At 40.3% G+C, this 144,179-nt stretch overlaps 1 protein-coding gene and 1 long non-coding RNA gene across 4 annotated transcripts; one reads left to right on the forward strand and one right to left on the reverse strand.

The window, feature by feature from the left end:
- Positions 1–6,316: 6,316 nt before the first annotated feature.
- LOC137342073 (uncharacterized) lies at positions 6,317–75,731 on the reverse strand. Of its 3 annotated transcripts, none has more exons than XR_010967199.1 (3): positions 75,287–75,731; positions 72,762–72,870; positions 6,317–9,322 (listed from the first exon to the last, which is right to left on the reverse strand). It is a non-coding gene; the product is annotated as an uncharacterized lncRNA (long non-coding RNA). The 3 variants fall into 3 exon arrangements; XR_010967197.1 differs by having other exon boundaries at positions 75,079–75,704; XR_010967198.1 differs by lacking the exon at positions 75,287–75,731 and adding an exon at positions 74,379–74,469.
- Positions 75,732–76,149: 418 nt separating this feature from the next.
- Positions 76,150–84,462, forward strand: tbx3a (T-box transcription factor 3a). Its single transcript, XM_068005706.1, has 7 exons — positions 76,150–76,800; positions 77,948–78,215; positions 79,288–79,434; positions 81,003–81,079; positions 81,462–81,625; positions 82,138–82,802; positions 83,536–84,462. The coding sequence occupies exons 1-7, from the start codon at positions 76,409–76,411 to the stop codon at positions 83,995–83,997; spliced, it is 2,175 nt and encodes a 724-aa protein (XP_067861807.1). The 5' UTR covers positions 76,150–76,408; the 3' UTR covers positions 83,998–84,462.
- Positions 84,463–144,179: the final 59,717 nt, after the last annotated feature.

The following is a 144,179-nucleotide window of genomic DNA, read 5'->3' on the forward strand; positions in this document are numbered from 1 at the left end:
AAAGCTGTCCATTTTTATATATAAAAAACAAAATGCTACTTATAGGCACCAGACACTGGGGGCAAGGCATTTTGATCCTCACAACTGGCAAGTCTCAGTGGTATGACATGGCATTTATATCACATACATGTGGGCAATGATTTTGTCCCATTTGCTCCCTTTCCACTTTATTGTTATAATTGGGTTCTATTTGCCTCTGACATGATTTCTTTTTCATTCTCCCCCTTTTTTTCATATTCTCCCCCTTTCTCTAGGCCTCCTTGGGCCACACACCATCATTCAGCCAACAGGATGAGCAAGTGACCTACTCTCAGGCCTCTATTAATGTTGTTCTTGAATCAGAGTCAGGAAGTGTGCAAGGGCAGCCCTTTTCCTTCCTCCCTGTGGGAAAGCACCTGCCGTCTGCTTGTTGCCGCTCCCACTGGCCCAGCCAAGATTTGTGAACGTACCATGCAGGGGACGAAGAGGACAGACCCATGTCTTTCCACTTCTCATCTCAGCAGAGAGTCAACATACTGCATCAATCCTTAATTAAAAAGCCGAAATGTTGTTTTACTGCCTGAGTGCGATTTTTTTCAACAGTTAATGTCTGTTTACAGAAGTTCTTTTATTCATAAGAACATGTTGCGCAGATTCCCCACAGATGTCACCAAAAAACCCCAACAGATTTGACCACATTTTCCCACAGATTTATATTGCCACAGCTCATTGCCATGTAATGTGATATCCTTTTCCTGGATGATTGCAGAGCTGAGATTTTTTTTACTAAAAGCTTTGAAACTGGTGACTTTCTTGTACTTAACAACCTGCAAGTAATTCAAAGTGCAGCTGACGAAATTGCATGGAAAAAGTACTAAATATTGACAAATCGGACCTTCGACAGGAGAATGATTTAGACTATGCTCTACAATCCTATGAGTCTGTGGCCAATAGTTGCAGAAAGTAGTTTACAGCTGGCCACACTGCATTTATGCCAGCGGGCTGCCCGTCACTGGGAAAGAAAGAAAAAAAAGAAAGACTTGCATTTATATAGCACCTTTCATGACCTCAGGATGCCACAAAGCGCTTTACGGCCACTTTTTGAAGTGTAGTCACTGTTGTAATGTAGGAAATGCAGCAGCCAATTTGAGTAGAGTAAGGTCCCACAAACAACAATGTGATAATGAGCAGATAATCTACTTTTTGGTGATGTTGGTTGACGGATAAATATTGGCCAGAATACCGGGGAGAACTCCCCTGCTCTTTTTCAAAAATATGCCATGGGACCTTTTACATCCACCTGAGAGGGCAGATGGGGACTCAGTTTAACGTCTCATCCGAAAGATGGCACCTCCAACAGCGCAACATTCCCTCAGTACTACACTGGAGTGTCAGCCTAGATTTGTGCTCAAGTCTCTGGAGTGGGACTGAAACCCATGACCTTCTGACTCAGGAGGCAAGAGTGCAACAACTGAACCACGGCTGACAATCTGCATTCCGCCAACCCTGACAGGGCTCTGCTCACTTTCTCAAATTGTCGTTTTTTAATTTGGCTTCCGTTTGTAAAGTGCTGAGAGGTTCTCAAAACCCCTGAGTACTTTTCAAGCCTAGCTTGGCACCACACTGGAGTTACTCCATGTAACGCCAAGCCCAAACAGTCTTCGCGGGGGGAATCTCACATCAGTCAGGAATCAGATTGTGTCCTGACTCCTACGTTGCACTGTCACTTTTAATGGTACTGCAAAGCTGACACTGTTTCACGGTGACAAAAAAGTGATGTTATAGCTGCACCTTAGTTGGCAATGCAGTTTAGAACTTTGGGAAGGAGAAAGAACATATTTAGAAATATATATATACTTAAAATAATGAAAGACACTGCTCATGTGCCTTGGTATCAAAAAAAACTTGATTGTCTGATAATGTTGTTTGTCCCCTTTGGGCCTGTTTTGTATCCCTAAACACTCGTTTCATGTACTGTTCTGCCAATGTCTGAGAGACTGAGTCCTTCCTCATTCAGTTTGAGATTTTCAAAATTTACCAAAATGTCATTGGAAAACTCGGTTAAAACAAACTCATTGCTTGTTCAGTCTGTTGAATGGTTCTATATCCAGTAAATATTATTCAAACCAAGTCTTTTTATTGCATTGTGTATACTCAGTGAACTGAGCAAGACTATGATTCATTGGCAATAACATCAAAACATAAGACTATTTCAAAACTAAGTCGGATGTATCTCAACCAATATTATTTATTCCATATGTGTCTCCAAACAGTGTGATTTAAGTATTTTGGATGCTGCACTTCAACAATAAATTGAATTATAAATCTGTCACTTTTGTGTTGTTGATGAATCAATGGCTAAAATCAATCTTTACTTTGCTTTCTCGAATTCAAGTACTTTACATCTTTACTATCTATGCTGCCGTTAGACAGGACAAAAGTACTGTATTTGTTTTACTATTTTTTATCCATTAATTTTCAATAATAGATAGTCAAATCTTCATATCACTTTTTAAAATAGTTTTTGATTTAAAGTTGGAATATTCAGCAGTAAATATAGGTAGGCTTTTGCCTCATTTTTTCACTAAGTACACACAAAACAGCCAGTACTACTTCTCTCTGGTAATATCAGGGTTCCTATAGAATGCGTTGTCAAGCAGAATCACTTCAAGGGTAGAAATTGCTCTGACTGCTCATTAAAATGACTTGGTTTAAAATAAGTGGGTTAATAACTTTTGTCAAAATAGCACACAAAGGAATTTTACACAAGCTCATGAACTAAGTCATTAAAAATAACGCTCAGAATTCATATTTGGAGCCAGTCTCCATCAATGGGAAACCTTTTGGTATGGATTCTGTCTTTCAATACTAAATATTGGCATAATACAGCAGGAGCAATTCATGGCATGAGTCATATTATGATGAACCCCTGAGTGGGACTGACTATGAAGAAAAATGTTTGAAATGTTACAATAATGTTTATATCATCCTTAAGTAACTGTCGATTTGGCCCTTTTTTCCATAATTAAGGTACCTTTTTTTCATTATTTCTGTCACTACATGGCCTAAAACTACTTTTTACATGTTCCAGACTAGACACATGCACCATGTATACTTCTCTAACTTTTCAATGCCATTACATATTTATAGTTTCAAAAGCTTCTAAAAAAGAGTTTTTGTTGTTCTCAACCAAACTCACTAAATAAAGTGAAATACCAAGGATGAGGCTGTCTCGAAGTAAAAAGCTGGGATCAGGTATAGGTCAACATGACAGAAAAATAGAAACGCATTTTATGATGTTAGTGACCATCTTGATGAGATAAATTTTGAAAGTGGTTAAGACACCTCTGATCCTCATGAAAATATTATAGGAAGCATTGTATATTTTTTATAAGTTTTTTTCTGTTTTCTCCCCTTCTGTTCTGAGTCTCCACCTACAGTGCTTGATCCCTTGGTGAGACAACAGATGGGTGTTATGCTTCCAAGTCTCTGGCGGGGCTGCATTAGACCTTGAAAGTATGCTAGGATGCCTTTGTAGCCCTTACACTTCCTCTCATTCTCTGTGGAGAACCAGTTGGTCCTCCCACTCAGTGCATCTGCCACAACGTCATCACCAAGACTGGGCACTCACTGTGCAGGGAGCTGTAGCTGTGAACTGGTGTGATCCCTGCGGCACAAATATATGTGTTTATGCTCCAATGTGCTCACCACCATGAGACATGTCTCTGCCAAGAGCCACCACCATTTCTGTTGCAATACAGTGCCTTCAAGGAAGCCTGGAAGCTCTTACAATTAGAAGTTTTGTAAGCTTTTAAAAACATTTTACAATAATTATTTTTGTGCTCACTGCGGAGATGATTGTTAGTACTGGACAATGGGACACAGTTCCATATTGGGCACCTAGGGTGCTAAATTGGGCCATGTAGCGCCCGTTGTTTTGGCGCTACACGGCCTCTCCGACATCCAAGGTGGCCATCTTGGTATAGGAGTTAGCGCAGGCGCAGACAACAAACGCTGGAATCATGTAAAGTAGGGAGAAAATGGCTTCAATCAGTGTGCAACGCTGATTTAAAGTGATAGACACCATTTTGGCACTTAACACTCAACTCAACGCACAGTCTTAACCCCGACCATCTGAATGTGTCTTAGAATGCCTGGATTATTGCTTCTGACTGCCGAGACATTTGTAACTTTTTGGAGGTCTCCTAGACTTCAATACTAGGATGCGGGGACATAGCCTAACATTTAGAGCCAGGACGTGCAGGAGTGAAGTTAGGAAATGCTTCTACACGCAAAGGGTGGGAGACGTTTGGAACTCTTTTCTGCAGACAGCAATTGATGCGCGCTCACTTGTCAATGTTAAATATGAGATTGATAGATTTCTGTGAGCCAAGGGTATTAAGGGATATGGAGTTAGGTCACAAGTCCACCATGATCTCATTGAATGGCTGAACAGGCTCGAGAGGCTAAATGCCACTTGCTGCCTCCTGATATCTGCCACCTTCTCCTGCAAGAAAGCGGGTCATGTGTCTGGGTGATGTGCCTGTCATGGTTGAATAGCTGCCAGTGTGTGTGGCCTGTGAGTTGTGGGTGGGTGGCTTGAAACAGTGGTAATGTGTAAGGGTGAGAGGAAGCATCAGGTTGGAAGAGTTGAGTACTGATGGAAAGAGTGAGTTTGTTGGTGTGTGGGTGATGGGGGGTGTAGTGAGTGGTGCAGTTGGTAGGAGACGCCACTTGACAGTTGACCTCACTCACCTTGACCACTCATGTCAAAGCATTGAACTTCTTCCTGCACTGCATCCATGTTCATGATGCTGTGCGCCTGGCACTGCCTTTTGTATACATATGTCTGGAGGGTCTCTTGCACCCCCCCTCCCCCGCCACCGCGGATGTAGGATGTCCCTCCTTCTGTCCACCTCTTGCACCAAGGTCTCTAGTGTATCAGCAGAGAATCTTGGTGCATGCAATCTCACAGGCCTGGTACCAACTCAGATCGCAGATTGGTGAGGTCTGGCGTGTAGATTGAGGGATGTGGGATTTAGTGGTGTGCAACCTTTATTCGATGTTTTAACAAAACTCATCAGTGTGTAAACGTAGGTATGGGACCTGTATCTGTGTTTTATGTGTGCGATGTCTGATCTCCATTCAGACTCCGTGCAGACAGCAGACTGTTATTTTCAGCAAATAACAGGTACCAGCTACCTTTAAGAGACTTCTAAGAAACATCCTCCCTTTAAGTGATTGAGCTCCTCTGGTGGTGGAAAGTGCGAATTGGATTGATTTCACATGCAAGGCATGGAATGGACTGTTGATTGTAGATGAGTCCTCCGGTGAGCCGAAACTTGCATCCTGTCTGCACAGGGGCCAATGGGCGCGGAGTAATAGCACATCACGCTACCTACACCCAAAAACGGCCCCTATCCAATTTTTCCCCTAGAGTGTCAGTACCAAAGCATTCCCAGATGAGATACAGCATGGGCCAAGTGCTAAATAAAGTGTCCTGTTCTCTTCCAATAATGAGCCTTAAAAGAAAAGTCATGGGGGAGTACCATTTCATTCGAAGTACTTTGTTTTTATGGAAGAAAAAGATTAATTGTACTTTGAATTTATTTGACTTTTTTTGAAAACATGAATATTCCTGCTGTCATAGCCATTTCCAGAGATGTCAATCATAGGGAATGTCCCTGTGCATGCAGAGAGGCTCTGTCGCAAGGGATGGAAAATGTGACTTAAAGCTGACCAGCAGGCCAATCTGGGGCCACATGAGCCTGGGATACCACTCCACAGACTGGGAAATGTACACTTGCCCTTCTGGGGTCAGGCAGCTCTAGGACAGCTCTCTGATCAATTTTGAAGTCAGGTCTCTACTAGTTTACAACACAGCCACTCCAGGACATTCCCCATATTGACACAGGAAGAGAACTCATACCCAAGGGTGGTCATGCTGACAGGAAAGTTTTCTAAAAAAAGGTCAAATCAAATTTTAAGTGAATTGCAAGTCAACATTCATCCTTCAAACAACACCACTGAAACAGATTGACTGGTCATTTATCTCATTGCTGTTTGTGGGATCTTGCTGTATCCAAACTGGCTACTGTATTTACCTATGAAACAAGTGATTACACTTCAAAAAGCAATCCATTGGTTGTGGCATTCTGAGGATGGGAAAGGTGCTACAGTGTATGAATGCAAGCTTTCCTGTTAGTCTGAAATATGTAAAATGTAATTTCAGGTAATGTCCTTGAAGTAAGGTATCTTGATTGTAAAAAAAAAGCTAGAGTCAACAATCACTTAAATGTAGTATAAATATTATAATAACATTTCAGAGAGACCGAGGTAGATTTATATTTCCTCATTTTGCTTGTGCAAATATGGTGAATACAAGTAGCATCTGATATAATCCTGTCTGTTATCACAAGATTAGCTTTGTTTTAGGAGCTTCTGAAGCAAACTTAGAACAGTAAGAACAACACCCTTCGGCATATTTACATGAGATTATTTTATAAATATTCTATCCAATATTATAGTTTAAAAACAGGATTTTCTGAAGTCCCCCTAAAACACAATTTATTACATTAATATTTTATAAAATTACTGAACGGTACAAAAATGAGACACAAATCTTAGCATCAAAATTACATAACATGCAGCTCAGCAAATTAACTTGTTCATATCAGTTTGTGCAACCAAAAAATATACAGAATCTCAGAATGCATGTTCATCTATCTGTCTTATATTAAACCAGTTTGAAAGATTCTTTTGGTGTTTGGGAACTCTTACTGTAATGTTGCAGTGAATTTTCAATGAATCACTTGCATTTCAATGAATCACTTGCATTTAGTTTAGAATTTGATTCAATTAAAATCGAGCATAAAACAGGCACAATGAGCTCCAATTTTTACCCCAAAGAAATCTTATAAAATTGCGTGCCAATGGACTAATGCCTGATAATACATGCAATAAGTAGAAATGTGCGGGAGCACAGAGCTATTCAGAACAAAGGCGAACGTAATCTAGCTATGTTAATGTTACTGAAAAAAATCTTGATTTTTTTTTTTCCCTCCTTATTCTCCCTCAGAGGAATACTAACTTTCACATAGCTTTCTTCAGACAGGACCAAATGCCTCCTTCACTGAATGCAAAATGGTTGTGGTGCAAGATGTAGATTACAGTGTATGAGTCTTTACATTGTCTGACGTGGAAGACATCACTAAACTAAGGATTGATATTTGCCTGGTAGCCCTAAGGTCACTAGAATAGAAATTAGGCTGGCAAATGTTAAATGTTGGGGCCCCATGATTTGGTAATTTATCTTCACTGTGACAAGTGTGGCTATTTCAATCATTGTTAAAAATAAAACACTGAAATATGGTACATTTTGCTGCCTTTAGAAGTTCAGCAGTTGTGTGAAACAGGATGACATATTCTGCTCGTATATGTATGTGTGACTACAGCATTTTAATTAGACTACCACATTTAATATTTAGGTAATTGAACCGGCTACCAATTCATTTTAAACTCCATGCTGACTCCAAACTCAGTCAGGTCAAAAATAAGCTCAACTCAAAGGAATTCAAGCTGCTGGATTTGCGTGTCAACCATCTTTAGTATGTTAGCATGTATATTAGTTGGTGAAGCACATACTCTTATATCCTCACTACTAGCCAGTCATCAAAATTTACAGCTGAAAATAGGAATGTAATATCCAACATATTGGTAATGTTGCTTTATATTCTGGGATCATTGCATCCTGTCTAGATCAGTAATCTAAATGCTTTGGTTAAGTACATATTTAGTTTGTTTCAATTAAATAGGTTAGGGAGGACCAGGGGACACAATCTCAAGTTATGTAACAGCCAGAACTAGGTTAGATGTCAGGAGGTGGTTCTTTTCCCAGAGAATAGTGGACTTGTGGAACAGGCTGCTGGCTCGTGCAGTGAATGCTGACTTGCTGAATTCCTTCAAGCGAGAGCTGGGCTTGATTTTAGCTGGGGCGGAGATCACCTCGTACAAGAGGCAGGTACTGTATAACATTAATCAGGGCCAGAGTGGCCTCCTGAACTAGTTTTGATTGCCTAAGAGGGGGGGGGTCGGAGAGGAATTTTCCAGATTTTTATTTTCCCTAATTGGCCTGAGTTTTTAATCTGGTTTTTCGCCACTCCCAGGAGATCACATGACTTTTGGGTGGGATGGGGAGTGTATATATTGTGATGCACAAAGCATTGCAGTTGTGCGGGACAGGCTGGATGGGCAAGAGGGTCTTTTCTTGTCCGTCATTGTTTGTATGTCCATATAAGCAGAGAGATAGATTAAAGCCAGTTGTACACAGAATGCAGAAAGGCAGGGAGTAAAAGATGCAACCACCACAACTTGCAGCCTCTGTGCAATTTCTTTAATAACATATCTCTATAAAAGCCACACAGGCAGAGACATTACAGGGAACTCACTGAATAAGAAGTGAAGAGTATGGATTTATATTAGTAGACCAATGCACTGTGCCAGAAAACTGGATTAGACAAATTATTGAAACAAATATAAAATATATAAGGATTATATTAAATGGCCAAAACATTGCAACAGCATTAATATGTTCTGAATGAATATTAAATATGCAGCTGATGTGCGACAAGTACATTTTTTTTTGTGAGGCAATCTCATTTAATTCTCACAGAAATTGTATGTTGTATTTGGAAGCAACATTCAAATATTTATCATGTTTAGCACCAATATTATGATTTTTATTTTTAAAAACAAACGTGAATGAAACGAGCTCTTTGATCACTGTCAGCTGCTGGTACACAGTGGTTTTTCCTTTTCCCTCAGGCACCCTTTTTGCTTTGGTTGTTTTGCTTGACGACAGTCAATGATCTATAAACAAAATTGGTTAGATGCGTGTTGCAACTGAGGAGTTGGAGGGGTGGGGCAGTGTGAAGCACAAAGATGTCAAGTGAAGCATAACGGAAATGGGCAGTGCTCACCAAAGAACAGATTTCAAACAGAATCAAACATTCATTGCAACAAGAAAAATTACATTCACCACAAAAGAAAAGCGCATCCATAATCTGGAACAGTCAGATGGTTCTCATTCCAAGAAGCTTCACAGATGTTTGAACCAGAATTTGTTACATTGCTGTGGGTACTCGCAATGAATTAAAGTACTAAAGTCTAAAATGAACATTAATGGAGTGATTTTATGAATCTGCATTTCCGGTGCCGAGGTCAATGTCCGCACAGGTTTTTCCGTCCATATTGGCATATGATGCACAACAGTAGCATGGCACACAATGTATTGGCATCTTACCCCTGTTACAAGACATCCTTCGTAGACCAGCGAACATGGTCTCTGAAAGTAAGCACAGCAACAAATGAGTTAAGATTATCGTCCCAACTTTGCGATGTCACTCACAGTACAGGTAGGCCTGCGGGGAAGGTTGGCCTCAATAGATTTTGAATTCCCTTCTTCATTTTAATAGGTTCCCTGTACATGCAAAATAGCGCAGAGCGTTTGGTCAGCAGCATAATTGGTGGGAGATGGAAAATCTGGTGAGGCAGAGCTCTTACAGGACTACGTTATGTCCAAATTTCCTCGATCTTTTACGCTGACTCCATGAAATCTCTACCGGAACACTCTGTCGCTCATTAACATAGCCCCGCCCCATGCAAAAGTGCAGCTGACGCGAATTTCCTGAATTTATGCCTGTTCTGAATTGCACTCAATATTTTGCCATTTAGGCCTAAAATTTTAAGCACAATAGGACCCAAATTCATATTTCTGCTGTATTATGGTGATTTTTTTTCACTGGTTTTTAAAAAATTTCTCCTCACTGAGAGCTCAAGTGTATTTCCCGTATCTGTGAATGCATCTTGATGATATTAAAAGAATTTGCATTAAAAATTGAAAAACTTCCACTATTGCATTTTCTTAAACATGCTGTGGCTAATGTGCATTAATGATGGCTTCAAACTTTAATTTTCATGCATAAAGAAGGACTTAAAGGAGGAATATAGAGTAAGTTCGGCCCTTTCCTTGGGCCCCATTTATTTCCACTGATTTCCACTTGATTTACATCAGTTTTTATGTTCCGAAGTGTGCTAATGAGATCTTCAGGAAATTTCGGCGTAATTCGCCAATGGGAAAATCAGTGTAAATTTAAGTGGAACTTGCCGGTTATGCCGTTTCAGGAAATTGTGGGCCACTATTTTGCTATCAGGAAATAGTTCATAGGGCACAAAACAAATTTACGAGTTGCAGCTCCCTCTGGGGCTAGTGCGCATAGCACGGAGACAACCTATTTCCCTTTACTGCGCAGTCTTTTATTGCAACAAAGTTAAATAGCACGCAATTGGCATTCAACGTGACACATAAATGTTGAACTGCCACCAGAAACTCCAGGCGTTGGAATGCACTCCCACAAGGAGGGATGTGGACTGTCACACCCAGGCCCTCTGGGTGCTCTGCCAATTCCTAACATCTGGATATCTCGTGCGTGTGCTCCTGGGGGAAAGCTGCTCACAACCAGAGCCAATAGGCACACCCTGGCAGGGAACTTCTCAGTGACAAAGAGCTGTCCAGATTTGAAGAGATGGACCTCGGCATTTTCGGCTCCTAGTCTGTTGAAAGTGTTGGGTCGTGTGTTTGGATGTGTGTTGCTGCTGCCAACTAAGTATCCTCCTCTCTTTTGTCTCATTGTCACCCTTACTTTCTCAGTCAGAGGTGAAATGGTAAAATATTGAGTGCAATACTGCGGTTGTACAAAATGCGCCTCTGTTTTAAAGACATACGTTGCACAACATTAGCATAGCACGCAATGTATCGCCATTTTGCCTCTCGTCATTATAACATGCCGTTTTTCTCTTCTTCTAAAAAGAGAAAGAAGAAAGAGCTCCCATTTATATGGCGTCTTTCAAGACCTCAGAACGTCCCAAAGCACTTTACAGCCGATGAAGTACTTTTGAAATTTAGTCACTGTTGTAACTTAAGAAACGCGGCAGCTAATTTTCACACAGCAAGATCCCACAAACAGCAATGCGATAATGACCAGTTTTTTCGTGATATTGGTTGAGTGATAAATATTGACCCGGACACCGGGGAGAACCCTCCTGTTCTTCTTCGAATAGCGCCATGGGATCTTTTATGTCCACCTGAGAGGGCATTTGGAGCCTCGGTTTAGCATCTCATCCGAAAGACGGCATCTCCAACAGTGCAGCACTCCTTCAGTATTGTTTAGACTATTTTCTTGATGATATGCATTTGGAATGAAAACATAGGCAGAAAGAATTTGATTCTTACACTCAAATCTCTCAGTTCCGTATGTGGTTGTTCCATGAAGCTTAAATTGGCCTGGTTGTACCAAGATATACTGATCCGTGACATGAATTGCTGAGGTACATCACCAATCGTTGTCAAACGGGTCTTAGACACACGGTTCAGAGGCTTAGGCACGGAAGCTTTGAATGCAATGGATGCAGGAACCTTTAATGCAGTGATCGAAGCCTTGTTGACCTCAGAGGTTTAAAGGTTTTCTTTTCTAGGCTCTTCCCAAGGTGAAGGGGCGTCAGGACCTGAGCAATTCACAGCTTGTTACCTTACACACTCCTTGAGGAGAGAGCACGGAGTGAACCAGCCATCATATGAGGAGCAACAAGTGGAGGTGGCAGCCAATGAACAGCAAGCAGCTGCACAGGATTACAATCCAAGGCATTCCTCTGTTGTAGGGGCCAGAGATTTATATCCTACTGGGGCTGCCTGTGGAAGGGAGATGAAACTGTGCTGAACACCTCGCAAGCATTGTTTGAAATGTGCTACAGTGCATCTCCAACCACTCAGTCGAATACATGAGGGGTTTTCACAACCCCAGTGCACCTTGGAATATGTGACAACTTCACAGCCATCTGTGGAGGAGGCCCAGAGAACAGAGCCCACGTACAGTTTCTCTCATGAACACTGTGACTGGGACTACAATTTACAGGAGTCTGTCTCTGTCGGAGTTGGTAGACTGGAGAATCAGCTTGAGAAAGCTATAACAGCAGGCTTCATACTCCTCAGTGGTACCCTACATTCTGTCTGAAGCAGATTGTAGGCCAACCCTGCCGGGTGCCCAGCATGACTGGAGAAAGGACAGATGAAATTACTTCCTCTCCAGGTGACTGCACATCCATCCAACTCAGCACTCACCTTCAAAGGGTTGAAGATGTGCTACTTAGCAGGCAGGTGCTGGTAGCCAACTACCTGCAGCAGACTCTACGTCCAGTGGTACAACACCACTTCCATCCGTTGATGCCTACAATGTACGCCTAGAGCCCGCCACTGCCCTTGTTCCTCCCACTGAGGAACCACTTGGATATAGTAGTGGGTTAGCCACGGAAGCACAGCTTGTATGGTCAGTAAAGGAAAGCACAGTGGCCAGTTCTAGAAACACTTTGGCCGGGAATTTCCTTGGGGTTGCCCCCGCTCGGCTGTTGTAATTTGGCTGGTAGTGCGGCAGTGTGCTCCACCTGACTTCCAGTGAAGATGTGACAGCGGAGCAGTACCAGCTCTGAGGAAATTCCCGGCCTTTGTTATGTAAGGTCACCAAATAAATTCGGAGCATGCTATTGCTCCTAAGCCGTGGCTCAATGGTAGCAATCTCGTCCTCCGAAACAGAAAGTTGTGGGTTCAAGTTCCACCCCAAAGACTTTAGCACATAATCTGCCCTCTCTGGTGGACGTAAAAGATCCCATGGCACTATTTGAAGAAGAGCAAGGGAGTTCTCCCTGGTGTCCTGGCCAATATTTATCCCTCAACCAACATGACTAAAAAAGATTATCTGGTCATTATCTCATTGCTGTTTGTTGGACATTGCTGTTCACAAATCGGCTGCTGTGTTTTCTACATTACAACAGTGACTACACTTCAAAGTACTTCATTGGCTGTGAAGCGCTTTGGGACATCCTGAGGTTATGAATGGTGCTATAAAATTGCAAGTTCTTTCTTCTTTTTCTTTCTTTCTTTGAAGCAGTTTTTGTTGGCAGGAGACCAAGTTAAATAAGCAGTTGGTGGTAGGAGGATGTAAGATGGCAGTTAAGGTAAAGGAGGTGGAAATGTACAACATGCTGTTACTGGGAGCAGTGTTTGATTTGTCTGCGATGCTTGAGCAGCAGAAAGATCATGGAATTACTGTTGTTTGCAGGCCAGCCTGGAGCAGATGGTATAGATCAGTGACAGCTTCAATAACAGTGAAGCAGAGGAGGCAAAGACAGATGTCCTCTAACATGCCCAGGTAGGAGTGTTGGGATCTGTGGGTCCAGGGGTACTGACAGGTACACCTCAGGTGTCATCGCACCTGCATTTAGTGTCTTCTCATGAACATAATTAGGAGAAAATTGCAATTGGGGAAAAAGAATCAATTAGAAAGAAAAAAAACACTTAAGCATTGAGGAAACACAAACATATGAAAAATGATGGGCAGGAAAAGACCTACTGGTCCATCCAGCCTGTCCCCTACAGGAGCAATGCCTTGTGCATCACAATACAGATACTCCCTACCCCACCTGAAGTCGTGCAACCCCTGGGAGAGGCGAGAAACCAGATTTTAAAACCTAGGCAAGATAGGGAACAAATCTGGAAAATTCCTCTTGGAATAGTAAGCTGATAGTCAGATGATGGTCATAAAAGACAAACAATTATTACAAAGAAACTGTGGATCTTTTTTCTTTTCAGGAAAAGGGAGCATTTTGTGATTTTTTTTTATTGCTAGGACAGTAGGGAACTATTAGCATGACCAGTTGTAGCATTTTGCAACTAGTTGTGAAGTTGAATACAAAGCCAGATTTTCATGTCTGCCATTTATATCTATTTAAGAAAGTGCATGAAAATAAATGAAAACACAGACACCTAGTAATTATAGCCATTACATGTTTAAATCTACAATGTATTATAACTGATTAAGAATCCTTGAGAAGGATATAAGACAGACATAACAGTAATTCCCATTACAAAACTCTCACAAATCATGCTGTCAAATATAACAAGTGATTGCCATATGTGGTCATTGTTTTTTTTTATTGTTTTCCATCAGAAACTGTTATAATTGTCCATCCTTCTTATTAGAGCTTCTTTTAATGGAAATATGAAACCAGTTGCAGAGGCAGCTTCCCACACGCCCCCAAGGAGCAAAACAACATACTGTGTTGAACTTATATAGAATAACATAGAATTTTACAGCACAGAGAAAGGTAATTCGGCCCATGCCAGTATTTATCCTCTATACTAGCCTCGTCCCACCTTACTTCATCTCACCCTATCGCCATATCCTTCTATTCTTTTCTCCCTCATGTATTTATCTAGCTTCCCCTTAAATGCATCTATGCTATTCACCTCAACCACTCCATGTGGTAGCAAGTTCTACATTCTCACCGCTCTTTGACTAAAGAAGTTTCTCCTGAATTCCTTATTAGATTGATTGACTTAGGGTCAGTATGACCAAGTTTCGATGATAGATCAACTATGAGAAATAAAGCTCAATAAAAATAAACTGCTGTACTCTTTGTGATTGTATAAATGTGCCGTACAGGTTAGAATGTAAAGTGACTTGTAATATTGTAGACAATTGCTTGGTTTTTCCAACCATTTTGAATCTCAATCTTTTAATCAGTGTGGAAGTCATTACTGTATTTATAGTGGATCCTTTTTATAACATGGTCTGCAGTAGCCACAGGATATAGTTATTATAAAGGAAATATTTGATATGGTTTTTGTGTGAATAAAACATTGCATCTTACTTTGGAAGATGTGGAGAATCAAAGTTTTATAATGAGGGTGACTCCAGTTTAATGTTGACTTTATTTTCTCCCAACTTTAGGCTCCTGAAGGCAAAGGACCATTAACTGTAAGAGAGACCACCAAGCAACTCTCTCGCTCTCTCAGTCTCGCTCTCTCACGTGCTCAAAAAGCACCGTTACATTTATTCAGGCAGCTGGTCGGAGGTGCAGCTGCTAAGCATAGGAGTGACTCACTTTCCAACTTCTCCTCCACCCTTGTGGTGAAGTATCCATGTGGTACTTCTCCTGATTTCACAGCTGACGTTGGGATCCTGCCATGTGGTAAATCATCGGTGCACAGTGGTATTCCACCAGGCCTTGGCTCAACACGTTGGAGCACAATGCCTGCACTGTCACTTTGTACTTTGAAGAACTTAAGCCGTGGGGTTTCCTTGTATGGCTTTATAGCTGCAGGGTGAATTTTCAAGATACATTTTGATACTCTATAATCAGATATTGAGAACTCACTGGTTGGTTGATTTAATAAAATTGACAAGCAACTCATTGCGAGAGGAATACTGTAATGAACAAGTCTAGAATTCGGCAGATCATACTGAACAAGACCAACTAAATCGGATTTTTCAACCCTATTATTAGTCTGAACTGTAGGGAGCCATTCTTCCAACCAATGATTTATGAATTTAATATCATGCAACTTAAAGTAACAGTTAAAACTAGTGGTGGAAAAGTATTCTGCAAACAATCTTTGAAGTGTCACTTTAGAATAGATTTATGACCCGGGATTTGCTGCAACAGCGATATTGGCGATGAATGCTTATAAGAAGGATCGTTGGGCTCCCCGATCCTCCAAGGGCGAATTTAGGCCACAATTTGCTGGGAAAACAATTCGAATACGCCGCAGCAAGCATTGCGATGGATCGAGAGGAGCGTGGCCATTGGACAAAGGAAAAACCCATTGCAACGTGATTTTACTCGGGTCCGGAAGTGTTTCGAATAGATGTTTGACAGTTGAACTGATGAGCAGAAACATGCATAAATCCAAATTATAGAGAGCTGATTTATCTTAAGGACTGTTATTTTTATATCTGTCTGGTTTGTTCATTAGGCGGAACAGTGAACCCCCGACACCCCCTCCTTCCCATTGAGGTTCTACGAACAACACGGAAACCAGAGGCTTTTAGTTTTCAGTTGCTCAAGTGGTGTGTAAGCCCAAAGCTATTTCTGATTTACTGCTTGGATTTTAATAAGGTGTAAATGGGCACATTGTGATCACTAATGATCACATTCACAACACATAAGATTAACAATCCAAATCACAAAAAAGTCACTTTTGGATGGTAGTTTAAGGCTAGGAACCAACAACTCGCTCCCACCAACTATATATAAAACCTGTTGCTTTGCACTTCACACCAGTGACCCCAGACACTGTCAGAACTGCACCAACGGACAATAATAAAAAGGACCAAATGAAGGCAACACAATTATTTGTAATCTAAACAGTTAACTACGATTCCTGTCATTGCACCACACATACTGAGCCCAGCAGTGCCATTCTGCAATGGTCTAAATTCTCTGTGGCGATCACAGTGACGTTATTTCAACAAACTCGATCTTGCCATTAATTATAATGGAGGCGGAGCTATGATAATTAGCTGTTCAAGTAAATACTTGTTTCATTTTTTGAGTAGAATCACGCGCATTCATTTTGCAAGATTACCTTGTTGCTGTCAGCCTTGGACCTAGCACCTGTGTCTGTAATGGCATCTTGGCAGCACAAAATAAGGACCGTCAGAATAGTTATTGAGAGTAATAGGGAAAATCTGCAACCTTAATCAAGAAATTCACACAGAGCAAGTAACCTGCACTTACACGTTTGTGCAAGTTAATTGTGCTTACACACTTAAATAAATTAACCCTGCTTACACGATTGTGAAATGAGCTGTACTTAGCACAGTTGCCAGACTCTGAAATATTGAATGGCAGGTCTGCTCTGTGTGAGCTGACAGGAAAGGAACATTTAACTGAAACTTTACATACAGATTTATTACATCAAGTCTTTCATTCCATGGTGTCTGAAGTCAAAATGATCCTTCCTAGCATATGTTTTAATGTACAAATGATGTTTAGCTATCAGACTGGTATTTAAATAAACCAAGACATATAAAAAACATTTTACTGTAGATCACTGGCAGAAATTATCTGTGGTAACGTAGGCCTAGACGATTGAAATAGAGTGAACTGAAATGAATTATCATCACAAATACCAAACTAAATACCTTAAAAATAAATTCAGTATGAAACTGCAGGAATGCTGCAAGATTATTCCCTTATTTGAATATTTATACTTAATTTGCGATTCTTAAACTGAAGAATGTTGCTTTATCAATTTTCATGTATTCGGATCTGTTAAATTGGGTTTGCAAAAACTTCAGATCTGATACATATAATTCAAACTCCTACTAAGTTAAAATAACTACAGAAAGACAATTGAATATGATGCTAAAAAAATTGATCAGTTTCTGCGTTGCAAATAATTCTTGGTAATGGAGTCATGAATTATCTTTGGTGAATGATATGCTGATTGTTAATTATTTTACAGCTGTAAATTATTAAACGATGGTTGCTGCAAAGCAAGTGCATCTTAGTCTTGTCTTTTAATTGCAGTTTCCCTATTGCACTGGCATAATGGTGTCTGGAACTGACAATATGTTTATCACAAAGCTGTATTATGAATTTCAGTAATGCAATGAATCTCTTGACTCAAATTCTCACAGTTTTAAAGTGTTTCTTTTCTCCTCAATTTCAGTAAACTCACCACCCCAGAGAACAAAATGAAAAAGTATGCTTTTACCTTTAAAAAGATTGAGTCTAAAGAGACCCACTCTGGTGTCTGCTGTTTTATCAACATTTTATTTGTCACATGTGAGTGTAGAAAGTCCAGCAACAAATTAAAATACTTTAGGATAAGAATCTCATTTATGATGTCTATAGATAGTGACCAGAAGAAGTCTTACCTCATTCGGTTATTTTTCTTAATATGTTCAACTTTTCATTTTATTACATAAAACATGAATTCTGCGAGCAAAATACTTAGTAGGGAATGGCAGAAATACAGAATTTATTCTGCTTACAAGAGATTTGTAATTTTGTGTCTTGTGAGTTATTGGGACTCCCTCACTTGTAGAATGTATTTTGCATGTTGAGCATCCTCCACAGATTATATACCACAAACTGTATAAATGTACTAGAAACTCTACCCTTTAGAATAATACAGAATTGATTGGCGATTTCTAATATTGCAGCACTATCGTGACCACCATGTAGACATTACATTTTTCTCTGTTCTGAATTTTTTCTGCTCTGTTCTTACTGCCTGGCTCTCGCATGATCACACTCAATTGATCACTACTAACATTGTGTTTATTTCTATGTCACCATAGCACAGAGCTAGAGTATCAGGCCAGCCTCTGGTTTTAAAGAGAGTTGCAACAAGTCAGTCATAACAACTTATTATGTGCTGAAAGAAGAGGGATGTTTAGGGACGACAATGTGTTAAAACCAAATGGCTCATTTAAACCATCAGACATATTGTGATTCAATACTATTTTCATCGGTACAAAATTTTGAAAATGTTTGTTGTTGAGAGGACCACACAGTATCTGTATATTTCTGCTCTCCTTTTAAGAGGCAGCAACCTTTACACAGAAGAGGAATTAAATGTTTTTTTGATGGAAACATGATACATTACACTGCTTTATACATGCCTGAAACTTTTTAAAATTTTGACATTGTTCAGGCACAGGCGAACACCATGCGACTGACTATTCCAAACTCTTCATGCTTTGCAGTCTCTGAAATTCTCCTAAACCTAACAATAACCAGGGCTAGTTTTCTGTTGACTTCAGTTTCACATTCAAGGATTTATGACCTTAGTGCTGAGTTTGAGCCCGGTTTTGCTTTTCCTCATTCTCTTCAGTACAATGGCACAGCTAATATTAATATATAAGTGTGTGTTTATATATGTACACATACTAGCGGATGTTGAGACATATACTGTTTCAATCATACAATGTACAATATGTTAACAGAGCCATTGATTTACAATGATTGACTAAGTTGAATTGTAACTTTATTGTACTGTATTGTGCAAGTGCTAGTGATAACTTAGGGCTTAGATTTTTTGATTATGTCCATTTTTGCATGATTAAATATTCATGTAACTGTGTAGTTAATTTTTATCTCTTACCTCTTCTTAAAGCCCAGGATACAAAAGGCGATGGAAGAGGAGATGTTCCAGGTAGGTCACAGGTACTCAGTGTAATTGTGGGGATGAGGTGATGGTATGGTAGTGTTGGAAGGGTGGTTGTGGGGTCTGGGAGTCCTGGTGAGGTCTGGTAGGAGCTGAGTGGTGTTGAGATCTGAGAGCATTTGGGCGTGGCAACGGGATGCAACATCATTGGGTCGATGGCCCAAGATCCCATGCCACAAAGTTACTGCCTGTCGACCTGTTCCAGATTTACTATTTGCCCACACCAAGCCTCACACAAATGCACATACTTAAGTAGGGCACACTCTCAAGATGCAACGTGTAATTGTTATTGTAAAACAACCTAGCTGCATGATGATTAGTCACTTATTGATACCCAAGAAGACATACAAGCTCTGTACATGTGTAAGAAGCGATATTTGTTCCTTTAACTTCCTGCATCTCAGGACTGCTTTTCTGCTTGTACAACAAGATGGCACATCGAGGGACCAATCCAACCTGCAGAACTACTTCCTCAGTGAAGCACAGGTGGGCAAAGGCACATCTCTTCTGACATGACCAAGTAGCTCTGGCAGGTCTGTGTATATGTCGACTTTGCAACCCACCTCTGATGGAGTCAGATCACCCACTCATCAATTCCTCTGCAACTCCTTCTTGTCCTCTACTTCTCTGAGGGCAAGAGAAATTCATAAAGGAATACCCATCCATCTAGCCAGGGCTGTTGCAAATCTCAGTGAAACCCCCTTGAATGGTAGGTAGTGAAGAGGGAAAAAAAGGAGAAAAAATTAATAAAAACAAAATCAAGCTTCAAACTGTGTAAAAAAAACGCCAAAATAAATGTAACAAAAGCAAATCAAAAAGGCAAAAATAATAGAAGTTCACTCTTGCTCAGAAAACTAGGTCACTGACATCTTTAAGAACCTCAGTTTCATACTGGCACTTAGCAATGACATTGTATTCCAGGAACAAACCGCAGGAAATGCAGGAGAGGGAAGCCCCATCCTTATTTACATCTTTTCCAAATTCTTAATGAGACTGGCTCATTCCAGCAGCTCAAGTCCCTTGAGGACCCAGCACAGTCCAGTTGAATAAGACCAAGCAGCGCACTCCCGATACACATTTGGTGCAACAGCTCGTTCACAAATTGCCACCCCCCCCACCAGCCATTCACATGTTTGCCCCCAACAGATAGCAGAGAAAAATCTCCTTTACAGACCTGTGCCAGGAAGCCATGCTAGTTCAGTAGAAAATTCATATCATAAAAAAAAAATGCAGCATACAGTTATACAAAATCACTTTGCATTAACTGAAAATTCAGTAACAGTTTATTTAATCTGTGCTGTTCGTGGAAAAATGGATTCTTGGGAGTAAGCAATACAGCTGTAATCTAATTGAGGGGTTGATATGATATTGTGAGACATGAGGGCAAATCTCAAGTGGTTTATAATTATCATCATTCTCTGGCATTTGGAATTGTTTTTATAATATATACTCTTTTTGTATGTGGGCATTGTATTCCATTTTTTAATATTTTGTATTGGTAACCTGTGACAGTTTGCTTTGTTTCCTTGATGTGTGATGGCAGACATAATTAAGCATTGCTGCAGGTTTTCTTTTAAAACAAACTTTCATTTTTTGCAATTTTAAGTAACATATCAATAGCCACAACATCTGAGGATGAATTGGAATTGGGTGTACAAGGCACAATTTCAAAAATTGCAGATGACACAAAACTTAGAAGTGTAGTAAACAGTGAGGAGGAAAGTAATAGACTTCAAGAGGACATAGACAGGCTGGTGGAATGAGCGGACACATGGCAGATGAAATTTAATACAGAGAAGCGCAAAGTGATACAATTTGGCAGGAAGAATGAGGAGAGGCAATATAAATTAAATGGCACAATTATAAAGGGGGTGCAGGAACAGAGAGACCTGGGGGTATATGTGCACAAGTCTTTGAAGGTGGCAGGACAGGTTGAGAAAGCAGTTAAAAAAAAGCATACGGGTTCCTGGACTTCATAAATAGAGGCATAGAGTACAAAAGCAAGGAAGTTATGTTGAATCTTTATAAAACAATGGTTTGGCCATAGCTGGGCACCGCACTTTAGGAAGGATGTGAAGGTCTTAGAGAGGCTGCAGAAAAGCTTTACAAGATTGGTTCCAGGGATGAGGGGCTTCAGTTACATGGATAGACTGGAGATGCTGGGGTTGTTCTCTTTAGAACAGAGAAGATTAAGAGGAGATTTGGTAGAAGTGTTCAAAATCATGAAGGGTTTAGATAAAGTAAATAAAGAGAAACTGTTCCCATTGGCGAAAGGGTCGACAACCAGAGGACACAGATTTAAGGTGATTGGCAAAAGAACCAAAGGCGGCATGAGGGAAAGCTTTTTTAAGCAGCGAGTAGTTATGATCTGGAATGCGTTGCCTGAAAGGGTGGTGGAAGCAGATTCAATCGTGGCTTTCAAAAAGGAATTGGATAAATACTTGAAGGGAAAAAATTTAAGTGCTACGAGGAAAGAGCGGGGGAATGGGACGAACCGGATTGCTCTTACAAAGAGCTGGCACGGTCTCGATGGACTGAATCGCCTCCTTCTGTGCTTTAACCATTCTATGATTCTATGAAAGAAAACCCAACAAAAATACAAATTAAGAAAAATTAAATTAAAAAAGGAGGCCAACATCACTCAATATACAGTAGAATACATTAACATGTTCTTTCTGCATTATAGAAGGTTTGTGGTTGAACTCATAAATGGAGTCATAGATGGCTTCAACTCTTTTGGAGAATGACTACAACCCATGATGGAGGGATTCTGAGACCTTATAAATGTTCACTGTTTATGCTGCAACAGATCAATAAGCATTGTGAGGTCATCCTAAAGAAAGAAAAGAAAGAACTTGCCATATAGTGCCATTCATGACCTCAGGACGTCCCAAAGCGCTTTACAGCCAATGAAGTATGTTTGAAGTGTAATCACTGGTGTAAGGTAGAAAAAGCAGCAGCCAATTTGTGCTCAACAAGGTCCCCACAAACAACAATGAGATAATGATCAGATAATCTGTTTTATTGATGCTGGTTGAGGGATAAATATTGGCCAAGACACCAGCGAGTCCCCAGGGAACTCCCCATGCTCTTCTTCGAATAATGCCATGGGAACTTTTACATCCCCCTGAGAGGGCAGATGGGAGGGACAGGAATCCTCAGAGCAACACTGAGATGAACAAATGGTCAGTTCTCACTCTCTTCCAACACGTTTTACTCATTTTTTTTCATAAGATTAGCAAATTCAGGATTATCATAATGACTTAATAGACTTCCCAATCAAATAGTTTTTTCGTTTATTATATTCTGTTGCAATTTTGTGTCTATATTTCATCTCGACCCCTCTCTCTCCCCCCAGTTAGTCCTAGACTACTAAGGATCGACTTTATACAATCATGCTCCCTTGCCTTGCCCATCAGGAGTGCATATCGAGAAATCAAGGCACACTCCACATAACTTTTCATCCTCATATGCACTTTCAGCGAACAAAGTGCCCACAGGGAGCAAGCACTTGTAAAATTAGCCTTCTAATTCTATTTTCATTAGTCAGGATGTGATAAATAAATCCAGGGACACTTTCAATGTAAAATCAGAAAATACAGGAAACACTCAGCAGGTCAGACAGTATCTGTGGAGGGAATTGAGGAATATTCCAGAAGAACTAGAAATCTTCTCCCTATTTCCCTTTAAGACAGTTCAGGAACTATTGAGAATGATTTCATCACAAGTTCCTCTTTGGATTGTTTTGAAACACATTGGTAAACTTAATCAACACTTCTTATGGTCTGGAAAATAATATTTTCCTCAGATCCAGGATTTGATACTTGCGACCCTATTTCTACTGTTTGGCTTTCTATCTGGAGCCAGTTGATGCAGAGATAGTCCAGTGGTTTTCAGTACAGAAAGCCTTGAGAGGGGAGGGACTGGTGGGAATTTATTGATCCCACTTTGAAGATTGTTTTGCTGTGTATTTAAACCTTTAGCTCAATAATCAAATTGCATTGGGCTCCTGGAAGATAAGTTTTTGGTTGAGGATCACTCGTTTTGCTTTATGCCAGTCTCTGGAATTTCTCATCTTTAAGTATTGTTGCACAGTATTACCATAGAGGTGGGGGCACTATTTTGTTTCTGAGTTGGATACTAACAAATATTTCAGCTAGATTTATACATGTAACAGGGAAGAAATGTAATATAAAAAGGCTATTTTAATTTTCCCACTATGCCCTTCCCATCCCTTTAGCTTCAATTCAGACCATTATGTTCCATGACCTCCCCCCTCTCTCTTTTATGCATATTTTGTTCTCTCTAAGAAATTATGGAAGCTGATTCTGAGAACTTACAAGATGGAACTGCAGATGTTCCTTCCAATTATAGAAAATGCTCATATTTTATATGTAAGGAATCTTACAACACCAGGTTATAGTCCAACTGCTTTATTTGAAAATCACAAGCTTTCGGAGGCTTTCTCCTTCAGGTAACATCTCCTGTCTGAACACTTTGATTGCCTTGACAACGGGCAGTTGGAAAGATTATCTGTAATCACCAGGTATTGTTCTCTGACTATAAATGCGGTAACGTTCAAGGAATCCCACACTCACCTGACGAAGGAGAAAGCCTCCGAACAGACATCATATTTTATATGCAAGACTTTCTTAAAGCAAGTAAAGATTTTCTGTTGATGGAAAACGTAGATGTGCGTTCCCACCGTTGATCATCCCATTCCATTAAAATGTCCACTCTCAGATGAGGAGACTGAAATTCAGGAGTGGAGGTCTTTTTCTGAATTTGGTACAGTATTAAATATGTTATGGCAGTGCATTGTTATTGAAGGTGATCCATCCAGGTCTGGACTTTCTCCCAACATTTATTCCTGGTGTTCACAGCTCACATGGCTCACATGGTGGCCATGAAACTAACGGATTGTCGTAAAAACCCATCTGGTTCAATAATGCCCTTTAGGGAAGGAAACCTGCCTTCCTTACCCAGTCTGGCCTATATGTGACTCCAGAGCCACAGCAATGTGGTTGATTCTTAATTGCCCTCTAAAATGGCCTAGCAAGCCACTCAGTTGTAAAATCTCGCTACGAAAAGTCATAATAAGAATAAAACCGGACGGACCACCTGGCATCGGTCCACGAGGCACCGGACACGACAAAGGCAAACCAAGCCCAGTCGACCCTGCAAAGTCCTCCTCACTAACATCTGGGGACTTGTGCCAAAATTGGGAGAGCTTTTCCACAGACTAGTCAAGCAACAGCCTAACATAGTCATTCTCACAGAATCATACCTTTCAGCCAACGTCCCTGACCCTTCCGTCACCATTCCTGGATATATCCTGTCCCACCGGCAGGACAGATCCACCAGAGGTGGCGGTAGAGAGATATACAGTCAGGAGGGAGTGGCCCTGGGAGTCCTCAACATTGACTCTGGAACCCATGAAATTTCATGGCATCAGGTCAAACATGGGCAAGGAAACCTCCTGCTGATTACCACCTACCGACCTCCCTCAGCTGATGAATCAGTCCTCCTCCATGTTGAACATCACTTGGAGGAAGCACTGAGGGTAGCAAGGGCACAGAATGTACTCTGGGTGGGGGACTTCAATGTCCATCACCAAGAGTGGCTCGGTAGCACCGCTACTGACCGAGCTGGCCGAGTCCTGAAGGACATAGCTGCCAGACTGGGCCTGCGGCAGGTGGTGAGCGAACCAACACAGGGGAAAAACTTACTTGACCTCGTCCTCACCAATCTACCTGTCGCAAATGCATCTGTCCATGACAGTATTGGTAGGAGTGACCACCATACAGTCCTCATGGAGACAAAGTCCTGTCTTCGCACTGAGGACACCATCCAACATGTTGTGTGGCACTATCACCGTGCTAAATGAGATAGAATCAGAACAGATCTAGCAGCTCAAAATTGGGCATCCATGAGGTGCTTTGGACCATCAGCAGCAGCAGAATTGTATTCCAGCACAATCTGTAACCTCAGGGCCCGGCATATTCCTCACTCTACCATTACCAACAAGCCAGGGGATCAACCCTGGTTCAATGAGGAGTGTAGAAGAACATGCCAGGAGCAGCACCAGGCGCACCTAAAAATGAGGTGCCAACCTGGTGAAGCTACAACACAGGACTACATGCATGCTAAACAATGGAAGCGAAATGCTATAGAGAGAGCTAAGTGATTCCACAACCAACGGATCAGATCAAAGATCTGCAGTCCTGCCACATCCAATCGTGAATGGTGGTGGACAATTAAACAACTAACGGGAGGAGGAGGCTCTGTAAACATCCCCATCCTCAATGATGGCGGAGTCCAGCACGTGAGTGCAAAAGACAAGGCTGAAGCGTTCGCAACCATCTTCAGCCAGAAGTGCCGAGTGGATGATCCATCTCGGCCTCCTCCCGATATCCCCACCATCACAGAAGCCAGTCTTCAGCCAATTCGATTCACTCCACCTGATATCAAGAAACGGCTGAGTGCACTGGATACAGCAAAGGCTATGGGCCCCGACAACATCCCGGCTGTAGTGCTGAAGACTTGTGCTCCAGAACTAGCTGCGCCTCTGGCCAAGCTGTTCCAGTACAGCTACAACACTGGCATCTACCCGACAATGTGGAAAACTGCCCAGGTATGCCCTGTCCACAAAAAGCAGGACAAATCCAATCCGGCCAATCACCGCCCCATCAGTCTACTCTCAATCATCAGCAAAGTGATGGAAGGTGTCGTCGACAGTGCTATCAAGCGGCACTTATTCACCAATAACCTGCTCACCGATGCTCAGTTTGGGTTCCGCCAGGACCACTCAGCTCCAGACCTCATTACAGCCTTGGTCCAAACATGGACAAAAGAGCTGAATTCCAGAGATGAGGTGAGAGTGACTGCCCTTGACATCAAGGCAGCATTTGACCAAGTGTGGCACCAAGGAGCCCTAGTAAAATTGAAGTCAATAGGAATCGAGGGAAAACTCTCCAGTGGCTGGAGTCATAGCTAGCACAAAGGAAGATGGCAGTGGTTGTTGGAGGCCAATCATCTCAGCCCCAGAACATTGCTGCAGGAGTTCCTCAGGACAGTGTCCTAGGCCCAACCATCTTCAGCTGCTTCATCAATGACCTTCCCTCCATCATAAGGTCAGAAATGGGGATGTTTGCTGATGATTGCACATTGTTCAGTTCCATTCGCAACCCCTCAGATAATGAAGCAGTCCGAGCCCGCACTCAGCAAGACCTGGACAACATCCAGGCTTGGGCTCATAAGTGGCAAGTAACATTCACGCCAGACAAGTGCCAGGCAATGACCATATCCAACAAGAGAGAGTCTAACCACCTCCCCTTGACATTCAACGGCATTACCATCGCCGAATCCCCCACCATCAACATCCTGGGGGTCACCATTGACCAGAAACTTAACTGGACCAGCCATATAAATACTGTGGCTACGAGAGCAGGTCAGAGGCTGGGTATTCTGCGGCGAGTGACTCACCTCCTGACTCCCCAAAGCCTTTCCACCATATACAAGGCACAAGTCAGGAGTGTGATGGAATACTCTCCACTTGCCTGGATGAGTGCAGTTCCAACAACACTCAAGAAGTTCAACACCATCCAGGATAAAGTATCCCGCTTGATTGGCACCCCATCCACCACCCTAAACATTCACTCCCTACACCATCGACGCAATGTGGTTGCAGTGTGTTCCATCCACAGGGTGCACTGCAGCAACTCGCCAAGGTTTCTTCGACAGCACCTCCCAAACCCGCGACCTCTACCACTTAGAAGGACAAGAGCAGCAGGCACATGGGAACAACACCACCTGCACGTTCCCCTCCAAGTCATACACCATCCCGACTTGGAAATATATCGCCGTTCATTCAACGTCGCTGGGTCAAAATCCTGGAACTCCCTTCCTAACAGCACTGTGGGAGAACCTTCACCACACGGGCTGCAGCGGTTCAAGAAGGCGGCTCACCACCACCTTCTCGAGGGCAATTAGGGATGGGCAATAAATGCTGGCCTTGCCAGCGATGCCCACATCCCATGAATGAATAAAAAAAAGGCAGTTTCCACAAGCAGATCATGTTTCCTATGGAGTTTAATCTGTACCCTTGTGTAGACGGTGAGTGAGATAGCATGCCATAGGACTAATAATTACCCGTTAACTACGGCCAATCACACTGGAGACCATATGCTATGCCCACCACTTTCTCCTGTCCATTCTGATTTATTTACCAGATATTACTCAGAAGCAGAAAGCCACTGCAAGAAACCAACAACACCATACTTGACTTCCACAATATTTAAAATTGTTTTAATAAAATAAAAAACAGCCCAAACTTCTTGTAATTCTTTGCCACAGCTTCTGACTAAGTTTCTGATGAATGTTATCATAGTATCACAGTAAGTACAGCACAGGAGGAGGCCATTCAGTCCATTGTGCCTTTGCTGGCTCTTTGAAAGAGCTATCCAATTAGTCCCATTCCCTTGCTCTTTCCCCGCAGCTCTGTAAATTTTTTCCCTTCAAGTATTTATCTAATTCTCCTTTGAAAGTTACTGTTGAATCTGCTTCCACTACCCTTTCAGGTAATGCATTCCAGATCATTACAACTCGCTGCGTAAAAAAATGTTTCCTCATGTCGCCTCTGGCTCTTTTGCCGATCACCTTAAATCTGTGTCCTTTGATTATTGACCCTTCTGCCACTGGAAACAGTTTCTCCTTATTTACTCTATCAAAACCATTCATAATCTTGGAAGATTGTGGAAGATTGATCTCAATGACAACAACAACTTGCATTTTTGGACTTAGACTGGAGTGTTTGTTAGCCTCTTCAAGTTGTATAAACGGTTTAAAGTAGAGAGCTGGAAATCACCTGCTGAACCTAAACAATATGGGGAAGACTTTCACTGGCACCGCTGGGCGGAATCAGGATGGAAGTGCCCTTAAAATGGTGGAGAAAAGCTTACCGCCCAGTTCCCAAACCAGCCGACACCATCTTTGGAACGGCATACCACTGGGCAGCCAGAGTTCTCACCTGATTCAACCATTAGGTCTTTTTACTATGCAAATTGGAGTCCCTTGACGTACATAAGACCTCATTGCCATTTTTGGACATGATTGGACAAAGCGTGCACTGTGCACGTTTCGCCTGGCAATCCAAAAAGAACTGCTATTTATATCACATCTGTCCCAAAGGGTTTTAAAGTCAATGAATTACGTTTGAAGTGTTGTTAGCAAACACAGCAGCCAATTTTACAGACAGAAAAGTCCCAGCAACAGCAAATGTAATGGACAATCAGTTAATCTATTTTTTGGTGGTTTTGGTTGAGGTACCAGGACAACTCATAGCTCCTCTTTGAATAGTACCATTGGATCTTTTAGATCCAGCTGAGAAAGAAGACAAGGCTTTGGTTTAATGTCTCATCTGAAAAACAGCACCTCTGACAATCCAACATTTGTAAATTTAACCAGTTTCTGTTCAACTGGGAATCTGTTCAGATTTTTTATTAAAGATGTATAAATGCAGGCATTCCAGATAGCCTTCTTTCCCACCAAAATGGCTTTGTAATTTCTACTTTATTTATTCTTATACCTCTCTCACTTTTTTCCCCTTTTTGATTTTCTTGTCGATGCCTTAATACGTTTTAAATAGAGAACAAAATATGTGTACCTTATTTTTCAAATTCCAGCCTGTTGTGAATTTCTTTTTCTGTACACTGTGAGCCAACTAAAACAAAAGCAAAACTTATGGCAATATCTTTGGCTTTGCTGGGCTGTCCTTCTAGCTTTGCTTAGGAGCAAAAGGTTCTTGCAGGAAAAAATTTGGGGTGGAAACAGTTTCAAGAAAAATAAATTTAAGGCTTTCTAGATCTAAGTCTATGACATCAGATGGAGCCACATCTGCTGGAAACTGGGCCAACAAGTAAATAGACTCATATCACTTATGATACTAGATCAATGATAAATTTGAATGCTGTTTTCCAGGAATAAATAATAGTTCCTCAGACCATTTTCCTTTTGTCTGCTCCGCCATCTGTGAACTGTGCCACCATTTTAGGAGAGCAACTACAAATTCTGAATTGCAAACATGTCCGGCAATCCAACAACTCATTCAACACAACAGGAATCAGTTTGTCGTATTATGTGACATACCCAATGAAAGTTTGAGGAATTTTGAGCTATAACTTCAAATGAAAGTTATGTGATATGCATAAGAAAATGTGACAAGTGTCAACTAGTACATAAATTTAAACGTATTTAGTCCACATGATTTTAAAATCTTTCCTCAGCTTTGGGAGGTAAAGTGTTCACGTTTATAGCAATAAAAGTGACTCATGTTTTACAGCAATTTGCAATGCAAAAATCAACTGACTAACACAATTTGTACTTTTATTGCAAAATATGAATCCACATTGAAAGTGAAAGTTCAGGGATGAACAAAATTATCTTTGTTTGGAAGATCATCTGCCTCTTACTTTGTGAATGATCTGAAAATACAGGCCTGGGAATTGGTTTGGCACAAATCCATACTATTTTGAGCAAAGCACTTGAAAAACTCTGAACCATTGTGCAAATAAGATGAAATTGAAGTATTTCTGCAGCCCATGCAGTGTGCCCCACAGTATAACAAATGTCATTATATATGTTTTATTTTTCAGCTTAAATATCTAAAATTGAAATGTTGCAGTCAAAGGTCATTCTTGCAGCAAGGTAGATTAGAAAATAGTAATCTATTAATGTTTGTAAGTTTCAATCATTGCATTATTTTACAGATGTTTTGTTCTATACTTCCCTCTCCCACCGACATTTAAACTTCAATAATTACTTTAGCTGAAACTCCAACACAGAAGCTTTGTTTTGTGCTTCCATTCGCCCTTTGTTATGTGAAACTCATAAGAGAATGTGTCAAGCGTCAACTCGTACATAAATTTAAATGTATTTACTCCACATGATTTTAAAATCTTTATTCAGCTTTGGGAGGTAAAGTGTTGATGTTTATAATTGTAAACAATTTTACAACACCAAGTTATAGTCCAGCAATTTTATTTTAAATTCACAAGCTTTCGGAGACTTCCTCCTTCCTCAGGTAAATGTTGATGTTTATAGCAGTGAATGTGACTCATGTTATAGCGATTCACAATGCAAAAATCAACTGACTAACACAATTTGTACTATTATTGCAAAATATGCCATTCAATTCATTTTATATCTTGGAGGGTCAGCAGCACATGTGTTAAAACTGACAAAATACTGTTTAGTTGCTATAGTTTCAAAATTGTGCAACATATTTTGATGATCACATTTTGGGGTATGTTCATCCCTAAGCTCCACCCAATTTTCTTCCCGCCCCCTTCCCTCCTAAAGGTGATGACTCATGCTGGGACATGATTTCACACGCATCAAGAAAACCTCTAGAGCCTCACATTCACAGACATTGAGTGTTGCCAAGCTCATTGACCTTGGGGGCATTAGAACTGAACCTGATCCTGTTGCCTGGAATCCACATATGCACGTTATTGCAGTTGGCACTGAATAGTGACTCGGTGGAAGCCCTCGCGCCCTCTTGATTTTCCTCTGAGGCCAGTTTTAATGCTTCTAATGCTGTCCTGGCTGAGATTAGCCAACTCATCGAAGACCTGGGTTGGAACTGTAGTGGTCTGTATGGTTTAGTATGATACCATGACTTACCCACTAAGCAATGTGGAAGGGGTAGGGAACTAAAGCTGATTAATATTCAAGTAAAATGGTTCTCATAATACAATGCAACTGGTCCTTGTTACCCACGTTAGAATGGTTTACAATTCCTAATTCAATGTCAATTAATTTTGCAAGTAGAACGGAGAAGCTCTTGAGTTCTAGGCAATCTTATCAGTCTGCACTGAAATTCCCTTAGTAGACTACTGTTTTGGAGTGTGAAGAGAAAAGAATAAAGTATCACCAGGATAGTGTTCAGTGCAGCAGATATCTGCTACCAAACTGTGGCAACAGTACAGTAACATCTGTTTAACAAATAACTTATTTACATAGCAATCACATTGTTGAGCAAACCACAGTATTAGGCCACAGTTTTCTTATATTTGAACTAACAATTCCTTTCAGCTTAGCAGCACAAATCAAGCATTGCTTCATTACCTCGAGGAACGGATATTAATAGAAGTTTGCTTGCATGTACAAAATGAAAGAAACAAAGTGTTTCTTCATCTCCAGCAAAACGTAACTTTCTCATTTCAAGCAGCGCATGGATCTTCCTTTGAAGGTCTCATCCACATTTCACAGGGTAGTCAAAAGATAGCATTCTCAAATGAAAGAAACCATGGAAATCCCCTTCAGTGATTTGCATTTGGATGGAAGTTATTTTGCAATACTACTCATTGTTTCGTTCTTTGCTTTCTATGTACTCTGCTCAACAAAACACCCACCCAGCCCTGTTTTGAATGCAGTCATGTACTAGTGCTTAACTCTTTATTAGTAATATTCAAATCATGATGCAATGGCTAACAATCTCCATTATAATCTAGTTACTAACGGGACTAATGGACTTGGGCTAATGTATTTCTACAATTAGATAACGCAACTGAAGCCATTCCTAATATAAGTTAGTTCTCCCTTACAGATAAGTGCTGTACATTATAGATACCACAACATAAATTTAAAGAATACTAAAAATATTGTGTGGTTACTTAATCAGTGGAGTCAACTATGCAGAAGAAAAGACAGTCTTTGATAGAGGTCACAGGCCAATATTAACCAAAAGTAGAAAACCGATTACAACATTAGATGGCTGTTATTCAATTCTATAATCTTAGCTGTCCAACAGATGCATCTTTGGGCGTCCTCGCCCCTTTAAGATTGGGTTGCAGGTTTGAATCATGTAAGAGTATTGGCTACCATCTTTAATTTCTGCTTGGCTTCCTCCAAGATGTATTAATTATTGAATGAATATGATACACTGACACAATTCTTGAACAGTACACAGGATGTACTTTTCCCTCATTCTTTTTGTTGAATTTTTCTATTGTAGTGTTGCCTGTATGTATGCAAAATAAGAATTCTCTTTATCTCTTTGTCTCTCTTTCTCTGTCACAGTCGTTTTCTCTCTCATCATCAGAATGCTCCATTATTGATGTGGAATCATTTATGGCTAAATCAAAGCATGCTAATGGAAATACAGTTATAAAACTTAGTCCCAGAACTTTCTATAGATTTTGTGGTCTCCCTGGGGCATTTTGCTAGCTCTTTCCTAGCCCCACACTAAAAACCTTGAGTGTGGCACAAACATGATCAATACCTGCTTTCTTTAAGTTTCTAATATTATATGTGTGCTATAAATTTAGAGAAAGGAGACATTGATCATGTTGGGAAAGGTTCGTTGCAACCAGAGCAAATATTGGAAACATTACAGCCAAATTATGCTGCATCTGGATGATGTTACATATTTTAACTGTAAATAAAAAGCAATAAAATCTTTGAAAGTGTGCTCTTAACTTTAGCAGATAAAATGCACAATGATCTACTATTGATAATGGGTGTAAAAGGATTGTGCACCTTAAGTTCTGAGTAAGATATTTTTCAATACATTCACTGATCCCACGCTCTGGGTCAGAGATAGGGCAACAACACTGTAGCTCCAATCAGATGACCTGTGCTCCCTTCGAGCCAGCTCCACAATGGGAATGTTTACATATATTAGTATGTTTCTTTTTGTTAATATATACTTTATAATGCATTTATAATTTTAATTGCAATTACATATTTGGATATACTTGGAAATATATCGCCGTTCCTTCATCGTCGCTGGGTCAAAATGCTGGAACTCCCTTCCTAACAGCACTGTGGGAGAACCGTCACCACACGGTCTGCAGCGGTTCAAGAAGGCGGCTCACCACCACCTTCTCAAGGGCAATTAGGGATGGGCAATAAATGCCGGCATCGCCAGCGATGCCCACACCCCATGAACGAATAAAAAAAAATCTAAAGATTTTAAACATTGCAGAATAGTGTAATTTATATTTGGACATGTTTTATGTCTAATTTTGAGTTTCATACATAAAAGGTATGTTTTAATAAATTGATTAAATCTTATATGAATATATTTATATATTTAATTTAACTTCTGTTACACAAGGAGATAAATGTATTTTATAGGTAAATAGATTCAGATGTTTTCACTTATCACAAATAATTTCATTTGTATATCTGCTTCTTATATTTATATTCAATTATGTGTTAAATGTGTTTTTATATATATATAAATGAATAATATTTTATATACATATATTATATAAAATATTATTCATTTAATACATATTAAGCTTATTACTATCATCTGCATCTTGGTTCCTGTATTGTACTGAGCAAATAGTGTTTACATTATATAGACATTTAAAAAATTACAAAAAACTGAGCAAACCTCAATAACATTTTATGTGTTATAAATACCTTAACAATATTTCCATCAGAGGTTTGCAACTACATGTAAAGCCTCCACATGCAGTTCATGGAGGTGCCCGGCACAATCACTCTCAGCTGAAGACTAGAATTTCCAGCATGCATTTCTGCCTGCAACTCAGAGAATCTTTTTAAACAATCAACCGTAAGACTGGACGGTGTACGGAATAAGCCAGGATTTGCTATTTGTGAGCCCCACCCCTCTTGCGCTCCTGTGTATTGATAGAAAATTGCTGCAGATGAAACCCGTTCCCCACCCAGGGAGGCTATTGTTAGAAGCATTTAAGATCATTTGAGTTGGGATTCTTTTTTATGTAGAACATCAAAAACAATGTAAAGCACAAACTCTTGAACTTTTCCTGAGATAACTTTGAGACAAAAAAGGTGCATACTATATACCATCTTATCTCCCACACATATAGTAAGAGAGCCAGAAACAGATATGGTTGAGGATAAAAATAGAAAGTGGAAGGGCTCAAATATGAATGGCTCAGAGCAGTTCTTTAAGTTTTGTGATGTATTCTGAATTTTTTATTTATTTTATCTTCAGAAGCCAAAAACAGCCTTTATCCTTTTAAACAGTACCATGTTCTGGAGGTACTGGAGGCACCATTCAAGTTTGGAGGGATGTTCTGAATAAAAGTCTTAAGTTAAATATGTATATTTAAGCAAAACCTATTGGTAACACTAAGTACTACTGACAAGATATTTGGTAAAGAAGGAAAGATACAAATTAATTTAATCTTTTCTTAAGTTTTAGAAATTCCCAGACATTCACTCACATTCTAAACAGGTGGGCAGTAAATGTAAAAAGCTACTCTCCCGTATTACATGCAGTGATTTATTTACTTATGTGACTGTGGTATTAATGTATATATTTATCTACTTGCAGTGGTTAAGGAAAACACTTTATTTTCCAGAAACCAATCCAAAACACACATACTGCACCACCTCTGAGGAGCTTTCTTACAAACTTCCAAATTCCACTACTTCTTGGCCCTCACTATAAACATCTTCGCACTAAACAGATAGACAGCAAAGATAACCAATGGTTTTCCATGTTACATGAAGCTACTTATATAACTGTGGCAAATGAGCAGAACAATTTTTTTAATTTTCTGCCGTGGGTAAAAAAATGTTATTTATTGATTTTCCAGAAACCAATCAAGAAGAATATGCCTCTGCAAGATTTCTTAAAAACGTGCATAGTTCAGAACCCCACTTAAAACAGTACAATCTCTGACTCCCTGCAAGCATTGCACCTGAATACCTGCCAGTTCAAAAAGCAACAAAAGCCTTAATAATCGCCAGAATATAGCAAAACATCACAAGGTGCTTCACAAAGGCAGCAAATCAGACACTGAGCAGAAATTGGGAGAAGTTTTAGTCAGATGACTGAAGGCATGATTAAACAATTAGAAACTGAGGAGAATTTTGAAGATGGGAGAGATGTTGCTAGGGGAGAATTCAGTAAGAGAATTTGAGAGTGTAGAGTCATGGTGGCTGAAGGCTCTTCCATTAATGCTGGAGCAGAGGGAGGAGAGAGTGCACAGAAGTCCATACTCATTAGAGGAGAATGGCGGATCTGGGGCATAGGGCTGAAAGAGGATGCAGACATAAGATGGATCAAGGCTTAGAGTGATTTGTTAATGAGGATGATGGAGAGACAGTGGAGGTGAGCAAGGACTGAGGTGACAGATGAGTTGGGCCTGGTATGGGACAGGAGGTGGGCAGAACTAATTTGTACTTAAAACCATAATTTTTGGAGGAGATCTAAAGATCAGTTTAATTCTAACTGCCATCTGTTTCTTTATATTTGATTCAGATAATCCATTGGGTGGGGAGAATAACAGACCTAATGATGAATCTAAAATATGTGGGCCAGAAGTAGTATAATATATATCTCCAATAGACTAACAGAACATTTATGCATCAGTTCTCCTCCAACTCTAAACATTTTGAATTAATCACAAGATCTGTCCTGATTGATTAGAACAGATGTAAACATGAGACACTTGTTGTAAATTAATAAGATCTGTAACTGAATTCACTCGCTCAATGAGGAAAATACACAATCTGCTTTATTGGTTGCACATTCCATTACTTAGGGTCCAAGATGTTTTTTCAGCCATGATTGGCAAGAGGTATATGCACATTTTAAAGTATTCTGGAGGAAGGGAGAGACTGCACATTCAAATTACATCTTTAAAAAATACAGAACTGCCTTAATATAAGTTAGACCATTTTTATAAATGAATATCTAACATTTGTAAGGCTGACATTTTTCAACTCTCTGATTGTCTAAAACTTCCTTGTTTGATATCTGGAACTCTGTAGAATAGCAGAGAGTCTTGAAACATTACAGTCAAAGCAGAGGAATGAAACTACAAAGATTATAAAATTATGCAACTATGACTTCAATAGAAAGTAAAATTAAGCAGAGTGTAGAATGGGAGGCTGATCTGATCCTGGCAGTTTTCCGCTGGGTTAGGTTAAAATTACCTCCATATAGTAGTGAGATGACCTGTCAATACTACAGAATACTGAAAAATGATTCTACGTAGCATTGGATAAATGCCAATAGATCTGTTTAACTGTTCATAAGTCCAAGGATTGAAATATCCATACATACATTTATCATCTTGTACAAAACGAGGGCCTTCATAGCAAGTAACACTGGGGGCAATTTTGAGTTCAAGTGGACTGCGGGCAGGCAACGGGCATTGTGATCATGTCACCCACCCAATGTCCTTGGCGAAAGGCCCAAACCATTTTGAGTGCCAAGCCTTCTTTGTTTAATGCCGACGAACTGCAAGTGCTGAGCCAGCGCTCACAAGCAGCTTGCCAGTTGGGGCGGGGGGTGGGGGTGAGGGTGGGGGTGAGGGGGGGGGGGTGGGGAGGTGGGGGGGGCGGGAAATCTGGCGGCTCCTCTATGCAGCCAAGCCAGAAGTCGAATGTTGAAAGGGAGAGAGGCATTCGCAGAGGGGAATGGGGGCAGGCCGGAAGATTTTTGTGGCGCTAGGAGGAGCAGTCATAGCAATGTTCATAATTATGTCAGGTTTTGATAAGGTAAATTGGGAAAAAACTATTTCCTTGGGGCATAAATATAAGAATATTATCAGAAGAATGAAGGGAAAGGTTAGCAATTTTTTTTTACATAGAGTTTGATTAAAACATGGAGGGGTAGAAAGTCATCTGGGCCAGATTTTTTAGTCCCAGACTTGGCACGGCGCAGGCAGCATGCACCCCAAATGAGAGGCCTGAGGCCGGCCCCAAATTGGGCCTTGGGCCTCATTAACACTTTGTGCCCAAGTTGCTGGCTTCCATCGTTCCTCCACAAGCAGCTAATGCATTTGAGGAGTGTGAATGTTGGGTCACTTGCCTCATCAGCAGCGGCCTGAAGGTGAGTTCCAGGGAGGGGGTTTGGAACAGACAATGGGTGATGGGGTGGGTGGGGGGGGGGGGGGGTGCGATTGCACCGACTGTGGAGTCGGAAGTGCATCCTACTCCTCCTGGCTCCACAGGAAGGATTTTTAAAAACAAATTTAACCTTACATTTAGTTGATAGCTGCTTGAAAATTCTGAGCTGGGCAGGCCCGAAGCCTGACCCGCTCATCACAATCAGATATCTGTGAGGGGATCTAAAACAGCATTAAAGGACCTAATGATCTGACCAAATTTTGGGCTGGACGTTTTTTAGGTGTCCTTGGGGTGCAGGACGTTAGCCCCCGAAATTGGGTGTCGTGGCACCCGTTTTACCCCTGATTTCTACCCCAGAATGGCCTACCTGGAATACTGATAGAAGCAGAATCCATAATAGCTTTTCAAAGGGAAGTGGAAAAGTATTTTTAAAAAGAAAATTTGTTAAGGAATAGAAAAAGGTAAAGGGATGTGACTAAATGGAAAAGCCTTTCAGAGCTCTGACATTGTTACAATGGGCTGAATGGCCTCATTCTGTCCTGTAAAATTCTATGATTTTATGAAAACAGTGAAAAAAAGAATGTCTGTGATGGGAGAGAATTGTACAGATATTAGCAACGCTTTTGCCTTCTGTTGGTTAAGAGACATCATTGTGATATGAATAAGTAATTTTGTGTCTTAATGTTTTAAGCTCTTTCAAAATAGTGATGATCACCCTTTATGTAATTGCTATTTTCAAACTATGTAGCACACAGTTGGTTTTAATGTTTGCATTGAAAAGACCATTGGCAAGGCCCCATTTGTTTTAATTTCTCCTGATTTTAAACCAAAATACACATGTAGGTCATAAGATACGTGGTTATGAAGTTTTATTGGAACCCTTATTTCAGTTAAACTGATTTGCATATGTAAATGAAGGCATAGTAAAACTTGCTCCTACATTTAGACCTAATGATACTTGTCAGTTTGGTGGAAATCAAGCACACCATCAAATATATTGCAAAAAATACAAAGTTCAACTAAATTCATTCACATTTGCAAATTAGTGTCAAACTGCACTTGAAGGATAATTCATTGTTATTTCAGGAGTAGTTATCATTTTCTAATGATGATGATACTTCTGATAAGACTGTTTTGTAAATTTGAAAGTATTCACATTTGTAGCAATAAACTAGATTATTCATTCAGTCATACTACAGCAACCCTCACTTCATTCCAAAGCTTAAACCTGCAAAGAAATGGAGAGCCTACCTTTAAAGTTTATTTTTGAAAAATGGAAATTAAACTCCATAAACTAAATTATTGCTATAGAAACAGTTCATAGCTGGAGTTTTAAATTTAATCACCGATGGGAGACTCTGTAAATATTTGATCTGCAAGGCTCCAACTGCTTATGAATTATTATCATCAGCACCAATTAAAAATTGTGGGCTTGTTTTATTGAGGAATTCACTGAAAAAAGTGCTACCCTGCATAGGTCAAGCCCCTCCTCCCACAACTGTCCAGCTCTGTTCTCCACCTCACCCATTACCACTACTCCCAGGTCCTATCTGACTGTGCACCTACTCCAGGAGATTAAATATGCTGCATGCTGTGGGTTGAGTCCCCCCACCCGTTGTTCCATCCCCCACCCCTCCAAGTGATTGTTTCTCTGCTTCGCCTTGCTCTCTTGGCTCTGAAAACTTAAGTCTCCACTAAAATTGTACATTAAACTACTGATTCGTGAATGCACTGGGATTTTTTATTTCCATTTTCAAATATTATTTCTGAAATATTTCAAGGCCAAAACTCTGCTGCCTGTATCCTAACTCGCATCAAGTCCAGTTCTCCCATCACCCCTGTGCTCGCTGACCTACATTGGCTCCCGGTTCGGGAACACCTTGATTTTAAAATTCTCATCCTTGTCTTCAATTCCCTCCTTGGCCTCACCTCTCCCTATCTCTGTAACCTCCTCCAGCCCTACAACCCTCCGAGATCTCTGCGCTCCTCCAATTCTTGCCTGTTGCACATCCCTGATTTTAATTGCTTCACCATTGGTGGTCATGCCTTCAGCTACCTAGGCCCTAAGCTCTGGAATTCCCTCACTAAACCTCTCCACCTCTCTACCTCTCTCTCCTCCTTTAAGACGCTGCTCAAAACCTACGTAGAATCATAGAATCATAGAAGTTTACAACATGGAAACAGGCCCTTCGGCCCAACATGTCCATGTCGCCCAGTTTATACCACTAAGCTAGTCCCAATTGCCTGCACTTATAGAATCATAGAAGTTTACCTCTTTGACCAAGCTTTTAGTCATCTGTCCTAATACTTCCTTAAGTGGCTCAGTGTCAAATTTTGTTTGATAATGCTTCTGTGAAGCACCTTTGGACATTTTACTACGTTAAAGGCGCTATATAAATGCAGGTTGTTGTTGTTGTTGTTTGATGAGGCTCATTCCTCCTAAAGGCTTGACACACCCAACGGTTTTCACCTCCCTGCAATAATACCAGAGGCTCCAGGTTGCAAAAACTACCTGAAGGCCTGAAAATAGGGATTACTCCCTTGTACTGTGAAGGTTTATTCATACATATTCTTTCAAATGTATATTCAAATGATAGTTGCCATATTTTCAAACAGTAATGAAAAATGCATGTATTACTTCTTGAACTTATCAACTTAAAAGGGCAAAGATACACATATTTTGTTTCTTGAATATTTTTGCAAAGATTGATTGGTACTGGTATATTTGAAATGTATAGCATTCGAGTATTGGTTATACATATTTCATCTCATCTTTCACTATAAAGAGTTTCTTGAAAAATGCCAAATTGATGTCAACCAGAACTGGGAAAGGGAGAAGTGATCCATGAAGTATCTGACTAGAGAAAAGCCCATCTGCTCCATATATTTATATTCTTATTCCCACAGAGACTCTCGTAATATTATTGTGATCTGTTTTCAGTCCTACTGCCAAACATTATTTGGAATTCATAAAACTGAACACTTCAACTTAGGGCTGCAGAGAGAATGTCAGGATGTCAAGTCAGTGGAGAGACTGGGCAATCTAATTATTATTGATATTTATGCTTAAGTATTTTGTTGCTTAGCTGCTGGTATTTCCATTTAACTTGCTCCCATAAGACCACACAAAATAAGTTCTAGTAATACATTAAATCGTGTTATTTTTATTAGAAAGTAAAAGCTGGCTATTTGTGATTTTTGCCATTTTTTTAGATCAAGTTGTATTTTTGAAGTCAGGCATTTGTCATGGTTTATCAGCTTGAAAAAATGTAATTATAGTAAATTTGTATAAACTTTGGAATTAATTCAAAATGAAAAGTAAGCATGTGATGCACTCACTTTAGATAGTTAAAATACCATATGTGCGTTGCTTTGTATTAATACAATGTACATATGCAGTATTAAACAGAAATGACAAAGAAGAAGTAAGGAAATTGGGTTTTCCTTCTCTTTAATTTGTGGATGTTAATTGTTAAACTGCTCAGGTAAAGGCCGGTCACAGAAAAATTAATGGAAGTCTTACACTCATGTTTAATGAAAGCATCAGAATGGGAGACAAATCCTTTATTTTACTTTTTTTTTATTCGTTCATGGGATGTGGGCATTGCTGGCAAGGCCAGCATTTATTGCCCATCCCTAATTGCCCTTGAGAAGGTGGTGGTGAGCCGCCTTCTTGAACCACTGCAGTCCGTGTGGTGAAGGTTCTCCCACAGTGCTGTTAGGAAGGGAGTTCCAGGATTTTGACCCAGCAACGATGAAGGAACGGTGATATATTTCCAAGTGGGGATGATGTGTGACTTGGAGGGGAACATGCAGGTGGTGTTGTTCCTATGTGCCTGCTGCCCTTGTCCTTCTAGGTGGTAGAGGTTGCGGGTTTGGGAGGTGCTGTCGAAGAAGCCTTGGCGAGTTGATGCAGTGCACTCTGTGGATGATACACACTGCAGCCACAGTGCGCCAGTGGTGAAGGGAGTGAATGTTTAGGGTGGTGGATGGGGTGCCAATCAAGCGGGCTGCTTTGTCCTGGGTGGTGTTGAGTTTCTTGAGTGTTGTTGGAGCTGCACTCATCCAAGCAAGTGGAGAGTATTCCATCACCTGACTTGTGCCTTGTAGATGGTGGAAATGCTTTGGGGAGTCAGGAGATGAGTCACTTACCACAGAATACCCAGCCTCTGACCTGCTCTTGTAGCCACAGTATTTATATGGCTGGTCCAGTTAAGTTTCTGGTCAATGGTTACCCCCAGGATGTTGGTAGTGGGGGATTCGGCGATGGTAATGCCGTTGAATGTCAAGGGGAGGTGGTTAGACTCTCTCTTGTTGGATATGGTCATTGCCTGGCACTTGTCTGATGCGAATGTTACTTGCCACTTATCAGTCCAAGCCTGGATGTTGTCCAGGTCTTGCTGCATGTGGGCACGGACTGCTTCATTATCTGAGGAGTTGCAAATGGAACTGAACACTGTGCAATCATCAGTGAACATCCCCATTTCTGACCTTATGATGGAGGGAAGGTCATTGATGAAGCAGCTGAAGATGGTTGGGCCTAGGACACTGCCCTGAGGCACTCCTGCAGCAATGTCCTGGGGCTGAGATGATTGGCCTCCAACAATCACTACCATCTTCCTTTGTGCTAGGTATGACTCCAGCCAGTGGAGAGTTTTCCCCCTGATTCCTATTGACTTCAATTTTACTAGGGCTCCTTGGTGCCACACTCGGTCAAATGCTGCCTTGATGTTAAGGGCAGTCACTCTCACCTCACCTCTGGAATTCAACTCTTTTGTCCATGTTTGGACCAAGGCTGTAATGAGGTCTGGAGCTGAGTGGTCCTGGCGGAACCCAAACTAAGCATCGGTGAGCAGGTTATTGGTGAGTAAGTGCCGCTTGATAGCACTGTCGACGACACCTTCCACCACTTTGCTGATGATTGAGAGTAGACTGATGGGGCGGTGATTGGCCGGATTGGGTTTGTCTTGCTTTTGTGGACAGGACATACCAGGACAATTTTCCACATTGTCGGGTAGATGCCAGTGTTGTAGCTGTACTGGAACAGTCTGGCTAGAGGCGCTGCTAGTTCTGGAGCACAAGTCTTTCACACTACAGCTGGGATGTTGTCGGGGCCCATAGCCTTTGCTGTATCCAGTGCACTCAGCCGTTTCTTGATATCAGGTGGAGTGAATCGAATTGGCTGAAGACTGGCTTCTGTGATGGTGGGGATATCAGGAGGAGGCCGAGATGGATCATCCACTCGACACTTCTCGCTGAAGGTGGTTGCCAACGCTCCAGCGTTGTCTTTTGCACTCACGTGCTGGACTCCACCATCATTGAGGATGGGGATGTTTACAGAGCCTCCTCCTCCCATTAGTTGTTTAATTGTCCACCACCATTCATGACTGGATATGGCAGGACTGCAGAGCTTTGATCTGATCTATGGTTGTGGAATCGCTTAGCTTTGTCTATAGCATGTTGCTTCCTGATGCCTAGTCTCCACACCAGCAGTCACCTCCGTTTCTGGAATCATTCCAACATGGCTCACTCTGGGTACAGTCTGAGCTGTGCACCATTTTTTCTATAAAAGAACTCAAAGCCAAGCCATCTAAACATCTAGGAAGGATAAGACATCGGGACCTAATGCCACCTTATTAATAAGGTGGCATTACATATACCAGTTGGTATATGTAATGCTGCCACTATGTTGGCAGTGTTGGGCCAGTACGTGCATCGTTTCTGCACTTATGTAACTAGGAAGTATGTAGTTACACTGCTTGCTTAGACCACTACAGAGGGGTGACAGAATTCTGGATATAAGCATTCAAGCACATGCAAGGTTATCAGTCAAAAAGCAGATGCTGAAAATCTGAAACAAAAGAAGAAAAAGCTGGATATAGGCTCGCAGGTCAGAAAGCACCTATGGAAAGAACAGGACATTTAACATTTCATATTTAGACCCTTCTTCAAAACTGGAACTACAGTACTGAAGAAGAGTCCGCTCCTGAAATGTTAACTGGTCCGTTCTCTTCACCGATGTTGCCTAATCTGCTGAGCGTTTCCAGCATTTTCTGTTTTTATTTCAAGATCATCAGCCTTGAAACAAAACTACCAACAATGTATTTTCTACTATTTGAAAAAAAACCAGCAAGATAGTCAATTCTTTCCAACCAGGTGAAATAAAAGGAAGGTGACCTCCAGTGCCACCAAGGTTTTTGCTAAAGTAGAAACCAGGCAGAATTTACTCTTATTTCATTCATCCTACAGCTTGCTAGAATGGCAAGATGACTTGGTAAAAGAAATTTCACTTATATTAATATTGCTGACATTCAGCAATCACTCTCAACATTGCATTGGCACTGGTATAATAGCAGGTTTGAAAGCACAAACTTCCTGTTACCTTAAATATGTACTTACTGATGTCACATCCATTTGACGCCTATTGCTTTAAAGGTGTGAAGGGTTTACACAATACATTAACTCTCAAGTTGAATACAGACCAGATTTACACTGGGATAAACTGTAGAGTAAATAGGGCTCTAAATCTAATTCCTTCTAAATCAAACAATTCTGTTTCTCGTCCTTATTCTTAACCTAAATAAGGAAGAATTACCTACATTCGAGCTGCTATATAAATGCAAATTGTTGTTGTTGTTGTTGTTGTTGAATAAAATTACTTTCCTATTCTCCATTTTCCTGCACTCAACCAGCTAAAAAGCAAAATTGAGGATTAACTGGAAAACATACCTTCTTGTTTTGTTTGCTACCTTATACAAGGGCAGACACATGGCAGGTGAAATTTAATGCAGAGAAGTGTGAAGTGATACATTCTGGTTGGAAGAATGAGGCGAGATAATATAAACTAAATGGCACAATTTTAAAGGGAATGCAGGAACAGAGAGACCTGGGGGTGCACATGCAGAAATCCTTGTAGGTGGCAGGACAAGTTGAGAAGGCTGTTAAAAAAGCATATGGGATCCTGGGCTTTATTAATAGAGGCATAGAGTACAAAAGCAAGGGTCTTTTTACGATAAACCTTTATAAAACACTAGTTAGGCCTCAGCTGGAGTATTGTGTTCAATTCTGGGCACTACACTTTAGGAAGGATGTCAAGGCCTTAGTGAAGGTGCAGAAGAGATATACTAGAATGGTACCAGGAATAAGGGTCTTCAGTTATGTGGAGAGATTGGAGAAGCCAGGGTTGTTCCCCTTTGAGCAGAGAAGGTTAAGGGGAGACTTGATAGGTGTTCAAAATCATGAGTGGTTTTGATAGAGTAAATAAGGAGCAACTATCTCCAGTGGCAGAAGGGTCGGTAACCAAAGGACACAGATTTTAAGGTGATCGCAAAAGAGCCAGAGGCGTCAGGAGGAAACATTTTTTTTACCCAGTGAGTTGTAATGATCTGGAATGCACTGCCCAAAAGGGTGGTGAAAGCAGATTTAATAGTAACTTTCAAAAGGGTATTAGATAAATACTTGAAGGGAAAAAATTTACAAGGCTATGGGGAAAGAGCAGGGGAATGGGACCAATTGGATAGCTCTTTCGAAGAGTCGGCACAGGTACGATGGGCAGAATGGCCTTCTCCTGTGCTGTACCTACTATGATACTATGATACCTTTAGTGGTGATATTTCAAGCTAGTTTAGAGAGAAGCATATTTGTAGTGCATGACCATAAATGAAAAGTAAGTGTAATAAATAATATCCAGTAAGCTCAGTACTAAAAAAAATTAATACCGTGAGAAAAAAGTTAAACTGTTCCATAGTTCAATGAGTGAAGGACTCATGTTGGAAAGTACAACAATATGGACTTTGAGTGAGGATTGGCTTGGGTACAGCTATGGGGGTAGATTAGCAATTTGACACCTGGGCGTAAAATTGCCATTGAGGGTCAGCCATTCATTATAGAAACTGCCCAATTTTCATTTCTATTGCTGATCCCTAATGCCAATCTTACACCCCCAGGCGGCAAGTTGAAAGTCTATCCCATGGTATCTCCCACTATCGTATAGTCTGCCAGCACTCACTGTCTAGGTTCACACATGAAGAACAATCACTTGAGAACAGTACCCGAATCATGCTGGTGCCTGTGGAAATAAGATTCATTGCTGGACTATAACTTGGTGTTGTAAAATTGTTTACAATTGTCAACCCCAGTCCATCACCGGCATCTCCACTTCAGAAGGGAAGGGGAGAAAATATATTTTTTTTCCACGAAGAAAAGTTCACGGTGTTCTTGTCATAAAAATAGTCAACCACATTTTGTTAGATGTAAGGAATCTTACAACACCAGGTTATAGTCCAACAATTTTATTTTAAAATCACAAGCTTTCGGAGATTATCCCCTTCGTCAAGCTTTCGGAGATTATCCCCTTCTTTCACCTGACGAAGGGGATAATCTCCGAAAGCTTGTGATTTTAAAATAAAATTGTTGGACGATAACCTGGCGTTGTAAGATTCCTTACATTTGTCCACCCCAGTCCATCACCGGCATCTCCACATTTTGTTAGGTTCTCTTTGAAGTTTAATTTAACACGTACAATTTATTTTTGACTCAAGACTATTCTACAAGTGATTTATAGTACATGTAGATACCTAGTAATAACATTCTGTGACAATTATAATGTTCTCAGTGACACTGATATCTTTCCTCAAGCATTCCATGCGCCAATACTTAGAATGCCATCCTTATCGTCAAAAAAATGTGGTTACTAAACACATAAACACACAGAGCATCACAAATGACAATGTTATTTCCCACACTCAAATTGTTGCCCTTCCACAGAGATTGTAACCCAGAAATTACCATGTGATTGTCACACTTTGGGTAATTTTTTTTCATGGAAAGGATTTGAGAATGAGTTATGTTTGATCTTTAAAACAAAATGAATTCACACAATTCATGTCGGGGGTGGGTGGGGTGCGTGAATTGTTAATGTAAACAATTTTACAACACCAAGTTATAGTCCAGCAATTTTATTTTAAATTCACAAGCTTTCGGAGGCTTCCTCCTTCGTCAGGTAAATGTTAATGGTCCATGAAGTGAAGAAATTTCCACAATGGCTGTGAACATTAAACATCTTGTTATCTCATTTCAGATGGCTTAGTAAACATCCCGACCTATTATAGTGCAAATGATTCTATTCATATGAGTCCAGCAATCTGAGAATATACTTTTGGGAGAAGAGGCTAGTTATTTTGGTTAACAGGCCTGCTGGCAACTCCTTGAATGGGACCAAAGGCCTTCTACTTCCTATGAATTCAAGGGAAGGAAAGGAGAGAGCAGACTCATGGATGGTCAGTCACCAAGTAATGAAGGAGATCTTGTCCAAGGTAAGAAGACTCTCTTTTTCCCAAGCTGGTCAAAACCAGAAAGCTAACCTGGAAAAATAAGTGAGCTTGGTAATAGGGGGATAGTGTGTTGTGTTTTTATTATTTTTCTTGTTCTCAAGGAGGGATTTGACATTAGTTGACTGTAAAGTGAAGCAGCTTAATGATTCATACCTGGCCTCATCTCACTAAAGTGAAAATTGGAGAAGCACAAACGAGGGCAAGTGTGAAAGACACAATATCCAGTTACGATTCCAAGGGAGTGCTATTGCAAACCCCCACGTTAGTGTCAAACCCAGATGGTTTGTATATTGTCCCCTTCATAAAGACAACAGATATTTGTCAGAAAAAGACCACCCCCAGAGAATATCTAAGGCAGAACCAAAGTTTGTAACTGATATTAGTGAACAAATGCTTCGCATGTTTGTATAAGAGCCCTTAGTTCAATATTGTAGCAGAAGCATTAACTCATTTAAAATAAACAGGTCAACGCCTCCCTTAAATAATGGATAGAAGAATACAAACACGTTAAGAATTTGTCTACTAATATCGCTAACAGTAATGTACAGACTTATTTGATACTTGACTGTTCCTGATAAAGCCCCTGCAGTGTGGCCACTCTGAACTAATGCATTAGGTTGATTTATAATCTTCATAAGTTAAAAGGAGAAAAAACTCTGGCTCTGGTCTAGTTTTGTTCTGTACATAGTACGATTTAGTTTTTATGCTTTTTATTTACAATTGTATTCTCCATTTATAGAATAATGGAAAAACTTCCACTGTAAATCAAAAATCAGTCAATCATATTATTCCATGAAGCACTCCTGAAACTCTATAAAAGGAAGGTAAAATGTTAAGTACATGTCTTGTAAAAATATAAAATGAAAAGTATAAGGATTTATTTACATTCAGAGGCTGCGGGTTAATCCACAGACTGTATAAAGCATTTTCAACCCACTGTATGCTGTGCTTGCTATCTGTGGGAGAGTGCATTGCAGGTTACATGTGCATGATTTTGGGTATGCATATAATGGACATGCAATAACAGAAGTGATGCAGATTTAACGGACCTGATGATCCATCCTATTTCAGATCACATAATATAATTTTAGAGAAATTTGTAGCTATGCCTAATATTGTAATCATTTAAAAATGACTTTTGTGACTGCTTCCGGGAAAGATTTCTGTTGTCTTTGTGAGCAGAGAATACACAACCTGGCCGATTTTTGTAGACAATCCTTCATCATTGGTAGATCAAACACCTCAAGCTTGTGGTATGTTATGATATATTTAAGGTCAACAATGCGAGAAGAGACTCTGCCGTTTCCCTAATGGCTGAAACATTAAAATAAGCTTTACTTTTCAAAGGCTAGCTAGATGCCTACCGTGTCAGAATGAGCATCTCATGGTTGAAGCAGATGCAGGGCATTTGTGCCGATTCACATGACATGAGTCACCTCTTGTCTTTTTTCTGATTTAGATTGACAGTTCTTTAGCCAGACTCTGCCTGAATCTACGGATAACTATGTCAAGCTTTCCATAGTTCCTTTGTTTTGTTCACACAATTCTATCACATGTATAGGTTGCTGTGGTAGACAAAACTCTGTGAGCAAAATGGTGTACATTTTGTGGTTTACAGCCTGAGCTGTTGGCATGGTATTATTTATTGATCTGGAGAGATATAGAGCACAAGATGAATAGGCCACATTATTTCTAATGCATACCCTAATGGTAGAAGGGTTCATTGTTTGCTCTACACAGCAATGATAACCCAGATATTTGGTACATCAGGTCATTTCAGCTCACAGGAAGTGTAGGATTCCTGTGAAAGCTGACATTTGTGGTGAGCACAAGCAAAAGTATAGGTAAGTAGCTGAACTGTATGGAGAATTCCAAGCACCATTTTTACAGCGAAGAGATTTTAAAATTAATTTTGCAATAATTCAGAAGGTACTTCGAGAAATCTGATAGCACAGTGAGAGACCAATAATGATTCTCCTTGAGTTTCCTCTTCCTCCATCTTTGTTCTCATCCATCCTGATTATCCATTGTTTTGTTCGGTGGCCTCATTATAAGACTGTTCCAGATGACAAGTTTTTTTAGAATGTGCATTTCTACCGATCAACAATGGATATATGAAGTTAATGGTGTAGCAGCAATTGTTCAGTGATTTTTGGAGATATTGAATGACATGATAAAAGAGTAATGGATGACCAGATGTTAATTACAGGCAAGCATGTAGGTCAGAATTAACTTCAGGATTCTTCATTTAGAAATGCAAGCCTAAACTTATTATTTGTACATTAGAATAATGAAAGTCTAGTCTATAAACTAATAATCAACCCCCTAACTTTCTTTATTTTCTTTAATATAAATCTAGTTGATCTCTCATAGCATTGCTCATGGAGAAACGTTTTCTTGAAATGTTTTTCTCTTAACCTGTAACAGTCTCTGCTTATCTCCCTCTCCATTATTTTGTCTATCTCGCAATGTCTTTCTGTTTATCTTCCACTCTACCTCTCTGTTCGGCTCTCATGTACTTTCTTCCTATGTTGTTTTCATAGATTTTATCCTGACTCTTTTTCTCATTTGTTTTTTTTCCATTTTTCAGTAGAAAAGGCAGATGTTCCATTTGAAACAAATCTAAAAATGAGCTGACTGTGATCCAATTGTCACTATGGCGATGGTTATGTATTTCTATGAACTTTTTTTTAGCCAAATACGCAAATATCCACAAGTGTTCCATTACCTGATCTTATACTAAGATGTTTTCTCTAACACTTGCGCTAGAGAATTTACTATCAACTGAATCATCAGAGGAGGTCCAAGTTTTTTATTTGTGTGCTTTTTTGTGCGAAACTAATGTCCAAATGTATTGGCTGGTGGTCTATGCTGGTTGCGCTAAATGGATTATTTCAACCACTGACATTTCCCCGTCTCTTGTCGCCTATTAGTTGTACTGTCTGTTCTCTGATGCTAACAATACGCATTTTTTGTTTGTGTTTTCCATTTGCAACGTAAATCAAAATACTTAAACTATTTCCAATGAGCACAACCTCTTCCTCTCAAGAAATTCCCTCTAAAGGGTATTACTGTATCCAGGATACCACACACCTGATGCTACTTTGATGTCACAATGGAAGAGGGGCATTATATTGTGAGAGGTGATAATTCCTGGCAAACTATATACAATAAAACAGCGTGAAGGGATCAGGAAACTGGCGGGAAATGGAATCTTTCTAAACTGAGAAAATCTAAGAAATGTAATGATGTGCTTGTGATTTAAATGAGCTATATACGCATCTTTATAAAATAAGACTTGTTGAAAACCTGCCCTAGGAAAATAAGTGAAACCAATCTGACTCGCAGCATTAGCGTTATTTCATATTCCACGGATCAATCAGTTCACTAGAAAGTGAGACTACACAGTTGATTTTTGAAAAATAATATAGATATATCAAGGCTACCCATGACATGTGGTAAATATCTCCACACCTTATAAGTAAATAAAAACCATGAATAAACTATGATCAGAGACGGTTAAATTCTATTTTAACTTCATGAGACGCCATGACTTTTCTTCTTGTTTCGGGGATCTCATTACCTTGATTTCGCAATACGATGTGTATCATAGACCATTCTCTCAAATATTCATAGCACTTATAATCGGTTTTGGGCTGAAAAACATAATTGTGGTGAGTATTTTGTAATCGTTTTGTAGTTGAAGAAAAACAGTTGAATCTGTTTTGACAAATCATTTTATCACTTTAATGTAACTTTACTGTAATTATATGATTTGTTTTAGTTCCATTGCTAATCATCCATATTGATAATCGAAATGAAAGTTATTTTTCCTAACCTTCCTTCATAAAAAGAAAATTGGTGTGTTATTGCGAATTGAATGCAGACTGGAAGAGACAATTCGTAATGGCCACCCCGGTCAGTAAGCCAAGATGGGAGGCGCAAATTGCACGCAGATTGCACATTCTAGAGTAACAACATGCAGATTACAACAGTAAGATTTTTTGGTTTGGAAACATCTCGATTATGCATGTTTAAGTAAATAGTGTTGATTAAACCAACTCTTACCCTGGTGCGTACGACATTAATTCTGATTAAAATATTATCGTTCATGGCTCCTTTGCAAGGTTCGTGAACTGTTAACTGACTTAAAACCAAAAGGTCATACATTAAATGCGCGCAAACAAACCTGTATACGGAATCTAGTCAAACATAGCAAACAAAAAGAGTGAAGATGTTATATATATGTGTGTGTGTAATCATAGATTTGAAAATCTATATATATCTAACATATGTATATTATATGGTTAAGAATTTCAAATCCATAATTCCAAGCTGATTATACAGCTTCAGGAAGTCGCATAATGTGAACATTCTTGATACTTTTCCAGATGCAGCCCACAGTTCATGGAGGCGAAGTTGTGGTTGATTCAGTCTGAGGGCACCATGAAAACCTGGGTTAGATGTCCAATTCTCAGAGCGGGACGAGCATTTTTACGTTCTAAAATGTTGGTTAAGTTAACCTATGGTATATAAATAATCTACCAAACAGGTGGAATACATTATTATGAATATAAATAAAGCTTGGAGTAACACGTTGCTACCGACCCGGTAATACAGTTTCGGTCAGCATTATAATGTGTTGTGCTAAAGAGATGTTACTTGGGAAACTTAATGAGTGACCAAAAGCTTTTTTGCCAGTGCCTCGGAAAGCAAAGATTTCTGATCGGTACATATCGATAAATTGATGAGAGAGATTTGTTCTGGATGTGGCTCAGAGTTGAGTTGGGTTTCGGTATTATATTAATAGATCCGCGACAGTTAGCAAAAGCCGGGAAGGATGGTGGTGTGTTAGTGTTACTTGCGGCTTTTATCCATTAACAATGCTGGCATCTAAAACTAAACTGCGTTGCGTAACTGACCTTAAAGTGTTGTTGGCTAACATCCTACATAACGTCTCGATACCAGAATATAAAAGTTTTAATGAGCGAAATTGCTTCACTGTTTGCATTGCAAGCACTGCAAAAAATGTCAATACGGTTAAAATAATAATAGTTAAAACACTAATACATTGTTCAGAGTACCTGAATAAATACAGATTTATTTTCCAAATTAACAGCTACTAAACGTTCTCACTCTTGCCAAAAAAATCTTTTGCAAAGGCATATTTGGTGTGATATTTAAATTTAGCCCAGATTTCGATGCAACACGCCAGGAATTCCGGCTATGATAGAATATAGCGATTACTGACGCACTTCGTTCCTTTGAAAACAACAGCAGTAACAACTTGCATTTATATAGGTTGGAAACCGTTCTGAGGCACTTTACAGAACCAAAATATAAAAAAATGAACCCAGAGCCAAAGACGGAGGTTTTAGGCATCATGCCTGGAAACTTGGCCAAAGAGGTGGATTTTAAGGAAGGTCTTAAAGGAAGAGAGAGCGGTAAAGAGGATTGAGAGGGAATTTCACAGCATGGGACCCAGGTGGCTAAAGGCAAGGCCAACAATCGACCAGGGAAAGAGTAGGCCAGAGTCAGAGGAAAGAGATATTAGGGGGTGAGTTGTAGGGCTGGAGAATATTACAGAGATAGGGAGGGACCATGCCATGAAGGGTTTTACAAAGAGTAATGATATTATTTGCAGAATAACCTATATTGGTTCAAAAGTCACTGATGCTTAAAGCCATTTCTGCCTTCCCTTCGTTGAACTGAACTGCAGTGGTCTTTTACTTGCCCTATGCCTTTTCGATTAGGATTAGAATTCAATTTGAAGAAGAATCTCCACACCTGTTCAGGAGGTTAATGGTTTTAAAATAATGTTACACAGCCAGAAAAAAAGCACAATGTTATTTCAAAACAGACACACACACACACGCGAGCGCACGCGTTAACTGTCAATGGACTGCACGTCGGCTAAGGTAGGAGTTTTTGATTATTATCTTGTTTAATAAATACCTTAGTTCGGACACATTACCTTCGGTGCGACCTTGCGCCCCCCTCCAGCCCAGAAAAAAAATGTAAGTTTTCAGTTTGAATGACCTTATTGAGAGTTTATTGATGGCAGTTAAATGAGCTCCAAAAAGCTCTGCATTTTCTAACTGTCAGTCCCGGGTACAGATATGCTTGCGATCAAAGGCTGCACTTTGGCGTGTAAATTTATAGCAGTTGAGAGAAACAATACCCAACATTATCCCCGAAGAAATGTATGCTGCAGGAAGAAAACGAAGCGCCAGCAAGCAAACTATTTCTGGATTGAAGAATATTCCTGGACCGATTTTTAAAACAAATACTATCGGGGTATAAAAATGCCATTGCTAAGGAAGATCAGTATCAAATACGGTCAAACTATTTGCCAGGCCAAAACGAATCGACTTGTTTAACGAATCGGAAGAGGCGCCTTTCTATTCAATAGGCAGTAACCGAGGAGGTGAAACGTTATAGCAGATTAATTTAAAGAACCAAGAGAATGTATTTCTAATAAAGCTATAATGAAAACCGTCTATCGTTTACCCCCACAACCTGTAACACATCTACAATCAGAGATCCGCCTGATTAGAACAACGTCAATGGCAAAACGGTCCAGATCGTTGAATGAACACATAAACCTCGAAATCCCACTGCTTGCATGAAAAAAGAGGAAGGGTTGGGTGTACTAGTAATAGTTGTAGATATAAAGTCATCACTGACTGATATAACCTACAGACTTCCAATGTAATGTTCCTTTCATGTTTTAAATGGCCATCCTTAAATGAATATTCGCATAGGCACTGATTGTGAACTAAATTTGCAGAACTGGCAAACAATGTTATTACAGCACGATACTTGTTCAAATCCTTCATTCAGTAGATGGCAAGGAATTCTTTTTTGACAGCCACTATATCAGCCCCAATATCAACACCGGCTTAAAATACCCACATGTTGCTATACCGAAAGGACATCTATTTCAATCATCAACAATTATTAATATGTAATAAAAAGCGGAACGCGAAATGCTTCACTTTATTTTAGCACCTCTGTTGAATTAATTAGTATTTTCTGGGAATAAATCTGCCGTTTCGCTGTTTCACGTACGGCGAATAATACTGTGTGAAACAAAACCTGTACAACCATAGAATCCATCAAAGTGCAAACAACTTTCAGCATTCGGAAACAGAATGAAAGCCGTACGACATCAAATCACATAAGTGAATTTCTCAAGTCAATAACTGGACTTAACAAGTTACAAAGGCACCATTAGGTAATAGGTTTAGAAGAATAATGCCTTTACAATCCAATAATGAAGCGTTCACTTTTAAGTGAACCGCACAAGCAACTCCGAAATATTATGAAGGGATACACCCGGGACGTTAGCCTTTCTCTCTCTTTCAGATACTGACCGACCTGCTCTAAAATATAACTCTTGCATTGTATGTTCTTCCATCTGATTGCATTCACTTGTTTAGATTTACATACTTGTATCCTTGCTTGTACGACATTTGTGTTCTATTTGTTCGGTCGCTTGTAAGGGATGTGATATATGTTCCGGGTGGTGCTGTTTTAAAATCAGCATGATAACATCTTCTTTATTGTGTACTAAAGCACCACACCTTTCTCTCCCAACCCTACAATAATTGCAGAGATTGTGAATGCAGTGTTCTCCCAGGCAACTTTAATACGAAACTGTTGGCGCGGCCTTATTCTTTAAGTTCGGATAATAAATTGTTCACATTTTGTTCTTGATTAAGTTTTTACTGCTGTTGGTGCCGTTCCCCAGTCAGAAAATGGCTTTAAATTTATTTGGAAAAGGTTCTGATTGTGGATATATATATGTTTGTCTATTTTACAACTAAGTATACTCCATAAAAGTTGCACAACTTCAGTGCTGCTTGTATTATTTTTGGTAATGCTGTACCATCTAGTTTGGCGATGTCTTGTTCGACGCGTGACAACCATTCCTGCCACATTGGTACCACTGACAAGGCATGAAGGCAAGAGTCAGTGAACTAGTCCGTTCGCAGAGACTTGAACGCCAAAACCAAGTAAACGACACATGTGTACGAGAGGGACAGTCGACGTGGTACTAACCTTAAAGCAAATATCTCAACTTATCTTCTGTCAGACATTAGCGGTACTGATAGGTGGAGTCAACTATAGGTAGAAAACTTACCAAAATACATTCTACATGAGAAAAAACGAACTCTAACACATAATGAAAACACTGACGTGTTGAAAAACAGCGGGACAATTCTAAAATATACAAAAAAACCTTCTGAAACCATTATAAGATGTCTGTTGAATGTTTTTCCTAACAATCATTTTTTGTCCTCCAGCATTAAAGGGGCTATGACAGTTTTCTGGTATGTATTTTCGTACCGTGTAAACCGATCACATTTCTCTCCCCACATCCATCTCCCGCCGTGTAACATTATTCTATCTACCACTGAATCATTGGCATCACAAAATAACCGCATCTCGACTACTTCACGGTGTTGTAACTAATGTAATTCCTAATTATGACCACTAGATGCTGCTACTGGATACTGACCGTCCAGGGCACTGCAGAGCAGCAAGACTGTCCTAAGACCCTTAACATAGACACAGCCCCCAATAACCTACACCGAACTACCGAATCCAGGAGGCGCAAAAGTCAAGTCCAAATGAATATAGGAAGTAACAAATGAGACTGTGGAAAGCAGAAAATTAAAAATAGAAATAGGGTGAGATGAATCGACAGGAAATATAGGAAATACGTGAGATTACGAATAAAACTAAAATACAGTCAGAAATAAAGACAACAGTAGAAACACGCCACTGATAAATCAATACATTTCTTTTGATTACCTGGCCCAAAAGTCTAGAATTTAGAAGTAGGCGGTGAGAGTGAATGGAGAACATAGTACAGTAGTAACAACAGTGTCTTTGAGGGGAGGAAGGTTTGAAACGGTTACAGTCTATTTTCCTGCAATCTAGCAATTGGCAAACTACATAGGAGTGCTAATACATAGACAAAACATTCCATTTTATTAAATTGAGCTTGTCATGTTTATGGGCTCGGTAGTTTTATTTTTTATATATAGAATGTATGAAACAATATTGCAATTTGAGTTTCGGATTTATGGGTGTGTTAATGAACAATGATAATGTGAAACTGGTTGCAGACCAAAGCAATTCAAAGTCACATAGCCTAATAATTAATCATTTATGATGAGGAATGATAAGTGGCATTTGTCAGCATCTGTAATGTAGAGACACAACCATCCCGAAATGTCGTATTTTGCGTGCAGTTGTGTCAAATCTATATGATAAACTAGGCATATTTTTTGCAAATAAATCTATTCAACATAACCTGCAACACAAAAGTGCAGATGCGGAACTTTTAATTGCGTTTTGTGCTTACGGGACCCACGTCAATGTTGGATTTTATTTCTAAAATACGCGCCATTATAATATAAGCACGTGCCATTTACTTAAGCAATGACGTTCTTACTTGTTCTCTATTCTGCCATAGAATTTATTGAAAAGAGAAATACAACTTTCGGGAAGTACATTCATTGGTTTGTCTTTCTGTCTTTTTCTTACATCGCCGCTATTTATTATAGAAAATATATTCTTCAACCATATGTAAAAAAATAAGTATGAGGTTAAACATTTCCCATTCGGGATTCGCTCCAATACACTATATAGAATTGGGTATACTACTTCTTTGTACAATGTAAATCCATCCACATAATGTCATGGTTTTGTGTGTAGTTTGATTACATAGAACATTGCACATGGTTAGTGCAGCACATACTAGTCACCTGTCGCACACGAACAAAGGACCAGTGTTGCATAATAATAACACGTTTAATTAGTTATCGTTGCAGTTTAGTAAATAAGTGGTCTGTCTTATAAGTATAAAAATTAGTAGATTTTATAAAGTGTTTAGAAATAATTTTACAATCCAAAGGATTAACATTTGATTTCCCTATTAGATATGCAATAAACGGAATTCAACTATTTACATGTAGAATATATTGTATATTTATATGCACTGAGACTACTTGTATAATTCCTGCCTCCATTTTTGAATAAACATTTGGTGAATTTTAAGTAGATTTAAGGTACACCCATTTGAGGTGTTCAATCAAACTACAGTCTAACGACACCAAAAGTATTTCTAGGTTGACAGTTTACCCCAGGATATGTAGTAAGCGGTGAGCATATCCAGAAGCAGAGAGGATGACAAACTTGCTTATAGCAGTTTCCAGGTGCACGTGCTAAAACTTGCTGTTTCCAATCCTTTATTTTGCCGTTGTGGCTTTTGTCAGCTCTAAACGTTTATAATATTCATTGTTCATTATTCATTTTAGCACGTCGTCTTTGTTTTAGATTGTATCTGAACCCCAAACCATCAAAACCTACCAGATATGCCAACTTTCAAATTCAACGATGTGAACACGAATATTAGTTACAGCCCCGTGTTCGTTTGGGCGAGCAGTTTAAGTGAATAGTGTGTTTCTCTGAGAGGTAAGGAACGACATCTGATGAAAATATTTGTAATACACTTCACTAGACATTTACCTTTTGATAACAAACCCTAAAGGGAAAAGTGAACGTTTGACACCCTTTCTTCAGGCAAGACAATGAACTTCTTCCAACCTTGCACAAGAGAGTAAACTTCTAACCCTCGCCCCTCCCCCTGCAAAAGTCAACTTCTGACAACAGTGTTACCCCGAAAAAATGAACGTTTGAGCCCTATAGCTGAAATGTTTTACTTTTCGCATTCAGTAATCTATTATTGCTTGCTTTCAAGGGAAACTATTGTTACAGGTTTGCTCCAGATCATAGGTCTATATCCTCCATGTGTAAATTTAAATCACCTTTTATCAAGTCTGTAAACTTTACGGTTTAGATCTCTGAGGAGATCATTTCCTCTGGTCGCTGTGTGTACCCACAGAGGAAACTTTTCGGGAAAATTTCCTCTGTTCGGTATTTCGAGCGAAGTCATAATAGAACGCAGTTATAATTTCGCTAGAAATTACAAACAAAAAAAATTCTCGATCAATATATTTAGCGTAACGACCAGAGGAATCCTTTACCCTTAACAATGCTTAACCTTTCGTACCATGGTGAGCAAAGCACTACCTCGTGCTAATATTTTCGTTGCATTTTCCTGGTAAGATTTCCGCATTAATTTCTAAAACCGACAGCAATGAATCATTACTCAGAGAGGTGACAAGGTAACTGATGTGTTTAGACATCCTTACATCGTTTATTTGTGTTCACGATGGGATAATGCTTCTCTCACCAGATCTGTATGAAAATAAATGCGCAATATTTGGTTCAATTGTACAACAAACTCTAACGCCAGGAACTCGATTTTATTCTCACAGAAGGAATGGTTTGGGCGTGTTATTGTTTTAAGGACGGTTCGTGGGTTTGTAATTATTGAAATCTGAAACTTCTGTTTAGTTGCTTGGAGAAGTTTGCAAGTGTACAAAGATCCAAATAGTAACTACCATCCAAGGAGATGCTTGCTGCTCGCCTTGCGGCTGGTTAAATCACAGAGGTGCCATCGGGTTTACTGCCAGCACATTAGAGCCGTGACTTATTACATTAGAAAGACATAGACCCATTTTTGCTATTCATGGTGATGATTCCTCACCCCGCCCCCAACCCCCCAACACAGCAATGCCGTAAAGTTCGTCTGGTGGCTGTAATCAACTCGAATTTTGCCCAGTTTGCGGGGCAGACAGCGTTATGTTTCACAGAAATACGCATCAGTCATATTGCTAAAGCATGACGGACACAGGGGGACACAGTGTGGCAGTGAAGAACGTGGGAGGAGGGATGGAAAGTATTGCATGACTAGGAAACTCCAACAGTTGCTGTTGTCGGCCACAACTCATTCGATATGAGAATGTGTGACCTCTGTTTCACATCCCTGCCGTGGATGATCAAAAGAGACTGATGTGACCCCGAGTCCACGTTCTCCCTTACTGTCCCAATTCACCCTTACTCAGATGAACTAAAGGCTACTTGAGTCAGTAGCGGGGCTAACATGAACAGACCGATGCACTTGGCGCACTGCATCCAACTTTCTGGGATCCTGTTTTTGGTCTGCCTATGTCCTATTTAAACATTAAAAAACGATAAATGTACTAGCGATTATAACAAGGTTGTCGATGTAAATTAGAAAAAGGCACGCGTGTCTTTGATAGTTAACAGAAAAGACATTCAAAGCAAATAACATATCAAAGACACAATCAGAAACGAATATGATGTCTAAATTTGTACAAAGGATAATGTGCAGAATTGACTTTGAAAGTATTGCACGCTAATGTACACGCCTGTTAAAAGATGCGGTCTTATTGATCAGTGAAAGGTATGCAACTTTTAACAGTTGGCTCAGTGAAAAACTAGATGGAAGCCAATTAATCAATGTAATCGTGGCATCTGATTGCATGGTTAGTCACCTCTGATATTCTATTCCCATCCGCGATGACTGGAGCATGATTAATATTAACCCTGAGGCCATTTTTATGCTGCACCGCCAGTTGTTAGAGAAACAAATCATAAAATTGTGATCTGGAGATCAATTTGCAGGAGCGGTTATAAACTTTTCATAATCGTGATCGCCAGTCTGACAATGTAACCCAACAACTGGCCAAGAAGTCCATGAATGTAACGTGACCATGCCTTGCAGTGATCACCCACGGAATGCTCGCGTGAGATGACAGCGAATGCCAAAGTCAAATCCCCAAGTGCAAAAACCATGCCAAGCACGTTTCCATCTTTCAACCGTGCTTAATGTAATAGTAATCCCTAAATCATCCGTTCTTAAGTTACAACATCGACTGCTTCTTATTGCTTTCCACAAAAAAACGTGAAGTCTTATGAAATGTATGGAACCGGTGGTGAATATACAACACTTTCATGAAATTCGGTTTGCATTTTCAGGAATGTGATTTTATATATGGGAAAAGAAAATGGATCACTCTATTTGGCTGTGTCGGCAGCATGGAATGCAATGTTGCTCTGGTTGTCTTTCCCAAGACTTGTGACACAGAAATCTATGGAGGAATCACACACATTGGACATTGGAGCCAGTTTGCTAGTTAATAATTGATTGGGTAGCACGGGCAGTTTGGAGCCAGGAATTGCTGCTTGCAACTGCTCCATGTAAACCCTTCACTACTTCTAAACTAGTCAAACCCCCATCTCCCTCTGTGTCTCCGTTTATCCCTCTTGTCTGTCTCACTGTCTGCCTCTCTCTGTCTTGGGCTGTGAGGGGGAGGGGGAGAAGGGGGAGACGACGGGAGGGTGACGAAGGTCAGCCAACTTATTTTTTTTCTGCTCAGACCATTAAATCTCTGTATGGTTCAATAATGATTTGAATGGTTAGCAAAGCTCTGAAGTGGCAGCTTGAACATCTGATTACTTAAACGAAGTTTATTAAAATATCACAGAATTACATGCAAGGAAACGTGTAGTTCTAAGTTTTTGTCTATGGAATATGATATATAAACATATGAATAAGACAGCCACCTGTCCAGGGTTCATTTTTTTCTTCTTGAAACATTTAAACGCTTGGCAATAAATAACATTTTATCTAATTTGCTACGCGTTAAGGATGAAGTATTATTTCTTTCGAGTTGAATAAAGGGGTCATGAAATCTATAACAGAATACAAATGCATCCTGTTTGAATGTGCAATATATCTGATCCGAGTCATATTTTTCATGCTTTTTCAGCAACTTGTCACTGAGAGATTCCTGGCTGCTGCTATGAATGCAAGAAATTAGGCCTAAAATTGAAAAATACTGAACTATACATGGCGAGAAAGGGGATACTGTCGTGTCCCAAGAGCCAACATGTGAATAGCAGTGCGTGTCGCTGCCAATTGTTGCTTCGAGGGGCACCAGGAACCGAAGCCAGCTGCTGCCTACACGCGAAAGCTATATATTTTATAGCAATTCAAAGCATGATGTTAGTTGTGGAATCAGCATGATGATTGTTGGTTAGTTACAATTGGGAGCTACGTTTATGGGGATGTCGCTCAGAATAAACTGACGGGCCCTTTCATGTTCCTGGGCTTCGCTTTATGTATTTCCTAAGCTCTAGTGGACCCACATACTTTGAGGCGGGGGGCGACGGAAGGGAGGGGGGTGGACTCTAAATCCTGACAATCTGAAATGAATTTAGCATCGACCTTACTCCCAGCCAGAATCCACAACAAATCAAATCTGATGATCTTCCTCTCTACTGGTCAGAAATATTTTTTGCTTTGCAGGTTACTCGCCTGCGTATTTTCAATCAGCGACATTCGCGTTCAGTAAAGCACTTTCCAATCTGCGCTCTCTTTGTTTCCTTTCAGTTCTATCATTTGATTGTATTCCCCAATGCATTTTTTTTCCTCTGTGATGGGTTTACTTCCTTTTATAATTTTCCCGGTTTAACTTGCATTCTGGTTGCCTGCTTTGCGGAATCCAATACGGAAATTATGGCTCCAGCCCTCAATGTAACTGCAATTGTTTTTACACTGATTGTGGATTCAGTGTTGTCATCGGCATAGTTTACATGAAATGTGACCGTCTGCCGTGGACTCTTCCAGGACGGTGCCCAGTATGCAGATTTAGCATGTTGCTTTATGTGGCATGTGCAGAATAATTATCATTGTATTATGACTGCTAACTGCTTTCAAAGTGGAAGGCTTAAAACTTTGAAAGATAAAGGAAACATCAACTATTTATAAAAATATGAAATTTGAGTTTTCACGCTGTCTTTTCTCCAGTTATTGATAGATTTTTAAACCATTTTGTTGAAAATGTTTGTCTTTTTTGCAGTAAAAACAGTGCAACAGACGTGTACAGATTTAATATTACCAAATTTTTGAAAATGTTTACTCCCCACTAAATATAAAACTTCAAAGCTTCGCTACAACAATGTCCACTCGCAGTAACTTGTAGGATTTATTCATCTGTTGTGCTCTTTACACATCTGAGTTATTTATGAACAAAAAAACAATATGCGCTCCTAAGCTTTGATTTTTATATAAGGTACTGAAATCATTGTGCTAGTTAATAAGTTTTTGATTAAATGGCTGGACTTTAATTTGTTCTGTCTTTGGAATTGCCTTATCATGTTCCAAACGGCGGAGACTCGTGTCCTTACTGATCCTTCCCACATATTTCCCAAAACAAAAGTCACTTTATCTCGTGAACAGTGTGAAGCATGCTGAGCTTCTCTTATCTTTACAGTAAGTGTCTCTCCTCAGTTCCCCGCGGGGTGAGGGGGGGTGGGGGGAGGTGGAGGAAACAGCAGTTAAAGAGAAGTGCCTTTTAAAAAATATACGCAGCTGTTTTTTTTGAAGTAACAAAGTTTCCGAAATTTTGAAATTACATAGAGTCAAATAACGCAACCATTATGAGGAATCAGACAACATCTTTTTTTACTTAAACACCCTGTACCACACCCACCCCACCCCCTCAAAATATTTGGAGGAAGATACATTGAATATTTGGAAAGAGCGAAAGTATGTCGTCTCCTAATGTTATTTAGGGGATTAAACAACTGACCAAAAATACAGCATTTGATCTTAAATAAAATACAGCAATTGCCTTTAAACTTCTTCCCATTTGTTTGCTCTTTCTAATGTTGTATCCAGCTACCTGGGAGACTTTACACAGAATGTACAGCACGGAAACAGGCCAGAGTTTGTGCTCCAGACGAGCCTCCTCCCTCCCTACTTCATCTAACCCGATCAGCATATCCTTATATACTTTGCTAATAAGCATGATGTCAGTTAATGCATTGGAAATTTATTTTATTTCAGACTAATAAGCCTTATGGAGATTATGATTTGGAACAGAGAAGTCTAAAATGGGTATATTCCCTTGGAACCCAGTATTGCATTTGCTACAAGGACCAACAAGAAAACGTGGGGACTATTTTCCTGATAGGAACAATATTATTTGGCCAAATTATTTAGTGCACAAGCAATCAATCGTTTTTTGATTTCTAAGCAAATTCTAAACACAGGTTACTTCAAAATTGGTGGAATATTTATTCATGCAATTCAGAGCTCTGTCAGCCCTTACAGATTTAGACTGTTAAAATCGACACAGTGTTTAAAACAACTTTTATGTATAAACGTATATATGCTTATATATAATATATATTTCAAGATTTTACTTCACAGGCAAGATAGATAGTTGAAGAATTATGATCTAGACACAGGTGTTATCTACGTAGTATAAAACCTGCAGGTAAATATGCGTTGAGGAAATGTGTGTGTATATATAGATATATGACACATATTTCTAATTGCTCCTGGAAAAATAGTGGAATATGCAAAATACTGGACAAACAAAATGTTACCAAAAAGATTCAAACAGCTGGACAGTTGCATCATTCGTGCTATTAAGGAACAAAGTAGGAGATTAGTAACGGACTGCATATTTTTAGAGATTGCCACGAATGTGATCATTTGACATTTTCCTCTGTATTATAGATCTTGATTGCGAGAGTGGTGTAATTAAATCCATTATTGCTATAGGAAGAGAGTTTATCCGGACCGCAGCAACAGCGGTTCCTGTTCAAGCTGCTTTAACTGCTGTTTGTTTTTCTTTACGATTTCAAAAACTGGAAATAGCAAAAAAAGATAGAAACTAATGTTTAGCAGTCAAAATGGTGCTGAAGTGTAAACAACAATAAATTATTGTTGCAGCTGAACAGTAAGTCTTAAACTTTACATTTCTTTGCAAACCAAAGCTGCATCTTTGCAAGGCTATCTGAACTTCTTTGGATTAATCAGAAACGCTGGGCAGTCATGTTGTTAATTACTTTTAATTTCTATAATTATTTACATTTTTAACATCTCGCCTATCGTTGCACAAGATTGAAAGCTGTGAATTCTTGGCTGCCTCTGTGGAGATTTCAAATCTCTGCATTTTGATGTACCTGTAAAGTTACGTGCCTATTGAGTAACAAACTAATGGGAGAATACCCGTTCTTCCGTGTACATTGTACCAAATAAGAAGGACCCATGCTTGACATTGCAAATTCCTTTATTATTTATTTCAGATGTACAGTGTTGCTGAGATTAAAAATATATTTTACAGTCATGGTAAGATTGATAATTATTGCATCAATATGTAATATATTGCTGGAAATGTTGTTTACTGCTCTGTTACAAAAGTCAATATATTTCAAGCAAATGCCAAATAACAATCACTGAATGTGAATTGTAGTTTTATTCTATTAAGGATTCAGAAATTGGAAATAAAAAAGTCGAATTTTCTGGTCAAAATAGCAGTGAGTTGTAAATAACAACAAATCCTTCCTCTTGTGGCTGAACAATAAGTTTTACCGCACTGTTTCGTGGATCTGTTAGAAATTGTGAGTATAAATGACAAAATTATATCTGCCTAGTTACTTTGTTTACATCGATAATCTCTCATACACACAAACACAGTCTCTCACACACACACATTCACACATACACACGCACAGTTCTCAGACTAGATCTAATTTACAAATGCCACCACTGATATTATATAAACTTGCTGCATGCGTTTCTCTTTTCACGACTGTTGGATTATACTTTTTAATTATACGTTTTCGTCAAGTTGAATTCATCATCGCCAAACGCTTTAGTGGCCTACGTTTTATAAATGAATGAACAATTTGACACTAAATACATTCACAAACCGAATTAATCTTCATGCTCAACGTAAACCATGCTTCTGTTTTTACTGAGCTATCCACCTTACCTTGAAAGTTGAGTGAAAGTTTATTAATGAATCAACAGGTACATACATTTATTTTGTCACTAACATTAAAAAAAACTGAAGCAACATTTCTAAAAATTGTATTGGTGCAAACTGTAACACAGCAAAGCTCCAAACAAACTAACTTGTTGCACTCTGTTAGTGGGATTATTAAAGGGTTAGTTTGATATAAATGTGGAAGATTTAAGGAAAATTTTTTAAATGAGATTCGAGAAAACTGAAAGCACTTGAAGCATTTCTGAAATGAATGGTTCAAATCTTGACGATGTAAAATAAATGCTATAGCATTCATTAATAAATGAAAATTGTCGATGACTTCAACAATTAATCATTTTGGGCCATAATTCTGGAAAAGCAAATTGGAGAAGAATTTGAGTCAATTTGTAAATATTTGAAGAAAATGTTTCAAAAAGTGCAAAGTAGTCCGGTAAATATAGAGCGCTTTATGGGATTAAAGCTGCGACCCTGGCTGGGCGAAAGACAAGTAATGAATGTCTAGTGAAGGCCCGTGCAGAGATGTCAGATGGTGTTTTCCTGAAATCTTTAAATGACGGTGACAGTAGGGCATTAGTTTCTCTAGCCCCTCATGCGGTTACTGATCCAGAACGGTTTGGTCTAGCCTAATGGAATCATTAGGCTACCTGTGTGTGAATACGGTGGCTGAGTGACCTGGCTCCACTTTGACCAATATGATGAATGTTTTCAACAGCCCTATAGGATGGCAACAGCCCTTGTGAAATGGGAATGTGTTCGCCGTCCACAACAGATGCGACGAGTTGGAAAAGAGGGATTTGCTGTTGAACGGGATTCCTTTGGCGTCTGGTTAATATCTGTCACTGAACTGTCCGTTGGGTGGGACCTTTGGGTGATTGTGTAAGGGTTATTTGTTTGGGGTAGCTTTAACATAGATCACTATTGATGCTGTCAGGGCAAACTCCCTTTTAATGGCAATAATAGTTTAGCTGCACCCCTTTAGCAATCAAGATCTATAACAAAAAACACAGCAATTATGATACGTATTTAAAAATAAATATTTGTCTTTCCTTCGCTGGTGATAAAACGATACGTATGTTATTGGGTTGTTTTGATCGTCTCGTCGATTTAAAGCTACAAAGTAGGGCTGATGAGTCCCAGACAGACTGGCACCAGTGGTCATCTCTGTAGGCAATAGGTCTGTCAGTTTAAGCTATAGGACAGGTGTAAATCTCGCTGACATTCCACATTTCCACCCTGTGTCCTTACCTGAAGCTAAATTCATTTATTACTTCGAGCAAATCAACTATCTTTTTTTTTAACACGCTGATCACATGTAACACCCCGCTTCGTGATAATGAAGTTATTGCCAGTATGTTAAAGGTAAAATTGCCGAATGTTGCAATTATATTGCTCGCAACGCCGTTTGCGCAACAAATCACTATCGGTTAGCCTGGAGTGATAAATTATTTGACTAAAAAAGCTATTATATTCCCACCTCAGAGTTTAAAATAAAAACTTGGCTGTGTTTTTAGGTGCTCTTTATTGGCATTGAATGGGTCACACCGACAAGCAGAACACAATGGGAGAAATCACCATTTCTGGACTTTCAAGCATTGGCATTTCGTACTGAAGGAGTTAACTCTCTAAATGTTAGGAATTAATACACCCTTTAAGGGCTTTCATCCAACATGTCAACGACGTTCCTCTTTTTTTGCAGTACAATATTTTCCAGCAGAAATCAATTAAAGAGCCATGTCATGATCATTCAGTGTTTATATATTACATTTTATTTGGTTATTATACTTATTTAGGCTTCCATGTTATTGTTGGGTTTGAACCCAACAAGTGGCTCCAAAATTATTAAATTCTCAAGAGAAAAAAACTTGTTTACACTGCAGATTCTGGTATAAACTGCGAGACTTTTTAACAAAATTTCTAGCATTTAAGACTGCAACGTATGGGTACAGTTAGTTACAGAAAAGAACTGCAACAATAATATCATGCTGCGTGACTATTTTCATGCCCCATCGTCTGGGTCAAAGTTTATTTATAAGAAAGTATACCGCTAATATTTTATGCATTGATGATTCTCATTATTATAGATTCTCTGTTAGTTAACTATTGCTGTTAACTCTTCTTGTGCTTTGACTGGCTTTTAAAGCATGTTTTACATCTAAAATCCCCGTGTATTTTTGTCCTCTTTTATTTGCATTTTTCTAACTAACTTGTAAATCAAAAATGGGTGTGCAAATGCCAGCATCATATTTGGTAAGTCAACACATAAATCAGCAAGTTATTTGTTATTAGTTTAATCAGGGTCGTTTGTGTTGGTAAGGCCGGTGTGCTTTTGTGTGACCGAATTCTTTCCTTTCTCTCTCCCTTTCCCCCGCTCCTCTCCCCCCACCGACCACCCCCTCCCCACCCCACCCTCAACTGCACCGCGTTGGATGTCGAACTGGGAACTGGCCCTCTCACGTGCGTTGTTTATTTGAAACTTCCCACAACACAACCATATTTCCCCCAGCCATTGTCTGCTATAATATAGATAAAGGAACGCTGCCTCGTAGCTTCGCCAGCATTGCATTACAAACAAGAGTCTAATTACGACTCCGAGATAAACACCGCGCACATTTTTAAAGGTAGAAGTCCCTAAAAATGTAACAAGTCTACTACATAAATATAATTGAAATGTCTCTTTGAAGATCAAGACACCTCTTTAAAGTAAAAAGGTTTGTGAGAATACGAAACTTTTACTTCACTTTATCTGCAATAAAGTTTTTAATATGGTGTACTTTGCGTTGAAAGCAAACTATAACTATGAGTCCAAGCACTGTGAGTGCCAATGTTAATTATGAATTGTTCCCAAAGATGTGCTCAGACATGAGATAATGAGGGCTGTGATCGCCCAGATCCCTTTACCTTTTCCCAGGATTGAAGCTGTCGCCAGGGCACAAAACGACAGTGTAACAGTGCACCACGCTACTCACATCCAATTTGTTCTGTACAAAAGCTGATCTCTAAATCCGCACTAACAAAGCGGTACTGGGAGACAAATCATATAATGTTCAATTTTATTCATTTTCGACTAATTAACTGGAATCCCACCTTCTCTCATATAGTCTCCAATTAATTTGCAATGTATGTCAGAGGTCGTTAGACTTCCAGTGAACCTTTGTTAAGATTTTGTCTTTCCCTCTATATTGATCTTATTAAGGCATTTCTTCTTCGTGCAAAAGGCCGCGGAGTTTTTTTTTCACTGCCCTGGTCTTTAACTTGAAGCGTTGATAATAGGATTCGTGTCTGGGCTCAAAGTTTAAAGCGATGTCGTGGTTGTTTGGAGGATAGGTCAAAATACAGCGCTGAAGAGTAATTTGGCATTCGGATAATATCCGGTATCGGCAAACAATTTTCATTTGAAGAAAATCTACTTAACACGTGGATAATTTAGATATGATCGTGCAAGTATAAACTTTAACTTATGTTAGATATATCTTATAAACACAAAATGCAAATGAGTTTAATTAGCATAAATGTACTGTCGTATACACTTTGAAGCCATCTTCACCTTGAATAACGTGCAGCACTCTAATTAAAGGGGGATTGATAGCTGATCTGCTGGCACTGTATGTATGAGGAATGATAACTACAGAACTTATATGAAAAAATTTACTCTATCTCAGGCTGCATAATGAGGCTGAAAATACAGTACAAACGTAATGGATAAAAATGTAGCACTAGTTGAAATGAGAAAAGGGTAGTTTTTCTTTCCCTTTTTACCGATCAAGCTGAGGTGTAACATAATAAGATCGATTTTACGGACTATATTGACTTCAATTTCGAACCTTATGACCTTTGAATTGATTGGCGCTAACCTGGTGAAAACGCCATTAAAGAGGTCAGTCTGTAAGTTTTGCTTGTTATGCAGAAAGAATGGAACCACCAGAAAAAGCAAAGCATGCCAGGGGTAAAGAAATGGCCAACACTTTAATCGGTGGAAACAACCTAAGTCCATTAATACCCAAATTTAAGACTTTCCTTTGAAACTGTCGCCGGACAAAATTCCAAAGTTTCAAAAACATACAGGGTTTAATTAAAATGTTATAATCGAGGTGTTGAGACTGCCATCCTCTGTTTTCAAACATTTCAATTTAAACGGTTGAGAAATATAATTAATCAGTTTGATTGACGTTCATATATCATCGGTGCAACTAAATAGCCCCATGGAAATTATAGTCACACTGGCAAAGGGCGAACCTACAACAGAGAAACTGAACTTCGGATGAACTTTTTGTATTGAACGGACTCTTGCATTAAGCTGAAAAATGTAGAAGGTACTGCATGTTTGACACAAATAGTACACGCAAGACTGTGGCTAGATATGCAAGCCGATTTATACATCCTAGTGTGATTGACAGATTGGTTAAAAAAAACTAAAATTACTATAATATTCTATAGTCGAAGAAAAAAGATAACATCTCATGTTGTACGACTTTTCGCTGATTAGAAAGATTTTTGTCGGCGAAAGTAACAGCAGAGGTAAATTTGCCCATACCCTGTTAAATCTTGAATTGAAAAGCAGGGAACCCAAAGACAGCGCCATCAAGCGATAGATGCCTGATATTTCTCAGGGGAGCAATTTGGCCTACGGTGGCTAGAGAGGTACCACAGGGCGTTTTAGCCCTGTTAAAGTAAGAGAGATGTACATTTGCGACAGGAGAGTTAAAGCACAGGGTTTTTTTTCTACGCAACCTTTCCAAACCAGTTTAGTATTGTTTAGCCATTATTTTCTATAAGACAAACTATTAATAGTATTTATAATATTTATTTCAGCATAAGTATTTTAAATACATCAGTCTAGGACTTTCCGGTTGATATTTTCATTTCTTTCAACAATAAATACCAAATGCTTAAGCATTTCTCTAATGTGACGTTTGCATGTTTTTTCCTCTCTCTAGCAACAACTAGCACTATACCGGTCATGTAAATTCGACTAGAGATGCTTTTCAGTAATATATCGAGACTTGATACATTGAAGAAGAATGCTGTTAAACATGTCACACATCCAAACGACCTATATTTACACCTGCGGAGTGATGATGGACCTAAGTACATTGTAATTAACTGAATTGTAAATCTTTTCCGTATGTTTTAAACACACGAGAATCATCTGTCTTTAATAAATTCTAACAACACGCCTGCTGCAAACAATGTGGCAGGCACCAATCTGCTTGTTTCACACAATTTGCGCAAAGCAATAATTACAAAAAAAGGTACTGATGGTTGGTGGCTTCAAGAGAAGTAAAGTGAGAGTTTTCGTATATTCTAAATCGGTTTTGTGATGGAAACCGGTTTGTGAACATTTAAAGTGACAAAAGGGCCTCTTTAAATATGACCATTACATAAGGTTGTTTCTTACAACGTTATCTGCCTTTGATAGCAGTTGAAGTACTTGTAACTGCATCCCTCTAAACGCATTTTACATTACCATTAAAATGAAACGACATCAGTCCAGGTGGTTCTGTAGGCTACTATTAGAGTTACTAACGTTTTTAAATCACGTTAATATGTTCAGCACGCGAGCTAATTTGTTCTGGGTATCAGTAGTTAATGGTCACTATGTTACCATCACCTGTTTATGTGAAGCGCCTGATTGCTTATTGCTGTGTAAACGTTCGGTTGTTCCTTATCTAGAGCTTCATTTCTATTATTCTTGTTCATTTACTTCAATGTTTTCAACAGCACATGAATTACCACCTTATTTATGATCTGCCTTTCATATTATTCTGGGCTACATTGCATGGTAGACTCCAAACCATGTTAAGAGTATATTTCACTTCAATTTGTGGTAACTGACAAACAGCATATCAGTCAGCAACGGACAATATTATGACGCACTGCACTCGTGCTCAGTGCAAGATCTGCAACATGTTTTGAACGTCAGTACCTATTAAATGAACAAAGACGCGTTGTGTCCAAAGTTAAAGAATCAGATATGAATTTTACTATTTGGCCTCTGGGTGTTTACTGATTTTTGAAATGGGCTTTAATCCTTAATATCAATTTCTGGTCACATTGACAAAGTGGTGAAGTTTGCGCTATGAAGCCTTCTACTGCTTGGTAAAATAGTCCAAAACAAAGCGAAGTGTCTATCAGATTCACATAAAAATTACATCAGTCGTCTAAACATTTATCCCCCGTGCACACCCTAGCATTACCTCCGGCCACAACTGATTAAAACAAAACATTGAATACTACGATTTTAATAACGAATCTCTCTCCTCAAGATTTTTTAAATTTTTACCCGATCAGGCCAAAGATAAATTACCAAGCATTTAGTTCCAAAGTAAACGTACTTTAACCCGAAATGTTATGAATTTCAAATTTTACGCAACAGAAAACAGCTACATTTCATATTTTAGGAGAATTAGGAAATGTTATGTTATTTCTCATATTAAAAAATATATATTTCTCTATATATTCTCATAGAGTACAAATATCACTACCTATTACTTAATGGCACTATAATCTGTAGGTATCAAAATTCACGCTTAAATACTCGGTTTAAAAAAAATAGGAATTAACAACACATTCACATTGATGATACACCAGGGGAATTTACTTATCCATTCAAATTCTCATAGGAGAAACACTAAATGGTGGGCAATATTTATCAAACAAATAAACAAATTGCAATCAGCAATAAGACTCAAATATTCGGTCCTATTTTTTCTTTAAATGATTATATCTCAGATGATAGTAAGTACATTATTTTTCTATTACAGTTTAATAAACTGTTCTGAATCAATTTATTGAATAAACATTTCTTTTCCTCTTGAAATCAACCATTTAATACGTGCTGCTTTTTCTAACCGTTGATTTATTTATAAACACAAACATTACCATTAATTGATGGCATGTATAGTATTGGGCAGGAATATGGCCGACTGTTTTAAAGAAACCGACCTTAAGTTATATAGTTTGTTGGTTTTACTGCTGCCCATTGATTAACCAGAGGGTAGTGCCACTATCAACTACACCAATGGTCATTATAGCAATCCATTGCCTTGTGATGTCACAGCAATTTTACCCACTAATGTGCTTGGACATGAGCAAGTATGAAAAGGACCTACACATATGTCAACAGTAAAAATAATTAGACAGATGGATAGATAGATAGATAAACGTTCAATATTGCTATACCATCCAATCAAATAAGATTGCAAAGCTGCCTTACAAACATCTACATGAAATCAGAGTAAATTTATAACTTGAACTCTGTTGCCATATCTATGCATTTCTTAAATAAACGTCGCTTTATTACAGCTTATACACATGAAATGTTTGCTAAAAAGAACACGAGTGGTAACATGCTTTTACTACAGACGTGCAGCTTGGTTCTCAATATTGAACAATACCATCAGTGGAGTGCATGCATTTTGAAATTACAGACACATAACCAACTGCGCTTTAAGTTTTTCAGTGCATAGAAATGCCGGGGAGCGTCTAAATATCACCGTTCAACTCGAGGTTGACAAAGGTTTTCAAGTTACGTGACATTGGGACTGTATGTTACAAAGAGAATAAGAGTGGACTTAATTCCTTGAAGATTAAAAATACCATGGAAGGCGAGGCAATGGTTAATCCATTCATAAAACATGCGTCCTACTTGTATAATAGAATTATACCACAAATTTAAGCTATGTACAAGATGACTCATTAATGCCTCAACAAACCTTCCTTAAACTATTCTTTCTTGTATACTTATAGGGAAATCGATCATGTATCTCACGGTAGGTGCGTTGTTACTAATTCCCCTCCAATTACATCATAGAAAATGGGACTGATTTAGAATGTTTGTTTATCATCAACGCCATCATCATTAAATATCATAATCGTGACTTTCCGGTATCCCAAGAGGAGATATAAGTGCTTGAGCTTTCTATATCTATACACGCGAAATGAAACAGATTGTAGTTTTAATAAAGGGCAATTCAGACGTTGTACACAGTTGGGGGTGTTTTGGTTTTGCTCAGAGTACATTGCTTATTAACATTTCCAGACATGCGTTAGTCACGAGGAGATTAATATTTCGCCATTCGCAATGTATAATTGCTGCAGCTTTGGAGAGAAGCTGCAGAAAACTATTGCAGATGTCAGCGATGGTGAACGTCAGGAAAAAGCTAACCTTTAAAGAGCTCGGCAGAACTATGGTCGTATGGCAGTAAAATGGAATTGAAAGGCATTCAGATCAGAGAACAAAACTGTAATTGCGTTTCGTAAACCATTATGTTCGCTTTTTACTTATGTAAGATGAATAAGTCAATTAGTTTAAGACGCACACATATTATTGGTTAGAAATCTGTAGAAAACATCAGTTACTCCTATCATATTCATTATGCCCTTCTGTTAAAGATGCCTCTAAACACCCCGTCGAAAAAGATATCTATTGATTGCCTAAAGCTTGTATCACATCTGCTTAAAATTTGCTTAGTAAAAAATCACCAATAATTGCTGTCAGTTCTAAAAAAAACAAATGTCTACAAGGCCACTTGTACTTTGAGCTCGCGTCAGTGCAAAAGAGCACTAATAACCCAGCAACATGTAGATCATGAAAGGTTTCTTTAATTTTCACTCTCATATCAGAGTGTACATTTTCGAAATAACGTTATGATTTCACTATATATATGTTCCTGTCACTTACCTCCAAAAAAACAATCTGGGAACTTCAGCCCAAGCTGACTGATGCGACTATAAAACACAATTGGATGGTAAAATGAGATAAAAAGTCACCTTGCAGTTTAATGTGGTAGGGCTTGTCATGTTCGATCTGCAAGAAACGCATCACCAATAATGTTGCCGGCAGTTCTTAATGTATCAGCCCATTCTTTGCACAGCGTTTCTGTAGCAAAAACATACAAAGAAAGTATTGATACAGCAGTTAGCTACCTAAAATAAGTTAGCCTCGGAAACTCCAATTAGTTTAATTTCCACAAGAAAAAATATTGTTGACTGACATCTCTCGCAAAGTCCAAATCATTATTTGGTTAAAAATGTAATTAGGGCTGTTAGTCTTAGATAAAAGGAAGTTGGTCATTATCCGAAGGCTACTTAGCTATTTTGACAGAAACATGTTCCTAAATGTAAATTGACAAACGGATGATCACATTTAACGTGCGGCGGTTTGTGAACAGCCTAAACCGGCTGGCGCCAAAGTCGGTCTATAGCCTAAAAATAATGCAATCTGGAAGGAGACAACTTTTGACGATCGGCACAAAATTCGTCCAATGGCACTAAAATGGTTGATCAATAATTCAAATGGCTGTCACAGAACAGCGCTGACACCACAAGCATAGTTTACCTGTGTTTTTTAAAATGATGAGTCTGAGCAGGATACTACTTGCAGAAGTTAAAAATTAAGTTCATGAACTTTATATTTACTGTGCTGGATACGACGAGGAAGCCATTACGGTATATTTAGTTGTAGGAAAAGGCCATTTTTTAATCAATTAAATGTTTAAAAGGGACTGCAGGAAAGATGTGGCCATAGGCACAATGAATTGAGCCACTTTGATAAGGGGGAGGGAAAATTGTAGTAAATGACAACCGATAGTGAAAAGGGCAGCGAGTACATGAAAAAGACAAGTTGAATGGACTGAAGACAGAAAGTGAGATAGGAATGGGAGTGGGGAATAATAAAGATGTTCAAAGATGAAGGCCAAATCGAGTTGCAAGCAAACTGCTAGTTGCTCTCCGTGCACTGCAACTTTCTCATAAAGCAAAATACGATTTGAATGTGCCTTTACTTGGCAGCAGAACATAAACTATGTGCGTTTAAAAATATAGTTCTTTCAAAGGATAAACCGAGAGAATATCCTCAATAAATTAGTACTGACAGTTGTCACAATGTAGTATAAACATGTGTGTTGATTATATTGTTTTGCTGCCTTGTACCACGATTTCTGATACTTCAAGAGTATATGGCGCGGACATACATATTGATTAGATCTATCTATGAGACAGATAGATTATCAGTTTAATATGAACTTTGCAATAAATACTCATAAAGCCTGAGCTGAGTTATTTTACGCGTGTGAATCCATTCATATTTTAATATTTGGATTATCCGTACACTACAGAGAATTCTATCACACAAGATTAAACCTAGAGGATTCTTAATTGCGACTGGTCGTCGTCAGAATAAAGTCGGCATCACAGTGTAAACTTAGACTGCATTTAGGTAACACGTTCGGTTAAATTGGAAATAGCTCGCGAATGGACTGAAAGTTTAGGAAGGAATAAGCATGTAATCGGCACTAGCTGGACCTCACACATACTAAGAGAATATTTACACGAAACTTGCCAATGTAAACGTGCCCGCCTCTTTCAGATAAACAGTAATCAACAAACCTCTGTATCATTTCGGGCTATAGCTCTGTCTGCTTATAGCTAATGAAGTGAGGTGTCTGGTTGCACAAGCACTACAGAGCGACTCGGTGCTGGCGTAAATGCTTTCAAAGCCATTTTAATTTTCACATCAGTGCACTTACTAGGTTTTAAAGCTCTGACGGCTAACAAGTAGCTTGCGGTATTGGCGAATGTTTAACTAAGATGGCTAGCCATCAATTCCCTTTTGTTTGCTTGCAAATTAATCATCCTATACGTAGTTGGCGCCAGTGTAGATTTATCACACACAGGAGGGTGAATGAGTCGGGCGAGGAGAGACAAAGAGAGTTCGCACCTTCCTGCTTTTGATCCTAGATTAGTGCACCCTCCCTTCATAATACGAGTCTCTAGGGTGCTTAGCCTGGGAGGTCAGTGATAATTGGCGGAAGTTAGTGCAACATTTAAAAACGTTACATTATAACGCACAATTCGTAAATATTTATTGCTCGAACGTAGTCATTTTCAACACAATACTATAGTATATGATTATTATTTTATGAGGATTATATCCGAACACAACCCCGTCATTTTTTTTGGAAGAAAACTGATATAAGGTATGTTTAAAACGATGGTTATTATTTAAAGAAAGCACAGATTTGAGTGGAATCTCCCTTTGTCTAGATGTCAAACAAAAATGTACACATATAGATTCAAGGAAACTCGCCTTGAAGTGAATCTGACGGCTTCCAAATCTCCACAGGTCAGAAAAGCGCCGTGCTTTTGGCATCCGCGGCTTAAGAAGGGAGCCAGGGGCTCAAAACACGAGAGAGGAAAAAAAAACCCCGGGAGCAAATGAAACGTCGTTAGATCGCAAGCTACAACCGCGGAGATTGGTGGTGATCAGAGCGACTTTCTCATCAGGATATACTCACAGATCAGGGAGGCGATATTTTGGTTTAAAAAAAAGCGAAAAGTGATACGAGACGCTAGTTACAACTCGACGTCAGCAGCCTGGCGCCAAGCGCCCTTAAACATGTGCGTCAAAAATGCAATGTTACAAGAGCTAATCACTTTAGATGTTCCGCTCCTATCTCCGTGCATTTAGCCGATGTGATTGCTTTTCAGTTGCAACTTTTTTTTTCCAGCGGCTTTCAGAGGGGAAGAGAGAAAGAAATTGTCTCCTTATACTTGAAGCTGCTGCAGCCGATTAGGCGCCATGTCCTGATAATTAAATCACCTCGTTAAATGAGGCTCTCTTTTTTTTTGTTGTTGTTGAAAGCATCGCCAAGAAACAAATAAAATTAAGACACTGGACATCTCACGGCTTTGCCTTTTTTTTTACAAATTAAAATGCAGCGGTCGCTATGTACTGCAGGCCCAGGGAAAGGACAAGACAAGCGAACAAACACACACACACACACAAATCACCATGAATAAAAATAAATGCTAATCGCCGAGTCTGGCACTTTAAGGCGGCGGCGGATTAGTGTGAAGGGAGGAGTGATGTTGCGGAGATTGCATATAACGGCGAGAATGGGGCAGAAGGGGCTGCTTGGCTCAGACCCCGGCTTGCCTGTGGACAGACAGATGATTCTTGCCCGATTTCCTGATAGTCGATGGTGGGTAAAGCCACCTGAGACGGCCCCGCGTGTTCCGATTGGCTGTTCCCCACTTCCCCCCCTCCCCCCAACCCTAATGATGTTGACATATTCACACGGCTGAAGTAGTGATGCTCGCTGTACGTTACAGTTTCCGACACCTTCTTTTTATAACTCATCTATCCCCGGCTTTAGTTGTCAAAACCACGCCTATGCAGCCACACAATTGGTCCGAAAGCGTCAAATAGCCAATCAACAGGGCTCAGCTATTCGCAACACGCACACATACACACACACGTACAGAAAGATCGGAGTTGACTGTTTGGGGAGATGCGTCTCGGCTCTGCCACCGCCAACCAGTCTTACTTTCTGTTTATGTGAAGAAGAAAAAAATTAATATTATTATTAATAATAATGTGCTTGTAAGCGACCGTGCGACACAGATCTGGGGAGTGGATGAATTTACCGATGAGAGAGCCAGTTATTCCGGGGACAAGTATGGCTTATCATCCGTTCTTACCTCACCGGGCACCGGACTTTGCGCTGAGTGCTGTGCTGGGACATCAGCCTCCTTTCTTCCCGGCTCTCGCCCTGCCTCCGACCGGCGCGGCCGCTCTAACACTCCCCAACGCACTTAGCAAGCCCATTATGGATCAGCTTGCCGGCGCAGCTGAGGCTGGGATCGCTTTATCGGCAATGGGTCACCAGCCCTCGCATCTGAGGCCTCTTAAGACTCTGGAGCCCGAGGAAGAAGTGGAAGACGACCCAAAAGTTATACTCGAAGCTAAAGATTTGTGGGATCAGTTTCACAAGCGTGGCACTGAAATGGTTATCACCAAATCTGGAAGGTACAGCGCATTTTTCCATCCAAGAGACTAATGCCAGACTCTCTGGTTGGAGATCATACCCAGTCTTTTAATATCCAGTCGTGCTTAATTGTGACAAAGATAAATATATATATATAATATACATTTTTAGTGCGTTGTAGGATTTAAAACATTCAAAATGATTTGATTCAGAAACCGGTCAGTTGTGTTAGTGTGTAATCTGCCGAGGGCTTTTATAACACTTAAACTAAAAATGCTTCCTGCATAATGATCCATTTGGTGATACAGTTTGTCTCGGCAGCTAGTTTCAGTCATGCAGTTATTTATTTATTGGAATAGCCATAGTCCCCGAACCCTTCAATCTGCAGCTTTGACAATCCAGATTGCCAGACTAATAAGTCCACAACCTCAACCAAATATTTAATTTTACTAAATGCAAATGAAATTAATTTAAATGGAAGGTCACATGTGATAAGCAGAGAGCCTTTTGACGAATCTGACTTATGGAAGTTTTATTTATCCATTCATTTGATCTGAGCAATAATAATATGAATCAGCAGCCGCGTTGTAAATAACGTGCACCAATTGCACGATTATAGCTCCAAACCAGTACGTAGATACCAAGGGGGAAAATGCAACTTATCTAGGGGAAAAGCGTATGGTAGATTATTTCCACGACACCTGTGATCGTAACATTTTAACTCACGCACAGTTTTTTTATGGCACCAATTGGTGATTATAAAACCATAAACATCGAGTTAGCCGCGGCCATACCCAGGTAACAAACGCACATTCACCTTGGACAGGGTTGTTAATCATGTTTGTATCAATCATACCAGAAATATTGAAATTTAGGCTAAAATATCTCGAGGTAGAACCTACAGGTTCACTGGCTTTAACATGCATCTTTTATAAAGAGCAGGATTTTGTATGTGTGACCCTTAAACATATTGCCAAGGCATTTAAAGAACTCTGTTGCTGTTTTGCAATACTTTTATAAAATAGCATTACTGAAATTTGTTGTCTCAAATATTTCACAGTAGTAAATACCTGTGAGTCAAAGTCCCAGCCTCAGAAATAGTAGATAAATCTAACTATTTTACTTTCATGAGGATTACATTATTGACAATTTAATGTAAAAAAAGGACAACTTAATGTTTTCTTACAGGAGAATGTTCCCGCCATTTAAAGTTAGGTGCACGGGTCTGGATAAGAAGGCCAAGTATATTTTGTTAATGGATATTGTGGCGGCAGATGACTGTAGGTACAAATTCCACAACTCACGCTGGATGGTAGCCGGAAAAGCTGACCCTGAAATGCCAAAGCGAATGTACATTCATCCTGATAGCCCCGCTACTGGCGAGCAATGGATGTCTAAAGTCGTCACTTTTCACAAGCTGAAACTGACAAACAACATTTCCGATAAACATGGATTTGTAAGTTTCATATTTTTACCTCTAAATTAATCTTCAGTAATTTGGTCCAGTGATTTAAAAAAACATATAGCAGCCGATGAGTGATATGTATTTACTTAGTATTGTTCAGTTGAAGTGTTAAAATATTTTCGCATTCAGAGTTTTTAAAAAATACTTTTGCACAAACTTGTTTTGCCATGGAGTGCTGCACAGGGTTTTGTTGTATTTTTTCTGCATATCTTAATTTTGTGTTCTCATAACCTGGGTTATTTTGTAGATCGGCCATTTTAGGCATCTGAGAATTCAAGTATTTGATCATTAGGATCATATTTTACAATTTTCTGTGGAACTAAAAAGTGATAAGGTGTACTCACATGCCAACTTTCTCTCAATTTTCGGCTTGGAACTCTCGGGGTAATGAACAATGACTTGTAATGGGAAATATTTTGAAACTAACACACTTTGCTAAATCTGTAATGTCTTAAGCGTTATGCTCGCAGGAGAATAAAATCCAACCGCTGTAATAACAATGACGATAGCAGCAGCTCTGTGATCAACGCGTTTTAATGTGACGTTCAAAAATCAGTACACTAGTCCCTTACTATTTAACATATTAAATTCTCCTAATTATTCCAGTGCATGTCAGTATTGTGTATGAATTGTGGTGACGGTTTATATATAGATATATAGATAGATAGATATAGATATATAGAGAGATAAATATTTGTAGATATATATCATATATTTTTAAATCAGATAGTCTTATTTTTGCAAGGCCTCAAAACATTGGGGGAGGCCATAATGCAGAGGTTATCCCGCCGTCAGCTGTTCATGCAGAAGAACGGATTTACACTTCTGATGAACTCTGTCCCCTCCTGTAAAAGCTTTTTGACTGGCTATTAATTTATATTATTGCTGATCAACCATTAATAAGCAGCGTGCGTTTAAACGGTAAAACGATATTGTACTAAATTTAGCAGCAGCAGAACTGAGAGAGACTCGAGTTAACCTGGCTGAATCCAAAGCAGTAATACCATGTGTACAGCTGCACTCGCTTTGGGCGAAATGTAATTGTTTGATTTATTCTCTTCAGACTATTTTGAACTCCATGCACAAGTACCAACCTAGATTTCATATTGTTCGCGCGAACGACATCTTGAAACTTCCTTACAGTACTTTCCGGACATACGTTTTCCCTGAAACAGATTTCATAGCCGTGACCGCATACCAAAATGATAAGGTAAGTAACAAATGGAATTTCGAAATTTGTGCAGACAGAAAGTATTGCTTGTTGCATAGACTGTCGATTTGTTTTGTGATACAATGTAGATATTATACCAAAAAGGTGAAAACGCGAAGCCTTAGTGAAACTTTTTTTTCTTGTCTGCATCACAATTGTTTACTTGATTCTGGTCAATACGACTTTTAATGGTGGATGCCGGAGTCTCATTAAATCCACAAGAACGCTTGTTGAATATTCTGCGCAGACTGGGGCTCATTTAGATTTTATGCTTTGATTTGTGATATCGGTGTTAGCATGGGTGAGTTATGTGGCAGTGGACCCAACGCCTTCCTGCATGCATATGTTGTATGGGCCGTGCGTTTAGATCAATTTTGTACTGCGAGGTAATAGGATCCAATAGATTTCTAAACTGTTTTTAAATTACAGTCATTCAAAAACAAATGAGACATTTCGCACTGTTTGAAGGCAGTGCATGTTCGTGGATGAATCCTATAGATTTTTAGGTCAGAGATACAGTGGAGTATTGCTCTCAGCGCAGCTATCAAGTCTGCGATGATGAACAATTGAGTTAATTACTGTTAATTATTTCACCCAAACAGTTTTTAAGGAAATCGGAACTCTTGTGTTGGAATTTAACTCCTCATCACACTTCTAGCTAGTCAGCTAACGTTATTTATAAAAGAGTTGCAGTGAAGTACATTGCGTGTAGTGATTTGATAATTCTTGATCACCGCACTGTTGATTATGGGGAGTTTCATTTCAGAGGGAATGAAAACTGATAACGAAAAGGGTGTTAACTGGATAATTGAGGCAACCTTAACAGAGTCGATGTCTTGATTTTTTTTTGGATTTGTGTTTGCCTTATTGCTGGATTATTATCTTCAGTTCATGATTTAAAAGGACAATGATTTCAATATCGTTAAATTCGCTACCCAATTGAAATGAAGATGATAAGTGACAATAAAGTTACTGTTGACTTGCTGTTGTCAGTAGAGGGCAAATTACGATGGTGACGCCAGCCCGGCTTCACCCTATCTCCCTGATGAAGTACATGCTTGTCTTGTACTAGCTCACACGCGGGTTATTATGAATCTAACACGCTTTATTTTGGGGCAGATATGTGATTTGCACCTTGCATTTTCGCATTTAATAAAATAAATATACCGCGTTAAAACTGAACTCAAGTCACTGTTTCCGCACTGATATATTCTTACAGTAGGGTTGTGTTCAGTGTTTGCCTGACCTTTAATGGGACGAGTACAGATTTAAAATGTATGAAATGTTAGAGCCACTGATCAGGCGGAGACAGACAATTGGTACAGCATTACGACTTGCTGTATACAATGCGCTGGCGGCTTTAACATAATTCGACATTTAACATTTTTTAAAATGATAATCTGGAACAGTGTAATGGTAAATTTATGCTGCTGTCTAATCTCTGCATTTCGCCTGTATCTTCCAGCAGCGTTGTTTAGGACCTGCGCACTTTTAGTAAAGATTGTGGTTGATGCTGTATTGTGTCGTAGAGCACGGGAAAGTATCAAACCTGTTCTTTTCACACTTAGATAACCCAGTTAAAAATCGACAACAATCCATTTGCCAAAGGTTTTCGTGACACGGGGAATGGGAGAAGAGAGAAAAGGTGAGGTTGTTTCAATTCAGGTTTATTTGTAAATGGTTGTACTGTTTGTTGGGCCTCGTTCATGATTTGAACCACAATCTGATATGTTGTCACTGTCTCGGCAATACAGACAGAGAAAATGAGGACAGCTTATTTACTTGTTACACTTTGCTACAGAGTTGTGTCTTCTTACTTTTGATGTTTTAGCTGTTTAACTTTTAGAGAGTGCGAAAGCCTTATCTAATCATAAAACATTCCCACAGAATATTATCACAGAAGTCACCACCTCATGTTCCAACATAATTAGAATGTGTTCCATTTCTAGTGTAAAATAAAACTGAAATAACAAGTGCAGTTATTTGATAACTAATAACTTAAGTCATGTCCCCCTTTTATTGAACAGAAAACAGTTGGCAATTCAATCGCTACGAGTCTATGAAGATCAGCAAAAGGGTTCGAAAGAGAATGGGACATCGGACGATTCATCCAGCGAGCAGCCCGCTTTCAAATGTTTCGGTCAGTCCGCATCCCCCGCTGTTTCCACTCCAGGGACTGCGAACTTAAAAGGTTATTATTTTGTTGCCTACACAAGGGACTTGTTTGTTCTTTTTTATAAGGCGCGACTAAGTTTGTGTTTTACTCGCACATTAATTCGGTGTGTGTTTGTGTTGGCGATCCTTATCACCCGAATTAACTCAGGGGACAAGATGTGTCGTTACTTTTACTAGAATTGGGTCATGAAAAACGATGAGCAGCCGTTTTCGCATACTGGAGTTTTGTAGGATTTAATGGGTTTTAAGCAGTATTAGAATTATTAATCTCCTTATTCAGTGAAATTTTATTTAACAAAACAGCATTTTTTCATGATTTTTTTTTAAAGGTGCAGAAATAAAACCCCAAAAGAATTGGCCTGGACAGGAATTCGATTTCTCGCACCTGTATTCGACAGTGTTGTGTCAATTCATTCGGATTTGTCTTAGAAATGCCAATTTGTACTCTCAAAGCGCGCAATGTTACTGACTACGAAAATACAACTATATTTTAGCTGGTTCTTCTACTTTTTATTTTCTGTTTTCCAGGTGCTCTGCAAAGTGAAGATGAAGAAAGCGACATTGACAGCAAAGATGACGCCATTCAGGAAGGGAATGACTCAGGAAAATTCTCAACAACCGCCGAGGAGCAAAAGGAGGAAGGGAATTCCACCAAATCGCATCCACGTCCATCGGACTCTGTGAGCAGAATTAGAGAACTTGAAAGCTCGAGAACTGATAAGAGCTTGACGGATTCGCAGCAGAGCCGGACAAACACTTCCTCGAGTATTAGAGCCGTTAATGGCGAGGGCCCCGAGATCAAAAGTCCAGTTAGAGACCATCTTCAGAAAGCGGACGAGTCCAGGGTTTTAAACAAGGAGTCATATTCGCCCCTAACGGTCCAGACGGATAGTATCTCACACCTGAACCACGGACATTTACAGAACCTTGCCTTTTCTCATAACTTATCTGGCCAGCACTTCTTTACCCCACTGGGCGCAGGACATCCCCTTCTCTTGCACCCTAGCCAGTTTGCTATGGGTGGGGCCTTCCCAAATATGGCAGCAGGTATGGGTCACCTGCTGGCCTCTGTGTCGGCCTCCGCAGGTGGGATCGGCGGCCTGGACACCCTTGTTTCGTCACAGCAGGGACTACCTGGAGGATCAGCAGCAACTCTACCTTTTCACCTCCAACAGCATGTCCTGGCCTCTCAGGTAAAGCTCCATCCTCCTCGTCTTATTTGATCATTTAGTTACAAAGTTGCTTCTATTGATATGTGTATGACAAATGTATTTTAAATTCAGGTCTGACCTACTTCAGTCTTTTTTAAAAACAACATTGCGAGCAGAGAGCAAAATTCAATAGCCCGCCTTATGTGATAACCTGTAAAGTATTGAGAGATTTTTTTAAAAATTTAAAGCACACAGAATCTGTGACGTTGGCTTCTAAAGGTATCCTGTGAATGAGCTCAAACGACAGATAAACTGATACAAGATATAGTACCTTAAAAGAAAAAAATACTTTCACTTACATTGCATTATATAGAATATTAATTAAGATAAACCAGACTATCTAACTGGGGAAAATAACACTTTATAATATCTTTCATTTTATGTCACTTTTCACGTGTTTTCTGTCTTGTCTCTGAGCGACCTCAGGGTTTCGTTGTAGGGGAATAATGGAGATATTTGCATATAATTACAGTCCCTTTTTGTTGTTAGAAACCCACTCAATTAATCAATGTGTTATTGCAGAAGCTTTAAGTGTTGTACAATGTCTGGTCTCAGTCTTTCATTTTCGTGGCATGTTGGTAAATCTACACAAGCCACTGCATGAAATGTACAGAATTTCGGTTTCTTGTCTGTAACAGTAACTAACTGTAGTCTGTAGCTAGTAATTAGCATTAATTGTTGAAATATAAACTGAATTTTCTTGTTACATTTAAAGGGTCTTGCGATGTCACCTTTTGGCAGCCTTTTCCCCTATCCTTACACGTACATGGCCGCTGCAGCCGCGGCCTCCATGCCCAGTGGAGTCCCATCATCGATCGCGTCCTCTGTGCATCGCCATCCGTTCCTCAGCGCAGTTCGGCCTCGCTTGAGGTATAGCCCTTACACGTTCCCCGTGCCCATTCCGGACAGTAGCAGCTTACTGACCAACGCCGTGCCGTCCATGTCCACCCCAGGCGAGGCGAAGGTGAACAGCATGGCAGCTAGTCCCGTGTCAGCGGGCCTGGACTCGGGGTCTGAGGTAAACAGCAGGTCCTCGACTCTATCGTCGGGATCCGTCTCCCTGTCACCGAAACAGTGTTCAGAGAAAGAAACGACCAACGAGCTCCAGAACATCCAACGCCTCGTCAGTGGACTAGAAACGAAACAAGATCGGTCAACCAGGAGCGGCTCCCCTTGATATGATGGTGATATCAGAAAGCCAGAAGGCTTTGCATGTCACACATGTATAGTCTGGTTTCTTTTTTAATGCTAGTGTAGAGCCTTGATAATATCGAGTTTCCCAACTTAGCAACAAAAAGTAGCCGAAAAATGGAAGATGGGAGTTTCCGGGCACCATCGGTAGTTTGGGTTGTAGATGTCAATCTGCTTTTCATATATATGCAATAACAGAAAGAAACGGAGACTATTATAAAGTATTTATGTAATTATTTGATAACGTGTAAATATACTGAAATTAGAATACTCGAAATTATACTTTAATTTATTGTTGTTGTACATACGTCTGTATATAAGGCTCCAAGCCTTTATTCGTTAGTCATACGCATTTCAACACAACTCCTTATTAACCAGAGTGCCGGCATCGTTACCACTATTTTACCTAGCAATGTGTTACCTTGCTACATTAAAACAAAACCTTTGTAGACCTGAGTACAAGACGTGCCATTTTTAGCTTTTACCATTGTTTCAGTGTTAAAGTGCTACTGTCTTTACAGTTTAGAGTAACAGAAAATAACTCACCAGTTGCTTGAAAAGTAATGAAGACGCTTTCGGGGTTTTTTTTGGTGTGTCAAAATGAATGGAAATTTTATGCTTACAGCTTGAAAGTGCCGAGAGTTAAAAAAAATAAATGAAGGTATATTTTGTGTTATAAAATGTTGAAAGTTCTTGGTTTTCTTGTACTATTTTGTTTCGCTTTGAAGTTCTCAAAAAAGTTTCAATAAATTTTTATCTAAGTCTCTTGTCCCAGTTATTCCAATCAAAACTTCTAGTCTGTTGCACAAAGTAGGCAGAAGATGAGTTTGGCCGCATAATTGTGTTTTTTTTGACAATTATTGTACTTTTATTGTTCAACGATATTGTTTAGGTTTGATATTTCTCACGAGTAATTTTACCACCGTGCTGTGTATTCTCACCACAGAATACGATGCCGTTGTTACATACCCTCCTCCCCACTGTGTTACGTACCCTCCCCACTGTGTTACATATCCTCCCTCCCCACTGTGTTATATATCCTCCCTCCCCACTGTGTCACAAACCTTCCCCATTGTGTTACATATCCTCCCTCCTCAGTGTTTCGTACCCTCCCTCCCCAATGTGTTATATATCCTCCCTCCCCACTGTGTTACATATCCCCCCTTTGTTACATATCCTCCCTCCTCACTGTTGCATACCCTCCCCACTGTATCAGTGATTTACTGTAAAGAGTAAAATCGAGGATCGCCTGACATTGCTATAACAAGGGCTCCCTAAGATCACCATGTTGTCACTGTATTTCCATCCTCTTTTGCAGTAATTATTCATTCCACCTCTTAACAGATTGTCCCTTTCAAATACCCGTGGGCAAAATAAAGCGACATTTCCATTTCTGAGAGTACAGTATTTTTTTTAAAGGAAAGCTGCAACACTCTTTATCAAGAATAATCCTGCGTTCCCATTCCTTCATGTAGTGCATATTCACACTTGAGGTTTGAGATCAGTTTGTAAACGATCATAATAAAACCCTTTACTATACTCGGAGGGTTCATTTTCTATCTCCCGTTGTACAGCAAGAAAAAGACAAATAGGAAAATAAATCTATTTTTTTAATGGCCGAACAGAAGCAATAAGGTTTCTGGAAATCCAAACTTGTTCGTATTTGACCTAAAAGGAAGAAGGGACTAATCAAAATGTTGTGGTCATATATGGAAATGCAAACATATGTAATGTTAGTTTCATGGAGGGAAGGGAAATCCGTAAAGTCAAAGGGCAGTCGGCCCGTGCTCCGCGTTGATCGTTGTCTTATTTATGATGATATGCAATTCACGCCGAAATTGGTTTCATTTTAAAACCAATTAAGGATAGTAACTGGTGACTGTTTAAGAAAACAGGTTAACGAAACCCATTTAGAAAATCATCCTCCTTTCAAAACGGCGGTCAACGAAAACCCCTGAAGTGGACAGATCTATTAAAAAGCCTCTTAAGCAGAATGTGAAGTGGAAATAACGTCCGCTGACCTGTTTACGGTGACGTTAATAAATAACCAGTACGGCGCTCGTGGATCAGAGTAAACAATGTGCAATATACTCGGATTATCATAGCGTATCACTCACCTGGCGCCTCCGCTGATCTGATCTGTGATTTCAGGAGCACCAGTTCCACCGCAGCGCCGAGTGCCCGGGAACCTTTCCCTGGTGACTGAGCGCCATCTAGGGGTTAGCAAACTGAATAATCCCAGTGACCCTGGCAGAGTGTAAAGGTCACTTCTTGGCCAGTCTGCGTAAAATGCATTACAGACTTGCCTGTCTGGATGTGTAATTGAGAATCATTTCATTAGGCAGCAGATCAGGAAGGGATGGGGGCTTCAGAAAGCGGGCATCAGTCGTGGGACATAATCGGTGCATTGTTCCTGCACCAATATCCCCTTTATTTGACCAGATGTTCGCATGAGGAATTATTCGTAAAGTTAAATATAAAATGTACAACATCGCTTTCTTCATATTCCCAGCGTCCATAAATATCCATAGTACTGATTTATAAACTAACGTGTACTGTTGAAAATATATTTCAATGTTGGAAACTATGCCATAATTTTAAAAGATTGCCATAGCACTCATTATTCTTTAGAATACATGCAATAAATACATTTGAAAATCTTCACTTCGTAGTCTGGAGAAGCTCAAACATAGCAGTGTGCTGTGTGGCTTGATATGTAGTTCCTGAACGTTACAGAGAAGGTATGCTGCAAGTTGAACCCATTTAATTTCCCGAAAGACACTTTTTCTTTAAATAACGAGAAGTATTGATTAAAATGCCTAAAATGCGTACCCTCAGGGCCATTACCTTTACACTTTCACTTTTCAGTTACAAATTTATACAACAGTAAACGTATGTAAAGATAATCTTTACTTATCCGCTGGGCCATTCTCTATTTTATCCGCTGAAAAATCTTCCATTCGGATATTTAATGCAAATCACTTGTTCTGAGTGGAGGCAATTGAAGATCACCTGGTGTCAGGTAAAGAGCTCCAACCAAATACCACTGCCGATATATAAAGCATAACATAAACAAAAACTCGCCGTGCAAAACAACGGCGAAGTGCGGGAATGCGTGAACCCAATTTTCAAAATTGTCACTTTGATAGGAAGCAATTGCCAAACATAAGAAAATTGAACTATAATTTTAGTCAGGAGTAAATCTTAATACTACGTGCTGCTGCAAAACTCGTTAAATATTTGAAATCGAAAGAACCGGTTAAACCTACTAATCAAGTTAATGATCAATTTTGAGGACCACACGTGGTTAATAAATGCCGATTTAGCGTCCTCCTCAAACCCATTCTGTCACTCAGCCCAACAAGAGCCGGGTGGCAGATTTACTGCGGCCGATGAAGCGTAAGGCGCCATCTATAGGAAGGTGTTAATTAGTTTGTTTCGGCCGGAGCGACAAGGCTTTTTGTGTGTGTCGGTTCACTTGGCCTGACGCCGGGGTGTCCAGTCGCACTGACCCTTTCCACACCTCGAAACAAAGGCAAGGGGTCAGCGCCGCGAGTGGTGAGCAGCAACTTAGAGGCGGCGTGTCAATCACACTACTTCCGGGCTTAGCACCCACACCTCCAGGCTCGGCTCACCCTCCAAACATTGCCCGGCGCAACACCGTCAGTAGGATTGCACAAAGGAGGAGCAGAAATGCTCCTTTGGCCGTTGCTCGCAAGTCTGACCATGCAATTTTCATTGCATGCCTAGGTCTGCTGGTGCTGTGTGAACTCTCGCATACATTCCACTGGGTGGAGCTCCAGCACTGGAGATGTCGTCGATATCTGATCTGAAAAAAGAATTACAGGCACCTCAGAAAAACTCCACTGTATTGGAACCGCCCAAACAACAAACCATTCGCATTTCACTGCCCGGAGTTCGCATACCACGAAGTGACGGCTGAGTGCCCAGCGTCTGATAACAAATCCTTTAACATCGCCACGGCCAGTCCCTTTTGCTTTATCTTGTGTAAACAGCTGTGTTCAGATGCTCAGATTACGTGATAAATTTAAAGGGTTGGTTTCAAGGATTCGTTGCCAGATTGCAATAATATAATCATCTGATGTTCGTATCCTCGGATGTTGGTCTAAATCCGTCATGCAAAATAGCAGCCAGCTATTTCAAGGATGTATTCAAGAGATGTAGATGTCATTAACTGATCGAGCAAAACTCAGATTAGATGCACATTTGAAGTCACTCCTTTCGATTGATTTGTATTTATAACTATTGGATCACCCTTGGCGTTGCTTACGGCGAGTAGGGTTAATATACATTGGGACCTTTTTTATTAGTATTTGTTATTTTCAGTTATAATCCTAAACGTTTTAGCACTAAAGGTTTTGCTCAGTAGGATGGTAGTGTGATCGCGCAGAGGGCGGGAGCCTCTTGAGTACCTGGTACCATCACTGAGTGGAGTCAGGCGCCTAGGGAGGAACATCGAGGAGGAGTTGACTCCAAATCCCTCTCTCGTGGCACATGGTGGCTGCTGCAGAGTGGCATCAGCAGAGGACTCAGCAAGCTGCGTTCATGTCACTTCAGCTTCAGGTAACATGTAACTTCTAGTAAGGGGCGAGAGAGAAGAAAGACTGGAGGAAGTTAGACATTACAAATCCCAAAAAGAGTTATATCTTATGATTAAATCACTAAAGTGTCAGTGATTTGATGTCCAGACGTTGCGTTTCTTTTTTCTTCTCCTAGTTGCTCTTCAGTCCCTCTGGCCATCGATCAGCTTTGGGGGTTGAAAGATGAGTATTCTGTTCTGTATCCAGCTGCTTGGACATCTACAAGAGTAGCACTAAGTGACTCCCTGTTGGGAGATACCTGGCCTTTACTTGATACCATTTCCGCAACAGCAAATCTGGATCAGCAATTCAGCAAATGGGATTGGACCACTGTTGTTCCACATGACTTGTCGTGCCTCTAATGCATTGAACCACCATTGTGCACATACACCTGTAAAGTAGATTGCAGTGCAGTAGATTTTGGTAGAATGGAGTAGTAGGTCATGGCTTTATCATTCCACACAGCATGGATTCCAACTTCTAGCCAGACTGTTGATGTGAGGTGCCATTTGGAGGCTTTGCACTATCAAGAGAGGGGAGTGGGAATTGGGATGGACTAGGGGAGCCACTCCTCTTACACACCTACCAGTAGCCTATTCCAGAGACATTGGGGTCTATTTTAACTTGTTGAAATTTGTGTTAATAGAGTGGTAATGGCTTTAAAATAGGGCTGATCCATTTACTATCCCATTAACAATGACTGCCTACTGCTAAGTGGCCAAAGCGCCTGCCTGTTTCAGGCAATAGGCCCCTTTTAATATGTAAATCAGGGTCCTCTGATGTACATAGGACCCCAATTGCCATTTTAGGACAGAACTGAAGGAAGTGGGCGCCATCACTTTCCGACCAGTTTTACAGGCGAAAGGGCCAAAATGGCCCCAAAAAGGCAAGTTTTAAATTATTTTTTGTGGGGCCAGGAAGAACAGGAGTGCTCCTGGGGGTTTCACAAAAATAATTGGGGCCGCTTCCATCCTGGGTTTCCTCCTTTTTCGCCCCCCCCCCAACTTGCTGGTTTTATTTAAAGGAGGTTCGGGCCCCAAAATGGCACCAGCCAGAACAGGCGGGCTGCTAGTCAAGAGTTAAAATCAAGCCCATTGGGAGAGGTTTTGGAGCAAGATGATGATGGGAGACCTAAAAGAGCAAAGAAGGAAAAAAAAAGTTCCATTTAAAAAAAAAACCTGCAATTGACAAATGCAATAAATGTCATTTGCAGCATTTTCTATTTTATTTTAAAAAATGACTCATTTTCCATCAATATTTCAAATGTTCAGCTATTATTTATTCAGAGATTTAGAGATTTAAAGCTTCACAGCCATCTGAAAATACTTTATATTTGGGCTATAAAAGCTCACTTAAAATACAGTCTTTTAACTTCCCCAAAGCATTTATTATTTTATATCATACACAGTACATACTATGGTTTTGAATAAAACATTGAGAAAGTTAAATTAGTAAAACATAACATTACAAAAGTGAGAAGATGGAGTGTTGTAAAATGAAGGTAAATTATAGTTTAATGCACTGCTGTCATATAACAGATTGTTTTGGCATCTATGAAGCAAAACCATACATCATGATTCACCAAAGGCTACAATTAGACTATTATTATATGCATGGAGCTTGCTTAATCCTACTAGGTTCTCTGAAGGAAATGGTTTCTATTTTGGGTGCTTAAGTGTCAGAACAAAAAATCAGGATTTTCCTTCTTAAAAATCAACACAGAGAACCTGAAAGCAGATATTTTTGGTGGAGAAAAGAAAAGAGCCTATCACTCAATGATGCATACATCGATTTAATAATTATTTCTTTTGCAGAGTTGTGCAACATGAATTGTTGGCAACAGGAAACCACAAGAAGTTTCATGCCAAGCACTTGAAAATATGCTGGAAATAGTTTGGATTGACTAAATAAAATGCTTTGAACACAACACAGGTACAGTTGATTTAATGAAACATTTGCTACAATTTCACACTTCTAAGAAACACACATATATTGCTTATTTCCATCTCATATATATAGGTTTCAAAATTATACATTTACTGATTGCCAATATGCACTTGGAAGGATAAGCTCCCATAGAGATAATTTGGAAAAAGCTTTAGACTTTTAAGAAGCTATGGCCTTGAAATTATGCTGTGTGAATATTAATGTAGGAACACTTAACTTGTTTATATGAAGTTCTTTTGTCCACTATTTTAACAGAGCTGTAATCCATTTAAATTAGACAGGTTAATGGCTTTGTTGAACATTAAGGGGTAAGTTTTAACCCCCCAAGAACGGATGGGTTGGGGGCAAGTGAGCAGTCAAAATTCTTTGATTTCGGAGTGGGACCGCATCCTGGTTCCAACGCGCCAACGTCCGGGTTTGACCCAGACACACCATGCCTCACAGGGTGCACCCGCGCTTCTGAAACCCGGAAGTCCCACCAACTTTAAATTCAAAGGGCCAATTGAGCTATTTAAAGTCCTTAAAGCTCAACGATGGCCCCTGGGGTTCAGCATCTGCATCCAGCTGAGCAGAGCTTGAAGAGGAGTGCACCCCCGACGCGGACTCTCCACAGCTGCCCCTACCATCAGTATCTACTCGTGCTCACTTGTATATGCTGAAGCACCAGGTGACAACCCAACTAAGTGTCCAATAGGAACCACCAAGGTGTGAGTATCTTTGCTGGTGTGTGGCTCGATATGATGTGACTGTGCGCCCTCAGAGGTATGGAGCTCCTCTGAGGAATCATCCTCGTCCAGATCATCTGTTGCTTCATCAATCCTTTAAGGCCCTGGAAGAGAACATACAGCAATATTAAGAATCATTGCAGAAGTTCTGTTGCGATTAGCATACTGAGGTGTGAAACTGGTCAATCATTGATAATGTCAATTCATGATGCATGTGAGGGATGTTTAAGTTCTGTTACCAGACGTTTGAGCAGTGCCAGTCTCGGCATCTCTGACAGCCAGGCATTGGAGCATTCGGCTGAGCTCCAAGGCCGCCTGCTCCGCCTCCATAAGGGCTACGAATTGTGGTGGCCCCCCTCCAATCCTCATCCTCTGCCTTGCATTTTGCACTGTCTTCTCCTACAAGGGGAGAAAGAACAGACGAGTGAGTGTGGGTGAGGCTGACAATGAAAGAGATGCATCAGAGAGTGAGTATCGGACAGATTCATTACATTGCATCAGGAATGGGGTGAGTAGGAGTGGTGCGTGCACAAATGGGGAGGTGAGGAAGTGCACAAAAATTGAAGGTAAGTAGATAGAGAGTCTTAAGTAGGTGTGAGGAGTGATGTGATGGAGTAGGCTTCGCAAGGCAGTGTGAGGGGGTGTAATGTGCACCACAGGATGAAGGTGAATCAGTAACTGTACTCACTTTTCCTGACCTGGTTGGGTTATTAAAGTGCTTCCTGCACGGCATCCACATCCTTGAGATGGTGCTCCTGCTGGTCAACTCCACTGCCACCTCGAGCCAGGCCTTGGTGGCAGAGACAGGGCGTTTCCTCCTATCAGCCGGGTACAATGTATCCCTCCTCCTCAAACCAGCTAGTAGCAACTCAAGTGAAGAGTCACTGAACCAGAGTTCTGGCCTCATCCTTTGTTGCTCCATTTAGCTCAATTCCTCCTTTCTCCCTCAAAATCCATGGTTGCATTGGCCCTTTAAATAACCCAGCTCCCAGCACGTCATTGGGGTGCACAATACGCCCGCTGTGCAGCTTGGAGATGCGAAACCCGGAAGCCACATTGAGGGCCTTCAACTGAGTCGCGATCGCTTGAGAAAACACACTAAAAGTTTTTCCGGGTTTCCCAGGCGTGCATTGACCCCCCTGCTGAGTTCCTGCTGGTATGTTAAAATTTCCCCCTAAGTGTTTGCACAACATAATTTCTAGTGCTATATATTGAACATTAGACCCAGTGGATAGCTTATATTCCGCTACTTCCTGGACAGCAAGTTGAAAATGTAACCCCTAGCATTTTTGTGTCATAATTAAAGCGACCATAAAATTTTATTATAGTGATAGAATCGGATTAGATCAGCAGGGTTAAGTTGGTTGACAAACCTTTGCTGTATGTGAGTTCTCAGTGAAGTAAAGATTTCCAGTACAATCATACTTCTACTGGCTCAGTGTCATGTATCCTTAGGCTCTGTTAATAATGTAGCTGCCAGTCTGAGACCAGTAGCTACAGAACTGATTCACAGGCAGGGGTACCTAATGTATACTGCCTTGCTGTGAATCTAACTCTCAAGAATAAGGAGTGCGCTGCAAGTGCTGATACATTTTAAATGTTTTGAGACTGTAGGTAGGAGGATCTGCATTCTCCAAATATTACAAGATATTCCATGTAGGTTGATAAAATGTTCAGGAGATCACATGAATCACTGAGTACTTTTTAAAGTAGTTTGGCATTGCACAAAAGTTACACAACATGCAGTGTCAAGCCCCAGTGCTGTGAGGCTGTTTCCAGGGGCCTAATACAGCTCCATTCTGGAGTCAGATCAGGAGCTGATTGTGGCGTAGATAGTGTCACTTTTGAGTCATTGCATTGGTTACAAGGTGACCAAGGTTGGGAACTAAATATTCCAGGGTACTTGACTTTTCGAAAAGATAGACAAAGTGGGGGGGGGGGAGTAGCCCTGATAATAAAAGATGACATAAAGACAGTAGTGAGAAAGGATCTTGGCTCGGAAGATCAGGCGGTAGAATCCATATGGGTGGAGATAAGAAATAACAAGGGGCAGAAAACACTGGTTGGGAATATTTTATAGGCCCATTAACAGTAGTTATACTGTTGGACAGAATATTAATCAAGAAATAAGGGGAGCTTGTAACAGAGGTAATGCGATAATTGTGGGGGACTTTAATCTTCACATAGGCTGGGCAAATTAAATTGGCAAAAGTAATTTGGAGGACAAGTTCATGGAATGTATTCGAGACAGTTTCCTGGAACAATACATCATGGAACCAATCAGGGAACAGGCTATTTTAGATCTTGTCTTGTGTAATGAGATAGGGTTAATTAGTAATCTAATTAGTAAGGGATTAGTAAGTTAATTAGTAAGTTAATTAAAAAAGGATCCTCTGGGGAATAGTGATCATAATATAGAATTTCACGTTGAGTTCGAGAGGGATGTACTTAAGTATGAAACTAGAGTCTTAAACTTAAACAAAGCCAATTACATAGGTATGAGGGGAGAGTTGGCTACGATTGATTGGGAAATTAAATTAAAAGATATGTCAGTAGATAAGCAATGGCAAGCATTTAAAGAAATATTTCGTAATTCTCAACGAATATGTATTCCATTGAGGAATAAAAACTCCACAGGAAAAGTGATCCATCTGTGGCTAACTAAAGAAGTTAAGGGTAGTATTAGATTAAAAGAAGGGGCTTATAATGTTGCCAAGAAGAGTAGTAAGCCTGAGAATTGGGAGAGTTCTAGAAACCAGCAAAGGATGACCAAAAAATTGACAGAGGGAGAAAATATGAGAGTAAATTAGCAAGAAATATAAAAACAGATTGTAAGAGCTTCTACAAGTAGGCGAAAAGGAAGAGAGTAGCGAAAGTAAATGTGGGTCCCTTAGAGGCTGAGATTGGAGAAATTATAATGGAGAATAAGGAAATGGCAGAGACCTTAAACAATTTTTTTTATCTGTCGTCACAGTAGAAGACACAAAAAACATACCAGAAATAGTGAGGATCCAAGGATCTAATGAGAGTGAGGAACTTAAGGTAATTAATATTAGTAAAGAAAAAGTACTGAAGAAATTAATGGGACTAAAAACCGACAAATCCCCTGGACCTGATGGCCTATCCTAGGGTTTTAAAAGAGGTGACTGCAGAGATAGTGGATGCATTGGTTGTAATCTTCCAAAATTCCCTAGATTCTAGAACAGTCCCCATGGATTGGAAGGTAGCAAATGTAACCCCACTGTTCAAGAAAGGAGGGAGGGAGAAAACAGGGAACTACAGGCCAGTTAGCCTGATGTCAGTAGTCGGGAAAATGCTGGCATCTAAAATTAAGGACGTGGTACTGAGGCACTTAGGAAATCATAACATAATTAGGCAGAGTTTACGTGGTTTTATGAAAGGGAAATCATGTTTGACAAATCTATTCGAGTTTTTTGAGGATGTTAATAGCAGAATGGATAAAGGGGAACCAGTGGATGTAGTATATTTGGATTTTCAAAAGGCATTCGATAAGATGCCAGACAAAAGGTTGTTACACAAGAAAAGGGCTTATGGGGTTGGGGGGAATATATTAGCATGGTTAGAGGGTTGGTTAACGGATAGAAAACAGAGAGTAGGAATAAACGGGTCATTTTCTGGTTGGTGGGGTGCCTCAAGGATCAGTGCTTGGGCCTCAGCTATTTACAATGCAGATTAATGACTTAGATGAAGGGACCGAGTGTAATATATCCAAGTTTGCTGACTATTCAAAGCTAGGTGGGAAAGTAGGAGTACAGAAAGGGGGTGATTTTAAATTCCAAGAACGGGTGGGTTGAGGGCGGGTGGGAGTTGAAAATAGTTGTTTTTCTCGGTCGCAACCACAAAATTTTCGGACTTTGCATTCCTAGTGGGAAGCCTGTACTTCTACGCGCCGACGTTAAACCCGGAAATAAAGCCGCGTTGAGGTCGTCACTCAAAGAACAACTATTTTCAACTCCCACCCGCCCCCAACCCACCCATTCTTGGGATTTAAAATCACCCCCAAAGAGTCTGCAAAGCGGTATAGACAGGTTAAGTCAGTGGGCAAGAAGGTGGCAGATGGAGAATAATGTGGGGAAATGTGAGGTTATTCACTTTGGTAGGAAGAATAGAAAAACATTAGCTATTAAATGTTGGTGTTCAGAGGGATTTGGGCATCCTTGTACATGAAACACAGAAAGTTAACATGCAAGTACAGCAAGCAATTAGGAAGGCAAATGGTATGTTGGCCTTTATCGCAAGGGAGTTGGAGTACAAGTGTAAGGAAGTCTTGCTGCAATTGTACAGGGCTTTGGTGAGATCACACCTGGAGTACTGTGTACAGTTTTGGTCTCCTTACCTAAGGAAGGATATATTTGCTTTAGAGGCGGTGCAATGAAGGTTCACTAGATTGATTCCAAGGATGAGAGGGTTGTCCTATAAGGAGAGGTTGAGTAGAATGGTGATTTCATTAAAACATGCAAGATTCTGAGAGGGCTTGACAGGGTAGATGTTGAGAGACTGTTTCCCCTGGCTGGAGAATCTAGAACTAGGGGCATAGTTGCAGGCTAAGGGGTCGGCCATTTAGGACTGAGATGAGGAGAAATTTCTTCACTTGGAGGTTTGTGAATCTTTGGAATTCTCTACCCCAGAAGGCTGTGGATACTTAGTCGTTGAGTATATTCATGATTGTGATTGATAGATTTTTGGACTTTTAATGGAATCAAGGGATATGGGGATCAGACTGGAAAGTGGAGTTGAGGTTGAAGATCAGTCATGATCTTATTGAATGGCGGAGCAGGCTCGAGGGGCCATATGGCCTACTACTGCTGCTCCTATTTATTATATTCTTATGTTCTAGAAGCTGCTTTGCAGAGACACAAAATTGGCAGTATATCTGCACTGTTAATTAACTGAATTAACTGCTACTAATTTGACTTGCTAAATAATTTGGCTTAGGAGGCATTCAAAAAGTTATTTTAGCATTAAAACATACTAATTAAATTAAATTTTTTAATGTTTTAAAGACAGAATTGTGAAGAGAGAAAAAGTTAGATGTGTTAGCGGTTCTATAAATAAATCTAATGAACGAATATTTGAAGATCCGCAAAGCAGTTTTCACCAGATGATTCGAATGTTTATTATATACAGAGCTTTGTGGATAAATCAGGATTTTCTCTCTTTCTAGATCCATTATGCATGAGAATTGTGTATTCTGCAGCTGGCAGAATTAACTTTTTATCGATTCTAACATTTAAGTGTGAAAGGAGCATTAATGCAGGTGCATCATGTTAGACTGGTTTTCTGTCGTTCCTGCTGACAAATTTTCATTTCAGAAAGCTGGGCACAAGAAACTCACATTCAGCTACTAGTTTCTTTGACAGCCATTAAATTCCATAAAACAAAGGATTATTAATCCTTTATCTATTTCTTACACACTTTATCAATTTAAGTGTATTTATTTTATGTGTTCTGGGAAGAAACCAGAATCATTTTTGTCATCTCAAGCATTTTCATTAAAAAAATTATGTATATATTCAAGGTATGTACATTCTATGTACATCACCCACACACACAGCCATTGCATGTTTATGGACAAAGTCCATGGAGATTTTTAGCTTCATTATTTGCTGCAGGGGATTATTTAGCCTCTACAGGCCCAAATACATTGCATTTGCAGCTGCAGTATTCTGATATGTCTATCATTATTTCAGTGCATACCTCATCTTTCCACTTTAACATCTAGGCTTTGTGTAACTAAAGCAGCTGTTAGTCACAGGCATGCAAACCTAAAGAAAACTTGCATAAGCTGGTCAGCAGCTCCAAAAAGCTGGGAAGTCATAGTCAGCCCTAAATATAAAATTGTGTACACCCTGAAGTTAATGACAGATCTGCAGCTGAACCAATGGTGACTCCACTTTACTCAAACTAATCCAGTGATTGATTTAGACATTTTTAGAGGGATGCAAACACTGAAGGCAATATTAATTTTCTAGAGGAGTTTGGGGATATCTCCCACACTCAGAAAAAATGATTGTTACTGTATTTGTTGCACATTTTAGTGTTGATTTTGATATATATACAATATAATGATGCGTATGCTGCTGCTTTTGTTTTACAGAAAGCACACAAGGCATTTCACATATGTGCCTATGAATGTATTGACCTAATTAAAGCTCAATGAAATTGGGAATGTAAAGCCTGATCAGCTCTGTTCCCCCTCCCTCTCCCTCACACAAAATTGCACCACTGCCCACAGTTGCAAATTAAACAAGAATGTTTTACTAATGTTCAATGTGTAACAAGAGGTGCAACTTCAAGATAAATTATTAGCTTCCCATTTTACCCAAGAAGCTGTGGACGTTGCAAATCAAACAAACAATTCTTGCTTCTTGCAGCAAACCTCCATCGCTCTGAGGGTTCACCATTAATCATTAAAATCGAATTTTGTAACATTAACAGCCTTATCAGGATGCTAATGAATAAATGAAGATGACAGTAGAACAGCTGCTTCCAAACATACATTTCATCGCCAACAGCTCCTGCTGCAAAGAGGCAAAGTAACAGAGCAAAACCAGGAGGAAGCAAGTTATGGAGCAGATTGTCCTGCATGTGCTTTTTAAGCCATTCTCTTGCATAATGGGGATCATTTTAATCTAACACAGTGGGCGGGAAACCCAGGGCATTGAGTGGAATGCCGGTTTTACACTTCGCCCAATATTACTCTCCTCTGACTTCAGTGAAGAATAAAATCAGGCGGGGTGTAAAACCAGCATTGCACCTGATCTCATCAGTTTCCTTACGGGTGGGTTAGGTTAAAATTGCTCCCAATGTATCTGAAATTGCCCCAGACACATAACAACAATTTGCATTTATATAACGCCTTTAATATAGAAAAACATTCCAAAGTGCTTTACAAAGGGGGAAAAATAAAAAGGAACATATGGAGAGTTAGTAGAGGTTACCATGAGCTATGTCAAAAAGATCGGTTTTAAGAAGGTTTTTGAAGGTGAAAAAAGGAGAGAGTCAAAGAGGTTTAGGAGAAAATTCCATAGAGTACAATCAAGGCACCTGAAGATTCTGCCACCAATGGTGGGGCAAAGTGAGGGGGGACGCAGAAGGTGAGAGTCAGATAATTAAAGGGATATAAGAGGGCACGCAAAGCTTCAGGAAGTTGTAGAGGCAGGGCCAGGAAAGGCCATGGATGGATTGGAAGATGAGGACAAGGATAATTGATACATATATAGTCAACCCTCAGTTTAAGAATCTCTCTAATTACATTCATCCACAACATTCTTCAGACAAAGAAAACATTATCCTAAGTGTCTGGGAGCATTTGAACCCTAATGCCTCAGATATGAAACAACAGTATAACACTCTGGCCATTTATGTACTGTACCTGCCCGACTTTGTGTAGGGTGTGGTGGGAACTTGTTATTTCAAATTCTATTGTTAAAATATTCTTGATATAACAAATGTTTTCACCAATTCTGGAAGCCATAGTTAGCAGAAGAGCTCAAATCTGACCAATATGAACCATTTGAATCACTACTTGATTTTCCTCATCTTCTATTATTTTCAACCCTGCTCATGCCCAGAACAATGGACACTGTTTTGAAAAAAATTAGAAACAAATTTACCTCTTCTCATGAGATTTAACTCGGATGGATGCCTAGAAAGTAATTCTTCTCTGTGCTTGTGCACGCTATTCCACGATATCAATGCCAGATAAACCAAATCAGCAGCACTGCATCCAGTCCCAACACAACTTTTCAGAATCCCCTAGTTCCGGAGCAGTTCACAGGCCAGTCTGAAGTCATGGCTCTCACTGCTTCTAGTGGAGCCACTCTGGAATTCATGGTAATGCTCTGTCAATTTCATAATTGAATGGCCGAACAGGGAGGGAGACTCAACCCAAGAGTCTGTGTGAAACTAATAAAACTGGTGTTCTTTTAAAAAAACAATGTATTTTCTTTAACAAGTACATTACTCTCTTCTGTATAAAATAGGGGAGTACTTTGAACAAAAGTAATCATGTTAGACTTTCACCTTTAAGTAAGTCAACTATTAGTTATGACAAAATGTTTGCACTGGATGGACGGATGATGGTTATTTAAATTCTAATGCAATTACCTTTTATGGAAATCACAGGCTACCTGAAGAGACAAACTATGATGGATAATATATAAAAACATATTTCATTTATTAATGTATTTTATTTTTAAAATGATTAAGTTGCAGTCTTGTGCGGTAACACCAATAGCACAATGCCTTAATCTGGAACTACATTCCTGTAGTGGACAGAGTTTGGAAGGATTTTCAGCAATATAATCACATCATAATATATATGTGACTTGGGCCCCACTTCTTGACTTCTCTGTCATTGTGTTTGCGCAATTGAAAATTTACCTTCCAGTAACATTTCTCCAGACTTCCTTGCAAGCTCTTCCTGGAAATATTTTCCCTCGTCTCACGTTTTCTCCTTGCATTCGCACTGCAAATTATTTTGTCACAATAGGTGAGACATTTCTCTCACCTCCAGCACTCTTAATAGCAGAATAATTGTCTTGACAATATATATATAGAGAATAATCTTACTACATAGCAGATACATCTTTATTGTACAATGTACATGTTTCCTGTATAATGTAAGCATTTTATTATAACTTATATTTATGTCAGTGTTATATCCCATTGCATGGTGAATATGATTTTGATGTATACCGTGTACAATGCAGACTTTAATAGCCCCTAACAATCTCTCGTACCTTTTTACCTCATCCAGCATATAATTAATCCTAATGGATGATTTACAAGAATTTAAAACAATCATGTATTGTACACATGCAAAATGTGATTTAGGGGAACAACTGTTTTGCAATGAATTTCCTCCAATCTTCTACTTCTTTGATAATCCCCAAAATTATACAAATGAAGATCTGAGAGAAAACCTACAAATTATTACAGGTCATTAATTGCAGGGTAAGAATTCCTTTGATGTAGTAAAGACATTCAAGAAGATCTCCTCTCTTCATTATTTCTCATCAAATCATAAATGCATTCATTTACAATGTGTTAATGATTCAGTACAAATACTAAACAGAGGAAATTCGAGAAATACATTTGTGATGTTGCTACCACATAGCCACAAGAGGAATTTTTACCCCAAATTTGTTAACTTACAACAAAACTATATGGGTGGGTTCTCACAGTTTACATTGTTTATTCATTATGTGAAAATGCAAGCCAAGCATTTGAACCATCTGGCCATCCAATAATATTCATTTGGGTGGCTCAGCAATAAAGCTTTGGATTCTCACTCAGACAGTCATGAGTTTGATTGTTATTCAAATTCACCTATCTTCATTGGATTAATTTTGCCAGTTCACAGTTGGGCTCCTAGGCAGTGAACTGCATGAAGATCTACTTTGCAGCAGTGAGGGAAAACTGTTGAGAAGCCCTCCCTTGCAGAAGTACATGAGCAGTCAGAGGACTATAGAGCATCGTTGATGGTGGCCACGGAGAAGTCTGTGGCTCAGCCTCTCCCAGCCTCCCAAATTAAGGACGAAGTCTTCGGAGATGGGTGAAAAGGAAAAAAGGGTAAATAGAAACGTTTTAATTTTAATGTAATAACCCAGTGATGGCCAAGCTGAAGTTATGATAAATAAAACATCAATAAACAAGACCATATTGATGAGTTGTGCTTTTACTTTGAAATATATTTACGTAAGAATTTTCTTTGATGCAAAACACAATTGGTCTTTGTTGATACCTTTAAAAAGTGTTTAGAAAAAGGACATAAAGGATTAATGGAGCTAAAAATGACATGAATAAAGATATCTTGATTCAATAATTAGTAAATATTTTTCATTGGTTTTAAATTATGTTTCTTTTCATATGTCTCAAAGTTAATTGAACTGTTTTATTGAGATACATAGTTTAAAAAAGATACATGCAAAGCTATATTACTGAAATAATAAATTGATATTCTTTGATTCCTAGATTGATCAATTGATTCTATTGTTTATTAATACTTGAATCATGCAAAATAATTAAACTTTAGAGCTGGATAGACTATTTAGTTAGACCAGTAAGTACAGCTCTGGCTAAATGTATAAAGAAAAACCTTTTTTTCTTCACTTTTCAGATTAATTTGTAGTGTAATCTTTATTTTTGTTGGGCTTCGGTTCTGTTACTTATAATTCTGCGATGTATATTGCAGGACAAAGCAACTAAGACAGCAGAATGCCACCCTGGAATCAGGACTAGAATAATTTGACTGCCTCTGGCCACAAGGTATCAATTGATCAGACCTAACACCAGCAGATTTGCATTTCCTTTCTCAGTGCTACTCATGAAAATGTCATTTGACTATTGTGGTAAAACTGCTGGGAAGTGGTTAACCGCAACATACTCTTCAATTAGATCAACAGCCTGTCATTGGGATACTTCAGAGGGTACAAGCTTCAGATCAGTCTCCCTGTGTTTGATAATGCCTTGGTGCTTAGCTACTATTGTGTTGTGGCAGCCTTTGCATGATTTTGTATAAAGCTCTTCAGAGCTGAGTCATCTCCATCTTTGTTATGCTGATATTCAGCTTCCAGCAATATTCTCCAGTGATGCACAGCCGGAATTGTTATGGCTGGCCTCTGTTTCATTCACCCATGTTCTTTCACGTGGCAGTCCTTCTGGTCACTGTACCCTGCTATCATACCACCAAAAGCGCATGCCTTCACATGGTATGCACACTGTGTACAATATGCAACAATTATTTCTTATTCTATTCCTCCCTGATACTGATTTTGTTTTAAAGGCAAATCACTACAGAAAACTGTAACCTTTGTTTTTCAGTATCCTTGTTTCCAAGTTTTGCAAAAACTGTGACAGCAGTTGGCGTGTGGACTTAGATTTTTACTTTCCTGATTATATTTCTTTATGCACTTGATTGTGTAAGATTCCCATGGCTAAACTAATTTGTAATTTCAAGGATTGTTCTGTTATTGTCAATTTAGATATGCATCGACCCACTCCCACTATACTCAAACTTTCATTATCGGATGTGCTGGATGTTTCATATTAGAATTCTTTTTGGAACCTTTGGTCTGTGGCTTTGCTTCAATGACCTGCATGTATCTTTAAGAGCTTGCTTTGCTAACTGCTGGTAATTAATCAGAGATCTTCAGTGAGGTTAACATTATCTGTGTATCTCACATTATTAATTCAGGTGCTAATGTATAGTTATTACAATTACTCTAACTTTGACAGCCACAGACAGTTTAACCAAAACTTTTATTGATATTTTCAAGAATACTACCTAATCCCAAAACATTGAAAAATGAAAAGAACATAAAACAATATTATCATTTGAATTCCGAGATTTCAGCTGCAAATTATACTTTTAAAATAATTATACAAACACATTGAAATCAGTGGAACAGAACCTGAATCATACTTTCTCTTTTGAAATCAGACAACTATATTGAATAATGTAGCAGCATTTCCTCTCTCCTCCCCGAAGGTCAAAAACTTGGGTCTGACTAGTTACACTAGGAACTTGCTATGAATGGCCCATGGTTTATTGCCCTTTACACATCCTTTTTACATTGGATATTTTGAAATTTGTAGCAGTCAATTCTGACCAGTGTGTGTTGATTTCAGTGCCACTCAGCTGACTCCTGTACCATAATCCTTTCAGTGATGGGATATTGCTAAGGTCTGCCGTCTACTGCAGGCCCACATTGTTGCAAATATACTGGGGTTGGTTCTGTCCCTCCTCCTCTATCAGCAGTGATAATGATTTACGAATTGATTCTGAACTCTTTAAACTTCCCGGACCTGGAGGACTTGTGAAAACTGTTTTGCAATTGGTGCAGGAAGGCTGCTGCCTGATTGGTTTAAATCCAGCAATGAGGGAGCAATCTTCCAGCCTGAGGAGGGGGAAGGTTTAAAGAGCTGAGACAGAGCACAAATCAAAAGCTGCTTTGCATACAAGCGCACAAAGATGAAAGAAAGCAGCAGGGACTTTGTAGGCTGAATAAAAGGAGCTTGCAAACGGCAATTGGCCCACGGCTTGTGCCCTGAAATCTCGTCTAGTGAGACGATGCACTGCCTTGTGTAGTACTAAGCCATACAGAACAAAAGTTCAGTAAGTTAGTTAATCTCAGCTGAGGCAAGAGTTCAAGTGCTAAAATTTGCCTCGGTGCTCTTTGGGAAGGGAAATCACTAGTCTGGGTTCCAGCTCCTTACTTTTTTCCTACAACCCCTTCTGGAAAGTGTGGGCGTGTGAATATCAAGCAAGGACAAGCTGTGACTTCCTCCACTGTAAAACGGTCTGCTAGCACAAATTCCTCAGTCAGTTGCTGCTGGCATGGAGCTACTTTTGCAGGGAGGAAATCAGTCAGGAAATTGTGGACTCAGGGCCAGTGACTTTCCATCCATTTAAATTAATGAATGGAAAACCAGGAGCCCGGCTCTGGGATTTCCTGACCAGCAGTCTGTGCAAACACCGTTCCTCGCTGGGAGGGCCGAATTGAGGAATCAGCCTGACCGTCCAGGCTCACATATTGAGAATGACCAATTGCCTGGAGTGCTAATTGAAGATCAGCTTCTAATCTAATTGAATGGCGGAGCAGGCCCGAGGGGCTGAATGGCCTACTCCTGTTCCTAATGTTACATCTGTTACTAGGACCAACACTGGTAGCCAGTTACCATAGTAGCACCAGTAAACAGCAAATTCACTTTGAAACTTACTTTTACTCTACTCCGTCCATCTGAAATCTGGCCTCCTTTTCATACTATGAATAATGCAATTAGGGCCTAGATCAATGAAATTCATCTGTGCCAGGGTCCGTTTGAAGGTACCACTGGCAGGTGGACTGTCTCACAGAATTCTTTTCCCTATAGCACATGATTTGTGTTCCTGTCACCAGTTTGACTTCCAGTATAACAGGTTACTTTCACCTTACCTACCTGGTTGGTTAGTCCTTCTTTCAGCATATTAAAATTAAAGTAATTGAACTATGGAATTTTACAGCATTAAAGGAGGTTCATGGACTCATTTCTGAAAGAGCTATTCAGTTAGTCCCATTTTCTTGCCCTTTACCTTTAAAGTTTTTTTTTTCTTTTTCAACTATTTATCCACTTCTGTTTTAACGGCTACATGGAATCTGCTCCCACCACTGTTTCTGATAGGCATTCCATGTCTTAACAACCCTCTGTGTAAAAAAAAAATTCTGCTAACCTTTCCCCTCATTCTTTTGGTGATATTCTTAAATTTGTGCCATCTAGCTACCAACTCACTGACCAGTAGATGCCGTTTTTCCCTACGTGTCAAAAACCTACATAATAAAACACATGCAGGAGGAATATTCTGTGCATGTGACAATGTTCACAAAAATGCATGCATTTTGTAAAACGTTTTGTGTAAATTTAGCAAATTGGAAAGAAACCAACAAACCAGCAGGCAAAAGCTCTGCCTGGCAGAGAAAACTGGCAATAGGAGCAGTGTTCACATGTACAACTATTATTTTGGGTGCCTGCTGATTCATGGAGCTGTCCTCCAATTTAAACCAAACACTTCCCTGCTCCAGGAAGCGCTTCGAGTCCAGATCAACCACAAATGACACTATAACAATGAATTAATGCCAAAAACCAAATAATCGATGAGTGTTAGATTTAATAGAAGATGTTTGGAGCCCAGAGTTTGCCCATAAACTTTTTACATTAAGAGCGTCCATTGTAAAAAATATCTAGAGTCCCTAGCTTTCTTCAGGGGTGCACTCAAAAATATCGCCAGGTAAAAAAACGTTAATGTTGGCAGGCAATGCACATTCCAACCAGTTTGGCGTTTTCATCGATGACAGTTTTCATTCATTTCAATTAGATGAATTGTCGGTCGTTTAAAAATCGAACATTCAGAATCTAAGATAGTTTAATGATAAAAATGTTTCCCACTGCTGTTCTATTTCATTGTTTATCAATAAATTTTTCCAGTTTATTTTCCCTAGTTCCATTCTCATCCCCTGAAAAATCAGCTTTTATCCAATTTATTACTTTGGTCTTTGTCTTATGTCCTTTTCAATCTTTATCGTAAAACTTATTATGTTGTGATCGTTATTGCCTAGATGTTCCCCTACGCTTACTTCTCTTATCTGTTGTAGTTCATTTCCCATTATTAGAATCAGCAGTGATTCCTCTCTAGTTGGGGGCTTTTACATACTGTGTAAGAATGGAGTCCTGCAGACATTGTAAAAACTCCATTCCCTACCTCGCCTTGCCAGTTTATTTGGGGATGGTTAAAATCTCCCATGATTATTATTCTATGTCCTTTACTCATTTCACATATTTGCTTACATATTTCTTCTACCATCTCCTTTCTACTATTAGGTGGTCTGTAGTATACCCCTATTAGCATAATCGATTCCTTATCTTTTATTTCAAACCATATGGATTCTATTTCTATCCTTCTGTTAGTTATGTCCATTTTTTCTATTGCCATTATAATATCTCTAATTAGTACAGCTACTCCACCCCTTCTTCCTTCCCTATCTTTTCTGATTATATTATAGTCTGCAATATTTAGTTGCCAGTCCTGTTCTTTATGTAGCCATGTTTCAGTCATTCTGACTACATCTAGTTCCTCACTACGATTTATTGCCTCCAGTTCCCCCGGTTTTATTTTGGATGCTGTGTACATTGCTGTACAGGCAGTTTAATTCATCTTTAATTGTTCATAGAATCATAGAATCATAGAAGTTTACAACATGGAAACAGGCCCTTCGGCCCAACATGTCCATGTCGCCCAGTTTATACCACTAAGCTAGTCCCAATTGCCGGCACTTGGCCCATATCCCTCTATACCCATCTTACCCATGTAACTGTCCAAATGCTTTTTAAAAGACAAAATTGTACCCGCCTCTACTACTGCCTCTGGCAGCTCGTTCCAGACACTCACCACCCTTTGAGTGAAAAAATTGCCCCTCTGGACCCTTTTGTATCTCTCCCCTCTCACCTTAAATCTATCTCCCCTCGTTATAGACTCCCCTACCTTTGGGAAAAGATTTTGACTATCTAACTTATCTATGCCCCTCATTATTTTATAGACTTCTATAAGATCACCCCTCAACCTCCTACTCTCCAGGGAAAAAAGTCCCAGTCTATCTAACCTCTCCCTATAAGTCAAACCATCAAGTCCCGGCAGCATTCTAGTAAATCTTTTCTGCACTCTTTCTAGTTTAATAATATCCTTTCTGTAATAGGGTGACCAGAACTGTACACAGTATTCCAAGTGTGGCCTAACTAATGTCTTGTACAACTTCAACAAGACATCCCAACTCCTGTATTCAATGTTCTGACCAATGAAACCAAGCAAGCTGAATGCCTTCTTCACCACCCTATCCACCTGTGACTCCACTTTCAAGGAGCTATGAACCTGTACTCCCAGATCTCTTTGTTCTATAACTCTCCCCAACGCCCTACCATTAACGGAGTAGGTCCTGGCCCGATTCGATCTACCAAAATGCATCACCTCACATTTATCTAAATTAAACTCCATCTGCCATTCATCGGCCCACTGGCCCAATTTATCAAGATCCCGTTGCAATCCTAGATAACCTTCTTCACTGTCCACGATGCCACCAATCTTGGTGTCATCTGCAAACTTACTAACCATGCCTCCTAAATTCTCATCCAAATCATTAATATAAATAACAAATAACAGCGGACCCAGCACCGATCCCTGAGGCACACCGCTGGTCACAGGCCTCCAATTTGAAAAACAACCCTCTACACCCACCCTCTGTCTTCTGTCGTCAAGCCAATGTTGTATGCAATTGGCTACCTCACCTTGGATCCCGTGAGATTTAACCTTATGTAACAACCTACCATGCGGTACCTTGTCAAAGGCTTTGCTAAAGTCCATGTAGACCACGTCTACTGCACAGCCCTCATCTATCTTCTTGGTTACCCCTTCAAAAAACTCAATCAAATTCGTGAGACATGATTTTCCTCTCACAAAACCATGCTGACTGTTCCTAATCAGTCCCTGCCTCTCCAAATGCCCGTAGATCCTGTCTCTCAGAATACCCTCTAACAACTTACCCACTACAGATGTCAGGCTCTGTAGTTGTTCCTTTTGTTCCTGTTGTTCCTTTTATTTAATTTTTAACAGTCCTTTTATACTTCTGTTTTATAACTGTATTTGTTCCTTGACTGTTTATGTTATCTTTATTCTTTACCCTGGTCTGGCCTTTACACTCATCTTCTGTTTCTTTTATCTTTAAGCTTTTGTTATTGCTACCAGATCCCTCGCCCCATTTTGCTAGTTTAAAGCCTTATGTACCCCCCTACTTTTACAGCCCAATGAACATCAAGCTGTGTCACTCAGCATCAGTGAAAGGGCTGATGAGGTGGCTTTCTCTCAAGATGGATGCTTGTATTCTCACTGCAGCCAGGCCTCACAAAGGACTGAGCAAGTGTCCGAGAGTGGGCAGGTGCTGACAACCATACCATTGTTGCATGTAGTTCCAGATGTTGCATAGACATCTGGGGCCCCTGCACCCAGAACAACACCAAGGGGAAGCACAGATAGAGGAAATAAAGGAATTTTTATGTAGGAACTTAAATTCTGAAAATGTATCCGTCCTCTGATTCTATTTTTCTACCTTACTGTGAAGTAATATTCTAAGTTTACTTTATTGATATTCATTAATATTTTCCATACCATAATGAGGGCCCCCTTAACCACTTTCTCTCTGGACTGTACAGTTTGAGTTTCTGTGATCTTCCCTCAGAGCTCAATCCCTTTACATTTGGGGTCAAGCTTCTTTGTACCCTCTCCAATACATGAATATGTTCTTTGTGGTTTGGTGACTAGAACTCAACACTTCTCCAAGTGCAGTCTGTCCAGTGCATTGCAAAGCCTTAAAATAACTTCTGAAGACTGGTATTGTACTGTACTGGCTATACATCCTGGCATTCTATTTGTTTTTTAATTGCTTTATCATATTGCCTGGATGTTGAAAATGACATACCTACTATTATTCTCAGGTCCCCTTCTAAGTCTCCCTGTGATAATTCAATTCCATTCACTTTATACTTATAACACACATTTTTGTCCAATATGCAATAATTTACAGCGTTAAATTTTAATTGCCATTTGTCTGCCCAGTTGCATAACTGATCTAAATTTTGTCCAAATTTCTTGCTACATCCTTTGCCTCTATTGTTCATCCAATTTTAGTGTTGCCTTCAATTTTGACAAGCTTGCATTTGGATTCAATATCTAGTACATTAGAAAGAATCTGATTCAAGCACTGACCCCTACAGGACTCCAAGCAGCAGATTCCTACTACCTGACCGTATTCCTCTGAGGATTATTCTGTTTTTTTTTAATCAACTTCTGTTTTGATAGTGTATTCTGATGTTACACCAGTGTCTGTGATTATACCAGGATCAACAAATACAAAAGTATCTGATATTACACTACCATTTGATATAACACAGTTATCTCATATTGTACCAGTTTTTGTTGATACCAGCATCTGGTATTGTACCAGTATTTGATATTACACCAATATTTGATATTATACCAATATTTGATATTATACCAGTATTAGATGTTACATCAGTAATTGATACTGCACTAGTATTTCATATTACACCAATGTCTAACAATACACCAGTATCTCATGATTACATTACCATTTGTTATTACATAGTATCTGAAATTACACCAGCATATAACATAATATCAGTAGCTGATATGATACCAGTATTGATATGACATTAGTATCTGATTTTACACCATTGACTGTTTATGATCTTTTATCAATAAAGTGATATTACATTCATTAGTATCTGATTGAACATGAGTATCTGATATTACATCAGTATTTAATATTACACAGTATTTGTTATTGTTAGTATTTGGTATTTGGTATTACACGAGTGCCTGTTATTGCACCAGTATCTGACATTATAACAGCAAAGTGATATTACATAGTTGTCTAAAAATACAAAAGTATCTGATTGAACATGAACATTTAAATTACACTAGTATTTGATATAAAAACCATTAACTAATATTGCACTAATACCTGATATTACCCAATATCTTAAGTCATACTAGTAGCTGCTACGATGCCAGGATATATATACCGTTTGTTGATATTATGAAAGTAACTGATATTATAGCATTATTTGATATTATATCTATTATACCAATATCTGATGTTAAATCAGTGCTTCCGATACGTCTTCCTTTTTCCTCATTCGAGGATTCCCCTCCACTGTGGCTGACAGGGCCCTCGACCATGTCCATTTCCCGCACTTCTTCCCTCATCCCTTCTCCTCCCTCCCAGAACCATGATAGGGTCCACCTTGTCCTCACCTTCCATTCCACCAGCCTCCACATTCAACCGATCATCCTCCACCATTTCTGCTACGTCCAACGCGATGCCACCACCAAACACATCTTCCCCTCCCCTCCCCTTTTAGCATTCCGAAGGGACCATTCCCTCCACACATCCTGGTCCACTCTTCCATCACCCCCAACACCCAGTCCCCTTCCCACGGCACCTTCCTGTGCAAGGGCAAGAGATGCAACACCTGCCCTTTCACTTCCTCCCCTCCCACCATCCAGAACCCCAAACACTCCTTCCAAATGAAACAGCGATTTATTTATACTTCTTTCAATTTACTATACTGTATTCGCTGCTCACAATGCGGTCTCCTCTACACTGGGGAGACCAAACGCAGATTGGGTGATCACTTTGCTGAACACCTCTGCTCTGTCTGCAAGCGTGACCCTGACCTGCTGGTCGCTTGCCATTTTAATTCCCCGTCCCACTCCCATTCTGACCTCTCTGTCCTCGGCCTTTACACCGTTCCAATGAAGCTCAACAGAAGCTTGAGGAACAGCACCTCACCTTTCGATTAGGCACTTTACAACCTTCTGGACTCGACATTGATTTCAATAACTTCAGATCATAACCACTGCTCCCATTTCTTCGGACAGCAAGTGCTGGTAATGGTTCTGCTGTTGCCATTTATAGCTCCTCTAGGCCCATCTTTTGTTTCTTTACTTGTCCCATTACCACCCCCTTTGCCTTGCACCATCATTCCTTTTGTTATTTAATCATTCCTGCCCTCTCCCCATCATAGACCTTCCCTTTTGTTCTCTCCACCCCTCCCCTTCCCCCTCCCCTTTTCTGTGGCTCTGTACTTGCTTAAAAACTGTTAAATCTTTATTTCTTCCAGTTCTGATGAAAGGTCATCGACCTGAAACGTTAACTTTCTCTCTCCACAAATGCTGCCTGTCCTGCTGAGTAATTCAAGCATTTTCTGTTTTTATTACACCAGTATTTGTTATTATACCAATATCTGATATTACACCAGTATTTGATATTACACCAGTAATTGATATTATACCAATATTTGATATTGTGCCAGCATCTCTTTTATGCCAGTGTAGTGATAATACATCAGTGTATATTAATTCATGAACACCTGATTAAATGTAAGTATCTGATAATACACCAGTATCAGATATCATACCATTATTTGATACTACAGTGACTAATCATACTGCAGCATCTGATTATGCACCAGTATTTGGTATTATACTATTATCTCTTGTTACTTCAATATCAGATATTAAAACAGTATTTAATATACCAGTATTTGATATTACAGCAGTTTCTGATATTACAACTATTTGATATTACATCAACATCTAACTGTATGATTTACCTGTAGGACTTAGAAAGGCAAGTTCCAGGCATGTTTGTATTGCTAGTGTATGGGAATTGTAAACAATTTTACAACACCAAGTTATAGTCCAACGATTTTTATTTGAAATCTACAAGCTTTCGGAGGTTTCCTCCTTCCTCAGGTAAATGTTCAGGAGCTCCTTGAAGCCTACGCATTTATACATCACAGAACAATACATGGTGTTTACAGACTGCCCCTGCAACTGCCCGTTGCCAAGGCAATCACCGTGTTCAGACAGAGAGGTGTCACCTACAGAACCCCCGAATACACATTCAACAAAAAAACAAACAGGAAAAAAAAACAGAGAGAGAGGCAGAAACATCCGGAAGGCAGAGAAAGCCAGCAAATGACCCATTATATTAAAAACAGATAGCTTTTGTTCGCTGGTGGGGTAACGTGTAGCGTGACATGAACCCAAGATCCCGGTTGAGGCCGTCCTCATGGGTGCGGAACTTGGCTATCAATTTCTGCTCGACGATTTTGCGTTGTCGTGTGTCTCGAAGGCCGCCTTGGAGAACGCTTACCCGAAGATCGGTGGCTGAATGTCCCTGACTGCTGAAGTGTTCCCCGACTGGGAGGGAACCCTCCTGTCTGGCGACTGTTGCACGGTGTCCGTTCATCCGTTGTCGCAGTGTCTGCATGGTCTCGCCAATGTACCATGCTCCGGGGCATCCTTTCCTGCAGCGTATGAGGTAGACAACGTTGGCCGAGTCACAGGAGTATGAACCATGCACCTGGTGGGTGGTGTCCTCTCGTGTGATGGTGGTATCTGTGTCGATGATCTGGCATGTCTTGCAGAGGTTACCGTGGCAGGGTTGTGTGGTGTCGTGGACGCTGTTCTCCTGAAAGCTGGGTAATTTGCTGCGAACGATAGTCTGTTTGACGTTGGGTGGCTGTTTAAAGGCGAGTAGTGGAGGTGTGGGGATGGCCATAGCAAGGTGTTCGTCGTCATTGATGACATGTTGAAGGCTGCGGAGAACATGGCGTAGTTTCTCCGCTCCGGGGAAGTACTGGACGACGAAGGGTACCCTGTTTGTTGCGTCCCGTGACACCTCTCTGTCTGAGCATGGTGATTGCCTTGGTAACGGGCAGTTGCAGGGGCAGTCTGTAAACACCATGTATTGTTCTGTGATGTATAAATGCATAGGCTTCAGGGAGCTCCTGAACATTTACCTGAGGAAGGAGGAAGCCTCCGAAAGCTTGTAGATTTCAAATAAAAATCGTTGGACTATAACTTGGTGTTGTAAAATTGTTTTTCAATTGTCAACCCCAGTCCATCACCGGCATCTCCACATCATAGTATATGGGAAGCATTTTACACAGTCATAGGAACATAGGAACAGGAGTAGGCCATTCAGCCCCTCGAGCCTGTTCCGCCATTCAGTGAAATCATGGCTGATCTGTATCCTAACTTCATCCTCCCATGTTGGCTCCATGTCCCTTAATAACCTTGGCTAACAAAAATCTATCGATCTCAGATTTAAAATTATTAATTGAGCTAGCATCCACTGCTTTTTGTGGGAGAGAGTGCCACACTTCTACCACCCTTTGCATGAAAACATATTTCCTAATTTCTCTCCTGAATGGCCTGGCTCTGACTTTAAGGTTCTTTCCCCTCGTCCTAGACTCACCCACCAGCGGAAAAGTTTCTCTCTATCTATCGTATCAATTTCTTTCAAAATCCTAAAAACCTCAATCAAATCATCCCTTAACCTTCTATATTCCAGGGAATACAAGCTTAGTTTATGTAATCTCTCCTCATAATCTAACCGTTGGAACCTTGGTAACATTCTGGTGAATCTGTGCTGCACTCCTTCCAAGGCCAATTTATCCTTTCTAAGGTGCGGTGCCCAGAACTGTACACAGTATTCCAGATGTGGTCTAACTAGGGCTTTTTATAACTGTAGCAAAACTTCCTCCCCTTTATATTCTAGCCCTCTAGTTATAAAGGCTAACATTCCATTAGCCTTTTTGATTATTTTTTCTAGCTGACTACTACATTTTAGTGATCTGTGTACATGGACCCCTAAATCTCTTTGAACCTCCACTGTTCCTAGCTTTTCACCATTTAAAATATACTCGCATCTATCCTTTTTGGATGATCTCACATTTACCTGCGTTGAAATCCATCTGCTACAGTTTTGCCCACTCACTTAATCTATCAATGTCTCTTTGTAATTTTATGCTCCCGTCTACACTACTTACTATGCCACCAATCTTTGTGTCATCGGTAAATTGGATATATGCCTCTCTATTGTGTTATCTAAGTCATTAATAAATATAGTGAATAGTTGAGGCCCCAGCGCAGATCCTTGTGGGACACCACTAGTCACTTCCTTCCAATTCGAGTACATCCCATTATCCCCACTCTCAGTCTTTTACCGCCTAACCAATCTTCTAAGCAGGTCAATACTTCGCCTTCAATTCCATGAGCTTTAATTTTAGCTAACAATCTCTATGTGAAACCTTATTGAATGCCTTCTGGAGGTCCATATAAACTACATCCATAGACAATCACCTGTCTACTACTTTTATTACTTCCTCAAAAAATTCAATTAGGATCGTTAGACATGATCTACCCATTACAAATCCAGGTTGGCTCTCTCTAATCAGCTCAAATTTCTCTTAAGTGCTCAGTCACGCATTCCTAAATTATAAATTCCAATAACTTCCCCACAACAGATGTTAGACTGACAGGTTTATAATTTCCTGGTTTCTCTCTCTTCATTATTTAAGAAAGATTTTCAAATCTAAAGGGACAATTCCTGAATTGAGAGAGCTTTGGAAGATCATGGCTAAAGCATCTATAATTTCCTCACCTATTTCCTTTTAAACCCTGGGGTGGAAACCATCAAATCCTGGGGATTTGTAAGTCTTTAGTGCCATTATTTTTTCTAATACTGTTTTCTTACTTACGTTAACTTTAGTGAGTTCCAGTCCTTGATTCATTATTAGTTTCCCTGGAATAGCAGGTATATTATTCTCTTCCTCTACTGTGAAGACTGACACAAAGTAATTATTCAACAAGTTTGCCATTTCCTTATTTTCATTTGCAATATTACCCACATCTGTTTCTAAAGGGCCAACATTTCCCTTGATTACCCTTTTTCTTCTAATATAATTGTAAAAACTTTTTGTGTTAATTTTGATATCCCTCACAAGTTTCTTTTTGTGTTCCCTTTTTGCAGCTCTTACTATCCTTTTTGTCTTCCTTTGCTGTTCTTTAGATCTCCCCCAGTTCCCTGGTTCAACGCTATTCTTTGCACTTTTGTATACTCTGTCCTTTAGTTTTATGTTATCTCTCACCTCTTTTGTCGGCCATGACTGTTTTATTTGGTAAGTAATCCTCTTGCCCCTGAGGGGTATATACTGGTCCTATATTAAGCCAAATTATTTTTTGAACACCTCCTACTTTTCATCTGTAGTTTTACCCAATAACAGTTTTGACAAGTTTGCTGTCATCAGTCTCTATCTCATCTGTTAAAGTTAGCCTTACCAAAACCTAGAACCTTAGTAACTGTGTTAAGTTTCTGCTTTTCAAACCTAACATTGAATTCGATCATATATGATCACTGTTAGATAAATGTTCCCTTACTGTTAGATTATTAACTAAGTCTGGCTCATTTCTCATTACTAAATCTAGTATGGCCTGTCCTCTTGTTGGTTCTGGAACATATTGCTCCAGAAAACTATCTTAAATGCACTCAAGAAATTCACTATCATTCTGACTTGAGCTACTCTGCTCTTCCCAGTCTATATGAAAATTAACGTCTCCCATTAAAACAACTCTGCTTTTGTTACAAGCCTCTCTAATCTCTGAATTAATACATTTTGCCACTTCATTGCTGCTACCATGAGGCCTGTAGACAACTCCCATTACAGTTTTAAGTCCTCTCTTATTCCTCAACTCTAACCATAGAATCTTTGCTGATTGCTTTCCTTTACCTATATCCTCTCTTACTAATGTTGTAATAGTATCTTTCATCAATAAGGCTGGCCTCCTCCTCTTCCAGTTTCCCCTTTTTAAAGACCTTATAAACTGGAATATTTAACTCCCAACCATAACTATCTTGCAGACATGTCTCAGTAATGGTCATCATGTCATATCCTCTAAACTGTATTTGAGCCTCTAATTCATTCAATTTATTTCCTATAATCTGTGCGTTAGTATATAAAACTCTTATTTGGACAAGAGATCCTAACCTGAACAACGTGTCCATGGGATGGTAGGTCTGAAAACCATTCAGACCCAACGAGTGTAACAAGAATAATTGCCCTTTCGATGCCTTGTTTTGCAATCATATGAATTATAGAAAAGTTACAACACGGAAGGAGGCCATTCGGCCCATCGAGTCCGTGGTTCTTATGGCTTTCAAATAATGCAGCTCTGGTCATCTTTAACCATGCAACTAGTCAGATTAGATAACTTCCAGGGCTATATGAAACTGCACAATATCTATCCAACCTCCCCTTCCTCCAACTCTCTCAGGAAAATGCACAATTGCTCAATGCCCTGATCTCAGCCAGAGAGCTCCAGCTGGCAGTAAAAAGCCTCCATTTGGGGAATGCCTCAAGGTATGATTGCTAACCTGCTGAATTCTACAAGACTCTATTGGAACTCACTCCTTTCCTACTGAAACTCCTACACTATGTGCCAGAGATAAAGACTCTCCCAGACATGCTCAGAGGCAGCCATAATCATGTTAATACATAAAAAAGGTGAGGACCCTGCTCTGTGCTAATCGTACAGACTTGCATCCCTTCTCAATGCTGACTATAAAATACTGGCCAAGATCTTAGCCTTCAAACTAGATGTAGTCATCACTGGGCTGGTCCAACTGCAGATCAAACAGGCTTTATGTGGGACCGCCTCTCAAGGAATAGCCCCAGGCGATTGCAACAGCACCAACACACCTGTTCTGGTACTCTGCCTGGATGTGGAAAGGCATTTTCGACTGTACTGAGTGAAAATTCAAGCGTGAAATTGTATACAATGAGATTTGACAATACATTCAGGAGGTGAATTGCAATCCTGTATTCGAACCCCCCATCCACAGTGTGTACCAATGGCCTCATCATTGCTGCATTTCATTGCAGTGGGGGACCAAACAAGGACAGTCCATGTCCTCTCCCCACCCCCCCATCCATTTGCCCCAGCCATAAAACTTCTAGTGTCATACTGAGTGAATCTAGGCATCCATGGAGTACAGGCAAAAAGGAATGAATACAATTAATCTTTGTATGCTGATGACACTGCTATAAGTATCCATCCCAACCACTTCATCATGTTTAAAATGGCCCAACTTTCAAACACCTTTTTGCAGTTTGTTCCAGTTCTCCGGCACAACATAGAATTTTACAGCACAAAAGGAGGCCATTCAGCCCATCACGTCTATGTCTGCTCTCTGGGCAAGCTATCCACATGGTCCCACTTCCTTACCCTTTCCCCATAAAGTTGGGCACCCAAAACTGCACACTAACCAACGAATTAGATGCAACAAAAAGGACAATTCATGTATAGTTACACTTGGGGCAGTAAGAAAGAAGTAACTTTTACTTATATAGAGTCTTTCATGTCCCCAGGATATCCTAAAATGCTTCACAATGGAGGTGCTGGTTGAGAAATGAATTTGGACCAGGATGCCAGGAGAACTTCCCTGTTCTTTCTTGAATAGTGCCATGGGATCTTTTACATCCATCTGTTCAGGCAAGTGGGGCCTTGGCTTAATGTCTCATTCAAAAGTCAGCATCTCTGACAATGCAGCATCCCTCAGTACTGCACTCGAGCCAAGTTAAGTTATAAGCTCAAGTCTTGAAATGGGGCTTGATAGTACTTGCAATATATTATGTAATTAAAGAATAAAGAAATATACCTTGTAATATGAAGCAGGACAGACTTTGCTCCATTATAAGCTTCATGTATGAGCCTGTGAAGATGGGCTCTGAGATAGATCCTGGGTATGAAGGTGAATTTTGGCTGTGAACATTCTTCCTCTGGAACAGCTTTTCAGTTACTGTAACAAACCTAGGAAGGATTACATTCGATTAATTTCTACCTACTTTAAACCTACTTGAATTAAGACTACCACAGCCTCCATGGTTCTGTCACACATATGTCAGTATAAGGTATATCCGGACAGGGATAGATGATATACAGGCATATCAGTTACAGGAAATGCTCTCTGTCAGTGCAAATTTTAAAGCCAGACCTTTTATAAAGCAAATATCACAGATAATAATTCTCAAAAACCAGAGGATAAACAGATAAGTCAGCAGTGAAAAGGCTTCTCTCTCACGCAAGCTGGAACAACATGAAATTGACTGTAGTTGATAGCAGAAAAAATAGCTGAAGATGGCCACATGGGGGTGCTCTCATAGGGCACACAGAGAAGAAGTTGCATATGTCCGGTCACGATGTCTTCATGAGCATAGACTATGACTTTCAGATTGCATGGTACGTAGAGAATGACAATTACATTAAAATACTTTTGCTGAATATAATGTAAAGTACGATTTTTAGTTAAAGATAAAACTGAAGTCATTGCGACTATTTTGACTTCATACCAGTGTCCTTACAGAACAGAAACAACACTGAAAATATGACCACTTTGGTACAAATACTTACATACTTCCCTACTACAATTGATGGAATTATGCAAATTGTTTCACAAACAGGTTTTGTGTATTTGGTTCTAACTTCACAGGAATTCATTAAATTGCATGAAAATTCTTTGATGCAAAGCTGTACCAGGCAAATACCTACTCTCCTATTAGAATTGTGTCCAAAGGTTTTGCTTTCATTTATAGAAATAGTTTTATTATGATAAATATACTTGCAGGTCACTTTAGATAGTAGGAAGAGCAGAATTGCTATCAATTTATCAGCAATTTGTCATATTTATGGGATCTGGTATTGAATTCAAGATTAAGCCAGTTATGCTGGTCCTATTTAAAACAACATGTTTAAGTCTTAGGCTGCATCAGCAGATTTATCATAATGCATTGTGCAACAAGACAATGACATCATATGTATCATGGCATCCCAGTGTAATATATTGTGGGGTGCCCCTAGAAATCAGCCTAATTTACAATGATATTGCAGGTGGCTCTGCACCAGCACAGGACAATATATTGTGCTGATTTCAATGGTCCCTGCGCTATGCAGTTTGTAAAGGTTGAGCTGCACTCTTGGGATAGGATGTTGGTGCATTTGTCCCAAAAGTGTACTATAGCCAGGGTATCAAAGGAGTTGTTTTTATTACCATTTATTTGAAGCAATTCAGACCTGAAGGGTTTTCTTACTGGTAATGATTTATAATGTGAGAGTACAAGCTATTCTGTGAGTCATAAGGGTTTGAGTTAAACTTCACTGCCTAGAACTCGACAAGTGAGAATAAACAGCTGAATATGGGTAGTAACATGCCTGTTCTTACATTGGAAAAAAAAAGCCTTTGCCATCAACTCTTTAGATGACTTTAGATTTTGTTGCTGTAAAGAACTGAATTTCAAATGACATAAAAATTAAATCGATGCAAGTTTTATGATTTTAAAAATGTGATTGGAAAGGATTAGGAGCTTAACCTTCATAAAATCCCAGAAGAACTCGAAAAATGTCAATTCTTCTGGGAACAACAAAGCACGGGTAATTTGTCATGTCTTCACTTGTGATTTGGAAGAACTTCAGTAATCCATGTCTGAATAGCTTGTTGTTCTAATTGACACACTATTGAAACTGAAAAATTCATGCTGAAGTGAATCCAGTATAAACTCCACTCCTGAATAAAGCTGGGTGTGTAAACCTGCCCCCACCCCATGGTATTATACTAACATGAAACTCATCCCTCTGGCCATGTCATGTAAACGAGTGTTTGGTCTCATGCCAACAGAAGTTTTTGATCTGCCCAAGTCTTGTAGGCGTACTGATGTCACCACTCTGTGTCTTCATAATTGTATTTTATGCCTACTTTGGTACTGTACCAAGGGTTGTGGGTATTGGCTGCAATTTCACCTCACTGGAACCTGGCATGCCCGTACAGTTGATAAAGTCAGAGTTCTATAAATGCATACCAAACACATGCATGGAGCCCTGCTCATCGGTCTTTCACTATTAGTATGAGTTTCAGTGATTGAATTAGCTGGCACGATAAGCCAGCTCTTTCCAACCATTAAAATGTGAAAGGCAGAAATGTGCGTAGGCCACTTAGATTCATTTTTAAACATTGCGGAGTAGGAATCTGTCTTGGACGGTAGCACTAAACAGGTTTTATCGCATCGGCTGCCTGATACACGTCCCACTTGATATTCAGTTCGATTGAAGGCAATGGGACTGAACATAGGGCGGGGAGTATAACGGGCGGGGGTATATCGGGCGGGGAGTTCATCGGGCAGGGAGTACATCGGGCAGGGTGTATAATGGGCGGGGAGTATAACGGGCGGGGAGTATAACGGGCGGGGTTATATCGGGCAGGGAGTATAACGAGTGGGGAGTATAACGGGCGGGGGTATATCGGGCGGGGAGTATAACGAATGGGGAGTATATCGGGCGGGGAGTATATCGGGCAGGGAGTATATCGGGCAGGGAGTATATCGGGCAGGGAGTATATCGGGCAGGGTGTATAACGGGCAGGGAGTTCATCGGGCGGGGTTATATCGGGCAGGGAGTATAACGAGTGGGGAGTATAACGGGCGGGGGTATATCGGGCGGGGAGTATAACGAATGGGGAGTATATCGGGTGGGGAGTATATCGGGCAGGGAGTATATCGGGCAGGGAGTATACCGGGCAGTGAGTATATCGGGCAGGGAGTATATCGGGCAGGGAGTATATCGGGCAGGGTGTATAACAGGCGGGGAGTATATTGGGCGGGGTGTACAACGGGCGGGGAGTACATCGGGCGGGGAATATATCGGGCAGTGAGTATATCGGGTGGGGGAGTATATCGGGTGGGGGAGTATATCAGGTGTGGAGTGTAGCGGGCAGGGAGTATAACGGGCGGGCGACGTGAAGCTGCCTGTTTTGCGCTACTGTTCAACACGAATTTCTACCCCCACCTTTTCTGATGGCACTTCACGCCAGCTGCATTTCTACTGCAGCTAATTCATGTTGCTGATTACATGTAATTACAAGTTACTTTTATGCATCAATGTTGATGTTTTCAAAATGATTTATCCAAATTTTAGTGAAGATTGTGAAAGAATTAGCCACTTGTTTAAATCTCGAAGCATTGGAGGGACATACTTTGCTAATGCATCATTGTACTCCATTAAAAAAACGTAATAAAAATTTATAAAAGGGCAAACTTCTTTCAATGAGCACCTCCAAGTGAAGGAAGTAATCTAATAAAATAAATTCATCATCATAACCTTTATCTGTGCCCAAAATTAGATTGATATTGATATTGTTTATACTGCTGACTAATTCATTATTCTGATTTTGGTCAGTTTTGTAGCAACAGATGCTGGCAGCATGCACTCTAACTTTCAGTGCGCATTATAGCCTCAATATTGCAAGTTTATGGAGATTGATTACTGGAAAGTAATATAGTCAATATTATTTATCTGATGCCCTTGTCTGATGGCCTGTCCCAACATGGGTACAGTTTCAAACTTGTACTCATTTAAAACAGAAAATTATTTTGACAAATTCATCATTTTGAAGAATGTTATAACAGGAACATAAATTTTTTTGGTCAGGATTTACATAGAGCATTGATACAAGAAAAAGTGAAAAACAGTGCAATACATCTGAAACAACAAACATAATGGAAGGTACAGAAGCAGGAATCTACAGAATGAAATATTAATAAAATATACTCCTTTTTGAATAACAATCCAATTTCTTTGTTAATTGTACAAACAATATTTGCATAAATATTTAACAATGTCATGTTAGCAGTCTGATAGACTATTGCTAGTCTTCTGTTTCACAAAAATATTGCTGACTGTTGTTTCAAGCTATATCCCTCAGAAGTTGTCATTGACTCCCAGCAGCCTATTTTAACCATATCTATGTAGGTGCATGAACTATAAATGATTAATATCTTACCAGCTCATTGACTCAAAGATTACTTTCTATCTTGCTCTATTACCATTTTTGTAAATTGATGAAAATATAAATATCCTAATATCTGTAGTGGAGAGAATGCTTGACATCATTATATAGCATTCAATTAATGGTTATCTAAAGAGCACAAAGGCCATAGTCAGCTTGGATTTAGAAGCAATGCGTTTCAGGGAAGTTATTAGAATCTGTTATTAGGGACAGAGTGACTGAGCATTTGGACAAATATGAACTGATCAGAGAGAGCCAGCATGGATTATCAAAGGATAAGTCATGTCTGCCTAACTAGTTTAATTATTTGAAGCAGTTACTGCGTAGTAGATAAGGGAGTGTCTATGGATGTTATTGATATGGACTCCCAGAAGGCATTCGATAAGGTTCTACACAAGTGACTGTTAGCAAAAATTAAAGCGCGTGGAATTGGAGGCAAACTATTGACATTGGTAGGGAATTGGTTAAGAGATAGGAGACAGAGAGTAGGGATAATGGATATGTACTCCAATTAGCAGGTTGTGACTTCAGTATGTCTGTCGGTTGGGACTTTCATTTCCCTCATCTTTCCCTGTGCTCTAATATTTTTCTTCTCCAACTGTTTATCTAATCTCTTAAATGTGTTTACTTATTGTCAATGAATAATATTTCGAATGCAAAAGGTCCTTTAAAATTCCCTATGATTAAGGCCACAGGCTTGGATTTTTCACAGAAAAATGGAATGAATTGTGGTATGTGATCCCCAAAATACTGGTGAAAGTATCAGAGTACCATGTCATAAAAATGGAATTTGAGTTTTTTGATCAATAGTCACTTGTGGTAATGTAATCCATATTCTCATGACTGTTTGCATGAAAATATTTATTCCAACCTTCCCCTTTATGCTTCTAGTATTAATCCCAAGTTTATACAATGGAGTATGATTTTTATCTGCATGACTGAGTTATGTAATCTCTCGAGTGCAAATGAAAATTGTGGTCTTCCATAAATTATTCTATTCATAATACTTCTATGAGGCTGGAATGCCACTGTGCAATATTATTGCATGAACAACAATGGGTTAATGCATTTGTGTCAGATTCGCTACTGTTTTAACAGTGGCATTAACCAATTGAAAATAGAGTAAAAGAGTTAACACTTCTATTAAACAGCAGAGGAATTTGATATAAATATTGCAAATGTTCATGCAGTGAAAGCACGTGGTGTTATTTCTAGTCTTATCATTAAATCGCTGCAACATTCATTTAGGGTTTATTTACTTTGAATGAGGATTATGTCAAGTGCAAAGGATCCTTTAAAACTCCTATGATCAAGGCCACAGACTTGCAGTTTACACAGAAAATGGAATGAATTATGGTATGTGATCCCTGATAAAAATCCCAGAGTCCCAAAACATAGCTAAAAATCCCATTGTCCCAAAACACATTAAAAATCCCAGAGTGCCACGTCATAAAATGGAATTTAATCTTTTTTGTTCACTGTTAATCAATGGCCCTGCTTATAAGGCTCCTTGAGCTGTTTCTCTCCACAGGTGACTGCTCGCAATCATGAAAGCTTCTTAAACAGGAATATAGCCTAAATATTGCTTATTTAACCAGCAAGCCGTGGAGCCAGCATTATTTTTGTTTTGCCTCACAACTAGGTTTAAACATTCAAGAGTTAAAGGAACTTTCAGATTTGTCCTTAATCCTTCAATTTTACACAGCAGATTATAATTCTGGCATCACAGTAAAGTGGCAGTATAACTTTGATCTATGTAATCACTGTGCACCAGAGAACAATCCCTTCTTGCATTACCAATTGTATAACCGCATCCTAAGGTGATTTCATATCTGAACTACATTGCACAGTTCACATCAATACAAAGGCAAACCCATTTCACATCAATATGAACTGTGCAGTCAGTATAAATGGGTGACATTTAGAAGTGGTAAGAAAAAAAACTTGCATTCTTATAGCACCATATCAGAAATGTCCCAAAGTACTTTATGTACAATGAAATAATAATGAAGTATATTATACTAATCCTCCTTCTTTAGACTTATGCACAGAATATATTGAATTTTAACAAAAGTCCTACAGAATTGATCAAATCTGATTTAAATGAACAGAACCACATACTTGTGGAAGCCACTTGAGGGCAGTGTAAGATGGCAATATAAAGATCTTCAGTGTTTCATGCTTAAACACACATTTCATTTGATGAATGTCTATTTTGGAGGGTGCCCCAAGTACCTAAATCCTAACACTGGATCTTCAAAATATTCCTGAGTCATGACTTTGTTCTGGATTGTGTTAAATGTTCCTCTCTTTTATTGATCAGGAGTTTGGTAGAAATACAAAGACACCCACACTAAGTACAATGTATAGTATGTGAGACTAATTTAGCACATGCATCTGGAAAATCTATCCATAATGGAGACATCACTCGTTTTGTGCTCTTGCTCAGCAAATGCTTCCGTCCATTTAGTAGGCAGATGCACAGTGCTGGCCTTTATACTATGCTGGAGAGAGATTTCATCTGTGCGCTATTTTGTTACATATAGTGCACAAAGGAAATCCTCCTTCACTGTGTTGCACAATGTTCACGTGCCTTAACACAGATGCATTGTTTTGGTTATATGTGACGTTTTATATCTCATTACTGCTGCACCATAGAGTGCAAACTAATTTACTGATTGTATGAAGGTGATACACTGCATTGATTATATGAATAACATTAATGCACATACATAATTATAGGTGAGTGAGTAAAATCTACAAGCCTGTTGTACAGTGAGGAGCTTCTGATAGAGATAAACATTCAGGTTTCTGCCTGTTTGGCACTGGTGTGACATGATCTCCCATACTGTACAATGCCAAATGTGCAGTAAAATGCTGTCAATTTTTCAGAAATTGGTCATTTTGATGTCAATAGCAAGGCCATGTGGACATGACAGTCACAAACAGCTATCATGCTGATGTGCAATTGGTTGTTTAAACTTCACATTTTAATGTTTAAAAAAATACAGTCAACTAACTTGCTATACAGGCATGCTGGGTAATTGTCTTAAACTGTGAAACTCCCGTTTATAACACGTGATAATATTATTGGCGTAACAGTGGTGGCTTATCAGTATATCCAGCTCTGACTCCAAACTTTATATGAAGTATCATGTCGTGTACACACAACAGCATTATAAACATTGCCTGGCTACTGGCTTCCTTGTTGCTGTATTATCGTCTGTCCACAGGAATTTTGAGATGTGCCTCTGAAGGTCATGGACATGCCGAGTTGGGATTCTGACATTTGAAGTGGTAAAGCCACAGGTCTCCTCCCCCATCAGCACCACAAACTTGTGTGTAAAGCAAACATGGGACACATGGAGCAAATTAGAGCAAGTGATGTTCATCCCCCACCTAAGGCTGGAAAAATACATATCAGTATGGACTTCCTTTCTTCAGGCATAAACAAGAAGGCTCCCTCTCACAAACACAACAACATATGCCTGTAGAAGGAAGGCAGAATGCCACCAGAAGGTGTACAGTAGTGTTTCCTTATTCCCTCTGGTGTAACAAAAATGGCAATCCAACCCAACTGCCCTCCTAGATTATACGATAGTTTCTAACGCCCTTTGCTCTCTCCCATGGCCATCACCATCAAAACATTCTGAAGTCAGTAACACTATTGTATTAGTATATCAGCTGTGCCATCAAACTCATTATATTGTTCCTGCAATACCATATAAGCTAAAAGTGCAACTGCACCAGTATACAGACTATTGTAAAATTCTGAAAAAACTCACTCATTTTAAAGTTATAATGTACAGTACTTGGATCATTTAATTAGCCAAAGAAACACAGGAAAGAAATTAGTTTTACCAGGAATTGTTGCTTGCTTTTTAAATTTGATATTTTCATCAATTAAAGCCCTCCAAATGTTAGAACATTAAATAAGATCTACACCTTTAAGAATATCATGAATGCTCCTGGCATGGGACGTATTCATCTGTAACGTATATTAGTGCATAGAAACAGTGTGCCCTTTTGTTGATATCAAAGTAGCTGTCTGTATCATGTGTTAACTGTCTTTATGTCCTCTGAAGCACTGTGTACATCTTTTAACTGTAGAAATACATCTGGTCACATATATAGGCCATTATTGCATTCTGTTGTGCCTCATCTATTTGCTATTCTATTATAAAGTGTATTAACCATTTCTCTGCTGGGGTCATAGGAATTGCTTGTTTGTAATTTCCTCATCCATTTTATCACATTTTCTGCATTCCTGTCCTTTTTTTTACCCAGATGATGGCCTTCTAAATAAATAACTTCTTTATGACTAACATCAACCCTGATCTACGGTAGCCAACCGGGCAGGGTAAATGCTTGGATGATTTTTCCTCTTTGTAAGATCATCCCTCTACCACAAGGAACCTGACCCAGAACCCGTAAAACTCCACAGAAACCGAGGCTACAATTCTAACTCCGGTGCTCTGAATGAAGCTCTTCTGGATCTATTATATTATATTAGTTAAAAAATTCTCGTAGTGTCCATTCAATTTTGTTTCCGACTTTGTTACCAACACTTCACGAGGATTTGTTCCATGTGTTCTTTTACAAGGTTGATTTTTAAGAATGTACATACAAGTCAAATAGGACATGTTATACCAATAAGTAGCAAATTTCAATCAGATTTATATAAAAAATGGAATAATTCACCTGAATTAGCGAGGGACTCTTTTCTCAATGATTTATCTCCAGACCAGACATTATTTTCTATTATATGTGCAAGGTACCCCTTTGACTTTTAATTAAAATATCTGGCTTCTCACTACAAGAAGTGAAATATTCATTGGGTACTAGAAGACATCACAGTTACAATTCCACAGTGGCTAAATGACGTCAAATGTGCAAAATCACAGGTTAATAATCTGCATGTTCTGACCTAAGAACATATAAAATATCCACTAAACAGTATCTCCAACATTAGTGTTACATATCTTATTTTTAAAATTGGAGCACATTTTTAAAAATCAAAGAACTATAGCCTAGAAATTACTGTTTGCGATTTTAGCAGGTGATATTCCTTTGCAATTTTAATGAGGCATTAGCCCTGTTTTAAACAAGGACAGCAGAATGTCATATAAACATATTAAGCATCTGTCTGCTATTACCACCAACAGTAATTTTTAGCCTTATATTTTATGGCTACTTTGTACTAATTTTGCTGTAAAAATTGTTATAGTTGTACCCATAGCAACAGTCACTCCCTTTTGGCTAATACTTTTCTATTTGAAAAGCTTGTGACGGTGTTCTGATAAATGATTTTTCAATACAGTAGATGTAATCAACAAAGCACATGCAGTTTCCCTAGTTATTAGAGTTTAGAAATTTTTATTGCCATTTATGTACTCATTTTAAGCCCCATACAAAAGCTACCTGGGAGTATTTGTTCGCACTGTAATGCAGCTGACCTATTCATTTCACATACTATTTAAACATATTGGGGGGAAAATTGGATGGGGCCATTTTTGGGCATAGGTAGCATGATGTGTTATTACCCCATGCCCAATGGTCCCTGCACAGGCAGGACACAAATTTCATCCCACCGGAGGACTCACCTGCAAACAGCGTTCCATTCCAGGTCTTGCATGTGGAATCAATGCAATTTGCACTTTCTACCACCAGGGGAGCTCAATCTCTTAAAGGGAGGATGTTTCTTAGAAATCTCTTAAAGGTAGCTGGTGCCTGTTATTTGCTGAAAATAAGTCTACTATCTGCAAGGAATCTGAACAGAGATCAGACATCATACACGTAAAACACAGATGCAGGTCCCATCCCTATGTTTACACACTGATGAGTTTTGTTAAAACATTGAATAAAGGTTGCACACTACTAAATCCCACATCCTCCAATCTGCACGCCAGACCTCACCAATCTGCGATCTGAGTTGATACTAGGCCTGCGAGAGTGCATGCACCAAAGTATCTAGTCATCAGGAGAGGTGGACAGAAGGAGGGACATCCTATGTCCACAGTGGGAGTGGGGGTGGGGGGGTGCATAAGGCCCTCCAGACATATATCCAAAAGGCAGTGGGAGGTAGCGGGAGACGAAGTCAATGCCAGGCGCACAGCATCATGAATGTGGATGCAGTGCAGGAAGAAGTTCAATGCTTTGACATGAGTGGTCAAGGTGAGTGAGGTCAACTATCAAGTGGTGTCTTCTACCAGCTGCACCATGCACTACACCCCCCATCACCCACATACCAACAAACTCACTCTTTCCAACAGTACTCAATTCTTCCAACCAGATGCTTCCTCTCACCCTTACACATTACCACTGTTTCAAGCCGCCCACCCACAACTCACAGGCCACATACACGGGCAGCTATTCAACCATAACAGGCACATCACCCAGACACACATCCCGCTTTCTTGCAGGAGAAGGTGGCACATATCAGGAGGCAGCAAGTGGCATTTAGTCCCTCGAGCCTGTTCCGCCATTCAATGAGATCATGGTGGACCTGTGACCTAACTCCATATACCTGCCTTAGCCCCATATCCTTTAATACCCTTGGTTCACAGAAATCTATCAATCTCAGATTTAACATTCACAAGTGAGCTAGCATCAACTGCCATCTGCAGAAGAGCGTTCCAAACGTCTCTCACCCTTTGCGTGTAGAAGCATTTTCTAACTTCACTCCTGCACGTCCTGGGTCTAAATGTCAGGCTATGTGCCCGCATCCTAGTCTTGAAGTCTAGGAGACCTCCAAAAACAGTTACAAATGTCTCGGCAACCAGAAGCAATAATCCAGCCACTAACCTGTAAATCCTGCATCGTCCCTTTAAATAGCGCTGGTGGGGGGTCCTCCAGGCACTCTAAGACATGTTCAGATGGTCGGGGTTAAGACTGTGCGTTGAATTGAGTGTTAAGCCCCAAAATGGTGTCTATCACCTTAAATCAGCATTGCAAACTGATTAAAGCCATTGTCTTCCTATTTTACATGATTCCAGCGTTCATTATCTGCGGCTGCGCAAACTCCTATACCAAGATGGCATCTGCCACATGTCACGCTGGAAACGTGTGCGCATTCAAGACGCCATCTTGGATGTTGGAGAGGCCATGAAGCGCTGAAACAATGGGTGCTACATGGCCCAATTTAGCGCCCATTGTTTATTTCTATCCATTACATATGATTACCAAAATATGCATTTGCACATTTCCAATATACACAGGACTAAGCAAGCTTCAGTATGGAAAATGAGGGGAAAAACTTTGGCCTTTAAAAAAAACTATATACATTGAACACATAGACATACAAGAAGGTGTATTAACTAATGTCTTACAACCAAACATGTAATCAGTAACTTGAAAAGTGCTGACCCCATGATGTATGTGACTTATCCGCACAATAAAGACTTCCAGCATGATCATGCCATCAGAACACTGGCTCAATGGCATTTTCTGTTAAATGTATTGGTTTACAATTAGCATTAAATAAGCATATAAATAGTAAGTGAGTCCAAATTAAAACATATTTTTGTAATGGGCTGGACCTTGCTGGAAAAATAACAATGTGTTAACATATCATGATGTGGAGATACCGGTGATGGACTGGGGTTGACAAATGTAAAGAATCTTATAACACCAGGTTATAGTCCAACAATTTTATTTGAAAATCACAAGCTTTCGGAGGCTTTCTTCTTCATCAGGTGAATGTGGGAATCCTTGAACGTTTCGCATTTATATTCAGAGAACAATACCTGGTGATTACAGATAATCTTTCCAACTGCCCGTTGTCAAGGCAATCAAAGTGTTCAGACAGAGAGGTGTTACCTACAGGACCACCGAATATACAAACGGCCAGAACATAAGACAGAGGGAGAGAGGGAGAAACATCCGAAAGGAAGAGAAAGACAGAGAATGACCCGTTGTATTAAAAACAGATAACTTTTATTCGCTGGTGGGGTTACGTGTAGCGTGACATGAACCCAAGATCCCGGTTGAGGCCGTCCTCGTGGGTGTGGAACTTGGCTATCAATTTCTGCTCGACGATTTTGCGTTGTCGTATGTCTCGAAGGCCGCCTTGGAGAACGCTTACCCGAAGCATTCTCCAAGGCAGCCTTCGAGACACACGACAATGCAAAATCATCGAACAGAAATTGATAGCCAAGTTCCGCACCCACGAGGACGGCCTCAACCGGGATCTTGGGTTCATGTCACGCCACATGTAACCCCACCAGCGAATAAAAGTTATCTGTTTTTAATACAACGGGTCATTCTCTGTCTTTCTCTTCCTTTCGGATGTTTCTCCCTCTCTCTCTCTGTCTTGTGTTCTGGCCGTTTGTATATTCAGTGGTCCTGTAGGTAACACCTCTCTGTCTGAACACTTTGATTGTCTTGACAACGGGCAGTTGGAAAGATTATCTGTAATCACCAGGTATTGTTCTCTGAATATAAATGCGAAACGTTCAAGGATTCCCACATTCACCTGACAAAGGAGAAAGTCTCCGAAAGCTTGTGATTTTCAAATAAAATTGTTGGACTATAACCTGGTGTTGTAAGATTCTTTACATTTAACATATCATGGCTTTATTAAAGCGCAAATCAGCCAACAAATTCATGGGATTAAGAGATACGCTATGTGTTGTGAATCTCCAGAATTTACTCGTCGATTTATGCCGCTCCACAGTTTGCATCACCCAAACGGTATCTCGCCCTTAGCATTCCTGTTATTTTTAAGAACTTGCCTGATTTGCACATTTATGGCCCATTAAACTCGCCACAGAAAGTTATGTCTAGTAATTAAGAGCGCAAGTACCCTTTTAACGACACGATATTTGTCAATGCACTGCCAATCAACCTCTCTAGCCCAGAAAGGGATCAATTTAAACTGTTCAATCTCATTCCTACATGTAATCAATTGTTGTTAGAGATTTTAAAAATGCCAGATTTTTAATTTTATATTTTTTCCCTTATTTTTCCTATCTGCCTTTTTTCTCTCTCTCTCAATCAAACCTTCTTTCCCTCTTTATTTCTCTTTCTGTACCTGATTTGACTCTAATTCACCCTCCTTCTCCATCATTACACTGTTTCTTTCTCAATCTTTAAATCTCATTGGTTAAGTAGATACACTGTTGGTCCTGCCATTCACTGAGGTCCCAGATGCCCGTTATCACCACACCGTTATCAGCTCGCACTTCCAGTAAGTTACGGCATTAAAAATTTCAAGCTGAAGGGTGCAGAACAAAGTCTAACTAATGGTGCGTGCCACAAGATGACCCACCCAGCAAGATCCAGCCCATCATTTCAAATTAGAATTGTGAAAAGAGAAAAAGTTAGATGTATAAGTGTTTCTATAAATATCTAAAATGAATAAAGATCGTTGAAGTAGTTTTGGCCAAATAACCAGAATTCTTACTACATGCAGAATTTTGTCTGTTTTCATGACTATTACACTATTATGCATTAATATTGTGCACTCTTGGAAGACCCAACTTTTCATTGTTTCTACCCCTTCAGTGGAAATTTAGCTGGTCATGAAATATGAAAGGAGTATTATTACACAGTGTCATGACTAACTAGTTTCCCATCATTCTCATCATTGAATTTGTATTTCATGAAATCACCCACAGCAAAGGCACATCTTTTTATTTGTTGGCCTTTAAATACACTAAAGCAACAGAGGTTTATTAGCTTTCCATCTGCAAAGGAGAAAAATTGTGCCCTACAATTATTTAATTATGCCACAAGTATGATGAAGGATTGGAAAAACATTTCACGCTAGTTGTGTTTTCCCATTTCTGCCAAGCAGCATTATAGCAATGATATAGGCAAACGGAATTCGTTCTAGTAGCCAACAAGGGGGTTGAACAGTTCATTGAACACTTTAAAAAAAAAGAATGGCTCACATAGATTAAACCTGCAATACTTGTGTAATCTTCAGTTCCAAACCGAGCTTCTCATACCCACACAGAAGTGACCATCTCCTGATAGATTTTAGGCTATTCTGGCCAAGAACAATAGTTTTCTTTACAGTGAAAAGGAGGGATAGCTTAGGTGGGTGTCCTGTAGTTTCTGAGCAACTGTCACTTTAAACTTGAAGCTGCTACTACCAGCAAGGTTGTAAAGGAACGGGTAAATGCATCCAGAAATTTCCATACACCACTTCAGCCCACAGAATTACAGGAAGTTGCATGTGTGGTGAATAACTAACCTTTCACTGAATGATACATTGACTGAAGTGTTAATGCCAAGTGCACAACCACAGACATTACTACATCTAGAACACTTTCCCTTAAACATCTTGCCTCATGTTTTGAACACGTAGGAACTTAGGAACATTGAATGAGAAGAAACCATTGTGGTTCTACTGGCTAAAGGGTGATGTGGTATTTTGGGGCTGATGTTCAGACATTTGATTTTTCTTAGATTTAAAAGTAGAAAAAGCCATTTTCATTAAGTGAGTCATGTTCTGATAATTCCTCTCAGCCAAATGGATCGCAATGTTCTGATGCTAGATGGAGCAGCAAGCAAGTTGAGCTAAACTCGTGGCCTTCTAATTAGGAGTCAGGCAATTAATGCAGCATGAAAAACAAGTTTCTGTAACCTCCTCATTTATCGATCTGAAATATTTTAGCAATCAGGATCTGAATTAATGTGCAGAGGATGTGAATATGCTTCCATATAATATTACTGATAAAAGAATATAAAAAAAGGCTATCACTGAAAACCAAACCAAAATGTTCAACTGTAAATATTCACTTTATATGCAGAAACAGTATTAACTTTTGGAAATTATTTTCAAATAAACCAAGCACGTTATCATTTTTCAAAGAATAATATTCCATAATTTTAAGATAAGTACCGTGAAATTAGGCAAAAAATGATAAGACATTCATTATTTTCACTTCATTTTTAGACTAGAGGTAGCAACAAATTGCCTTTGACTCTGTCTCTGGGTGCACTCAATGCAGACGATGCTACTGCTTTTGCTAATCAGTCCTCCAATGTCCTTGAGATACAGGAATTCACATCTGGCTCTGCTTTATTTCCACAAGCTTGGGAAAGCACACTGACACTGACTGGGTAATCCTTAGTTTCTTGTGAATATTTCCAACCAAGTGCACCAATTCATATTGCAGATGCTGCTGTAAACTGGTAAAGGTGGTAGCATTTAGCAATGTCGTCTGAGCAGCCAATCCCAGTCATAATGCAATGACAGCTATTGGCATAGCAGTTCAACTGGGTTTCAGATGTGTGTGAGAACATCAGTGCAGTGCTGAGGGAGTGCTGCACTGTTGGAGGTGCTGTCTTTCGGATGAGACATTAAACCAAGGCACCATCTGCCCTCTCAGGTGGACATAAAAGATACCAAGGCACTATTTCGAAGAAGAGCAGGGGAGTTCTCCCCGGCGTCCTGACCAATATTTATCCCTCAACCAACACCTAAAAAAAAGGTTATCTGGTCAATATGACATTGCTGTTTGTGGGACCTTGCTGTGTGCAATTTGGCTGCTGTGTTTCCTACATTACAACAGTACCTACACTTCAAAAGTACTTAATTGGCTGTAAAGTGTTTTGGGACGTCCTAAGATCATAAAAGGCGCTATATAAATGTGTGTTTCTTTTTCAATGCCAGGTATGTTACTGCTGAGCTATCTCTATCACAAGGGGGGTTAAACTGAATAAGGCCCGAGTCCAGGCACGGGCATTGCGGTGTGCGGTTAACGTGCACCCAGTGGTCCTGATGCAGGCAGCACGAGACATTCTTGCTGTCTGGTCACTAACCTCATCAAAGCGCAGCAATCAGGTCTTGCACCAGATTTGCATTCTCACCAGCAGGGGGGGCCCAAATATTGTGTGATTTGCTCGCACCTCTTAAAGGCAGGCTGCACCTCTTATTTGCAAAAAATAAGAGACGGGTCCACACGGAGTCTGAACAAAGATCAGACATCGCACTCGTAAAACGTAGATGCAGATCCCGTCCCTATGTTTACAAACTGTTGAGTTATGTTAAAACATTGAATAAAGGTTGCGCACTACTAAATCCCACATCCTCCAATCTGCATGCCAGATTTCACCAATCTGCCAATCTGAGTTTGTACCAGGCCTGCGAGTATGCATGCACCAAGGTTCTCTGCTGATGCACTAGAGGCCTTGATGCAAGAGGTGGACAGAAGGAGAGCATCCTATATCTGCAGGGAGGCCAAGAGACTCTCCAGACATATGCTCAAGAGGCAGTGAAAGGCAGTTGGGGATGCAGTCAATGCCAGGCGCATAGCATCACAAATATGGATGCAGTGCAGGAAGAAGTTCAGTGCTTTGACACGAGTGGTCAAGGTGAGTGAGACAAACTGTCAAGTGGCATCTCCTACCAACTACACCATTAGCCGCATCCACTGCTCCACACACTACACCCCCCATCACCCACCTACCAACAAACTCTTTCAATCAGTACTCAACTCTTCCAATCAGATGCTTCCTCTCACCCTCACACATTACCACTGTTGCAAGCCACACACCCACAACTCACAGGCCACACACACTGGCAGCTATTCAACCCAGACAACCTGCAGGACACTCACCGTCACACTTCTCGCTTTCTTGCAGGAGAAGGTGGTGCATAACAGGAGGCAGCAAGTGGCAGTGGCATTTAGCCCCTCGAGCCTGTTCCGCCATTCAATGTGATCATAGTTGATCTGTGACTGAACTCCATATACCCGCCTTAGCCCCACATCCCTTAATACCCTTGGTTCACTGAAATCTATCAATCTCAGATTTAAAATTAACAATTGAGTTAGCATCAACTGCCGTTTGCAAAAGAGTGTTCCAAACGTCGACCACCCTTTGCATGCATTCTGGGTTGAATAGCTGCCAGTGTGTGTGGCCTGTGAGTTGTGGGTGTGTGGCTTGCAACAGTGGTAATGTGTGAGGGTGAGAGGAAGCACTTCACTCCTTGTGAGTCCTGGCACTAAATGTTAGGCTTCGTCCCCTCATCCTAGTATTCAAGTACAGGAGACCTCCAAAAACAGGTACGAATGCATCAGCAGCCAAAAGCAATAATCCATCAACTAACCTGTAAATCCTGCATGGTCCCTTTGAATTGCGCTGGTGGGGAGTCCTCCAGGCCATCTAAGACATGTTCAGGAGTTCGTGGTTAAGACAATGCGTTGAGTGGAGCGTCAAGTGCCAAAATAGTGTTTATCACTTTAAATCAGCGTTGCATACTGATCTAACGCATATTCCCCCTACTTTAAATGCTGCTGGCATTCGTTATCTGCACAAAACCCTTTACTAGGATGGCATCCATGTACGTTACGTAACGCTAGAAGCGTGCAGGCACTTCCCGGATGCCATTTTGGAACTTCAGGAGGCCACTTAGCACCGAAACAATGGGCCCTACACGGCCCAATTTCTAGCCTGAGATGTTTACAAAGGTGATTCACTCCTTAAATTTTAAAATTTAAATTAGAAATCATGGAAACACCATTCTGTAAATTATGGAAATTTTTTAGATTCTCAAATACTGCATCAAAACTCTGTTTATATTCCTCTACATTGTACTCCATATTACAATAAACAGTACGGGGTGAAATTGGATAGCGGCGACCTAACAGAGCGAAGGGAATGAATTTCTAGGCCTTGATTTACCAAGTGGCTTCAAATAACATTTCTCGACTTAAACAACTTTGTGTTCTAATATGAGCACGCCAGAGTAAAAAGTTGTGCCATCTATACTACAATTTCACTGCGGACTGAAATTCTTAATTCTACCATTAGGTGGTGGAGTGACATCTTCAACAATGTTCAATATTTTGGGGGGAATCATCTGGTTATTTTTAACTTACTTTAACATAGATTGGAAGCGAAGAAAGATAAAATGGTTCCTTCTGTGAATGATGTCATTGGCATTGGCTTAACTTGGCAGAGAGGGATATTTCTTGTATTACCTTCAAGCGCAATGTTCAATAGAATTAAGCCACATCTATAAATGAATTCATCAACTAAAACTATGGTGTTATGTAAGGACACCTTGCACAAGATTTTAGACAGTGCCACAGATCTGTATTGACTGGTGCTTTGTGTGAATGATACTGTGGTCACCGTAGTACAGACTGGTAGAATGTGTGATTCGTGCAGCAAGTTCCTACAGTTCAAGTTCCCAATTTCATTAGTGCTGTCAAGTGGAAGTAACAAAGAGAGGAAAGGTACTTAGCAGAAGGGAGCCTCATCTCTAAAGGAGGAGAGAAAAACTGGCACACAGGTCACCATAGCATTCTCCTGTACATTGCATGAAGAAGTAATGAGTGAGTTAAACAGTACTTAACCCATTGTTATTGGTGAAGCGCTGAGCACTACTGAGAATGAGCACCTGGGTGTGAAAGAGAGTGCCACTGCTCTATGGAAGATGGAGAAGTGACCACCATTGGCTGAGGAGCCTAAGGAATCAGATCTCAGGGGCCCAGTCTTCAAAACAGCTATGAGCATCGATCTCATGTTGGAGGCATTGGAGATAGTTTCCTTACATATGGTTAAGATGATGGACAAGTGGGAGGGGTCCACTACCCACATCTGCAACACATTGCAGGAAGGTTCTCAAGATCAGCAGAACCCCCTGATGACAGTGATAACCTGGGAGATATCAGGAACAACTTCTTAGCGCATTGGCTTCTGGAGTGGCAGCTAATTGTGTTGCCATAGGTACTGTAAAGAGGGCACTTTTACAGGGTTTCCAAGACCTGGTAGGGACTGTTAGGTATGTACACACTATTAGGTGTGTACCAGTAGCATCTTGAGCCTGTGCCCAGCACCAGATGGCTGCAAGGAGTGGGTACTGATGTTGCTGTCCCTCTGGAGAGTGGCATTGAGCCTGCTACCTCTGATGCCTACACATGAGCAAACTTCAGACACGGACCCAACACCCCCTGCCAGTGCAATAAAAAGGCTGCCAGAAGCTGGTCACTCTGGGACAGCTGCTTCCCTGAGGCAAGAGTCACCTCAAGCTTTAAGGCTCCAGGGAAACCATCCTAGCCACCGAACGTTAAACCTCATTTCACTCAGGGAACACCTCATAGAAGTTGTAGATGAGGAGCAAGTAAGTTAGCTGGCATAAAGGATAGGCACACTGTTCAGAACTAATTGTAGTTAGGGTGAATGGAATTGTTGGCACTTTTGGTGCATGTTTTACTGTCAAGTAAACACAGCTAATGCACATAAAGATCTGAGTTCATGCCTGTGCATATTTTCAACATTTAGGGATTTGGATGATGTTTTTTGAAGGAACTTGGGAGAAGTCTTTGACAGTGAGAGACTTTATGAGGGTATGGGAGGAAGAACAGGCAGGTCTGGAGTAATTTTTTTGGTGTCATCCTTTAATTATTGAAAACATCGGGTAATTAGTGTGTCCTCCTGTCTCTGGCTGCAAGCTGTCCTTTGCACCATCCTCAAGCTATGGGGAAGAATGTCCTTCCACCCTCTCTTCATCTTTATTGCCCTCAGCTTCAAGAACCAGCAAGCTTATCTTCTTTACAATATTATGTAGTACATAGCAAGCGACAGTGATTCTTGAGATTCTCACTGGGCTGTATTGCAGGATTCCACCATATTTATCCAGGCACCTAATACAAGAATGGAGAATTTCTATAGTCTGCTCTGTGATACTTATATCTGTTGACCTTCTATCAGTTGAAGATATTGGAGTTATAAGTCATGACTGCAGAGGATAGCCCTGGTCACCAAACACCCTGATACATGATGAGTCATGCTGGTGGATTGTCGCATCATAAAAGCATCACAACAGCTTCCTGGGTATTTGGCATTGACATGCAGGATAAAATGATTGGCATTGCACACTAGCTACACATTAATAGAATGAAAGCCATTCCTGTTCATAAAATTGAGGGGTTTATCATATTGGATTTTGAGTGACATAGGCCAATTGTCATTTGCACTGTGCATCTGTGGAAATCCTGCCTATCTGTAGAAAAGGAGAGCTACATAAGAACATAAGAAATAGAAGCAGGAGTAGGCCATATGGTCCCACGAGCCTGCTCTGCCATTCAATCAGATCATGGTTGATCTTCGACCTCAACTCGACTTTCCCGTCCGATCCCCATATCACTTGATTCAGCTAGAGTCGAAAAATCTATCGATCTCAGCCTTGAATATATTCAATGACTCAGCATCCACAGCCTTCTGGGGTAGAGAATTCTAAAGATTCACAACCCTCTGCATGAAGAAATTCCTCCTTATCTCAGTCTTGAATGGCCAACCCATTATCCTGCGACTGTGCCCCCTAGTTCTAGAATCTCTAGCCAAGATAAACAATCTCTCAGCATCTACCGTGTCAGGCCCCCTCAGAATCTTATAAGTTTCAATGAAATCACCTCTCATTCTTCTAAACTCCAGAGAGAATAGGCCCATTCTACTCAACCTCTCCTCATAGGACAACCCTCTCATCCCAGGAATTAATCTAGTGAACCTTCATTGTACCACCTCCAAGGCAAGTATATCCTTCCTTACATAAGGAGACCAAAACTGTACGCAGTACGCCAGGTGAGGTCTCACTAAAGCCCTGTACAACTGTAGTAAGACTTCCTTACTGTTGTACTGCAACCCGCATGCCATTTGCTTTCCGAATTGCCTGCTGTACCTGCATAGTAACTTTTTGTGTTTCTTGTACGAGGACACCCAAGTCTCTTTGAACACAAACATTTAATAGTTTTCCACCATTTAAAAAATATTCTGTTTTTCTATTCTTCCTACCAAAGTGAATAACCTCACGTTTCCGCACATTATACTCCATCTGCCACCTTCTTGCCCACTCACTTAATCTGTCTATATCCCTTTGCAAACTCTTTGGGCTCGATTTTTGGACGTTCGAGCGGGTGGGTTCGTGGCGGGGGGGCTTCGAAAATCGGGGATTTCCGGGGCAGGTCCAGAGCCCGGATATAACCCACCCACTTCCAGGTTCCCCAGTGATGCACTTAGATGTGTGTGCAGCCTCCGCATGCGGGACTCCCGCCAGCAATTAAAGCCGGCGGGATCCCACTGAAGGCAATTAATGTGATAGTTCAGGTCATTAGCAGACCTGATTTGTAGGATATTTTAGGAGGGGTGGGATTTTTAACTAAACTGAGAGTGTTTCCCCTAGTGTTTCCCCTACTAGGGGAAACACTCCCAGTTGAAATGGACGTGTTGCAGCCACCAGCCTGTGGCAGCTACAAAGGTCCATTTGACAGGTGGGGGGGGGGGAGACCCTCACTCATTGCAGGAGGCCACTCTGTCACTTTGGACAAAGTTTGGCCTCCACCACCTTCCTCCTAACAATAAAATTCACAAACTTGAAACCTCAACCCCGGTGTGCAGACACATTTACCAACCTTGCGGACCCCCTCAAGCATACATCTTCCGGATGGGGGCCGCCATAGCTGCAGTCATGACCACCTCGGAGGACAAACAGCATCACCAGCCTCGCCGGCCACGCCATCCACCTCAGACACGTGGAGCTCCACAACACAGTGCTGTGACACATCTACCTGCACAGCAGGAGGGAGGGCAACCGCAGAGAGAGATATGCCGCAGAAGGCACTATCCTCCCCACAGGGTCTACAGACCGAGGATCAGCTTCCTGGACCTCTCTGAGCAGCAGTGCACACGGAGGCTCAGAGTCACTCGACATGTAGTCGTACACATCTGCAGCCTTCTTCATGCCGAGCTGCTCCCAGCTGGCCCGAGCACCATCTTCTTACCTGTCGCTGTCAAAGTCACCACTGCCCTCAACAACTTCTCCTCCGCATCCTTCCAGTGTGCCACCGGGGACATCGCCGGCGTCTCTCAGTCGTCTGCACAAAAGAGCCCTGCAAATACACCTACACCCACTCTGCAGTGACACAATGGGTGGCATTAGTTGTGGGTCTTCATGGTAATCCTCAGGAAAGGGCATTATTGCACAAACCAGACAAGATTTGCAAAGACGTGGCAGTAGTGGTGACAATATATGTAATGTGAGTTGATCAGAAATCAAATATAAGTAAAAACCATGACAAACCCTCAAACACCCTTGTGCATCCCCTTCATGCTCACAACACGTTTGCCTTACGCTTCCTACTACAGAGCTTCTACAAATACATAAAGGGCAAAAGAGTAACTAGGGAGAGAGTAGGGCCTCTTAAGGATCAACAAGGTCATCTATGTGCGGAACCACAAGAGATGGGTGAGATCCTAAATGAATATTTCACATCGGTATTTACGGTTGAGAAAGGCATGGATGTTAGGGAACTTGGGGAAATAAATAGTGATGTCTTGAGGAGTGTACATATTACAGAGAGGGAGGTGCTGGAAGTCTTAACGCGCATCAAGGTAGATAAATCTCCGGGACCTGATGAAATGTATCACAGGACGTTATTGGAGGTGAGGGAGGAAATTGCGGGTTCCCTAGCAGAGATATTTGAATCATCGACAGCTACGGGTGAGGTGCCTGAGGATTGGAGGGTAGCAAATGTTGTGCCTTTGTTTAAGAAGAGCGGCAGGGAAAAGCCTGGGAACTACAGACCGGTGAGCCTGACATCTGTAGTGGGTAAGTTGTTAGAGGGTATTCTGAGAGACAGGATCTACAGGCATTTGGAGAGGCAGGGACTGATTAGGCACAGTCAGCATGGTTTTGTGAGAGGAAAATCATGTCTCACGAATTTGATTGAGTTTTTTGAAGGGGTAACCAAGAAGATAGATGAGGGCTGTGCAGTAGACGTGGTCTGCATGGACTTTAGCAAAGCCTTTGACAAGGTACCGCATGGTAGGTTGTTACATAAGGTTAAATCTCACAGGATCCAAGGTGAGGTAGCCAATTGGATACAAAATTGGATTGACGACAGAAGACAGAGGGTGGTTGTAGAGGGTTGTTTTTCAAACTGGAGGCCTGTGACCAGCGGTGTGCCTCAGGGATTGGTGCTGGGTCCGCTGTTATTTGTTATTTATATTAATGATTTGGATGAGAATTTAGGAGGCATGGTTAGTAAGTTTGCAGATGACAGCAAGATTGGTGGCATTGTGGACAGTGAAGAAGGTTATCTAGGATTGCAACAGGATCTTGATAAATTGGGCCAGTGGGCCGATGAATGGCAGATGGAGTTTAATTTAGATAAATGTGAGGTGATGCATTTTGGTAGATCGAATCGGGCCAGGACCTACTCCATTAATGGTAGGGCGTTGGGGAGAGTTATAGAACAAAGAGATCTAGGAGTACAGGTTCATAGCTCCTTGAAAGTGGAGTCACAGGTGGATAGGGTGGTGAAGAAGGCATTCAGCATGCTTGGTTTCATTGGTCAGAACATTGAATACAGGAGTTGGGATGTCTTGTTGAAGTTGTACAAGACATTAGTTAGGCCACACTTGGAATACTGTGTACAGTTCTGGTCACCCTATTATAGAAAGGATATTATTAAACTAGAAAGAGTGCAGAAAAGATTTACTAGGATGCCACCGGGACTTGATGGTTTGACTTATAGGGAGAGGTTGGATAGACTGAGACTTTTTTCCCTGGAGAGTAGGAGGATTAGGGGTGATCTTATAGAAGTCTATAAAATAATGAGGGGCATAGATAAGGTAGATAGTCAAAATCTTTTCCCAAAAGTAGGGGAGTCTATAACGAGGGGGCATAGATTTAAGGTGAGAGGGGAGAGATACAAAAGGGTCCAGAGGGGCAATTTTTTCACTCAAAGGGTGGTGAGTGTCTGGAACGAGCTGCCAGAGGCAGTAGTAGAGGCGGGTACAATTTTGTCTTTTTAAAAGCATTTGGACAGTTACATGGGTAAGATGGGTATAGAGGGATATGGGCCAAGTGCAGGCAATTGTGACTAGCTTAGTGGTATAAACTGGGCGACATGGACATGTTGGGCCGAAGGGCCTGTTTCCATGTTGTAAACTTCTATGATTCTATGATTCTATACACATGTGATGCATGCCCTGTGGCTGCAGCACAGGTAGTGGCAGGTTGGGTGAGGCTGACCGTGAAAGAGATGCATCAAAGGGTGAATATTAGAGCCATGAGATTGTATAAGGATTGGGTTGAGTGGTAGTGGCGGGATGAGTACTGGCGAGGTGAGTAAGTGCAGGTAAGATGAGGATGAGCTTTGAGTGGGTGTGAGGAGTGATGTGATAGAGTAGTGTTGGCAGTGCAGAAGGAGATGTGGGGTGGGAGCAGTGATGTGGCAGACGGAGTGTAGGGGAATGAGTAAGTGTACTCACTTCGGCTGACCTACTTAGGTCATTGAAGCGCCTCCTGCACTGTAAGCAGGTGCGTGGTATGTTAGTGGTGCTGCTGACCTCCTCTGCCACCTCGAGCCAGGCCTTCGTGGTGGCAGAGGCGGGCCACTTCCTCCCGTCCGCCGGGTGGAAGATCTCCCTCCTCCTCCTCCTCCTCCTCAACCCATCCAGTAAGACCTGGAGTGAGGCATCATTAAACCTGGGAGCAGCCTTCCCCCTGGGCTGCTCCATGCTGTAATTTTGCCTATTTTATGCAGCATCAGTTAGGAAGGACTGCCCCTTTAAATAGGGCTCCTCTAGCTGACAGCCAATGATGCGGGTGCACAGTCTGCCCGCTGCGCAGCTTTCCAGCGCGAAACCCGAAAGCCAAGGTGAGTGCCTTCAATTAGGCCGAATTCACTGGGTGCATTACCCACCCGCCCAGTCGACCCCCCCCCCCCCCCCGCTGCCAACCCGCCTCCCCCCTAATATCGAGCTCTTTATGTCCTCCTCACAGCTTACTTTCCCACCTGGCTTTATATCGTCAGCAAACCTGGATACATTACACTCAGTCTCTTCATCTAAGTCATTAATATAGATTGTAAATAGCTGAGGCCCAAGCACCAATCCTTGCGGTACCCACTAGTTACAGCCTGCCAGCCTGAGAATGACCCGTTTATCCCGATTCTTTGTTTTCTGTCCTTTAAGCAATCCTCTATCCATGCTGATATATTACCCCCAACCCCATGAGCCTTACCTTGTGTAACAAACTTTTATGTGGCACCTTATCAAATGCCTTTTGAAAATCCAAATATACTACATCCACTGGTTCCCCTTTATTTACCCTGCTAGTTACATCCTTAAAAAACTCTAATAAATTTGTCAAACGTGATTTCCCTTTCATAAAGCCATCTTGACTTTGCCTAATCATATTATGATTTTCTAAGTGCCCTGTTACCACTTCCTTAATAATGGATTCCAGCATTTTCCCGACGACCGATGTCAGGCTAACTGGCCTGTAGTTCCCTGTTTTCTCTCTCCCTCCCTTCTTGAATCGTGGGGTTACATTTGCTACCTTCCAGTCCACTGGGACCATTCTAGAATCTAGAGAATTTTGGAAGATCATAACCAATGCATCCACTATCTCTGCAGCCACCTCTTTTAGAACCCTAGAATGTAGGCCATCAGGTCCAGGGGGATTTGTTGGCTTTTAGTCCCATTAGTTTGTCCAGTACTTTTTCTCTTGTGATATTAATTGTTTTAAGTTTCTTACTCTCATTTACCTCTTGGTTCCCCACTATCTTTGGTATGCTTTTTGTGTCTTCTACTGTGAAGACAGATACAAAGGGCCCGATTTTACCAGGGGTGCGGGTTCCCGGCGGATGGGCAAGCGGGCGCGTTGAAATTAGTGGGTTTCCTGCGCGATCGTAGCAGGCAAACCACTAATTGGATTCACTTACCTGCTCCTCCGGGTTCCCCGCTGCTGATCTGCGCGTCGGGCGGGCTGCGCATGTGTAGTAAGATCTGTCAGCTGGAGGCGCTCTATTTAAAGGGGAAGTCCTCCACTGACAGATGCTGCAACCAATAGCAAAGATGACTGCATGGAGCAGCCCAGGGGGAAGGCTGCTCCCAGTTTAATGATGCCTCACCCCAGGTATCATTAGATGGGGTGAGGAGGAGGGGAAGTACAGAGATCTTCCACCCGGCGGGCGGGAGAAAGCGGCCCGCCTCCGCCACCAGGAAGGGCTGGCTCGAGGTGGCAGAGGGGGTCACCTGCGCCACCAACATATCACCCACCTGCACACAGTGCAGGAGGCGGTCCAATGACCTCAATAGGTCAGCCAAAGTGAGTACACGTAGTCTTTCCCCTACACTCCGTCTGCCACATCACTGCCCCCACCCCACATCTCCTTCGGCACTGCCAACACTACTCTGTCACATCACCCCTCATACCCACTCAAACCCCATCCTCATCTTACCTGCACCTACTCACCTCGCCAGTACTCACCCCGCCACTACCACGCAACCCAATCCTCATACAATCTCATGGCTCTATCCCATACTCACCCTCTCGTGCATCTCTCTCACGGCCAGCCTCACTCAACCTGCCACCACCTGTGCTGCAGCCACAGGGCATGCATCACATATGTGCAGTAGGCAGCGTAAGGCAAACATGTCGTAAGCATGAAGGGGATGCGCAAGGGTGTTTGAGGGTTTGTCATGGTTGTTACTTCTATTGAATTTCAGAACAACTCACATCACACATTATATTGGCACCACTACTGCCATGTCTTCGCGAATCCTGTCCGGTTCGTGCAATAATGCCCGCTCCTGGGTATCACTATGCCATCCATTGTGTCACTGCAGAGTGGGTGTAGGTGTATTTGCAGGGCTCTTCTGCGCAGACGACTGAGAGACATCGGCGATGTCCCCGGTTGCACCCTGGAAGGCTGTGGAGGAGAAGTTCGGGAGGGCAGTGGTGACTTTGACAGCGACAGGTAGGAAGATGGTGCACGGGCCAGCCAGGAGCAACTCGGCATGAAAGAGGCTGCAGATGTCCACGGCTACATGTCGGGTGACTCTGAGCCTCCGTGTGCACTGCTGCTCAGAGAGTTCCAGGAGGCTGAGCCTCGGTCTGTGGAACCTGTGGCGAGGGTAGTGCCCTCTGCGACGCATCTCTCTCTGCAGTAGCCCTCCCTCCTGCTGTACAGGTGGATGTGTCACAACACTGTGTTGTGGAGCTCCATGTGTCAGAGGTGGACGGCGTGGATGGCGAGGCTGGTGAGGCTGGTGATGCTGTTCGCCCTCCGAGGAGGTCATGACTGCAGCTACGGCGGCCCCCATCCGCAAGAT

Source organism: Heptranchias perlo, chromosome 25 (genome assembly GCF_035084215.1).
Source record: "Heptranchias perlo isolate sHepPer1 chromosome 25, sHepPer1.hap1, whole genome shotgun sequence".
Taxonomy (NCBI): Eukaryota; Metazoa; Chordata; class Chondrichthyes; order Hexanchiformes; family Hexanchidae; genus Heptranchias; species Heptranchias perlo.

Excerpts from the sequence above, each read along its gene's own strand:
- tbx3a (XM_068005706.1), top strand. The coding sequence starts at position 76,409 with ATGAATTTACCGATGAGAGAGCCAGTTATTCCGGGGACAAGTATGGCT. Across the intron at positions 76,801-77,947 it reads GTTATCACCAAATCTGGAAG|GAGAATGTTCCCGCCATTTA; the intron begins GTACAGCGCATT and ends GTTTTCTTACAG. Across the intron at positions 82,803-83,535 it reads AGCATGTCCTGGCCTCTCAG|GGTCTTGCGATGTCACCTTT; the intron begins GTAAAGCTCCAT and ends TTACATTTAAAG.